The 144179-nt window shown below is 39.5% G+C and overlaps 5 protein-coding genes, 2 long non-coding RNA genes and 2 pseudogenes across 11 annotated transcripts; 6 read left to right on the top strand and 3 right to left on the bottom strand.

Annotated features, from left to right (window-relative positions):
- Positions 1–14663: 14663 nt before the first annotated feature.
- Positions 14664–19392, bottom strand: LOC107303576. The gene is made up of 3 exons (XR_001549535.2): positions 16629–19392; positions 15949–16012; positions 14664–14722 (listed from the first exon to the last, which is right to left on the bottom strand). It is a non-coding gene; the product is annotated as an uncharacterized LOC107303576 (long non-coding RNA).
- An 8275-nt stretch (positions 19393–27667) lies between these two features.
- Positions 27668–33418, bottom strand: LOC102720206 (transcription factor MYB28-like). Of its 3 annotated transcripts, none has more exons than XM_006647086.3 (8): positions 33360–33418; positions 33156–33192; positions 32603–32657; positions 31151–31208; positions 30209–30304; positions 30003–30102; positions 29255–29383; positions 27668–29073 (listed from the first exon to the last, which is right to left on the bottom strand). In XM_006647086.3, the coding sequence occupies exons 2-8, from the start codon at positions 33185–33187 to the stop codon at positions 27915–27917; spliced, it is 1629 nt and encodes a 542-aa protein (XP_006647149.2). In that variant the 5' UTR covers positions 33188–33192; positions 33360–33418; the 3' UTR covers positions 27668–27914. The 3 variants fall into 3 exon arrangements, with proteins under 3 accessions (XP_006647149.2, XP_015689000.1, XP_040376898.1); XM_015833514.2 differs by having other exon boundaries at positions 32603–32660; positions 33360–33410; XM_040520964.1 differs by lacking the exon at positions 33360–33418 and having other exon boundaries at positions 32603–32660; positions 33156–33235.
- An 8183-nt stretch (positions 33419–41601) lies between these two features.
- Positions 41602–45525, top strand: LOC102708414 (subtilisin-like protease SBT3.9). Its single transcript, XM_040521171.1, has 10 exons — positions 41602–41685; positions 41788–41879; positions 42090–42187; positions 42285–42440; positions 42797–43416; positions 43691–43758; positions 43867–44112; positions 44460–44577; positions 44705–44876; positions 44978–45525. Exons 1-10 carry the CDS (start codon positions 41602–41604, stop codon positions 45523–45525), a joined length of 2202 nt encoding a protein of 733 aa, XP_040377105.1.
- Positions 45526–49823: 4298 nt separating this feature from the next.
- Positions 49824–53326, top strand: LOC107303412 (annotated as a pseudogene).
- Positions 53327–62883: 9557 nt separating this feature from the next.
- Positions 62884–75999, top strand: LOC102719926 (annotated as a pseudogene).
- Positions 76000–100215: 24216 nt separating this feature from the next.
- On the top strand, positions 100216–103087 carry LOC102719737. 2 transcript variants are annotated; one of them, XR_005811074.1, is made up of 6 exons: positions 100216–100457; positions 100575–100667; positions 100945–101010; positions 101203–102223; positions 102311–102317; positions 102793–103087. It is a non-coding gene; the product is annotated as an uncharacterized LOC102719737 (long non-coding RNA). The 2 variants fall into 2 exon arrangements; XR_423153.2 differs by lacking the exon at positions 102793–103087 and having other exon boundaries at positions 102311–102781.
- Positions 103088–115575: 12488 nt separating this feature from the next.
- Positions 115576–120361, top strand: LOC102719455 (subtilisin-like protease SBT3.9). Its single transcript, XM_006647085.3, has 11 exons — positions 115576–115682; positions 115830–115921; positions 116033–116130; positions 116353–116508; positions 116839–116997; positions 117558–118180; positions 118445–118512; positions 118592–118852; positions 118962–119079; positions 119157–119328; positions 119429–120361. Exons 1-11 carry the CDS (start codon positions 115596–115598, stop codon positions 119974–119976), a joined length of 2382 nt encoding a protein of 793 aa, XP_006647148.1. The 5' UTR covers positions 115576–115595; the 3' UTR covers positions 119977–120361.
- Positions 120362–124461: 4100 nt separating this feature from the next.
- On the bottom strand, positions 124462–126213 carry LOC102719174 (dynein light chain LC6, flagellar outer arm-like). 2 transcript variants are annotated; one of them, XM_015833631.2, is made up of 3 exons: positions 125966–126213; positions 125669–125887; positions 124462–125536 (listed from the first exon to the last, which is right to left on the bottom strand). In XM_015833631.2, the coding sequence occupies exons 2-3, from the start codon at positions 125804–125806 to the stop codon at positions 125393–125395; spliced, it is 282 nt and encodes a 93-aa protein (XP_015689117.1). In that variant the 5' UTR covers positions 125807–125887; positions 125966–126213; the 3' UTR covers positions 124462–125392. The 2 variants fall into 2 exon arrangements, with proteins under 2 accessions (XP_015689117.1, XP_006647147.1); XM_006647084.3 differs by having other exon boundaries at positions 125669–126213.
- An 8838-nt stretch (positions 126214–135051) lies between these two features.
- LOC102718897 (protein LIKE COV 1-like) lies at positions 135052–140208 on the top strand. The gene is made up of 7 exons (XM_006647083.3): positions 135052–135354; positions 135487–135539; positions 137112–137221; positions 138281–138448; positions 138524–138621; positions 139776–139902; positions 139994–140208. The coding sequence occupies exons 1-7, from the start codon at positions 135160–135162 to the stop codon at positions 140089–140091; spliced, it is 849 nt and encodes a 282-aa protein (XP_006647146.1). The 5' UTR covers positions 135052–135159; the 3' UTR covers positions 140092–140208.
- Positions 140209–144179: the final 3971 nt, after the last annotated feature.

Genomic DNA, 144179 nt, shown 5'->3' with positions numbered 1-144179 from the left:
CCGTACGAGGCTTGGCATGGGCGCAAGCCATCGGTCTCTCACCTGCGAGTCTTTGGCTGCCTCGCGTTCGCCAAGGAGCTTGGCCACATCGGCAAGCTCAACGACAGGAGCATCCCAGGGGTGTTCATCGGCTACACGGAAGGCTCGAAGGCCTACCGCATCCTCGACCCGGCGACACAGCGTGTGCGCACGGCGCGCGACGTGGTGTTTGACGAAGGGCGCGGATGGACATGGGACAAGACGGTGGACAACGGCTCTACTCCGACGTATGACGACTTCACTGTCGAGTACATCCACTTCACGGAAGCTGGGGGAGTGGGCAGCTCCCCTTCACCGAGCGTGCCTACCCCAGTCTCCGATTCTCCACTAACTCCCGCACCCACCACTTCGGCAGCGCCACGCTCTCGAGCCATGACTTTGGCTGCGCCGCGCTCTACGCCGACACCACCACAGTTGGCGACCCCACGCACTCCGACACCACCAGCCACCCATCCGGGCACGTCCACACCATCACCAGCTCACGTCGAGCGCAGACCGGTGCAGTTCGCTACTCCGCTCTCACACGATGAGGAGCGCATCGACGCCTACCATGATGGAGAGCCCCTGCGGTACCGTACGATGGAGGACCTCCTCGGCGACCAGCCAGTGCCGGGACTGGTGCCTCATGACCTGGAGGAACAGTTGCACCTTGCGTGCGACGACGGCGAGCCTCGGTCCTTCGCAGAGGCCGAGAGACACGCGGCATGGCGCGCCGCGATGAAGGCGGAATTGGACGCGGTTAAGGAGAACCGCACCTGGGAGCTTGCTGACCTCCCTCATGGTCATCGTGCGATCTCTCTTAAGTGGGTGTTCAAGCTGAAGAGGGATGAAACCGGAGTCATCGTCAAGCACAAGGCTCGCTTGGTGGCACGTGGTTTCGTGCAGCAGGAGGGGATCGACTTCGACGATGCCTTCGCCCCAGTGGCACGGATGGAATCCGTGCGACTCCTTGCGCTGGCAGCTCAGGAAGGCTGGCGCATCCATCACATGGACGTCAAGTCGGCGTTCCTCAACGGCGACTTGAAGGAGGAGGTTTACGTGCACCAGCCGCCGGGTTTTGCGATCCCCGGCAAGGAGGGCAAGGTGCTACGTCTGCACAAGGCCTTGTACGGCCTGCGGCAGGCACCGAGGGCGTGGAATGCCAAGTTGGATTCCACGCTCAAGAGGATGGGCTTCGAGCCAAGCCCGCACGAGGCTGCTATCTACCGGCGGGGAAATGGAGGAAATACCCTGCTGGTGGGTGTTTATGTTGATGACTTGGTGATCACCGGCACCAAGGATACGGAGGTGGCAGCGTTCAAGGAAGACATGAAGGCCACTTTCCAGATGAGTGACTTGGGGCCCCTCTCCTTCTATCTGGGGATCGAGGTGCACCAAGATGACTCCGGGATCACACTTCGCCAGACTGCCTACGCCAAGCGCGTAGTTGAGCTAGCTGGGCTCAGCGATTGCAACCCAGCCCTCACCCCGATGGAGGAGAGGCTGAAGCTGAGCCGGGACAGCACGGCGGCGGAGGTGGACGCTACGCAGTACCGGCGTCTTGTGGGGAGTCTTCGCTATCTCACCCACACACGGCCGGACTTGGCATTCTCCGTCGGCTACGTTAGTCGGTTCATGCAGCGACCGACGACGGAGCACCAGCAGGTTGTGAAGAGGATCATCCGCTACGTTGCGAGGACTCTCGACCACGGCCTCTACTACCCGAGGTGCCCTGGAAAGGCACAGTTCATTGGGTACACCGGCGATATCGACACTAGCAAGAGCACGAGCGGGATTCTCTTCTTCCTCGGCAAGTGCCTCGTTAGCTGGCAGTCGATCAAGCAGCAGGTGGTGGCCCTATCCAGCTGCGAGGCCGAGTACATAGCGGCTTCCACTGCTTCGACCCAGGCACTCTGGCTTGCTCGACTGCTCGGTGATCTCCTCGGCCGAGACACTGGAGTGGTGGAGCTTAGGGTGGACAGCAAGTCCGCTCTGGCCCTGGCAAGGAATCCTGTTTTTCATGAACGGAGCAAGCACATCCGGGTGAGGTACCACTTCATTCGAGACTGTTTGGAGGAAGGGAGCATCAAGGCAAGCTACATCAACACCAAGGACCAGCTTGCGGATCTGCTTACCAAGCCCCTTGGTAGGATCAAGTTCCTTGAGCTTTGCTCTCGGATCGGGATGGCTCAACTTTCTCACAAGACGACGCACAAGACTTAGGGGGAGAATGAAGGAATAAGTAATGAAGGAATAAGTCTTGGGCTGTTTGGTCTTGGTCTTGTGGTGTCCTACCCTTGTTTTTCAGCTTTTAGTTGCTAGGACAGCATCTAGGACAGGTTGTTAGGATGCTCTAGGACAGGTGGTTAGGATGCTCTAGGACAGGTTGTTGAGATGCTCTAGGACAGCATCTTTTAGACTAGTAGGCAGCTATAAATATGGATCCAACCCTCCCCGGGAAGGGCATGACATTTGGTGATAAGTAAACAGAAAATTGCCCCAAGTTTGAGTGTCATCCTCTCACCAATGAGAGTAACAATAGAGATACTAACAGAGCACAGCCTGGTGGAGTTCGCTACTCCGCTCTCATGATGAGAAGCGCATCAACGCAAACCATGACGGCGAGCCTTTGCAGTACCGTACAATGGAGGACCTTCTCAGGGACCAGCCGGTGCCAGGACTGGGGTCTCACAACCGAAAGGCACAGTTGCACCTTGCGTGTTATGACGCGAGCCTCAGTTCGCAGAGGCCGAGACAAGTGGCATGGTGTGCCACGATGCAGTCAGAGATGCACGTGGTTGAAATGAACCGCACATAGGAGCTTGCTAACCTCACTTGTGGTCACCGTGCGATCACCCGTAAGTGGGTGTTTAAGTTGAAGTGGGATGAAGCCAGAGGCATCGTCAAGCACAAGGCTCGCTTGGTGGCACGTGGTTTCGTGCAGCGGGAGGGATGGACTTCAACAATGCCTTCTTCCTATGGCACGGATGGAATTCATGCGACTCCTTGCGCTGGCAGCTCAGGAAGGCTAGTGCGTTCATCACATGGACATCAAGTTGTCGTTTCTTAACGCCTACTTGAAGGAGGTCTACGTGCACCAGCCATCGGGATTTGCGATCCCCAGTAAGGCGGGCAAGGTGCTACGCCTGCACAAGGCTCTCTATGGCTTGCGGCATGCAGCAGGTACTGAGGGCATGGAATGCCAAGTTGGATTCCACGCTTAAGGAAATGGGCTTCGAGCAAAGCCCGCACAAGATGGCCATCTACCGGCGGCGCAGTGGAGGAAATGTCGTGCGGTGGGTGTCTACGTCGAATACTTGGTGATCGCTGACAACAAGGATGCGGAGGTGGCGGTGTTCAGGGAAGAGATGGTCACCTCCAAATAAGTGACCTAGGGCCTCTCCCCTACCTGGGGATCTGGGTGCACCAAGACAACTTTGGGATCACGCTTCGACATACCGCCTACGGCAAGCGCATTGTTGGGCTGGCTAGGACCACCAACTGCAACCCAACTCTCACTCCAATGCAGGAGAGGCTATTGTTGAACCACGACAGCATGACGGATGAGGTGGACGCTACTCAATACAAGCGTCTTGTGGGGAGCATTTGCTACCTCACCAACACATGGCCGTACTTGGTATTCTCCGTCGGCTAGGTTAGTCGGTTCATGCAGCGACCCACGACGGAGCATCGATAGGCTATGAAGAGGATCATTCGCTATGTTCCGGGGATTCTCGACCACGGTCTCTACTACCCAAGGTGCCCTGGAGAGGCACACTTCGTCAGGTACAACGACTATAACCATGCCGGTGACTGCTAGAGCACTTATGTGATATGATGGTTTTGTAGGAAGACATGATCTAGCCTGAGTTGGATTGAATCTTTTTAATAATATGATAGTACTCACAGTTCACACTAGGTACTGTGACTTTTTTGAAGACAACACAATGCCATGAAAATGACTTCAAATATGGCATACCAGCTCATTTAAGTGTAATATTTAGCATATTATGCATCATGTCAAGGCATATGAGAATCATGGTGGCTTCCGTGGATTACATGGTTGTTTATGACAAAAGGTTTACTTCTGCTATATTATAAAAAAACTACAATTTTTCTAAGTTTGCTAGATTATAGAAGGTATTTAGAAAGGTTATCCATGACCAAGGCTATCTTAAATTCAAAGGCTTTATAAAGTGATGTTAATCAAAACAGACTGAAATAAGTGTAAGAAATTTTCTATAGTATAGATATTACCTAAATGACAGCATACTGTTGACCTTGGGAGCAGGTGGCTTATCCATAAAAAGGGATGTGGCAAAAAATGAAATGTGTCGAAAAGCCTCTAAATTTGACTGTGCGTTCACAACCTTTTCTTTAGAAGGTAGTAGAGGCGTTTCACCTGTTCATACCACAGTAAGCCACCATTAACAAACGAAAGATGAATATATGTCTAAATAACCGAAGTTGGCCCAAACCTGCTCTTTTAGTGGACCATTCTCATATATAGAGTTAATAGATGCAAAGAGCTCTGGTTTGTAGTACTCAAATGATCCATCATCATCTGAGATCAGAGTTTCAGAATAATTAATAAGAACTAATACACTATTGAAAAAGAGGTCATTGTGATCACCAACAAATATTGAAAGCGGGGTATGATTAAATGTATTCTTACCTTTGAGCATCCACAAACATATCCTGGACCAGAATATCAATAATATCTTGGAGTAAATTTGTCACTTCATATTGAAGTTCTTTTCTGTTTGTGTACTGGCGAATCAAATAGGAGAAAATTTTCATTATACTGGCAAAAACATAAACAACACAAAAGAATCATACATAAGAAAATTTCATTAATATTGCATCAACATAATAGCATTCAAAATGAAAGAAAATGACACATCCACGCTGCATCAATATAATAGTGTTGTGTTAGGTATAAGTTGCTGCATCCCCTCCTTACTTATTTGACATATCATCATATAGCATTGCACTCTGTACCTTCTAACTTTATATTACAACTATGGTTACACATTTCCGTATTCCCTGAACTCCAGGGAAATAACTATCTACTCCCTCCGTATTTTAATACATGACGTCGTTGTCTTTTTGGTATATATTTAACCATTCGTCTTATTCGAAAAAACTTATGTAATTATTATTTATTTGTTGATTGGATTTTTTTACTAAATGTATTTTAACTACCACTTACATTTTCACAAATTTTTTCCACAAAATTTTTGAATGTCATATGGTCAAACATGTACCAAAAAATCAATGGCACTATGTATTAAAATAAATAGGGGGTAATACACATTGCTCATGGGTTAAGGTTCAAAAAACAAGAAAAGGAATAACTGTCAAAAACCTAAAGAAACAAACTACTTCGAGTTTTGGTATCAGGCCTAGATTCATTTCAAACCACATTATATTTGAAGATGTATGTCTTTTATGGTTCACTATCAAATACACAAAACTTCTGCCAGATGCCCATAGTTCATTGGAACAGAACAAACTTATGTGGCATCTCAAAAAAGGTGAGTATATTTCCATGGCAACAAATAGAACATGGGCGAACAAAAAAGGTGAGTATATTACCATGACAGATGCTAGCATACCTTTTTGGCGAGTAAAACATGGGCCAACGAATAGAACCAGACTTTCTAGGCCCCCGATTTTGGTAAAACGGTAAACTTCTGTGTTTATGAGTACAAATCCATCGATTAGTAGGATTTACACACATACATAGTAGGATCATAGCATATCACGAATAAATGTAAGGTAAAATGGATTACTTACAAAACTTTTGGTTAGACCAAAACAATAATAGAGAACAACTGCGGAAGACACTCTTTCTTCTCTCTCATCCCCCTTTCTCCTCTCCCGTGACTCTCTCTGTCTCTCTTCTTTTTTTTCTTTCTTTTCCTCCCTGCCTCTCTTCTCTATGGCCGGCAACGGGAAGGCAGCAGGGAGGGCGGCGGCATGGGCAGGTTGACGTGGGCGTGAGGTGGGGAGGCAAGCGGTGGCCAAGACGAAAGAAGGCGGCAGGGAGGGCGCAGCTAGGAAGGGGAGGCAGCGCCGGGAGGAGGGTGGCCGGGGATGATGACGGTGAGAGGAGGCGACGACCCAGGGCTGCACCGCCTAGAATAGGAGAGAGGGGAGGCATGGTCAGCACCGAAAAAAGCGCGGCCGACGCTGAGACGGGCGGCGTCAGGGCAGGGAGGCAAAGAGCAGTGGGAGTGAGGCGACGATGACAAGGTCAACCCGCCTCTTATAGGTTAGATCGGGCAAAAGTCGCCATTTTTAAATGATTTTTAAATAGATGAAGTTTTCAAACCACCAATTGAAATTTTCGCAATTCATTTTCACAATCAAAGAGTTTTGCAACAAAACTTTTCAAATGGTTTTGCAAAAATAGTTTTCAAGGGAATAAACATATTACTTCTAAGTCTCAAATATTTTCGAAAACAAAACCCATATAATAATTTACACCAAAGTTTTGAAACTATGTTTTCGCAAACGTCTTTAGAAAAAGATTTCAAAATTGTTTTTGCAAAAGGTTTTTTCGCAAACCGTCTATTCGTGCAAACAAGGTCTCGATCAATCAATGGTATTCCAATAACGGCGTAAAACTTCTTCCCCCTTACAGTATTAGTTTGAAACATTGGGATTTTGCAAAATTTTCAACCAAAACGGGTAAAACATTTGAAACATTTAAATAGATGAAGTTTTTTAAATGATTTTTAAATAGATGAAGTTTTCAAACCACCATTTGAAATTTTCGCAATTCATTTTCACAATCCAAGAGTTTTGCAACAAAACTTTTCAAATGGTTTTGCAAAAATAGTTTCCAAGCGAATAAACATATTACTTCTAAGTCTCAATTATTTTCGAACACCAAACCCAAATAATAATTTACACCAAAGTTTTGAAACTATGTTTTCGCAAAGGTCTTTAGAAAAAGATTTCAAAATTGTATTTACAGAGGTTTTTCGCAAGCCGTCTACTCGTGCGAACAAGGTCTCGATGAATCAATGTTATTCGTATAACGGCATTAAACTTTTTCGCCCTTACACTATTAGTTTGAAACATTGGGATTTTGCTAAATTTTCAACCAAAACGGGTAAAACATTTGAAACATTTAAATAGATGAAGTTTTTGAATGATTTTTAAATAGATGATGTTTTCAAACCACCAATTGAAATTTTCGCAATTCATTTTCACAATCAAAGAGTTTTGCAACAAAACTTTTCAAATGGTTTTGCAAAAATAGTTTTCAAGGGAATAAACATATTACTTCTAAGTCTCAAATATTTTCGAAAACCAAACCCAAATAATAATTTACACCAAAGTTTTGAAACTATGTTTTCACAAAGGTCTTTAGAAGAAGATTTCAAAATTGTTTTTGCAGAAGGTATTTTCACAAACCGTCTATTCGTGCAAACAAGGTCTCGATCAATCAATGGTCTTTCTATAACGGCATTAAACTTCTTCGCCCTTACAGTATTAGTTTGAAACATTGGGATTTTGCAAAATTTTCAACCAAAACGGGTAAAACATTTGAAACATTTGAATAGATGAAGTTTTTAAATGATTTTTAAATAGATGAAGTTTTCAAACCACCATTTGAAATTTTTGCAATTCATTTTCACAATCAAAGAGTTTTGCAACAAAACTTTTCAAATGGTTTTGCAAAAATAGATTCCAAGCGAATAAACATATTACTTCTAAGTCTCAAATATTTTCGAAAACCAAACCCAAATAATAATTTACACCAAAGTTTTGAAACTATGTTTTCGCAAAGGTCTTTAGAAAAAGATTTCAAAATTGTTTTTACAGAAGGTTTTTTCGCAAGCCGTCTATTCATGCAAAAAAGGTCTCGATTAATCAATGTTATTCCTATAATGGCATTAAACTTATTCGCCCTTACACTATTAGTGTGAAACATAGGGATTTTGCAAAATTTTTAACCAAAACGGGTAAAACATTGGAAACATTTAAATAGATGAAGTTTTCAAATGATTTTTAAATACATGAAGTTTTCAAACCACCATTTGAAATTTTCGCAATTCCTTTTCACAATCAAAGAGTTTTGCAACAAAACTTTCCAAATGGTTCTGCAAATATAGTTTTCAAGGGAATAAAAGTCTTATTTCTAAGTCTCAAATATTTTCGAAAACAAAACCCATATAATAATTTACACCAAAGTTTTGAAACTATGTTTTCGCAAACGTCTTTAGAAAAAGATTTCAAAATTGTTTTTGCAAAAGGTTTTTTCGCAAACCGTCTATTCGTGCAAACAAGGTCTCGATCAATCAATGGTATTCCTATAACGGCGTAAAACTTCTTCACCCTTACAGTATTAGTTTGAAACATTGGGATTTTGCAAAATTTTCAACCGAAAAGGGTAAAACATTTGAAACATTTAAATAGATGAAGTTTTTAAATGATTTTTAAATAGATGAAGTTTTCAAACCACCATTTGAAATTTTCGCAATTCATTTTCACAATCCAAGAGTTTTGCAACAAAACTTTTCAAATGGTTTTGCGAAAATAGTTTCCAAGGGAATAAACATATTACTTCTAAGTCTCAAATATTTTCGAACACCAAACCCAAATAATAATTTACACCAAAGTTTTGAAACTATGTTTTCGTAAAGGTCTTTAGAAAAAGATTTCAAAATTGTTTTTACAGAAGGTTTTTCGCAAGCCGTCTATTCGTGCGAACAAGGTCTCGATGAATCAATGGTCTTCCTATAACGGCATTAAACTTCTTCGCCCTTACAGTATTAGTTTGAAACATTGGGATTTTGCAAAATTTTCAACCAAAACGGGTAAAACATTTGAAACATTTAAATAGATGAAGTTTTTAAATGATTTTTAAATAGATGAAGTTTTCAAACCACCATTTGAAATTTTTGCAATTCATTTTCACAATCAAAGAGTTTTGCAACAAAACTTTTCAAATGGTTTTGCAAATATAGTTTCCAAGCAAATAAACATATTACTTCTAAGTCTCAAATATTTTCGAAAACCAAACCCAAATAATAATTTACACCAAAGTTTTGAAACTATGTTTTCGCAAAGGTCTTTCGAAAAAGATTTCAAAATTGTTTTTGCAGAAGGTTTTTTCGCAAGCCGTATATTCGTGCAAACAAGGTCTCGATCAATCAATGCTATTCGTATAACGGCATTAAACTTTTTCGCTCTTACACTGTTAGTTTGAAGGCCAGAGATACTTTGTCCCTGTAAATTTTTTTTCTGAAACAACTCAAACAAAATTTCCAAAATAAGTTTTTTTTTCACCAAAAGGCACTACTGATTTGGAAAAACTATCAATGTTCTCGTATGATTTGCAAGGAAAGTTTTTTCAAAACATCAAGATTCCCATTGAAAATAATATCTTAAGCGACCGTTTAAAAACACATGTTTTGAAAATTCATACTAGGGTGGGAATTGAAAATTCATTTTGCAAAATGTTTTGTTTCAAACTACACATCCAAAAGTTTCGTTACACCTATTGAAAATAAGTTCCCAAAACTCATTATTTGAATGAAAGTCACCCTTTTTTGCAAAGATCTTTAAAATAGTTTTTGTAAACACTTTTTAGCAAAGGTCTTTAAAAGTAGTTTTTGCAGAAGGTTTTTTCGCAAGCCGTCTATTCGTGCAAACAAGGTCACGATCAATCAATGGTATACCTATAACAGTCTTAACTTCTTCGCCCCTGCACTGTTAGTTTGAAACATATGGATTTTGCAAAATTTTCAACTAAAACGGGTAAAATATTTGAAACATTTAAATAGATGAAGTTTTTAAATGATTTTTAAATAGATGAAGTTTTCAAACCACCATTTGAAATTCTCGCAATTTCTTTTCACAATCAAATAGTTTTGCAACAATAGTTTTCACATGGTTTTGCAAAAGAAGTTTTCAAGGGAATAAACATCTTGTTTCTGAGTCTAAAATATTTTCAAAACGAAACCAAATAATAATTTACACCTAACTTTTAAAACTATGTTTTCGCAAGTGCATGACGTTTTAACAACCACACTCTTATGGAAAAATTTTTGGGAAAAAATTTTAAAAGAGTATCTAAAATAACCATAAAGCAAAATTTCCAAAATAAGTTTTTTTCACGAAAAGGCACTATTGTTTTGGGAAAACTATCAGAGTTCTCGTAGGATTTGCAAGGAAAGTTTTTCAAAACAGCTGTTTTGAAAAATTTTCAATAAAGTTGGGTGGCAATTAAAAATTTATTTCTCAGAAAGTTTTGTTTCAAACTACACATACAAAAGCTAGGTGGCAAAGGACTAGAGGATCTGTAATAGGGGGCCTCGACGACGACCAAAACACGAGCTACGACGCAGCCTGGATCGTGGCCGCAACGGCGGCCTGGATCATGGCTAGGACAAGGGCTTGATTGGTCGCAACGGTGACCAGAGATTGGCTTGAAGATGGTAAGCCGGAAAAGAGGAAAGAAATGGGGCAGGATTAAGGGATTGGATTTCAGAATAGATGACAACTATGATCCTAAATAAATCTATGAAGCATCATAATAACATTCACAGGTACATGCACTGCAAAAGCCTAGGACTCGTTGGTTTTAAAAGTTGGACAAGATGCAAAGGTAAAATCCTCTTAATTTCAAAAACCAGAAAATAGATAAGAATATCAACAGGTCACTGTAATTAAACAGTGATCAAAACCACAAAAAGGAAAAGAGATAGGTATCACAATAATACTAGTGAAGTGGTTACCAGAAGCTGTTCCAATCGGTCAAACTTGTCAACAGTGAAGGCAAATGATCCATCCTAAAACCATCCAATAGACTTGCATTCTGAATACTCTTCTCGATTTAAGTATAGGTGGCAGCTATGATCTTGAATAAATCTGTAGAACATCATAATGATAAATATAAATATTTCCACCATGCCTGTGATTGATGATACAATACATTAGTGGCTACCGCTAACTCATTAGAGATAAAGAATAAGTAGCTAGTGCTTGTGGCTAACTATAATCCAATATTTGCATTATCCTTAAGTTTTTTTTCCTAAGCTAAAATACAACTTTTAAGTATATACACAAAAATAATTATTGGATAAAAAAGTCTTGACAGCTTGTGCGCGAAACTACATTATATCTGAAGATGTGTGTCTTTTATGATTCATTATCAAATACACAAAACTTCTGCTAGATGCCTAAAGTTTATTGGAACAGGACAAACTTATGTGGCATTTCAGAAAATGTGAGTATATTGCCATGGCAACAAATAGAACATGGGCATGAATATAACATGGGCCGACAAAAAAGGTGAGTACATTGCCATGCCAGATGCCAACATACCTTTTTGGCGAGTAAAAACATGCCCAACGAATAGAACCAGACTTGTGCTCTAGTGACATGGGCATTGTCATCAAGTCCATATCTCTACAGAATCATGACTTGTTATAGAATGTTGAATCATATGACTTGTTATAGCATGTTGAATCATATATACCTGAGCACATTTGCTTTGAATATATTGAACCACTTCTGAAACAAAGATCGAAGAAAAAGGCCTGCTTGTCATCTTTATGTTGTTTCAATCTTAGACTTCATAGCTTGAAATGTGCTAATGTCACTTTGACAAAAACTTGAAAGCCTACGAAAAACTGAATACTAAGTACTGACAAATTTAGTTTAAAAACTGAGTATACTAATTTCTGCAAGGTTTGAAAATTAAAAAGTAAGACATTCACTGATTTGCTAATTTGTGCACCTTTCAGTTATCAATAGAAACAAAATCAAAAGTTGCATAAAATTATTTATAACCATGTAGTATCTTCGGCCAGATTTGCCATGTGTAAAAGTTGTTAGTTGTAGAAATTTATAACCTAAAGTGTACAAATTTATGACCGAAGTTACACGTGATCTAAATGACAGCTATATTGGTTTTGGAGTGCAACTTTGCACATAAAGAGGAATTTTTAATTACTTCCTGAGTTTCAAAGTCACAAAGAGAAAATATGCAGTTTTGAGTACCTAACTCTACAAGCCAAAACTTTAATCTGTTGAAAACATTTGATACATCATTCCCTCTCTTCTACCTACTTTGTCCAGCCTAGAACTCATGAAACAAAAGTACAAAATTTTAGAAGTTAGTCTACCGATAAGTAATTTCTAAAAAAGGTAACAAATTTCAGTTTGCTCCTTTCCTCTGGCACAGACGAATTATTTCAGGTCAAAAAAAATATGTACAGAAGATATCGCAAGTAGAAAACAAGTTGCATGTTTATTACTCAAAAGTTGCACACATCTACTGCTGAAATTGCACAAAATTATGGTAGGAGTTGCACAAATTTATAATAGAATTCATAACTAAAACAATTAAATCAAAGCTCTATAAGCTTTCAAAAAGGAAAAAGTATAACCGAAGTTGCACAAAATTATAGAGTTGCGTTCATTTTAAAGCGAAAGGACAAAACTTCCCTCTTGTCCACATGTCAAAGCACTACAAATATAGAGTGATAACAGGCTTACCATCAAGTACATAATCTATCACTCTGATAAGCGAGGTGGCAAGATTCAGAACTCCAGCCTTTGCTCATAGACTTTTAATCTGAAAAAAGTGAGATCATTAAGTCATTTTTCAGATTCAACGGGTGCAAAATAACCCAATTCTCCAAAACAAAATTGACTAAAATAAAAACAAGTACAAATATATTCCTGTTCATTCTGCTGGATAAAATGAAATATGCATACATGCACAAACCAAAGAACTCCCCCTAAAACTGAAAACCAAAACTACAAAACTAAATGAGACATATATGTCTTTAAACTTTTCAAATCTCTTTCAGTTTCACAATATTAGTACAAGTCTTGCACAATTTTTGTATAAGATTTGCACAAATTGATGATATGCAAATTATGAACATGTGAAGAGCAAGTTTCATAAAAAATAAGAAATGAGGGAAAAAGACTATGATCAAAATGGACATATAAGCTATTGATTTGCTATTATTGACACGCGATGATTAAGTAAGCAAAATCACTCATGAATGGAGCAAATTCACATAACTGCACTTCATTCCTATATAGCACAACATTAATTTGTACGTATATATATGTCGAATAGTAGTTTAGAAAACTGACACCTGTCTGAGACCATAAAAAACATAAACATCATGGATTAAGAAAAGGTATATAGATGCGAATAAAAAAAGTCCTATAGAATCTTACAGTTAGCACATTCGAAGCATCTTGCCTCCCTTCCAACCATGGCATAATTCTAGAGGGGAAAAACTGGAAGTTGACCATTTCAGTAAAATAAATTGAAATACAGTGAGCTGTCCTGCAGGAGAAAAATAGGAAAATTGTATTCATGCTGCATGCATTTGAGCTGCTCAGCGAAACCAGAAAAATTAAGAAAACTAGTCCATCAAAATAAACTCTAAACAAATTTAGCTGACATCAATGAACTGACAGCCCCAAAAGCAACAAGAGCGCCATAGTTTTTCAGAACAGTGTGGTATGAATCTCAAGCCCCAAAATTTACACATATATTTTTAGGAACAATTTGACTTGGCTCTAAAATAACTTGTTTAGCTTCGATCTGAACAGCTATCGACCTAAACACAAAAGACAAAAGTGGTCCAGTAGAATTGCAAACTTGCATGTCTATATTCCTGAATAATTACGATAGGCAACTCTAGTCTGCGACAGGCAAAGGACGCGGTAACAATGAGAGCTATATTAGAACCTAATTCAGTAAAAATATCCAGTTAGAGTAGTGGGCTGCCACTCCCAACCAATCAAAAAAGAGCCTGGACCAAACATTTGAGGAGAAGTGAGCAGGTAACCATCAACCTTAATTGAGTAGGTGATTGATTAGTTAAGGGTGCAAATTAACAAAAATTGCACACTAACAATTTTTATTTCACTGATGGTGCAACTGTGCAAAATAGTGGCACTGCACAGCGACTTTGCGTAAAAACAAATGCATTCATGAGTCCTGACATCCCTTTCCACTTAACCGCCTAGCGCTTGCTAAGTATGTGACCTTAAAAATGCAACTAGATTGGTTTGAAAATGAATGAAAACAAACAAAATGGATGGTAAGTAGCACTTCCTTTATGTCAAAAAGTTGTGCTTCATTTATACTAAAGTTGCAAATTATGCAAGTTTAGGTTAATATATATACAAGTTTACATGATAACCAATTTTTTATTTTAAAGAGTAGCAGCTGCAGAAAACCTCGATGCACTAACCAATAAATCAACACAAAAATATAAACAAAAAAACTTGAAAAATGTGCAGATGGTTACCAAAGTAAACATCAAACTCTTGAGAAAATGCATTTGGTATTCAGACTAACGACAATTTTTGGCCAAACAAAAAACTTTGAGAACTATCCATTCTGTTGTTCACAAATACTAACACATGGGAGCATAAGCACAAAACTTGGTAACCGTATCATATGCACAGCTGAGAAAACAATATACTCGCTCAGTGCATAGAAGCCTATCATGGTCAAACTGCAATTCACAAAATCGGGCAACGTGCGATGGGAAAATGATGCCTGCATTGCCTCCATAATCAGTCATAACACACACTAGCAGGCAGGATTCACAACAAAGAGACATGGGGGAGGAAAATGACACTTGCCAAGAAGACCTGCTTGACGTTGTGGTGCGTCTCCTTGTAATCATTCCTAAACTGCTCCCTGTACAAACAAACAAAGAAACAAGGGTCTACCTATTAATCAAACGTTTGAAATTTTTGATTTTGTCAATCAAATTTGGTTGCAGCCGTTGGATCAAGATCTGATGGCGTGTGCAGGTGTGCTATATCACCCTGACAACCCCCTCCCCCCTCCCCTTTTGGGCCACGTGCATCTCCCTTTTGGGCTGGTAGGCAGACTGCGGCCCATGAAACTTGTTTTGGGCCGCATACTCGCCTCATGAGAACACCAACCTACAAAACTGTTAAACTTGTTTTGGGCCGCATACTCTACCTATTAAACTTGTTTTGCTAACATCTTTGGCCCAAAACGAAAAAAAAACAGTAGGTTTTGTTTTGTGTGTACTGCGTCACGTGCATGCTTTTTTATCCAAAATGCAAAACTGAATGTGTTAGCAAATTTGTCTTAAAAGTATATATTTCAGTTCCAATTTTACCTTTATAAAAATTCTACTACACATGATGTTGGTGTAGTATAATAAAATTATATCTGTTGGATCCAAAGAAAGCAATAAACGGCTCAGAATCATTCAATTGCACATTTAAAAATCCTTCCAAAAAAATTCAACCTACCAGGTTATCACACCAACCTAATGGACTCTTGGGTGCACGTACAATTGTTGCATTTGTTCTCCCTTTATTTTTTTTATTCAAGCCTAGACACACATCACGGTTTACAGAAAGCAAGAAAAATCAATAGCTGCACATATTATTTCCTGAAACAGATTTATAAAAAAGGTTAATTCTGCACCTAAGGCTTCTAAAGCTTGAACATACGAGAGATAACACACATGTAAGCAATATTAGTTTTGTCATGGTAACTGATTAAGCATCATGACTGTAGCAAGGCTACCTTTCCCTATCATTATGCAGTTGCAAGGCTACCTTTCCCTATCATTATACAGTTGCCTATCATTTTACACAATATAAGCAGCCATCCGTCCTCTTCAGAACTTTGAACACAACACTGAATTTTTCACGTCCAGTTTGCTGAAAATCAAGTATGTGTGAAAACTAGATTTCTTCAACTCTTCTTACTCTGAATCATCTAAGCCATCAAACTGGACTAGGGCAATCCAATTGTTGCCAAAAATGTTAGTGGAGCCGAAGCCTTTGGGGGAACAATATGAAAGGATTGACACACATTCAATTATACATAGCATAGAATAAACATGGGGATCACATATAGCTAGAGGAGTGAAGTCCTACCTCTCTTCTATCTCCTTGTACTCCAGACTGATTTCTCTAGAGAATTGGCGCAAAGGATATTGGCCTGCAGATCACAAGCAAAACACTCCAAAAAATCAGCAGAAAGAAGAGTAGATGGAAATAGGAGTAACACAGCACACGCCTGGATTTTGTGCTAACACAAAATGCTTCCCGAGACATATAAAAACTATTGTTGCACTTAATTTATACTGATGTTGCAGTTCATTTGTACTAAAGTTGCTTATTTGCATATTATGCAACTATAGGTTAAGCTATGTGCAAGTTCAGTGTTTAAGAAAAAAACATGGTAAATAGCAAAAATTTATATTAGATTCTGATAGAGTAATCAAATCTCAATTCGACAAAAATTCCCCACCTAGGTACAAAATTATGATAGAATGACATAAAGCAATCCGAGATTAAAAAATTTTCCAACTCAACCAGAATCATGAAATCTATTATTGCACTTAATTTATATTGAAGTTGCGTTTTTTTTACGTTAAAGTTGTATATTTTCATATTTTGCAACTATAGGTTAAACTATGTGTGAATTTAGCATATATATTGTGCAAGTATAGGTGATCGATAGTTTAGAACAAGAAATCAGAGAGCTGATAAATGGCAAAATTTAGATCAGACATTGACAAAGCAAACAAATCTCACCAAACAAAATTACCCACCCATCAATGTATTTGAAGTTCCATGGATTCCAGATATGCACGAAGGAATATGAACACTAAAATACAATTGATACCTTTCCACCGATCAGGAACAGTTCTGCAAGGTCATAAAATAGTCCATGAATATCACCACATATTATAACATGACTCTTTATAGGCTGCAGAATGCCAAAGTGTAATGCTAAATACAATTACAAAAAAATTGACACAATTTAGAATTTATTCTACAGGAGGCACACAATCATCTCAAGGAATCACTAAAAGTTCAATATTATTACAAAATTAGGCAGGATTAACTATGACTTGCATGGGACTTTCAAAAACAAACAAAGCATGGCAGCTGTCTGAACCCTCCATTTCTTTGATTTAATGGCCTTGTGTTTTTTGTTTGGATGTCACATTCTACAGGTCCAAAAGAAATTGTTGCACATGGACATAAAATAATCACAGTAAACTCATTAGTCATTACCCCAATGTACAAAATTTAGTTTAGCCAATTTGCTAAGCTTGTTTAATATTTTAGCAAAGATACTTTTCGTTTATTTGGCAATAACTCAAAAAAGAAACATACCAGCAACAACACATCTTCTGGATTTTATGCTCACACAAAATGCTTACCAAACCTATAGAAACTATCATTGTACTTAATTTATACTGAAGTTGGACTTCGTTTACACTAAAATTGCTTATTTTCATATTATGCAACTATATGTTAACCTCATTGCAATTTTGGTATACACATTCTGCAAGTACGAGTGACTAATAATTAAAGGAAAAGAAATCAAAGAGCTAGTAAATAGATAATTTTAGATCAAAAGTTTGACATAACACAAGATTCTCAACTGGACAAAGATTCCCCAACTAGGCACAAAAACATTAGAATAAACAGAAACATGTCGTTGACCCTAATTCTAAGTACTACCACTCATCTATGTGCAAAAAAAAATACACTCCTTTCTCACAATTTTTAGATTAAAGCAAAATTTTCTAGTTTTGTTCATATGGTAAGTTGTCGAGTTGCATAATACTTATACCAGTGTTGCAGAAAGTTAAATATGTGCAGTTTAAACCAAAATAATTGCTTACCTTACTAGTCCCCATAGCAAGACCATGAGGCCCAAGAAAAAAGAAGACAACTTAGTGCAAGGAATTAGACAGACAGACAGAGGAGGAATTAGACAGACAGACAGGCCCAAGATAAAAAAAATGTAAGATAGAAGGGATATAATCTGCATGCTTTATTCACTAGAAAAAGGGCAAAAACAACGGTCCTAATCAACCAGTGTACAAAGTAGACATTTATGCCCAAAAATGGTTTGCATTCTGAAATAGTAGCAACTATGGAACAGCAATGCGTTAACGGAAAAACAAAGGTTGATTCAACATAGTACAGATAAGTAGATTACTTGCATCTCAACAAAAGAGCTGCAACATGATCTCGTAAGTCATCATTTGCTTGTAATCTAGAACAAGAGTGCTTTGCAGTTGCAACAACCCCAAATATATCAAGCCAATTAACTGCAACCAAGTACACCCACATCCCTACAGACTGAAAAAAAGCTACAGCGGAGTGGAGAGATCAAATGACCAACAAGCTATATAGCCCTAGCTAGAACAACAACACAACTCAGCCTGATTGGAGCTCCCCTGAAAAGGTAATTAAGCAATGACCAACTGAAAGTTTCAGCCTACGAACTCAAGCAGCAAACCACAACCAAATAGCCCAGCTTATCCGGGTCCTACAACATCCGCAAGACTAGAAACTCCATCACGAACCATCGCCTCCTCTCCTTCCTGCACAGTGAGACGGATCGATTGATTTGCGTCCCCTTCTTCTTCCTCGTTCACAGAGTGGGTGGTGTGCCCTGCGCCCTCCTCCTCCGCCAGTCGCAGCGCCGCCACCAGCCCACCACCTCCCCTATATGCCTTCCTATTCCTCCTCACCCAACCGCCCCAAACCCTAGCTTGCATACCCAATCCACCTCCAGTCCCCTCCCCTCCCCTCATCATCCACCACTCCCACCGCCAATCCACTCGAATGGAGAACCAGCAGCACAAAACCTCATGGATGTAAGACTCACATGAACACCACGAATGTGGTGGGGACCCTCTTGGGCATGTTCATGTCTTTCTCTGCCTTTTTGTTCTTTCTCACCAAGAACCTTCCCAAACAACAACGATATCCGAATGAAAACCTCAACCAAAATGAATCTAAACCAAAGTGAAGCAAGCACAATATAAACAAATTGAATCCAGCAGCACTAGCTGGCTTGGCAAGGTCGACCGGAGTGGAAAAGCTGGTACTCGTCCCCCGCGCTTGACGACGCCTCCGCCACCGCCTCGGGAGGAGGAGGTGGCGGCGGCGGAGGCGGAGGAGGAAGCTCCGTGGCGGGCGGGGGCGGCCTCCACCACGGCTGCGCCGGCACCAACCTCAGCGGCCTGCTCGACGAGCCCACCTCCACGATCTCCAGCTCCATCGCGGCCGGGGGCGGCGGGGAACCCAACAACGAGAAGCAGCGACGACGAAGGCCGGCAGCTCCCGCGCGCAAAGCCTTCGCCGGCACCTGCGTGGGTGGTGCGGGTGGGGGTGGCCTAGCTCGCCTTCGCCTTCGCCGCTAAGCTTTACCGCTTCTGCGCCGGCGAGGCGGAGGTCACCGCCTTTTGCTTGTTGGCGACTGGATTTTGGATTTGATTTTCCGCGGAGGGGGAGGGGAAAGGAGGCTGGAGTGTAGAGTCTGGAGGAGAGGCGGTGGCGGTGGAGACAAACGGCTCCTTTTTTTTTTCCGAACGTTGGGGGGGGGGGGGGGGGGGGGGGGGTTATCTAGTATCTACTGGGTGACGGCTCTCCGTATTAAAGGTTTTGATTGCAATGATTTATCACGGTAAATAGGTTTATTTTTCTGACCTGGAGAAAAAAAACAAAACTAAATAATTTAGATTATAATATTATGGTCTTATTTTTTTCTATGTACATTTTGATTTTTTAGCACGCTTTAAATTATAAAAATTATGTGTGGCTTCGTGCAAAAGTTTCTATATAAAAATCATTTCTCTAAACCTTGCATCCGAATGCTAATTGATGTTGATCAGGATTGTTACACCCTGAGTTATTGCCCTAGCCTAAATTAATTAAATAAATAACTAAAATACAATTTGTTTAATTAGTGTAGGAGAAAACCCAGTGCAAATTAATTTAATTAATTGAAAGCTTCTCAGAATATTTTAAAGGCATAATTTGCTACAGGGCATTGAAAAAACGTGTAATTAGTCAGTAGACACATTAAGATCACGAATTTGCTGTAGAGCACCATAAAAATATGGTAAGTAGCTAGTAGACACTCCTGCCATTATTTTTTTACTTTTGGAGTCAAAAATTTTAAAAATGACGAGATTGCCCTTGGTGGCCGGGTCGATGTCACCCTCGCCGCAGCTGGGTCATCGTTGTCGCCGCCCGCTCAGTCACCATGTAGACTAGTTTTCGGGTGTGGTGCAGCACTGAGACCGACTAAGTCTGGTTCAACCGGACCTATTAGGCATAACGGGTTGGCCACCGAGGGCAATCTCGTCATTAAAGTTTTGGACTCCGAAATTAATAAAATAATGGCCGGAGTGTCTACCAGCTAATTACCATATTTTTGCCGTGCCCTATAGCAAATTCATGATCTTACGGTGTCCACTAGCTAATTACACATTTTTTCGATGCCCTGTAGATAATTTTATCCATTTTAAAATATCCCGAAAGCGCTAAAATAATAACAGGATTTATATTTAAATTTCAGTGAATAAAATTTGCTTAAATAAATTTAGTAAAAATCAAAAAAATTGAAGGCAAGTTTTTCCTTCTTTTTACTTTTCCCTCTTCTTTTTTCCCGCTCTCTTTTTCTTTTTCCATTCCAACTTTTTTTTCTCTTTTTCTCTCCTCCTTTCTGTCTTTGTTCTCCTTTTCCACAAAGTGGGCCGGCGGCCCACTTCCTCCCTTCCTTCTCATCCCCTTCGCTTGGCCTGCCTCCCTCTCCTCTCTCCTTTCTTCCCCTCCCAGTCGGGCCACCCTAAGCCACCACGACCCAACCCCTCCTTTCCTTCCTGCATGGGTCGAGCCGCCGCCCATCTCGCGCTCAAGTCCGCTATCGCCCCTCCCCTGTCCCCAGAACACCAACAGGTAGGGCCCACCTGTTGGGCCCGTCGTCCTCCTCCAGATGGTGCCCCCCGCTGGCCACCCTTCGTCTCGCCATCGCGCGCTCGGATCTGTCGCATCACCGTTGTACGCATGCCACGTTCACTGCACTCTCCGCCCGCGCCCAAACCTCCTCCATCGCCGTGTCACGCGTCGCATCCGCAGCCGTCGCCGCCCATCCTCCCCTCTCGCGCAACAGCCACCGCCGCTTTGCTCGCACCGGCTCAATGGCCGGCGCCGCCTTTCCCGGCCACCCGCAACTGTCGCCGCTGCCTTCCTCGCGTCTGCGTCCACCCTATGCACGTGTCACCGCCTCAATCCTCCACTATAAATGCCCCCTGCGGCGTTGCCGCTGCCCTCCTCTTTGCTCTCGCCCACCTCGCCCCCACTCCCGCCGCCGCTGGTCACCGTTGAGTCCGTGAGTCTCTTGTCGTCTTCCGTCCTCTCTCGCCGCCGTTGTCGTCACCGTTCATCGGTGAGCATCTCCTCCCGTCACCTCCATGTGCGCATGCCATGTCCATAGCGTCGTCAGCTGCGCGCCACCAATCCCCGCCTCGCCGCTCTGTGCTGCCTTCGAGGCCACCGCCTCTGCCTCCTCTCCCTAGCGCCGTTGCCGGTGAGCACCACCCTCCTCCCCTTCCGTCGCCTTATCACGGCGCCCTCGGCATCTGTCACGCCCCGATTTTCAATCGGGATTAAAAGTCATTAAATAATACGTTTTCTAGAAATTAAATAAAAGTTTAAGCAATTTAATCAAGTAAAATAACAATGGAAATTAAAAGCTTCATTTAAAAATCATGGTCAGAAATATTTTTGTAATATTCTCTATGCCCTAATATACTCTTTGAAATTTCCCGTGAATTTTCGAAGCTCAATAAATAATTTTAGAAGCACAAAGTTCATTTAATCAATTAATTCGAAGAAAAAAAAACCTCTTCCCTTACTCTGGGCCGTCTTCGGCCCATGGCCTTCCTTTTTCCCTCGGCCTGCTCGGTCCTCCCCTCCTTCCTCTTCCCTCCTGGGCCACCAGCCTCTTTCCTTCCTCCTCGCGGAAGTCTGGTTCGGCTCCCCTCCTGGTTTCCCCTCTCTCTCCCCGATAGGTGGGACCCGAGGCCCCACCTGTCATCCCCCTCCTCCAGCCGGCTCGCTCGCTCGCCACCTCCCCGCTCTGCCTCTCCAGCCCGCAATTGTCGCCTGATCCCTCTGGCCGTCGTGCGCCGTTCGCGCCGCACCAACGGCCATCCCCACACCTGCCGCCCACGCCGGTCGCGTCCGCCCCTGCCGCGCCACCTCTCCACGCGCACGTTGGCCGCATCCACCACTCCACGTCGGGCCAACCACCGCCCGTAACTATCGCCTCACTCGCCACTCGCGCCAGTTACACCGTCCTCCCCTTTAAAGGCCTCGCACCGCCATCGCGCGCATCGCCCGCTGTCGCCGCCCCGCCTGGCTGCCGCACGCTCTGCCGCTCATGCCGTAGCCACCTCGCATCGCCGCCACGTGTGTTGAGCCGTCGCTCATCGCTCGCCGCTCACGCCGTAGCCGCATCGTCGCGTGCCGTCATCTCGCGTCGCCCCAAGTGCCGCCTCTGCTTCGGCGTTGTCGTACGTTGTTCGCACGTGCTACCGTGCGTTGCAGCCGCCCGCGCCGAGCTGTCGCTTCGCATCGTTGTCGCGTCGCCCTGCTGCCGTGCGCCGCTGCCACTCGCGGCCATGCGAGCGCTGCTGCCGCCGCGTGATGCATCGGGTCGCCTCTTCCCGCTTGTTGCGTCGTCCGTGCGTAGCTGCCGCGCGCATGCTCACCGCTCGTCGTGCCTCGCCTCCGCCTTGCCTTGCCTCCACGCGTGTCGCATAGCCGCGCCTGTGCCCGTCGCTCGTCACGCCGCTTGCTCCCGCGTTGTCCCGAGCTGCCGCCGCCGCTCGCGCGTGCGCTGCTACCATCGCAGCCGCTTTGCCGCATGTGTCGCCTCGGCCGCGCCGCGGGTAAATGTCTAGCCGCTGCTCACAGCCGCCCGCTATCGCGAGTCGCCTTTGCCTCGTCGCCGCGCCTTGCCTGGCATTATTGCTGCCACCTGCCGCGTCATGTCGCCGTCGCGTCGTCACCGCCGCCGCCGTGCCCCGTGCCCGTGCAAGCCGCCGCCGCCGGGCCGCTAGTCGCCGTCGCTACGCTTCTAGCTCCGTCGCCGCTCGATAGCCATCGCTCGCTGTCGTGCCCTCGTCCGTCGCCGCATCGCGCCCTGCGCTGCCGTTGTCTCCGCCGCTGCTCGCCGTCGCGCCACGGCTGCGCTGCCTCTGCCGCCTGTCGGTCGAGCGCCTCACGCGCCCGTATGCCCTCGGCTGCCCCGATCGCCTTCAGCCGTCCGATCAACAGAGGTCCCTGATTTGGGCCGTCCGTGTTCTCCCTTGCCCGCATGGACTCGGTCCACCGTGCACCCCCTCCCATGGGGCCCTCTTGTCGGTGCCACCCCTCCCCCGGTGACATCATAAAAAGGTATTAATTGCGCTGTAAATCTTTAATTAATTTCAGAAATTGGTTTAAATGGCAAACCTCGCATCGAGAGCTCGTTCTATCGAAAAAGATGGTGATACGCCGAAGATGTATTGTATGAACTAATTGTTGTTTTACAAAGCTACGGGATAACCTATTTATATCCCAGAATCTAACTAACCTAACCGGATATAGATCTGTATTAGCAACTAACCTATTACATATGGACTCTAATTAAATATTAAATTATAAACAAACTCTAAGTTACAGATAAAACTAAATTACATGGACGGTGACTAGTTCCGAATCTATCTCTAAGCTTCTGGGCCCAATCGGACTCCAATCCTTGTCCGATTCAGTCTCAATCGGCTGAACCTGTACTGACCTCGGCTTATTCTTCCCGCCGATTGCTGCCTTTTCTTATCCGATTCAGTCTCTAATTGTGCATTAATCCTCAACGGCTATTTGCCAAATTCCGACGCTAACACCTCCGTTTGATACCAACTGCATTCACTTATCCTCTTTCTTGGGTGCTACTTGTTGAGTATCATGGTTTGCACTAATTTTTCTCCCACCAGAGCTTGAGTCAGAACGAGGTAGTTCACAGAAGTGAGGTTCATCCGTCGTTGAGAGTATCTATGGTCTGGAGCCGTCTTCATTAGAGCATCTCCAACAGCATGGCTATTTGGCTCTCCAAGCCAAAATTTGGCAATTTTGCCAAAAACTAACAGTCCAACAGATTTTTCAACCAAATGCCCAAGCCATCCGACTGGCCAAACAAGTCTTCCCGCTGGCCAAGCCAAATCAGGGTTGCTAAGTGTGGGGTCCACACCCACGCACCTTGCGTTCACACCATCCACGCCCATCCCCTCCCAGCCGCACCTTGCCAAGCAGCCTCCTCTCTAGATCCGGTTCTACCAACGTCACCACTGTTTGGCTCGCTCGGCAGCGTCGTCGCTGCCGCCTTCGTCCAGGCGCTATCATCGGGCCAGGCCGTTGCCGTCGTCGTCGGGTTGAAGCAAGACGGACGTCCGCCGCAACCTCAGACCGAGACAGGCCGCTGTCATTGTCGTGTGGTCAGGTCGTCAGGAGCTAATGAAACTATTTTAGTAAAATTTAATTCTCTCAATTCCTCGGCGATCACGCCAAAAACGCGAGTTCCCTTTGGATTTCCTTTTTATCAATGATAACTGCTGCATTGTCGTCATAGCATATTATTATACCGTCTTTGCATTTGAACTCTTTACATGTACGTACAATTACCACTCGAATTACTTCGGATCTTTCTAGAGGCATTTGGGGTTGTTTGGAATGTAATATTCTCTCTGTTATATATTATAAGATAATCTAGATTTGTCTAGATTCGTCCATGTATCAATATATATGTTTTATATATATGTCTAGATTCACCAGCATATAAATGAATCTAGGTAAAATTAAAGAAAAATCTTATAACATGGAATGGAAGGAGAATATCTCTCAAATAATATAGAGAGCGAAGTATTTCACATTTTCTGGACAAAACTAATTCAAATGAAAACACTGTAAAATTTAATGTTTGCCCACTCACCTAGCTTTAATATGTGTGAACGAGGCTAGCTTCTATACGTGTGAATGAGACACTATGTGTTAGATATATATTATTGCTATCTTTGTATTTTAAAAAATGACACCATTACTTTTTCTCTTATGTTTGAGCATTCATATTTTTCAAAATTTTCTACAAATATATAAAAATATAAGTTATAACTAAAACACATTTAGCAGTAAATGTAATAAGATAAATAATAATGATGTAAGTATTTTTTAACAAGATGAATAGTCAAAAAAAGTGAAACAGTTTCATCCTAGGGAATATTATAGAACAATGTAGATAACGATTGGAGTAAAGAGGCTGAGTTGTCTGTGATTTTTACAGTCGTGTGGACAACACCAATTCGATTTGTTTGAAATTTATAGTACCCTTGTTCCTAAATGTTTGACGATTGACGATGTTGATTTTTTTATATACGTTTGACTATTTGTCTTATTTAAATTTTTTTATCAAATATATAAAACTATATATACATAAAAGTATATTTATAATAAATAAAATGATATAAACATAATTAATAATTATATAATTTTTTTGAATAAGACGAGTAGTGAAACATATATAAAAAGTCAACGATGTAAAACATTTAGAGACAAAGAGAGTATATATATGGAGTAGCTCAAGTGTACCGTTCACGTACGTACACTGTACACATGCCCCGTTCTCTCCTCACGTACGTACGCACGGGCTAGCTTCTTACTCTATTTGGAATAGGACTCGTGGCCCACACGATATACATGCGGAAAGAAACCCTATTTGGGGGCGCCGCCCATCGCTGTTCTTCTCTCTTCTCCTCTCCTGTGTTTCCCTTCTTGTCGGCTCCGATGACCTAAGCTGCAGCGGCTACACGCCTGCTGCCGCCGCCGACGAGGTGATCACGGAACGAGAGGTAAGAGCGAGATGGCACACGAGAGCGAGACCACGCCGAGGCGCCACCACCGCTCGCCCACCAGGAGCCGGAGGGATGAGAGGAGGAGGCGGCAGCACGACGATGAAATGAGAGCGCGGGGAGCTACGAGGGCGCCGCTGCGGCGGCGGCATGGTGGCGAGACGGGGGAAGAAGGTCGCCGTCGGCGGTGCGATGAGAGGTCTGAGGAGGAGGGGCGCGTGGTGCGGCGGCTCCGGTCGGAGATCGGCGAGGTGAGTGGCTCCCTGGAAAGGATCACCCGCGGCGTGGCGAGTTCTTGGCCGCCGAGTTTGCTGCAAGGTCTCCGTCTCAGGCTGCTCCTCCCGGACCCGGTGGAACTGATGCACTTTTGTTCGATGGTGATCAGGGTGGAGTCCATGGGGGAGCTGTAGCGGCGGCTGTTCATGCTTCGTCGTCGTCATCTCAGCCGGCGGCTCCCGGTCCTACAGTGAGGAGCTCCTCCTCCGCCGACTGCAACACCAGGAAGAGGAAGACGGGCCCTGAATCCTCAGAGAAGGCGACCACGGCGAGCTCGAAGAGGATGAAGACGGTCGTCCCTGCCCTAGGGCAGACGCAGCCGAAGGTTCATCGTCAACAAAACAAACCAGCAACGGCGGCGACGGCGACGGCGAAGACGAAGGATGCCACCCGACCCCGATTCCCCGCCATACCATTGCCGCCGCCCAACTACGACGAGGAGGAGGCCGCCAACACGCGGAGAGCCCTCTTGCTCGCGAAGTACGCCGGCACGATCGCCAAGGCGCAACAGCAGACCGGGCTCCGCCTCCACGACGACGTCCCCAATGGGCGAGTCACTCTCAACGCCGAGGAGGACCGGCTCCTCCGGCGAGACGACGAGAGGGCGAGGGCCCGGGAGGAGCTGCGGGGGGCGGAGAGGGAGGCGCGGGGCACCGGCGGGCTGTGCGTGGACAGGAACAGCATACGCCCCGAGCACCTGCGGGCACTCGCCATCACCCGCGAGATCGAGTACGGCGTCAGCCCGGCGTGCCACCGCGGCGAGGACGGCGTGCTCCGCTTCAGCGCGCGGCGACGCCGCTCCAGCCCGGTGGCCGAGCTGCTCGGCCTCTTCGTGAAGGCACAAGACTACGGCGAGCTGGAGCTTGATGAAGATTTATTCCAAGAACTACATACATGTGCTAGTTACACAAATTGCATGCCTTGAGAGATCATATCATTCGCATTTTATTTATCTGCATAGCTTGGCTCCTTGTAGTGATCCCCTCATTCAACTGTGTTTGATTATACATGTATATCAATTCATTCATTCTAGCTAGCTTGCATTTGAGATCACCTTCTGTACCTTGATGCCAAGAAAACTCACTGGAGAGATTTGATAGAAGAATATACATATTATTTTTCTTTGTTTCACCAATAGGGGCTACCCTTTCTTGATTTATTGTGTACATTGATGGCTTGATCTATGTTTTAGTGTAGTCAATTTTAACATGCTTGCATTTGTTGTAGGACATCCTGAACAAAATTCATCAAATGCTTATGTGTTTTCATTTGTAAGGGATGTATCAATAATTATAGATTAGCCAGAGTAAGTCGGACCGAATAAATCCAAATTGAACTTCTGTTGGGAATCCTTCCAAAGCTTAAAGAAGGGGTACGAGGAAATCGGTGTCATCTTTTGGCTTACCGAACAAAATGCGAATCGCGATGTATTTAAAAAAAATAATTTATAAATAATACTTTTATAAATATGTGTTTAGCGATTTAAAATATAAGGCTAAAAAACCTACGATAAAAAACTCATAATCAACTTCAAATTTAATAAGGTTGAAAATTTTAATTTTTACTTATAAACATAACAATAAGCGAAAAGAAAAGACGATGGTATTTGGCTGTTAGACTGCACGTACGTTTGACTCAGTATTAGATGCTCATATATTGTACCTGTGGAGGCACAAAAGCAACGCCTGGAATACATGTGCTAACATAACATTGGTAGCTGTTTTTGAGATAGGTTCTTAATCTAATGCAAAGATAATTAGACAAGAACTCTTAAGTTCATCAAAAGATGCAAAGCAGCAGGTTGGTTTCATGGTGGGTTTCTTGTTTTTACAATGGATTGCAAGTGTAATACCTGCACGGTTCTAGCTACTTGTCCATTCTGCTTTCACTTTGCATGAAGTCATCATCGTTTGAATAACCTGTAGGAGGAATGATCATCAAACCATCACAGTATGACATGTCTAGGAGATCTGAGATCTCCAAAGAACAAATATTCTTAGCTTGGTTAAAATCAGCCAGTGGTGGTTTCGATTTGACTATCTTTTCACATTCTGATGGAACTTCTGGAGAAATGATGACTTCTGGACTCATTTGTTTACTTTTCTGCAGGGGCCTTTCAGATTTTGAAATAGCACACACTTTGAGCTCCACTGGGCTTGACAGAAAAGCCAGCCTCTTCCTAGCCTTTTTACGCTCATTCAATCTATCCCTTATCCTCTGAGAAACTTCAACTGGATGAGGATCATGTCTTTTTTTACACAGGAACTGAGAACTTTCTCCTTCTGATGTACCAGTATTTTCACATAGTTCTATGAACCCTCGTTTAGATTTTGAGCTTGTGCGTTGTTTAGATTTTGAGCTTGTCTTGGATTTTGAGCTTGTTGCACGTTTAGATTTTAACCTTGCTCGTAAATCTGATAATAGTTGATTCTCATCAGATAAACCATCAAACTGCTGGACAACATCTAAGTCATTATTCTGTGGAACTGACAGATTTTCAGGTAGACCAGGAAACTTTTTGAGCAATCCTTCTTTAGATTTTAAGCTTGTTCGTAAATCTGATAACAACTGATTCTCATCAGATGAACCATCACAACGCTGAAGAATATTTGAGTGACTATCCGGTGAAACTGATTGATTTCCACCAGGAAACTTTTCGAGCAATCCTTGTCTAGATTTTAAACTTGCTCGAAAATCTGATAACAGTTGATTCTCATCAGAAGAAGCATCACACTCCTGAGGAATATCTGTGTCACTATTCTGTGAAACTGATAGATTTTTAGGAAGACCAGGAGACTTTTTGAGTAATCCTTGTTTAGGTTTCAAGCTTGCCTGTAAATCTGATATCAGTTGATTCTCACCAAATGAACCATCACATTGCTGGAGAATTTCTGAGTCACTATTCTGTGTAACTAATAGATTTTCAGGCAAACCAGAAAACTTTTTGAGCAATCCTGAAGCTAAATATGAATTCAATTTTCTTTTCAGAGGACCTCTCCAGTGTTCTTTGATTGCATAACTTGTCCTGCTTGTAGATGACTAGCAATTTTAGTGTCACAGAAAGCCTTTTGAAGAGGCTAGACGCATACTGGATAAATAAACAAAGGGGAAGTGCAACAGCTCCTATAAAATGTGAAGAAACTTGGAGGATGTGGGATGATGCTGAATTGCTGGTTTCTATCTTTTTAAAATATTTGAGATCTTACCTCCCTGGGAAATGTTCAACCATTCTTTGCCACTTATTTCCATAAGTTTGTTGGGCACGAATCAATTTTAGCTCCTCCTCTTGCGACCACGCCTGTTTGTTTATTGCAGGGTCTAGAGTGAAACTCCACCTGTGGTTATGTACATTATGCCCATCCATATTTAGTTCAAGAAATCTGAATGCATATTGACCATGCAACGAGAAACTAAATGTATAGCAAGAAAATTTCAAGACATGCTACCAGTGCAACAAATATATTCTTTTCACAAAAGGGACGCTGTACCATAAGTTTTGGAAATATGTAGAAGGTGCAAACAACATTATCCATTTATTGCCACAACAACAAAATCATTTCAATCAAAAAAGGTGCACTACAAAGTGGGTTGATGATAAATCATATGTTCTGCCATAAGGATGCAGTTTCATATCTTGACATGGATTTATGTTGGTAAGACAAATTAGAAATAGACATGCATATGAATCAAGAAAATGTCAGCTATGCTATCTTTGAGCAGTACAGACTAGGTTGACAATGAAATGGGGGAGAAATAAGAAAATTCTATGGGGAATGGTGGATCAAAGCAAACAACACAAGGTGGAAATGAAAGCATGAGCATATAAGTGACAAAGTCAGAACTCAATGTGGAGGCTATTCCAGGCTATTAAGTCAAATACAAGATAAATGAAAGAATGCCATGTCTAGAAAATATAAATGGTGTCAACCAAACATCGCAGTTTTGCTTAATTACCTTGCTTTGCATTGTTGTACATTTCGACCAGGTATAGTGCGCGCAACAGTTTCCCAGTTCTTCTGTCCATATCTGTTTACCATTTGAATAAGTATGTCATCTTCCTGGAAGAGAAGTCGATTTCATGTTGTTAGGGGACATGATGATGAATGAAGTAATAAACCCAACAAGTCCAGAAAAAAATAGTAAAGTTAAATGTAAATCACTTTCCTCTGTTGACCATCGACGTCTGGTTTTTTCAGATTTTTCAACACTGCACTTGTCCTTGGTGCTTTGGAAACGTGTCTTGCAATACCAGCCAGCTGCTTGAAACCAGAAAGCATATTTTATCTAAATCCATTAATTATGAATTTGCCACTTCTAGTAGATGCTGACATCATGAAGGACTAAAATGAACTGACAGGAATCCTAACGGTAGTAATTAGGGTTCATATATGTGATGAGACTATGAAACTAGTAATGAAAAACTCACGAAATCAAGCGTGGCAATTTTGGTTGATCTTTATGAAGCAAGGTTATTGGATATGAAATCCATGGATACAAGATCAATCAACAAGTACCGAATCACTGCATTATGGCTAAACATTTAATGTCAACTAGATATTTGCACCTGGATGGAAAGGCAGTCCCGATTGCATTACTAGATATGTTAGATTGCTAGAGCAGCTTCATTGATTGAATGTCCTACTCCCATTAACCAATTAGCGGGAATGGAAAAAAGACCAGGGAAAATTAATGAAAATCAACTTCGTACTATCAAACAGAAAATGTACTGCACAAAAACCCAAACTTCCATTTGCTCTCCAAAGAATAACAGTAGATAAGGATCTTGCTGTATGTGCATATAATAATAATATTTACAAAGTTGCAGAGTTTATAGACAACCGTTGTAATTCCAGTTGCTGTAACCAAAGTGATATCAAGAAGTTCTTTTTTCCCTTCGCTGTATGAATAACCAAGGAAAATTATTTCAAAACTTTAAACTTCTGATGTTCAAAAGATGGCTCTTATCTGATGGAAAACTTGTCAATTCTCACAATTCAGACCGAAAGAAACATGAATGATAATCTCCATGGAAAAAGGCTGTTGAATGCATGTCCTAACTTCCATATTCTTAAATGAACTTGCATTTGGCAAGAGTAAATTACCTATCTTTCCTAATTCCTCTTCTTGGAAATGCTTGTCAGTAGCCTTTACTGTATCACCCTGCACATATAGTTAAAAATTAAAATGTGACCTATTCACTAGCTATTCAATCAGCTAACAAGAAACTACCAACTATAAGTTCAGTTTGATCACGAAATGATAATAACAGGACCAATAACAGGGAAATTTTTATTCATACCACAAACATTTCACTAGTACCAACAAATACCACAAGATTTCCATTGATTGCAAAAATACCACAAATGTGATGGAAGTGAACTGAGAACCGACGGAGCAAAATATTGTGACAAATTGCCCCTCTTCCATGGAGTTTGTCATCCATAGATTCAACACAGTGGTGATGGCGAGACACTTGTGCACAGGCAAGAGAGGCCACAGCATACTGGCAGTGAGGGAGTCAGAAGCAGACCGGAGAAAATCGATGAAGACGGTGGTGGCTTCTAGGGCCTGGGCACCGCTATGGAATGGATGGTAGGGAAAATGGATTTGCATGTGAGGAATCTCTGTTATGATGCAGCCATGGAAGTCGGTTTGACCTCTTCAACTTAGCTTCTTGATTTGGTAGGGAAGAAAACACCATGGATTTAGTGAAGGAAATGCCATGAATTGATTTCAGATTGGTTGATTTGAGCTTTGAATTCGGTAGGGAATCATTTTCAGATTACTTGATTTGAGCTTTGGATATTTTTTTGGGAAGACTTTGCAGCTTTGGATTTGGTGGGGAAGAAACAGAAAATATAGACGTAGATCTTGATGGGGAAGAGAAAGGACATGTTCAATTTCATCTTGAGAGCTTACATCGTTTGCTACCCATCCCTGTTTATGATATATCTAGAAGAAATGAAACCAAGCTGTGGTATAGAGTGGCGATGAGATAATTGTGGTATAAAGTGGTATCGATGGAATTTTCCCATATATAATCTTACCAACCACTGTAAGCAGAAACATGTGACAACTGATAATATGACTCATGTTCTACTTAAGTGCTGTAATGCAAACTTTTGGAGGAAAATGTAAAAATGATGGAGAGCTTTTCTTTCATTATGTCACATTGCAACATTTCTATTAGTCTAAATTACAAATAGCACAGTTGGCCCAGAAAACCGTGTTCTCTTAAATTTGTACCAACGATTTAACAAAGATCCTTCATGGTGGTTTGGATCAAATAAATAAAAATATGACAGACCAAACACTAGCATAAATTAATCGTAAAATACAACACAGAACATGGAAGCCCCTTTTGTAGTATTAGCGATACACTAGCATAAATTAATCAAATCATTTATGATGATGATTCAAAGTTGCACCGATTTTACTGGTTTCTTGTTCTGGCATAAATATGGATACTTTATGTTTTGGTAACTTGCTTCATATATGAAACAGAAACTTTTAAAAGCAATCTATCTGGTAGCATCAAATTGGCGCATCATTACCACATCCTCAGCAACCCCATCAGCCATGCTGGATTGATCTGCTGAATGGACAGCCCTGCTAAAAGACGGAGCAAATGATCAGCTACCGGTTTAGCAGCCAGCCCTTCTCCTAGTAACATCCAGGTCAATTATACATCTCACATTTGACTAGAATAAATTGTACTCCCTCCTATTTTATTTGTATGACGTTGGTTAGTTCAAAATTGAACTAACCAACGTCCTACATTGATGCATGGAGGGAGTACCAACTAGAACCAGATGTATCCCCATGCCATTTTTGCAATGCACTTTTGGTAAATTTCTGCATGAATGCTAGCAGGACCATAATTCCTAAAACCCCCACATGCATGGCTTCTGGAGAAATGGTAACACTCCCTGCCTATTATAAAAATCAGAAACACATCCTAAACAATATGTGAATGAAGCCGGTGGAAACAAAAATCTCCGTCCCCCAAGTCGAGCGCAAACGCCACAGCACAGGAATGCACAAACCACAGGACGAACATTCGGGGGACATGGGGGAGTGTTTCATCAGTAAGATAAGATAGCTCACTTCATCTCCTTGCCATCCTCGGTCAGCTGCATGGCGGCTGCATCCATAGGAACCCGGCAGGACAGCATTAGCCGAAGGTGAAGCTGGAGCGAACAAAAAAGCAAGCAAGCACGCACGCGAGCTTAAGACGAATCAATCAGCAAAGCCGGCAGGAACAGCAATCAAGCGAGGTGGGAGAGGGGAGGAGGAATCGGGGCAACTCACCGGCGGGCGGGCGGATGGGATGCTGCCCACCGGAGAGGAGGAGGGTTTTGGGGGTGGAACGGGGGATGGAAGGTGGCGCAGGGACAGCGGCGCCGCCCTCCGTCCGTCCTCGCTTTGGACGAGGAGCACGAGGAAGCGGTGAAAGGGAAAGGCAGGACGGCTGATCGGACGGCAGCGAGGCATCCAGCGGGCTTGGTTCAGGTCGCATCGGGACCGTCCGGGCTGCCTTTTTCCCGTTGAGGGCGGTACATGGCTGCAGCCCAACCGTCCAGGAATCTGTCATTTTGGATCTTTTTTACTCCGTATTTGGCTTGCTGTTACCCCCCTCAAGTTTTTTAAAAACGGAAATGTTGTATTACGGTCTATTTACGGTTGAACGATGACGATATACGGCTACTAGTATTAACCGTTGGCTCACTTCAACAACAGCGAAAAGAACATTTCACATGGAACACAACAACGACAGCATAGAAGACAAGACAGTGGTAGTAGCATCAACGGTGACAACGACACACTCCATTGGTAACGGGTCATTTTGCATCTTCATAGTTGGTTGAACGTATATCGGTAACGGTTATATTGATAAACCGTTAATGATATTATCCCTCCGTATCGGTCCATTTAGCTTGACAGATAAGTTTGGGTTTCAGTAACCCTTTATCTGTCATGGGTTTTGTACCGTGATTGGTCCGTGCTTCGGCCCGTTATCGATAGGGGTTCCGTAGTAGTGAACCAACTTAACACTTGGGTCTAATGGAATGAACCGAACGAGAAACACATAAATAGACTGATATACTACTAATAAGTTGGGGTATTAAATAAAGCCTCCCTATCTCCCTCATTTGGTGCTAAGTCTAGATCTAAAGCCATGAATGATCAATGATTTGTTCTATTGCTGTCCACCAGGGTGATGAAGTGGATCATAAAAATATGGTTCATTTTCAATCTGTTAGTATAGGAGAAAGTGAAGATACACTTATATACTCTTTCTCTTAGATTTTGTAGTCAGTCCGTGAGCTCTTGTATCCATTTTTGCCGCCGGAATGTCCATGTACTTGTAATTAGTGGCGTTGAAACTTCAATTTTTTTTGCAGCCTAATGCTGAGTGTTGGTGTGTTGTGAGCCTGTGAAGTGCTACTGTGCAGATCACTGTTTGGCTTTATTAATTGATGGATGTCCTAATAGACGAGGGAAAATGGGTTTTCTTTTGAAAAAGTGAGCAGGTCTCTTTTAAGTCAATTGTATAGCCAACTACTAGCTCCAATTTATCTATAGTTAATCTAATAGCTAATTTATAATAATAGCTACCTACAAAATATATACTACCATGTCCCACCAGTAATACACATATTATGTCTGGAGTTTGTACTGTAGCTGACTACAAATCTGTAGCTCACTGCTCTTCTCTCTCCTCTCCTGTCTCCTGTCTCCTCTATCTCAAACCACATCAGCAACAATAGTCTATTTTATAATAATACGTATAAAGATAGAGTCAGGTGTGGTTTTTTCATTAATATAATAAAATATTTTTTATTACGCTAGTTTGCTTTTTATACATTATCATGCAAGAAAGTTTTCTTTAATAAATGCTAATAGTCGACTCTAAGCCGTTGTCATGCATGACAACAACTTTTCTTTCTCCTTCCCTCTGTTTGCTCCACATTACCAAATTTGCTTACGTAGCGATTGAGACAGTTAACTAATAAGCACATTTGTACGTGTCCTTATTGTCCTATTAATTCGTCAGTTGAAGTTTTTAGAATCAATCCAAGATATAGTTTTGGGTAAAATGGGACTTATTGTCATCATGGCAACTTGCTAAGTACTAGGCTTTACCATTATCCTTACTTTTTTTCGAGGGACAATGCCACCAACACCAAAAGGGATAACAACCAACTACCTTTGTATCGCTTACAAATTAAAATATTCTGACATTACCGACTACAACGAACGGATAGGGTTTTCATGATTGCCTTCATTTGCTTCTCACCCTCTCGCACTAATGTTGTCAAAATTCTAGAGGATAAATCATGCTATTGCACTGCTTTCCTACTCAACTTGCCTCAACCACCCATGTTTCAAGCCCTAGATGCCTCCGGCCAAGCACCTTCAAGGCTCTGATTTGTTTTTTCCAACACGCCTTTTGTTCACACTTCAACGTTATTCCATGTCTAGTAATGCTTTTTCACCAGGACAGTCAACTACCCCTTTACATGTTTTCTCTTGGAATTCCCTAGTCATTTGTACCATTTAGCTAGCTTTGTTGCAATACTGACTTTTCCCCTTCAATCTAGCTGCCATGGCAAAGTTGACCAAAGGCTCTTCACGAGTAGCAAAATCTGAGCCTACTTCGTTCTTAGCAAGACACCTCTTCTTTCCACAGTAATGAGAAGGAGAGGAAGAAAAGAAATAAGGACTACTAGGTGGGCCCCTCCTATTAGGTCATTAGAGCATAATGATCCCTTGCTCTCCTGTATCCATTTGACACATGAGTCCTACATATCTCAATTATATGTGAACCCTGTAGGGTGTAGCCACCCATTGGGCCTTCAATGTTTGGACCACTCAGTGTTTAGGCCTCCTTTGTATTTCCCCCTGTTTGCATCAGGCCCCATTCATCATCCAATGAGAATATTCTTTTCCTGATTTAAACAAGCACTTCTCTCATTCCTAAAAGTTCTTTAAACCTCATGTTTCCATATCTTTGAACCTTAACTCTATTTGACCCCATTAAACTAAACAATTATTATAATAATGAGATCTGTCTAATGGAATTAACATAAATATGTATTATAAGTCATTTTTAGTGTTTGTACTGATTTATTGGTGAAAGTTATCCCATCTATTAATTGTTGTATGGTACTATCCGTTTTTTATTTGACTCAATTGATTTTTGGGATTATTCATCTTATTCAAAAATATTATATAATTATTAATTATTTTTTTATTTGATTCATTACAAAAATTATTTTAAGAAAAACTTATAATTTTAAATAAGACGAATGGTCAAATATAGATTCAAAAGACAACAACATCAAATAAAAAAATGGAGGTAGCAACATCAAGGCTTCCAAAAATATTTATGAATATATGTTTATAATGAGTTTATAGGATGTTCTAGATTCGGCACCAACAAATTTATAATTTTTCAATCACCTAGAACTAGACATTGGTAAGCTATATTTACGGGGCTATGGAACGTGCAGTTTTGTCAATGAATAACGTGGTATGCTTGTCGGCCTGAATTATTGACCAATTTTTACAGAATGGGATATCTGTAGTAAGCGTTAAAAGTCCTGTAACATTACTGTACCTTCTGTCCTGCTGTCATTTTCATCTTGTAAGTTCCGAGTCCAACTCGTAGAACTAGGCAAACGTTGGGGCTAGCTTATTCTTAGTTACATTCTCTAATTCTAGACTGAGAATGGGTAAGATGCCTACTTCCTCCTCCGTTCCATATTATAGATTTATCCGTATATTAATATATGTTATATGTATGTCTAAATTTATTAGCATACATATGAATCTAAGATCAGAAAAATCTTATAATTAGAATAAAGAGGTAATATTTGCCAAGTCAAAATACAAGTATATACCCCTTCATTTTTATATTGTAAGGTGTTTTGTTTTTTCAAAAAATCAAACTTCTCTAACTCCAACAATGTTTGTAGAGAAATACACCAATAACGACATCATCATATTAGTTTTAATACAAATCGATCATAAAAACATGGGTTACTGGTATATTTATTTGGCATTGTACATGTTATTACCTCCGCTAGTTTTACTGGTCGTTTTGGATATCGATACAATCTCTAATATATATATACATGTCCCATCATTAATTTTTATAATTATATATTTATAAAATTTATAAAAAAATAATCATATGAAAGTATTTTTCATGTCAAACCCATCAATGTCATTTTCAAACATTAAATTTATCTGACCAACTAAAAGAAGTCAAGTAGATATTTTTATGTGCTTGTTTTGCTCTGGCAAATGAGGAAAGACACTATCTTGAGCGTAAGGTCTCACTATCATAGTTTAATTTTAAATACATTAGGGCACGTAATTTGTCAACATACGACCTAAGTTTTTCTTTTACTGAATCAAATGCGAATAAGCCAAGCAGATTGCAACGAAAATAATGACGACAGTGAAATTCCCTTCCGACCAATGTCTTGGATAAAGATTCCTTTCACCAACGAGTTCTATTTCACAATATTCCCCAGTTCTTGTTGACTTTTCTTTAGTACATTGACACAATTTTCGATATGTCAATATTTAGTACCGGTAGTACTACCAAAATATTTTATACAAATCAACCAACATTAGTTTCACATACCAAATTGTGGTGAGATAAGATTTTGATATCTTCCCACACAGCCGCACAAGTTAAAATTATACACCTATATAATACTATATCTGTTTTATATTATAAGACTAGCATAGCCTAAATTCATCAATTAATATATATATATATATGTATATATATATATATATATATATGTATATATATGTATGTCTAGACCCATTACCATTCATATGAATCTATGCCAGGCTAGGCTAGAAAATTCTACATTATATAAAGCGGAGGGAGTATATCCGATGAGAACAGTGGGGTATGGACCAACCATGTCCCATATCGGCAAGGGCGGATACACGAGTAGGACAGCTATGGCTGTAACCCTACTCTTGATCCTAAATATGCAGTAAAATTTTATTTTAAAACTTTAAAAACTAAAAAATGAAGACAAAATTATATACATTCGAGCCTTATGTTTAAAAAAAATTCTGGCTCCACTACTGCATATCGGCCAAATGCTAGTAAGTCTATGTGTCTAGCCAACACATCATACATGTGTGACATGTACATAATGTGCTTCTGCTTGTGACACGGTGATACTAAGCCAGAACTAGCTATTGTACATATGATTGATACGAGTTTAGGACTCTCTTCACTATGGGAGTTTGGAAAAAAAAGGGAATAATTAATAAACATGTAAAGCTTAACTAAAACTATTTTTGCTTAATATATTTTTTAAAATACATCTCCTCTGTTGGAACACGATAATCGTTTTGCTATTTACAAATGAATTATGGGAAGTCGCCGTGTTGCGATGGAGTGCATGCACGTTATTAATGCATGATTCCACCCATCAAATTTTAAATTCCGGTATCTCCCTCTATACTCCTTCCGTCTCGGTATAAATCAAATTTTCAGCTTTTACCTAAATATTTCACTCTTTGTCTTATTTAAAAATTTTTATGATTAATTTTTTATTTTTATTAGATGACAAAATATTAATAGTAATTTATACATGACTAATTTTTATAATTTTTTAAAATAATTTTAAATAAGACGGATGGTCACATGCTATACACGAAAACCAAAGAATTAGTTCTTAGTAGGACAGAGACAGAGTGAATACATGGGTGTGCTATTAATAGGAATATTTTAACAAGGGTTGGGAGTTAGCATTCGTCTCTCAGTTCTGTTTAAGCAGCTACGCTCCTGTGAGGGAGTACCTGTATTCCATATTATAAGATTTTCTGGATTAACTAGATTCATCTATATATCCATATATATGTATTTTATATATATTTAGGTTTATTAGCATACTTATAAATCTAGGCAAGACCAAAAAAATCTTATAATATGGAACATAGGGAATATTTGCCAAGTCAAAATGCAAGTATACCCCCCTTCATTTTTATATTGTAAGGTGTTATTTTTTAAAAAAAATCAAACTTCTGTAACTCCAACTATGTTTGTAGAGAAATACACCAATATCGGCATCACCATATTAGTTTTATTAAAATTCATCATAAAATATGTCTTACTTGTATATGTATTTGGCATTGTTGATGTTATTACCTCCGGTAGATTTACTTGCTGTTTTGGGTATGGATACAATCTCTAATATATATGTACATGTCCCATCATTAATTTTTATAATTATATATTTAAAAACTTGTAGAAAATATAATCATATGAAAGTATTTTTCATGTCAAAATCATCAATGTCGTTTTTAAACATTAAATTTATCTGCCAACTAAAAGAAGTCAAGTAGATATTTTTATGTGCTTGTTTTGCTCAGGCAAATGAGGAAATACACTATCTGGAGCGTAAGGTCTCACTATCATAGTTTAATTTTAAATACATTAGGGCGCGTAATCTTTGTCAACATACGACGTAAGTTTTTTTTACTGAATCAAAGGCGAATCAGCCAAGCAAATTGCATCGAACAGAATGACGACAGTGAAAGTTCCTTCCATCTAATATCTTGGATAAAGATTCCTTTCACCAACGAGTTTTATTTCACAATATCCCTCAGTTTTCTTTGACTTTTATTTAGTACAAATGTCAATATTTTGGAACCGTAATATTATCAAAATATAACTGCATGATAGTATATTTTATACAAATAAACAAATATTAGTTTCACATATCAAATTTTAGTGATATAAGATTTTGAGATCTTTCCACACAGACGCACGAGTTAAAATTAAAAAACTTGAATATTAGGGAATGACATAATATCAATTAAATAGGTAGAAGTGAGCTTCGAACCTAGACCGGCTAGTCCACCACCTTGTGAAGCTAACTAGAATACCCCTACGACACCTATATAATATATCCAATGAGAACAGTTAGGCATTGACCAACCGGATCCTATATCGGCCAAATGCTAGTAGGTCTATGTGTCTAGCGACACATGATACATGTGTGACATGTACATAATGTGCTTGTGCTTGTGATACGGTGATACAAAGCCAGAGCTAGCTATGGTACGTTTGGTTGATACGAGTTTAGGACGCTCTTGACTATGGCCTATGGGAGTTTGTGAAAACAACAGGAATAATTAACAAATAGGTAAAGCTTAATGAAAATTATTTGCTTTATATTTTTTAAAGTATATCTCTTCCGTTGGCACACAACAATCGTTTTGCTATTTACAAATTACTTATGGGGAGTAGCGGTCCACCCATCAAATTTGAAATTCCGGTATCTCCATGTATACATGGTTGTACTTTAATAGGAATATTTAAACGAAGGTTGGGAGTTAGTATTAGGCCGCGTTCGGCTCTTTCATTTCTTACCCTAGATTCAATTGTTTTTTGTTTTTTATGTGCACGGTTCCTGAACCGTTTAACGGTGTACTTTTTATAAAATTTTTATAGAAAAATTATTTTCTAAAAATATATTAATTCATTTTACAATTTTTATAATTAATAATTAGTTAATCATGTACTAATCTATTATTACGTTTTTCGCGCCGGATAATTAACTATCCTTCCCCTCCTCCCGAACGTGGCCTTAGTCCAGTACTCTTTAAGCATGTGTCAAGGGCTCTTGTGAGATTGCGCAGTGAATTATATGGTCGCCTAATCGTCTTTCTGTGACCGAAAAAATAGAAGTTAATTATTTAGTTTTGGAGTGGAATATTTAGTTTTTTTAATCAAAGGATGCTGACCATGCATAATTCAGTGTAACTTATCCAGAAAAAATAAAACCCATCGTACAATAATATTCCGTCATTTTTTTTTATAGAACAACTGGTCTGCTTTGTAGTTCGGGAGATGCACATCAACTGGTCTATTTGTAATTGACTGTACTTAGTACTCCGTAGTTGGCATCTTTGGTCAAGACATTTTCCCTTACATTTTTGTAAAGTTAGAAGAGGAGGAAAAATCCTGTAAACTGTACATATGAGTATCAACCTCAAATTTTGTAGATGAAAGTTAACTAAAGTTAATTAGACTCGGGCGAACCTTCTGAAAGACTCATGTTGATATTGTGCCGAGAACACAATTCAGAACCTTCGTATACAGAAGGAAACCCAATCATTTTAACGTCCAACAGCCAGAATAAGTCATACCACACATGCTCTTGCAGCCATGCGTTTACATGGTTGGTGCAAATGAATTATGCTAATTCTCTTCATCTTCGCACAAAGTTGACCACGTCATTACATCTGAAGACATGATATTATGTCATCTTCCTGAAGTGTTTAATCACGAGAACAAATCTACCAACAATTTGGACTTGGTTTAGTCTTTTTGTTATTTAAACCTAACAAATCTGTCAACACGTAAACATGAAAATGATGTTTTGTTTGAACTCTTCTTTCACCGGATGCATGGTTGTTGGGGGCTGGGCTGCTATTTATGCATGCATGCTGGAGCTAGCAGAGCAACACAAACACCACAGCAGCAAACTTCTGAACAACCAACATGGATTCGAGAACACGTTCCTCTTCTACTCTGCTACTAGTTCTTGTGCTGGTGCTCCCTTTTTTAGCTAATGCGTCGAGCAGAGTAAGACACTTTCTCTTTGAGCAAACCTAATTTTTCACTTAAGCTTTTTCCTCGATCAGGAAAGTTTCTGATTCCTGAAACCTTTCTGCATCAAAATTTCAGCTGTACATCGTGTACATGGGGGAGAAGAAGCATGATGATCCATCTGTTGTCACGGCATCGCACCATGACACACTTACATCTGTTCTTGGGAGGTACTAAATAGTTCAAAGCATAACTTATAAGAGCCTTTTCGGAACACATGAATTTTACTAGATTTTTACTACAAATAGTTCAATGTCTTTATTCTTTTTCTTAATTTAAAAATCCACCAAATGAAAAAAAGACCCTAAATCTTTGCCAAGCAATAGAGCGGGCTGCTCACGTTGATTAATTTTGTGGTTTTCCTTAATGCAACGCAACAGCAAGGATGGAGCCATGAAGTCTATAGTATACAGTTACAAGCACGGCTTCTCTGGATTTGCAGCGATGCTAACAAAATCCCAAGCAGAGGAAATTGCAAGTAATCAGCTCCCTACCCTACTATGGCATGAGCATGTTCTCGTTTCTAGTGTTATGATTTGCAGAATCATTAAGAAACTAACATGTCTTTGGTGCAGAATTACCTGAAGTCATCAGCGTGACGCTTAACACTTACCATAAGGCGCACACAACTCGAAGCTGGGATTTTCTTGGCCTTAACTACTACGAGCAATCAGGTCTTGTAAAGAAAGCCAACTACGGTGAAGATGTCATCGTCGGTGTCATCGACTCAGGTTTCAAACTGCAGCGCGTTATAATATCCTGTCCGAAATCACTTGCATTATAATATTCTCTTCATATTTTTTCATATTTTTATGTATGACACCGTTGACTTTTAAAATCACGTTTGACTATTCGTCTTATTCAAAATTTATATTCAAATATGCAAAATTATAATGCATAATTAAAGTTTCTATAATAATAAATTATATTATAACAAAATAATTAATAATTATATAATTTTTTTAAATAAGACGAATGATCAAACGTAGACCTAAAAGTCAACGGCGTCATATAAAAAAGATATGGAGGGAGCACTAGGTAAAATCCAGTAGCTAGGTTGAACTGAGGCTTTCATGAAACGTCACAGGTATATGGCCTGAATCACGAAGCTTCGACGACAATGGCTACGGCCCTGTGCCGGCACGGTGGAAGGGCAAGTGCCAGACCGGCAAAGCCTTCAACGCCACGGGTTGCAACAGAAAGATCATCGGCGCACGCTGGTACTCCGGCGGCATGCCCGACGAGACATTGAAGGGGGAGTACATGTCGCCGAGGGACCTCAACGGCCACGGCACGCACACCGCCTCGACCATCGTCGGCGGGCAGGTGTGGAATGCGAGTCACAAACAGGGTGGCCTTGCCGCCGGCGTGGCTCGCGGCGGGGCGCCGCGTGCGCGGGTGGCCATCTACAAGGCGTGTTGGGGTAGCTCCGGTACTGCGTGCGGCACCGCGGCTCTCCTCGCGGCCATCGACGACGCCATCAACGACGGGGTGGATGTGTTGTCCCTCTCTCTAGGCCCCGGCGAGATTCCCGGGACGCTCCACGCCGTCGCGAGAGGAATCCCGGTGGTGTTCTCCGGTGGGAACGATGGCCCCACGCCGCAGACGGTGGGGAACACTGTGCCTTGGGTCATCACGGTGGCCGCTGCCACCATTGATCGGACCTTCCCCACCACCATATTGCTCGGGAACGGCGAGAAGTTGGTGGTAAAATTTCATCCTCTACTTATGTTTATAAAAAAAAATTTAACTTTAAATTTGACTTTGGGTTTTTTCACCATGGTTTATGTTCTAATCTTTATATTATATCACTAAGAGCATATATATATATATAATTCATAAATTATATTTCGTTTTTAAATACACCGTTTGTATTTTTTTTTAAAAACAAACAATCACCCGTTAATCATAATCGATCACACAACCATCTCTTTAATTACTTTGTTTGGTTCCGCCGCTCACACTTTTTTATACACAACAGGGGCAATCCATTTACTACAACGCCACAGCGAGTAGCAGCGAATTTCATGAGCTTGTTGATGGATCAAGGTAACCAAACCGTTTCAGCCCAAGTATCCGTGAATATATTGCTTATCACATTGTTCTCACTCTACTAAAATTTTCCCTTGGATGTGTGATTTTTTACGTACGCTGCAGGTGCACGGCGGAGAAGGTGGCGTCGATGAACGTGACCGGCAAGATCGTGCTGTGCCAGGGCCCGTACGACGTGGAGCAGGGCGCCATCGGGATCGTGGCCAAGGCCGGCGCCAAGGGCCTCATCTTCCTGCAGCGCGGCGCCGTCGATAGCCTCGAAATGCTGGACGCCTGCAACGGCGTCATGCCCTGTGTGGTGGTGGACTACGAGATTGTAAACCGAATCGTCTCCTATGCCGACAAGACAAGGTGAGATCGATCTCAAGCTAGGAGTATTTCACAAGCTACCACGTAGAACCCAATTAGGATAATCACAGTTTCGGTTCCTTGATTTGTATGAAGAGAAAACTAAACGGTGACTGAAAAGTACGTCTTGACTTATGTATATACATACTCCCTCTATATGATCATATATGTTAGACTTTTAGACAACGAGTTTAACAATCGTTCTTATTTAAAATCTTATTGCAAATAATAAAATAAGGGAATGCTTAAAGTAACTTTAATAATAAAACAAAACAAATGATATTTTTTACATCATGTCGTATATATATTTAAAAGCATATATAGCTAATAATTATCATCTCGCTTTCCAGCACGCCGGTAGCGAAGGTGTCACCGGCCGTCACCGTGGTCGGAAGTGGAGTGTTGTCACCAAGAGTTGCTGCATTCTCGTCGAGAGGACCAAGCACCAAGTTTCCTGGCATACTCAAGGTGACATCTTGTTCCTCTTTTGTTGACAACCATGAATCAAATGCTAAAGTATCCTCAGACCTTTAATACAGGACAGAACTGCTTATTTAATGTTGTTTCAAAACCTTGTTTTGTTCTGTTTTGGTAGCCCGACATAGCTGCACCAGGGGCTAACATACTGGCAGCCGTGCGTGACTCTTACGAGTTCATGTCCGGAACTTCCATGGCGTGCCCCCATGTCTCAGCAGTGGTGGCGCTGCTCAAGTCAGTTCACCCGGACTGGTCTCCCGCCATGATCAAGTCTGCCATCATCACTACAGGTATGAACTAAACAATAATATTTAATAAGTTGAAATGTTGAGAAACTTGTTATTTTTAGCATAATTAGGACTCATTGGTTTATATTCTCCACTTATTGCAGCATCTGTGACTGACCGCTTTGGTATGCCAATTCAAGCCGAGGGGTCGCCAAGGAAAGTGGCTGACCCTTTCGACTTTGGTGGTGGCCACATAGAGCCAGACAAGGCGGTCGACCCTGGCTTAGTCTATAAAATCGACCCAAGAGAGTACATAAAGTTCTTTAACTGTTCCCTTGATCCTAAGGATGATTGCAAGTCATATATGGGGAAGCTCTACCAACTCAATCTCCCATCCATTGCTGTGCCAGACCTCAAAGACTCTGTCACGGTATGGCGGACTGTCACAAATGTCGGAGGGTTGGAAGCAGCTTACAGGGTGCTGGTTGAGGCACCGGCTGGCGTGAATGTGGTTGTGGAGCCTACAGTGATCAAATTCGCTAGAAGTAGTAGTCAGAGCGCAACATTCAAAGTCACGTTCAAAGCAAAGCAAAGAGTACAAGGTGGATACACATTTGGTAGTTTGACATGGCTAGATGATAGCACACACTCAGTTAGGATTCCAATAGCAATACGTAGTATAATCGTCGATTTTGTTTCAGATACCTCATAAGCTTTATAGTCAAATATAAATAAATTTGTGCAATATCGATTTTATCATATAATTAATATTCTGAATTTGTTTAGTTTTTGTGCCCTTTGTTGTCTAAGTGAATTCTAAAAAAACTATGTAATAATGTAACCATGCACACCCTTGTCCCTTGGATATATAGACATGACATTGTGCTTCCCTTATCTCTAAAAGAACATTTCATGCCAGCAGTCCATCATCCCACCCTTTCTCCTTATTTGTGGCAATAATTGTAAAGAATCTACATCCAACTAATCCCACTTGCAACATTATATTTTAGCATATAACCCCTCCAAACTATCCTCAACTTATCGTCTTGTTTGTTTTTTTGACCTTGGACCGCAAAACCAGATACAACCGATCCCTGAACTATCAAAACCGACGCAAAAGAGGTTCCTCGGCGGTTTTGGCAGACTTGGTGTCTACATAGCTAGTTTGACTAGGTACCCATCCCACGTGGCATTGACATGGCGCTTACGTGGCACCTATATCAGAAAAATAGTGGGTCCACCTGTCAGTTGCATACAAAAAATAATTTAAAAATGGCAGGCTCACGTGGGCCCACAGTTAGCTACACAAAAGAAATAAATATGTCAGGGGAGTAGGAATGACATGTGGGCCCCACCATATTTATGCCATGTAAGTGCCATGTAAATGCCACGTGGAACGGAGACCTAGTCAAACTAGCCATGTAGGCGCCAAGTCAGCCAAAACCGCCTTCAAAACCATCGAGGGGCCTCTTTTGCACCGGTTTTGATAGTTCAGGGACCGGTTGTATCCGGTTTTACTGTCCAAGAACAAAAAAAAACACACTGGACGATAAGTTGAGAAACCTCAAGTGGACTTATTTCACAAGAATAAAGCCGACCAAATTCATTGGCAAGGCTAACTAATTCTTGGCCATGTCAAATAAGTAGGTCAAATTTACCAGTAGACTCAATTAGTTGCCAGGACATTGATGGGCCAAATTCACTAGTGAGCCAAATTTGGTAATGAAGGGGGCCAATTCACTAGCTTGCATAACTTATTCCTGGGCCAAAATCTTTGATCTCAAATAAGTGGGTCAAATTTAGCAGTGGGATGAATAAGTTGTCAGGTCATTAGTGGGCCATATTCAGTACTGGACCGACTTCTCTAAAGTAAATTAGGTGGGTTGAATTTACTCTTGGGCTGAATTCGTTGATGAGAATTTGTCAAGCTAAATTTAATCATGGGCCGAATCACTGGCCTGATTAGGGGTGACATATTCTCTCTGGGCCAAGTTAGATAATTGGTATTTGGTGGGCCAAATTCATATACGGGTCGAATTTGTTGACGCGGATGGGCTGATTTGGAGATGGATGTAAGTGGGCAAAAATTCATTGAAAGGCCAAATTTGCTGATGGGAATTTAGTGGGCCAAATTCATTTGAGAACTGAATTTGTTGGCACGATTTAAGGAGGCCGATTTTGTTTCATGGGCCGAATAGCTGACCGGATTAGGGGTGACCTATTCTCTCAGGCCTGAGTTAGCAAATTGGTATTTTGGTGGGCCACGACACTGGAAAAACACACTTCCGCAGTTGTTGCAGCATGTGAAATCAAACAACACTACTTCCACACATACAGTGAGTGGACTTGGTCTAGTCTTTTTGCTTCTTCATTACTAGTGTAAGCTAACATAACTATCAAGTATCAACACGCAAACATTGAGAATGATCTTCTGAACTATTCTTGCTTTGTTGTGGGGTTTCTGGAATCCTAATAACTTCTGGGGTTTTTCAGATTTGGCGAGCATCAGGCAAAACTAGTGAATTACAACTCTATTGCACCACAATCGGTGCATTGATTTTTGTATCATTAATACTTTTTGCTGGATGGTTCCATTATCACAAAGTCGCTCCCAAATTAGCTTGGTTCTAAGACGTGGAGTCCATGTTGAATCATCACTTAGCAGGGTTATTAGGACTTGGGCTTCTTTCTTGGGTGGGGCACCAAATCCATGTACCTTTACCGATTAACCAATTTCTTGACCCTTGGGTATATCCTAAGGAGATACCACTTCCTCGTGAATTTATCTTGAATCACGCCCTTTTGGCTCAACTTTGTTCTAGTTTCGCCAAAGAAGCAACGCCCTTTTTCACCTTGAATTGGTCCAAACACGAAGAATTTCTTAGTTTGGGGGGGGGGGGGGGGTAGATCCAATAACCGGTTGTCTATGGTTGGGCAATATTGCACACCATCATATAGCTATTGCTATTCATTTCTTGATCGCAGATCATATGTATAGGACCAACTGGGGTATTGGTCATGGCATGAAAGATAATTTGGAGGCTCATAGAGGCCCATTTATAGGATAGGGCCATAAAGGTCTCTATGAGATCCTAACAATGCCATGGCATGCTCAATTATCTTTTAACCTAGATATGCTAGGCTCTACAACCATTGCTGTAGCTCATCATATGTACTCTATGCCCCCTATCCATACCTAACTGACTACGGTACATATACGACTTTCCTTATTCACACATCACATGTGGATTGGCGGATTTCTAATAGTTGGGCTGCTATATCACTGTCGATTGTAGTTTCAGTGACTAACCATTTCGGCTAGCCAATCCAAGCTAAGGTTATGCTAAGGAAAGTGGCTAATCTAGTGTTCAACTTCGGTGGTGGACACATAGATAGAACCATCGATCTTGGCCTGGTCTATGGTATCGACGTAAATGAGTACAAGTTCTTCAATTATACCTTGATCCCAAGGATGACTGTGAGTCATGCGTGAGGCAACTCTAGCTACCAGCTCAACCTCCCATCCATTGCCATACCATACCTCAAATTTGGTGCTTTTGTACTGTGTGAAAATGAATGAGAGATGACTGCATATCTACGGTGGGATGAGGCAGGATATGTATGACTCTTGATAGGGTGTATGAAAAACAGGCGTATGAGTAAGTTCAAGATGATCTTGTGTAGCATTTAATTTTACTCCCATGTTCATGGTGTTCAATACTCTCTCCATATTATAATAGATTACATTGTTGGCTTTTTGTTACACGTTTGACCATTCTACAAACGATATTGTGTCTTTACGATGTCATTTCCATGTTTGAAAATTTTAAATTGAACTTGAAATGTGGTGTTTGAAAAGGTAACATTTGAACAGGTTGAATTCTATGTGTTTAGAGATATTTATATTTCAATTATTATGGTGTTAAACTATGTGTGAACATCGAGTGCGTGTTAGAATAGGAGAGAGAAAAGAAATGCAGTTTGAGAAATCGGGGTTCTTGCTGAAGTCGTGCATTTTGGGTTCCAGATTACATGTGAGTAAATGGAGAGTATTACTGGAGATGCTCAATGTGCTCTGCATTGCCAACTCTCTTCGGTTCAGGTCCTTCACGATTAGGACAGCTAGTTGTAAATTGTTCTGATTCATTCCGTGGAAGGAGATATTTAACTATTCGTCATCTTATTTAATCGATGTGTTTATGACATGAGAGTCTATAGACACATTATAACAAATATGTAAACGTGACACTATAGCAGTCGTAAAAATTTTAATGCTAAGGAAGGCAAGTGAGTGTTGTATCCACTCAAATCCAAGCCAGTAGTCAGACTTATGAAAGGAGATGGAAAGGAACTTAGCGATATATACTAATTAAAATAGAGCTAAAGCTAGGTCTGGCCGATATCAGTTCAGCAAATTTTACTTTGGGATTATGGTCTAGTAAAGCATTTCCCTGGGGTTGACTTTTTTCTCCCCTGTACCTGTAGGGATGGCTCACAGTTTAGGAAGTTACCAAGAACAAGTAAATTCCCCGTGCTTGATTATTTAACCTCCGCGGCAAGAAATAGTCATAATACTTAAGCTAGCAGCATAGCTTGTTTCACAGTCAGGTGCAGCAGAAGCTTGATCTGGGCCATGCAGGACAATTAGTTCCGATCATCGTTAAGCAAAGTTGATCCGGTCATTACACGTGAAAACTGCATTATGTTATGTATTCGTCTTCTGTTCGTATGTCATTGTTCATTTAATTTCAGCTAGCATGATGCGCAAAGCAAATCATAATGCTAAACCATACAGCGAAACAGCGTGCGTGAACCTGGTTTATTAACTACTCTTTTTGTTACTTTGTGACCTGATGATCTGTTGAACGTCAAACATGTGGATGATCTGTTGTTGAACGCTGTTCTTTCACCCATGTGGTTAATTACGATGCTCGCTGCTATTTATACCTGCATGCTTCAGCCTAAGATCAACACCAAACCACAAGAACATACTCCTCGAAATCGATCAACATGGATTCGAGATCAGCTTTCCCTTCTTCTAGCCTGCTCTTGGTTCTTGTACTAGTCCTCCCCATTTTCGTCAATGCGTCGAGCAAGGTAAGCCGATTTCCTTTTCAAATTGACGTCGTTTTTTCCAACATAATTTGCTTCAGAAGTGATATTGATTCTTGAAAACTTCGTGTCGTCAAATTTTTGCAGCTCTACATTGTCTACATGGGGGAGAAGAAGCATGACGATCCGTCTGTGGTCATCGCATCACACCATGACGCTCTTACTTCCGTTTTTGGGAGGTATTTAATTATTTATATACTAATGATTTAAGCTGTAACCACTGCATCTTTACCTGAAGAACCTCGGAGATTGATTTTGTTACCTTTTTTCAATGGAACAGTAAGGATGAAGCCAAGAAATCAATAGTCTATAGCTACAAGCACGGATTCTCCGGATTCGCCGCAATGCTCACCGAATCCTAAGCTGATGAACTTGCAAGTAAGCATCGACCCCGTACAATTAATGGCATGACCTGATGCACATGTTGTATGTATTACCTACATTATTAACGAACTAATGAATTTCTGGTGCATGCAGAATTACCGGAAGTTGTTACCGTGAAGCCTAACACTTACCATGAGGTACACACCACCCGGAGCTGGGATTTTCTTGGGCTTAAGCTTAACCACTATGAACAATCAAGCCTCGTGAAGAAGGCACACTATGGTGAAGATGTCATCGTCGGCGTCGTCGGTACAGGTCGAAAACTGCGTTGCACTCTTACCATTATCGTCGAAATTCACCTGCTGTTTTCAAAACGGAAGTAGCTTATTATCTTCAAATGAAACGTGCTGCAGGGGTGTGGCCTGAATCACGAAGCTTTGACGACAATGGCTATGGCCCTGTGCCGGCGCGGTGGAAGGGGAAGTGCCAGACCGGCGCGAGGTTCAACTCCACGGGTTGCAACCGGAAGATCATCGGCGCGCGGTGGTACTCCGACGGCGTGTCGGCCGAGCTGCTCAAGGGCGAGTACATGTCGCCCAGGGACCTCAACGGGCACGGCACGCACACCGCCTCGACGGTCGCCGGCGGGGAGGTGCGGAACGCGAGCCACCACGGGGGCGGCCTGGGCGCCGGCGTGGCCCGCGGCGGCGCCCCGCGCGCGCGGCTGGCCATCTACAAGGCGTGCTGGGGCAACGGCACGTGCAGCGCCGCCACGGTGCTCGAGGCCATCGACGACGCCGTGCACGACGGCGTGGACGTGCTGTCGCTGTCCCTGTCGGTGCAGCTGGAGAGCGAGGTTCCCGCGACGCTGCACGCCGTGGCGAGGGGGATCACCTTGGTGTTCGCCGCCATGAACGCCGGCCCTGCGCCGCAGACGGTGGCGAACTCGTTGCCGTGGGTCATCACGGTGGCTGCCAGCTCCATAGATCGCTCGTTCCCTACCGTGGTGTCGCTCGGGAACAAAGAGAACCTGGTGGTACGCATGACTAAGCTTTCTTATTTAATTTTTTTTATAAAAGTATTTTGACTTGCCATATTTTTAATATTAAATTTTAGTACCGATGCTATGTACCTTTAAGATATCAGAATTTTATAATAAAATTTTTGATACTTTAATGTGCTTATCAAATATGGTAAAAAAAACTCTTCTAATTTCCTCACATCCAGATGCTTACGTTTTTACACTAAAAGCTGATTTCTTTATGTTTCCTTTGGTTTCAAAAGGCTTGACAAGACACCTGCTACAGGTTAAAACTTAAAAGTGATTATTTTTGACATTGATCTTAAATCCAGGGACAATCGATCAACTACAATACAACGGTGAACAATAGCAGCTTTCATCAGCTTGTCGTTGCCGATGAGCTCAGGTAATGGAATTAACCAAATGATCACTAGAAACAACAGCAGTCAACACTGCATACCAATATCTCTGCAATTGCTAAAATCATGAGCCAGAGATGCTGAGCAATGCCAAAAACCATTTGACGCGCAGATGCGACGACGAGTCACTGGCGTCGCTGAACGTCACCGGCAAGATCGTGCTGTGCGGCATGCCGGTGGCGGACACCTCGTCGCCGATCCAGGCGTGCGGCGCCGCGCTAGGCGCCGCGGTGAAGGCGCAAGCGAAGGGCCTCGTCTTCGCGCAGCAGAGCGCCGTCGTCTTCAGAGAGATGGAATACTGCAACCAGCTTCTGCCGGCCGGCTGCGTGCTCGTCGACTTCGAGATCGCGGCGAGAATCGCCTCCTACGCGAGCAGTGCAAGGTGAGTTTATTTGGAACAGAAGTCAGAAATTATTGCTGGTATGTTGTGTGGTCTGAAAACATCCGGACGTGTTCTAACATGTCATTTTCTGGCAGGAAACCGGTGGTGAAGATATCTCGCGCGGTGACCGTGGTGGGGAACGGTGTGCTCGCGCCGAGGATCGCTTCGTTCTCGTCGAGAGGCCCGAGCTTTCAGCTTCCGAGCATACTCAAGGTGACATGCAACAACGTACCCTGATCATATCTTGGCCTGGATAAATTTACTCCCATATTAAACATCAACCGGCGGTGATGAAAGTTGCATCTTTAATCTTGATAATCCAGCAATGATGAAATAACTATTTATATATACGTACCTCTTGATTTTTGTATGTGACAGTAATTTCCGGATGTTGTGGAAACCTGATTCTGTCTGTGTTCAACAGCCCGATGTAGCTGCACCCGGGGTCAACATCCTTGCAGCTGTGGGTGACTCGTACGAATTCATGTCAGGGACGTCCATGGCATGTCCTCATGTCTCGGCGGTGGCGGCGTTACTCAAGTCAATTCACCCGGACTGGTCACCTGCCATGATCAAGTCCGCCATTGTCACCACAGGCACGTACTTATTCATTACAAGTTCCTTCAAAATGTGACACATTATATTATATATACCTAATATCCACAACCTAGAATTAACTGACTAATACTCTCTGTGTATTGTTGCAGCATCAGTAACGGATCGTTTTGGCATGCCAATCCAATCCGAAGGAGTTCTTAGGAAGGTGGCTGACCCCTTCGACTTTGGTGGTGGCCAGATAGATCCGGATAAATCGGTTGATCCTGGTCTTGTTTATGACATTGATCCGAAAGAGTACAATATATTCTTAAACTGTACTCTTAGCCCCAAAGATGACTGCGAGTCCTACACGCAGCAGCTCTATCAACTCAATCTCCCATCCATCGCCGTGCCAGACCTTAAGGACTCTATCACCGTTTGGCGCACTGTGACCAATGTTGGAGGGCGAGAAGCAACATACAAGGCGTCGATCGAGGCACCGGCCGGTGTTAGCATGTCCGTCGAACCTTCGGTGATCACATTTACCAGAGGCAGTAGTAGAAGTGCAACATTCAAGGTGACATTCAAAGCACGGCAAAGAGTACAGGGAGGATATACATTCGGAAGCTTGACATGGCTGGATGGTGTCACACACTCAGTGAGGATTCCTGTTGCAATTCGCATCGTAATTGAGGACTTCATCTCAGACACTTCATAAATTGTTCCTCTAAAAGTAAATAGGTTTGTGCAATTAATATTTGTTCACACTTTTCTTTTAAAATAAATGTCTTGGAGACCAGTGTTTAGTAGATGATATTTATAAATGTTTCATTTCACTCCTTTAATATAATAAATTTTAATTGGTTGTTGATTTATCTATCCATGTTTTGTTATGCATGGCCCTTCTTTGGAAAGATAACTTTGTAAAAAATTCCTAACATATGACCTTGTTTTATTAGTGTAATTACTGATACCATGTAGTCAGGTCTGCCGATTACCGTCGATGATTGCAACACTTTTCTTCAATGCAAGTACACACTAAGGTGGTGCTCTAGCGCGCGCGTATATATATATATGACAAGATTAATATGTGCACTCCTTAGTATAAACTATTTTACACCCCCTTCCTTTCAAGGCCTCCCAAGGCCCATCTCACCTCTCACCCTCCTCCTAATGCTCAAAAACCACCCCCGCGTTGTTTAAAGGCTGGTCAAAAGTTTAATCCCGTGGGTCAATCCCTTTATGGGCTTTCCCTCATGTCTATCTAAGCTCACCTCTCGTCTCATAGAAATTGTGCAGTAACACGATGAAAAAAATATAGTAACACGACGATTAATTTGTAGTAACAACGTTGAAACATACCCATGAGGGATCTACTTTTTTAGAACATTTTTTTCAAACAATATGGTACCAACGTTCTTAAAAAATAATATACGAGGTGAGAGATAAAGTTGTTTAAAGTTCAAAATCTTAAGAGCTATCTATATGTGTAGTAATGATGCGCCTCCTATACAGTAATAACGATATGTTGCTATAAAATATATGTATTGTTACTGCACAATTGTAGTAACGTCGTGATAGATGTGCAGTAACATCGCGATATACGTGCAGTAACATGTGTGTTGCACAATTGCAGTAACGTCATGATAGAAATACAATAACATCATGATAGAAGTACAATAACATCATAACTTTATATTGTTGTTATGGTACAACTAATGCATGCGAGGGAGCTAAAAATATTGTATTCCTAATCTTTAGAGAGCAATATCTCATGTGTTTTACATTATTTTTCAAAATCGTTTTCACCACATTGGTTAAAAAAATGTGATTTAAAAAACTAGATCCGTCATGACTATATTTTGACGTTGTTACTGCATTTTATAAGGCATGTTACTGTATTTTTGTCTTCGTGTTACTGTATTTTTCAGATAGACGGGAGTTGGCAAATGTGGGGGTGTGGAGGAAGGTCAAATGACGGGTTTAACCGGTGGGAGTGTGCTTTGACCAGGCTAGAAGAGGGGTTTTAGGCCTTTGAAAGGGGTGGGAGAGGGTTTGGGCCTTATGAGGGAGGGGACATAAAATAGTTTATCCTAAGGAGGTGCACATATTAGTTTTGCTATATATATATATATAAAAGTTTAAAAGGAACGACTGCGTTTATTCTAGAGACTAAGGGGCTATTTAGATCCAGAGACTTTTTAAGTTCTCGTCACATCGGATATTTGGACGTTAATTAGGAGTATTAAATATAGACCGATAAGAAAACTAATTGCATAAATAAATACTATTTTATTAGACAAAATTTTTAAGCCTAATTAATTCACGATTAGCAAATGTTTACTATAGCATCACATTCACTAATCATGGACTAATTAGGCTCAATAGATTCGTCTCGCGAAATAGTCAAGAGTATGGGGTAAGTTTTATTAGTAGTCTATATTTAATATTTCTAATTATTATCTAAACATTTAATGTGACTGGGACTAAAAAAAGTTAGATGAATTCAAACAGGGTCTAAAAACGTTAATTCGATGGAAAGAGAAAAATATTGATCCTAAGATCATGTTAAGTTTAGATTTAACGAGAGTCCGTGTAAAAGTTTTGGACACAAGGCGTTACAAGCTAGGCAGACTCGGCAAGGGGTGTAAGTGGGCCTGTTCGCGAACCCGCTTATAGATCAATTAAGTGATAAGCTCTATCGGCTGCTGACTGCGTGTGCGATAATAGCGAAATCAAAGACGATCGACTGGTTAATCTTAAAACTGCCTCGGTTAAGTCCGATCTTTCAGGAGTGACTAGTTGATTAGCCTGTTTTGGTAATTATCATACTCATAATTCACCAATAAGTTGTTTTAAGCTTACACACTTTGAAATTCTTGCAAAGCTGAGTGACATAGTCCATCGGCTAGGGTCCTGAAGCGATATCGGCTATCTAGCCGATAGAATCTTTAGGTTTAACATTTTATCTATGTTTTTTTAAATCTTGTCAGTTACAGGATCAAACTGACTGGCACACCCGCGTTAGCTAAAAATTTAGGTCCTGCACTGAAGTATTCTTAGAAGGACTTTCAAGCTTACGTGTGTGACACGTCGTCATGTCAACTTTTGATGCCAACAACGTCTTGTTTCGATCTTTGAGCGCTAGCTTTCTCTCCTAAATTTTTAGTTGTTTATTTTTTTTACTTTTGGACAACGACGACTCTTGGATGGATAGGTTTCATTGGCGAGCAACCAATTCACTTGTGGTGTGTCAATATATGTTTGCAAAGAATGGATCTTGCATCTGCAAGGAAATAAGTACTAGTAGTAAAAAGAGTATATATTTTGTATGTCGAAGTTCTAGATAAGAAAGTAGAGTAGGCACAAATCCTTCAGAAAGGGCAAACTATATATGACAAAAAATGATTGAACTTTCCGACGGACTCATTCCATGAGTGAACGATTGAATGGGATTCATTTGGGCAACGAAATCAAGCGTAGGGCCACTTTTCTCTCTTATTGAATTAACTAATTCATTTCCATTTGACTTTTGGATTTTTGGATTTTTTTGGGTGTTGATTTGGCACTATTCAACAAGAAAAAAAAGAATTGTTTTGCATTGGTATAACCTCTGCAAGAGGATAGGATTGAAAGAGACCCGACTCCCCACGAGCGCCTGAAGGGAGAGTAAAATCTCCTCAAGGATTCGAACTTTGGTAAATAGTGGTTTGGATATCCACGGTGACTTCTCTCTATATCATTTGCTTTGCTTAGCTTTTCGTGGCCGCCAAGTTACTTAGTTGTTGAATGTTCTTTGAATATTATGAATATTATGGTAGTTCTTGAGCTAGTGAGATATCATGCATTTGCTATATCCGTCAGAGATTCCATAAGGAATCAATAGTGGTTCTATCAAACAAAAGTTTTGTTCCTAACTAACGAAATAGCGCAATAATGTGTATCACCCACCGTACTCAAAAGGTCACACCAACAAATGCAATAAGATATGCATAGGCAGTACAAAAGAATGACTTAGGGATAATTTTTATATAAAGAACATTTCCAAAATCCTTTTATTTAGCAAAAGTAAAACATTGATTATTATTAAACAAAATTATACCAATCACTGGCCGATGTTACACCATATTGTACCAAGCCCAAACTAACACTAATATTGTGCTAAACTATACAGTACCAGCCTCTCCCATCTGTACAAGCAAATTATTAACTAGATTCATTTATTATGAAAAGATGAGACTAATCATAATGAAGGTCGGTCAATCACCCATACCTGCGGATGTGGTTATTTAAATAATTTTACTTTGATCAAAAGTATAAACATGACTCACAAGACAGAGCCTCAACATACACACCCATACACTAGTATGTCACCATGACATACTGTTGAGAGGTTGTGACAGATGCATCCATATAACCCTCCCCTAACCACTTACACGATGACGATGTTGTACTTCCCGCACACCAACACCCCAGTTGAGGAAGGTACCCCTCTTGTGCAACGGTAGATCTAGCAGCTGATCAACCCATCCCTAGGCCGACCCAACTCCATCCTGTCTACCCATACCTTGGTGCCTAGAAGAGGAGAAAACTATACTTCTAGTTCAACTATTGCCCATGACTTGCGGTTAGTACAATTATTCTCGCATGGATTTTCTGTGAACAGTTCCTTAATTACCGCGGGCACCACTTGCAAAACTATACAACTAGGATCCACCATTAAGCCATATTTTAGTTGATTTAATAACCGCTATCCATCAACTACATTTAATATGAGCTCACAACCCAGAGGTGAATAAGTTGAGTAGTGTTCCCTCCTAATTAAATAATATAAAAAACTAAGCATGGCTAAGCCCATGATTAATCAGCATCTAATCTAACCCAAAGTGACAAGGTAAAGCGAATAAAGAAGAATGGCTTAATACCATAACCATAGGATCAATCCATAATTAATTGAATTGCAAAATAATGTATAAGTAATTTAAATATGTGAAAATAATTTAAAAACAAAGATAAACCTCAGCAAAGGAGGTAGTGTGACTTTGTCTTGAGGCTCTGAACTAGCCTGAGCTAGGACCTCGTAGTAAACGGGAGCATTACAAACACCGAAATATAGAACAAACAACTTAAAACACTCGAAACAGGAAACGAAACTATATTTAATCGATTCTTCACAAAATTATTGACCCATTGCAATTTAAATGAGCTTCAACGTACTTTGGATGAATTAGTTATAAATTGTAGAAATCTAGTTGTTTCCATAACTAAACCTGAAAATGAATTAACGATTTATTAAGTGGCGAAGAGAATGATACCTGGAATCATACAGACGATTCACGAGCACGTCCAGCATTGAACGAAACAATGAAAAAGAAAGGAAAACGACTTGTTACCCTAACAACGGGATGACCCGTTAATGACTCTTCCAGAAAACACGTTTCATGGTTGTTGCTTTATTTTCACTTAATTAAGTTTTAACTTAAGCAAAAATAATTTATTTATTCCTTTTTCCATTATGGTTTATCTAGAGATCGAGCTCGGGTTGTCACATTATGTGTCATGATGCCTCGAGGTATCATGGTGTTTTTTTTTTGGAATCACGAATGTAAACATGTCTACTAGCGATATGACTGTGAATAGAAAAAAAAAAAGGAAGAATTTAGCTTGATCAAAAGAATATGAGTTCTCTCATATTTCATCCTTGGACTAACCTCCAGTTCGTGTCTTCAAGTCTAACTAGGTGAGCCTAAACACCTAGGCCTGCAAATGTACACGCGCACATCTGCTTGGAGAAAGCTCGGGTCCATCGCCTCGTGCGCAAATTGCAAATGGAAACGTGGATCAGGTGCGTAAAGCCATTCTGGTTGCACGCGGTTCCTAGGTTTCCTTAAAGCCATGAAGATCTATTAGTAGGAAGAACAGTTCAAAAAAGCATCATTTCCTTAGACACGTTCATTAGTTGTTACAATCAGCTAACAAAGACTAAATCAAGTCAACACATGTGCATGAAAAGCTTTGTGATTTGATCTGTTCCATTATGTCTGTTATTCTGGTGAGATGTAATGATCAGATCAACTTCATGCGATGATGAAGGGAGTCACTAATTCACTACCTTTCTCCACTTCTAAATCCACTTGTGGTTGTTACGAATAGGAGAAGAACCTCCTCTTGGCAGGATAATTGGACTTACCTTGTGAACTAGATCTTTCATTACCGATTTGTTTCTATGCATGTATGAGGGAATTTGTTAGTAAACTAAATAAATCAGAGTACCCCCACCCAAAAATTACTAATAAATAAATCAGCCATAAATAGATTATACCCCATTTAATTAGGAGCAGTTAACAATTAGGGTTGGCAGTTCCTGCAAAGCCGGGGACCTTCGCCGACGGGTCCGGGTCCAAGGCCTGGGGAGATTTTCGCCCGTGGGGGAGTGGCGACGGGGGCGGGGACAGGGAATGGAATTCATCCCTGGAAACCCACAGGCTCCGAAGTCTATATTCACTCCTTCAAAAAATAGTACATTGCAACAAAAAAAATCCAACAGGACCAAAATCAAATAGGTATATATAACATACCTTTAGTAGAAACACATACCAGCCAAACTCAGCCCGCAGCCCGCAGCAGCAGCCGAGTACCATCATTGACTCTACCCGTTGTTGCGTTCCTCCTCTGGCCACCCATCGCTATCAACACTGTCATCTACTTGCGAGCTAGGCCCTGGTTGGGGTCAGGGCCCTGCCAAGGTTAGGGAAGGGGATGGTTTGGCCCTGATTTCGGCTTTAGGGCCAGGGTCGGGGGCGAGGATAGGGTCATTCTTGACCAACCCGGGCTCGACCCACCCATTGTCAACCCTATTAATGCCATCAGATCAGCTGTGAAAAGACTTGTATGTTCTTGCAAATTTGCCTCTACTTTTCTGATAAATTTTTGTTGTTGCCACTGTTTTGATATCAACCATTTCGATCACATCTGATCAAGCATTCTGATATCAAGGAGGTATTTTCATAGAAAAAGCAAAATATCATATTTGCAAATGAAAACAATTTATAAATATTTTTTTATATATCTGTTCATAGTGATTTAAACCAATATGTTGGAAAAAAACTCTAAAATCAACTCCAAATTTAATGTAAAAAATTTAAAGTTTGGTTTAAGCATTAGCATAAGCAAAAAGATGAGAGTGAAAGTTTTCTAAAAGACCTCGGAATGTAATACGTTATATATCAAAATTGTAGTTGAAAGTATTTTCATTTGAGATCGTTTAGGTGCCCAAAAAAATTGTATGAGCTCTCAATTTTTTTTACTTATTCATTGAGAAAATTCCAGCATTAAAAATTATAAAATTTCATTTTTACTCCGATTCAAGTGAACCAGTTAAGTTCTCTAGGATACTTATAATATTCTCGTAATATGGGAAGCTCAATATTTATTTACAATGTTCCCTTTAATATGTGGTTACTCACTAATGTTAAGTTACATAAAATGTGAGGATTTTTCTTAACATACCCTCGAATGATTGTGAGTCATTCATTGCTTTAGTTCCAAGGGATCTGATTTTATTATACTACACCAGTAGTAGGTGTCCTATAAATTTTATTGCACTAAACTGGAACTAAAATATATTACATTATGATAAATTTATTTGTCATATATCATGTTAAAATAGATAAACATATAAATATATATTACCAAAGATTGAAATAAAATGTTTAATATACTTATTATAAAATATATAGTTAGATTTAAATTTACTATACTGCTAGTGTAAGGTACCGTAACATTACCTAAATATGAACTCACATTGAGATAACTTGACATAAGTGAACCATCATACGAGAATAAATATCCTAAACAAGTAGACCTGATTATATTAAAGAAAACATTATAAGATTCTGAGAGAATTTTGATTTACCTCATGAGACTTTAAATGTTTTATTTGTGAACTTTTAAGGCTTGTTCATTTTCAAGGATGATCGATGAGATTACTTCTTAGCTGACAACCTTAATTTTTATTTGATATCACTGAAGGTATCAAATATGCATTACAAGTTTTAAAAAGGTAGAGTCGAATGAATAACAATTATAACATAACTCTACGTACCTAATAAGTGTTCTATAAACGAGACTGTGAGGTGGTTACACGTAGACTCGCAAGTTTTTTTTTTTTTTGGCTGGAGGTTCATCAAGACAGCAGTCAGTATTTGTTGAAAAAATGTCCGTGGTAAACTGTAGAATTTCTCCTTTTTATAAATATACATGTATGCACCTTATTAATGGTTATGCATGTACCACCACATAAAAATTCACACTTCTATAACTATATACATGAATATATGCACATTTGGTGGGTATGCATGACCCCACACCTTGTTGATGTTGCGCCGTGCTCGGATAACATTCAGTAGCACGTGTAGAAAACACACATACATCCTTGTGAACGTAGCCGTTTAAAGTGTGGTGTGAATGGACGCGTGCATCTAGATGTAATCTTAAATTTGAAGGTAATTCTAGTGTTCAATCTTTTGATTGGTCCGACATGCCGACAATCCTAAATGACTTAACAAACCTCCAGCACCAGGTCATCTCCATTGATCACTGTCATCGAACCACTAATTCTACAAAGCTGAATTGTATTACCTCTGTCCAAAACTATCAGTATTTTTAAGTTATTTAACAGATATTACGGTTGAGAAGAAAAAAATAATATCTAAGTAATGAATGAGAAATGGATGAAGATGAGACAGTGAATGGGATAAAATGGAAAGGAATTCTGAATGGAAAGCAATTGATAAAACAAATAATACTGTAAATGGTGCTAGAAATTTTTTTATTTTAACATAAGATTTAAATTCTAAAAATAGTTATATTTAGGACGGAGCGAGAAGAAAGTACACCGTAAGCTTATTCTGTGAGATCTGCAACAGTGATGTATATGGACAAACAACTGAGTTGATCGAGTCGTTCATCTTGACTAAAACTTCGTGATTATACTACTCCTTCCGTTTCATAATATAAGACGTTTTAGCTATGCTTAGATTCATCTATTAATCAATGTATATTGTTTATATATATATAGATTCATTGATATTTATATGAATTTAGGGATACACTAGAAAGTCTTATGTTATGAAACGGAGACAGGACTATATTTATCCACTTCTGCGAGCGTGGTGAAGAAGAAATTGATGTTTTACAACTTGATCAATACTGTATGTCGTCTTCGTTCGTGTCAATTTCGTTCAATCCCCTGATTTATATTCTAATATTAATTTTACCACTTGTTTTTAGGTTTTTATTTTTACTTTTTTTTGACTGAACCAATAGTTTGCCCTTCTTTTGAATGGAGGGACCTACGGTGTTAACTTGGCAGTTAAAGTACACTTTCACAATTTCTCAGGAATTTAATTTTTAGCCATATTTTTTTCTCATTTGCTTTTTTGCCCTATTGTTGTATATATATTGCTGTGATTCACAACAGAGGGCAAAAAAGCAAGTGACAAAAAAAACAAGACTAAAAATAAAATTTTCGAGAAAGGGTAAAAGCGTACTTTTAACCCCCAAGTTAATATCGTTAGGTTCCTTCATTCAAAGGAGGGACATACTGTTGGTTTGGTTAAAAACAGGGATAAAAATAAAAACTATAAAAACGAGAGGTAAAATCAGTATTCAAATCTGAATAGCACAAGAACGTAATTGTCCCTTTTTCTTTCACCAAACCTGCAAAACAGTCCGTGTCAGTTTACTAGTAAACAAAGAAAGATGCCGGTAGTTATTAACAAAAGCAAACACGTGGACAAATAAATAAGGAGAAAGATTGAAAGGAAGAACGGATGATATCTCTACCTTTTCGCTCGTACTTATGTTTATAAGCTAAAATTTAAATATTAAAATTTAAATATAAGTTAATTTTATATTATTTTATTATAATTTATTTTTTATCACTAAGAATATATATTATATATTTTGCTCATAAATTATTTTTTAATCGTTGCTAAGTCGTTTCATTTGTGTTTAGTTTAAGCAAATCAGAGAGGCTAGATGTTACTACCTGAAGATCATGCAGGAAGAAAAGACCAAAGAAGGAAAGCATAGTCTAATGGAGAAAAGTCTGAAAAGTAACTCTAGAATATGACCGAATAACTTGCATGCATGTATGACGTAGTGATGTTGAACACGGCTTCATGCTTGTTGTTCATCAATTCGTGGCTGCTATAAATTGTTACGCCTACGAGAGATCAAGGCCACCAAATCACAGCAAGCTCTAGATCAAACATGGAGTTCAGATTAACTTTCTGTTCTGCTCTGCTACTGGTGGTCGTACAACTGCTGCACCTTTCTGCTAATGCGTCAACCGAAGTAAGATGCGTGCTTAATTAACTATTCCCCCTTGAAAACAGAAAATTTTGTTGTATATTTGCGAAATCACTGCTGTGATAGTACGATTTACTTTTGAAACATTTCTCGTCGAAATTGTAGCTTTACATTGTGTATATGGGAGAGAAGAAACACGACGATCCATCGGCGGTCACCGCGTCGCACCATGACACACTTGCTTCTGTTCTTGGGAGGTACTCCATACCTACTAGTGATATATTTAATCTAGGTTTAACAGCGTCGGCTAAAGAGAGACAGCTCGCTAATGAGGATTTTGTTGGTTTTGCCAATGAAACAGTAAGGATGAAGCCATGAAGTCTATCGTGTATAGCTATAGGCATGGGTTCTCAGGATTCGCAGCAATGCTCACAGAATCCCAAGCAGAGGAGATTTCAGGTAAATACCAAACCTATAATGGCATAAACTTTCTATAGTGTATATTTAAGTTTTGAAAAACATGCGTTAGTGATAATTGGCAGTTCTTGGTAGCTCACTGCTATGAAAGCGTAAGAGATATCAAAATTTACCCTAAAATTATTTTAAAATTTAAAAAATAATGGTGCTTGCATAGTTGTATGATATATACAATAATGACTTGTTTCCTATACAGAATCCCCTGGAGTTGTCTACGTAAAACCTAATACTTACCACGAAGCGCATACAACTCGAAGCTAGGATTTTCTTGGAATCAACTATTACGAACAGTCAAGTCTTCTAAGAAGGCGAAGTATGGTGAAGATGTTATCATCGGCGTCATCGATTCAGGTTTGAAAGCTCAAACCATAAAAAAAAACTTTTATGCAAGAGAAGTATACAACTTCAGATAGAAAATTCCACTAAAATCTATCAAATATGACTATAGTATAATTATAATGTAATTATATTGCAACTTGCATTTGGCTACAATGTAACTTATATGTAGCTAATGTAAACAATGAGGTAGATAGTACAACATGCCATGCGCAAACTAATCTTAAAGCACATCCATGGGCCCAAAATTTGAAAGATACTCTCTCCGATTTTGTTGAAAGATACTTAGCAAGGGGGTGAAACATGCATATTTAGAAATAAAAAAATTAACTCTAAATTTAAGGTTTAAAATTTAAATTTTAGCTTATAAGTATAAGGATAAGCGGAAAGAAGAGGGAGGAAGAAAATGAATCCTGAAATAATAAATAGCTCCAGGTAATTGAATCTTTGACAACATATATACCTTGCAGGTATATGGCCTGAATCACGAAGCTTCAACGACGAAGGATACAGCCCTGTACCAGCACGGTGGAAGGGTGTCTGCCAAACAGGTAAAACATTCAACGCTGCGAGCTGCAACAGAAAGATTATCGGTGCACGGTGGTACTCTGGCGGTGTTCCTGAAGAAGTGCTCAAGAGTGAGTACATGTCGCCGAGGGACCTCAGCGGCCACGGCACGCATGCCGCCTCTACAATTGCCGGCAGCCAGGTGTGGAACGTGAGCCACCACCAAGGCGGCCTCGGCGCCGGCATGGCGCAGGGCGGAGCGCCGCACGCACGGTTGGCAATCTACAAGGCATGCTGGGGTCCGAATGCGAAGTGGTGCGGTATGGCCCAGCTCCTCGCGGCCATAGACCATGCCATAAACGACGGTGTCGACGTGCTTTCACTGTCAGTTGGAGGGCCTAATGAGATCCCTGGTACTCTGCACGCTGTAGCGAGAGGGATCACGGTGGTATTTGCCGGCGGGAACAATGGCCCTGTGCCGCAGACGATTGCAAATGCTGTCCCGTGGGTCATAACGGTGGCCGCAACCACCATTGATCGATCCTTCCCCACCCTTCTGTCGCTAGGGAACAACGAGAAATTGGTGGTAATTAAGCTTATTCATGATCCATTGATATTCCATTCATTTTTATTAGTTAACGCAGTTAACTTTTGAGCATAATGTTCGATGATAGATGTTTACTTAAGAAACTAGTGTTGATAAATCTTATTGAAAAAATTAGTGTCAATATAAAAAAAAGTCATGCCTAAAATGCATTTAATAATAAAAAGACGGTACTTACATAATTTTTTTCTTAATAAAAATGGTCAAATGATACATCTAAAGGTGAACAACATATCTTCTACTAAAAAAGAGGAGTATGTATATTCTTTGTCCAAGATTTTCTTGTTCACGTATTTCCTTTTCTCTTTTGGCTAGTACATTTTAGTAGGTCTGGCCGGAGTCGGATCGATGAGTTTATTGAACTGCTAGCTTGGTGTGAATTGTTTAAACGTAATATACATTCTACCTGTGCTGCAGGGGCAATCTCTTTACTACAACGCTACTGCCAGCAGCGGCAAGTTTCAAACTCTTGTCTATGGATTTAGGTAATCCTATATGAGAAATTTTACGGTCATTGAGAAGATAACAGGAGGCATTATTTTTTTCTATATAAATTCTGGTACCTCTTAACACCTTAATTACTTAGGTACAGGAAGGTATCAAATTTTACACTAAAATTTTGGTATTTTCTGGTATCTTCACAAAAACTATAAAATTGTTCATCATATAAACTCCAACCCAAGTACTAGTCACTAGCCATGCTTTGAGGTGTGCTGAAGTACTTACGTGTATATATGCAGCTGCGACAACGCGGAGTCACTGAAGTCGATCAACGTGACCGCGAAGGTCGTGCTGTGCTCGCCGCCTTTGGATAAGGAGGTCCCTGTGGTGTCGTTGGGCGCCACCATTGTCCGTGTCGCTAATGTAAGATCATAAGCATGATTAATATTTTCTGATGAATAATTGGCTTGCCATTTGGTTTATAAATTGAATTTGGTTTGGAAACAATTAAGGTGTTGGTGCGAGTGTGTGTAACTAATGTGAGTCAGGTTACGATATCTGTGCTCGGAAACGGTTGGTTTGTCTCTAGTTGTGCAGGTGACTTGAAGTCAATATCGGTCAATGGCGGTGGGATCGTGACTAGGCTCAGGGAGGAGCTGAGGTCCGGACGATCGAGGATGCCAGGTGACGATATTGAATACGAGTTGGCACATGGTGGAGCAACACCGTGTGGGATGGAATCGTAACGGGCTTCACATGTTGTATGTGTAAGCGCCGAAAAAATCGGGAAGTAAATCGGATCAAAACTGGATGAGAAAAGAAAAGGAATTTGCTACAGGTTCGGACATTGTAGCAGCGTCGTTACTGTAGCGCGCGGCACTGCAGCAACCGGATCGGATTACCGTAGCGGACCCGGATTACTGTAGCGCGGCGGGTACTGTAGCAGTCGGACTACTGTAGCACGCCTGATTTTGGCATGTTGGATTTAATTAGGAAAACTAAGAGATGAGCCATATTAGTATAAGGAGTCCTACTCCTATTTGGTGATAGACTTTTCGATATAAATAGAGACCGAGGGGTATGCCCCCGGTGTGCTTTTGTGAGACTTAGTTGTTGATTCTAGATCGACGATTTTGATAGGAGTGCTGTTGGTGCACTTTGTAAATACCAGTTGATGCAATAAAGTCAAGATCATTCAATCTACGTTTTCGACTTTCATCTACTGGTGATTTTTTGGATTCCGACGATCCGATCGACGTCATAGGAGTGGCGCGATTCGATGATCTGCTCGACGGCACATGAGCGGCACGATCAAGGTAGCAGCGACACAGGAGCGACGTGATTAAGGTAGCAAGTCTTCGTCAATTTCTTCGACAGAGGTAATCCTTTATTCCGCGAAAGATTTTTGGGTTTTGTTTTTCCCTACCATTCACCCCCCTCTGGTAGGTTTGTTTGATCTTGTTCGATCCTACAAGTGGTATCAGAGCCAGGTTTTCTATTTGATCTTCACCGATCTTTAGATTTGTTTGCCATGGCTGAAAAGTTTTCAAACAAACCTCACATATTTAATGGATCTGATTTTGACTATTGGAAGAAAAAGATGGAATCTTATATTACATCTCAGGGTTATGATATTTGGCTTAAAGTTAATCAACCTTATGAGATTCCTGAACGCATGGATACTCCGGCTCTAAAATTAGAATTTGAAAATAATTGCAAAGCGCGCAATATTATTCTGAATGGGATTTCTCGCTCCGATTTTGATCGTGTTTCGCATCTTGCAACTGCTAATAAGATTTGGAAAGCTTTAAATGATTTTCATACTGGAACTTCAAATATCAAAGAGTTGCGAAAGGATGTTTTCAAAAAGGAGTACATAAAATTTGAGATGAAACTTGGAGAATCCTTGGATGACTATTTGGCTCGTTTCAATAAAATCTTGAGTGATCTTAGATCTGTTGATGCTTCTTATGATGTTAACTATTCTCAATCTGAGATTGCTCGTCACTTTATGAATGGCCTTGATATGAAAGTTTGGGATATTAAAGTTACTTCAATTCAAGAGTCTGTTGATATGAATGCTTTAACTTTGGATATTCTTTATACTAAATTGAAAACATATGAGATGAATATTCTTTCAAAAAGGACTGATTTGAAATCTACTGCTTTAATATCCTCATCTGGATCTTCTTCTGAGTCTATTTCTTTGGCAGCCTTTGCTGCTTTTACCGCCTTGTCCGATGATCAACTGGAAGAGATCAGTGAGGAGGACTTGGTTTTGGCCGCTAACAGAATTTCTCGAGCTGTGAGTAATATCAGGATCAGGAGAAGAGGAGGACCAATTCGATGCTTTGGATGTGGTCAACCGAATCACATCCGTTCTCAGTGCCCCAAGCTTGGAAGAGGTAAACAGGAAGAAGCTAAACCTCAAGATGCATCTAAAGATGCCAAGCAGAATAAGAAACAAATCAAGAATATGAAGATGAAGAAGTATTATCAAAAGGCGTTGGATGAAGCTTTTGCAGCTGTTCAAGAAAACAGTGACGTTGAGTTTGAAGATGATGAAGAAGAAGACAAGAGTATGAACATTGCTGGTGTTTGTCTCATGGCTAAAAGTTTTAAAGATTCTGACGATGACAACGAGGTAACTGGTCCTTCTAGTGTTGAATATTTTCAAGAAGTGATTGCTAGACTTGGTTACAAGATTTCTAAATTTGAGAAAAAAATTAGTCAACAAGAAGTTACTATTGATTCTCTTAATATTGAAAATAGTAAATTAAAATCTCTTGCTTCTAATGATGATGAATGCAAATCGTGTGATGTTTTATTTGCTGAAGTGAATACTGTAAGAGAAGTTAATCAGAATAATTGCAAAAAACTTGATGCTGTAACCAAGAAATCTAGAAAACTTGAATCCTGTCTTGCTCTTAGCTTTACAATGAATACTAGATTGGTTGATGAATTGTTCTTGGCTAAGAGAGCTTTAAACAAATGTCGAGTTGTTGTGTTTGCTAGTTCTATGTTTAACTTGATTAGCTCTAAAAGAATCAAGCAATCTAGTGCTAAACCTTGCTTGACATGTCCTGCTAATGAGATGAAACTTAAACATGCTTTGGAGTGTGTTAAACAAATGGAGGAAGTTGTTAAAAGAGATGAAGTGATTTCTTGCAAAAATTGTGCTAGTTTAACTCAAGAGGTTTCTTATTTAAAAAGTTCTTTGCAAAGATTTTCTGATGGAAAAAGGAACCTCAACATGATTTTTGATCAATCTAAAGTTAGCACACACAATCGTGGTTTAGGTTTTGATCCTCATGTTCACTTTTCTAGACATCCTCCTACTGTTTTAAGTATTGTTCAGAATGGTGAAATTTTGACTGAACCTGAACCTAAGACCACTGTATTTAAATCTGCTGGCATCATGTCTTCCTTGAGTGCTTCTTCATCAAAAGTTGTGAGTGCTAAACATGTTGTGAATGCTAAACCTGCTTTTAACACTAAATCTGTTGTAAATGCCAAACCTGTCTTTAGTACTACATCGGTTGTTAATGCTAAACCTGCTATATCAACTTGTGCTTCAACTCATCGTGATAAGTATACATGTTCCTTTTGTGGCAAAGATGGCCATATTGTTGGTTTCTGTTTTAGACTTGCTAGAAAGCAGAAAAAGGAACGGAAAATTGCTTTTGCAAAACAAAGATGGCAAAAATTGGCTTTTACCTCGAGACAGGCGGTTAGACTGCAGCAGTACCAGCAGTCAAACCGGTGTTATAACCCCCGTCAGAACGGTGGTAAAGCTTTGGTCAGACCGCAGGTTCCTAAGCAGTTAAACCAGCCTTGGGAGCATTTTTCTAAAAGAAAACATATTGAATTTTCTACTGGTTATGTTCCTGTTAGATCTGGTCGTGTGTCTCAGTACTGGATTCCTAAATGTTTATTATCTAACCCCAGTACTGAGACTTCGGCATCTGCTTATGCATAGGCATTTTTGGCGAGGAAGGAGAACGTGTGGATTGTGGACTCCGGTTGTTCGCGACATATGACCGGTGATAAAAGTTGGTTCTCCTCTCTCATGAGGGCATCAAGGAAGGATTCAATCATCTTCGGTGATGCTTCTACTAGTACGATCACTGCAACTGGATCTGTCAAGGTAAGTGACAAATTTACATTGAATGATGTCGCTTTGGTTGAAAATCTAAAGTACAATTTGCTCTCCGTTTCTCAAATTGTGGATGAGAATTTTGATGTTCTGTTTAAGAAAAGTGGAAGTAAAATTTTTGATTTTTCTGGAGATGTTGTGCTTAATATTTCTCGATATGGAAGAGTTTTTAAAGCTGATTTTGAAAGTAGTATTTCTTCTGAAGTTATATGTCTTGTTGCAAAGTTTTCTAAAGATGTGATGTTCTGGCATCGCAGACTTGGACATATTGGCTTTGATCATCTAACTAGGATTAGTGGTTCAGATCTTATTCGTGGTTTGCCTAAACTTAAAAAAGATGTTGATTTGGTTTGCTCGCCATGTCGTCATGCTAAAATGGTTGTATGCTCGCATACTCCTACATTTTCTGTGATGACGGATGCACCAGGACAGCTCTTACACATGGACACTGTCGGTCCGGCTAGAGTGCAATCTGTTGGAGGAAAGTGGTATGTGTTGGTTATAGTTGACGATTTCTCTCGTTATTCTTGGGTTTTCTTTATGGTTACCAAAGATGAGGCTTTTGAACACTTTAAAAGTTTGTATCTTCGGTTGGCCATTCAACTTCCTGGATCTTTAAGAACCATCCGAAGCGATAATGGTGGAGAGTTTAAAAACGCTTCTTTTGAGAGGTTTTGCAATGAAAAAGGTCTTGAACATCAATTTTCGTCTCCCCGGGTTCCTCAACAAAATGGTGTGGTTGAAAGAAAAAATCGTTCTTTGGTTGAGATGGCTAGGACTATGCTTGATGAGTACAGTACACCTAGGAAATTTTGGGCTGAAGCGGTTAATACTGCATGCTATATTTCCAATCGTGTTTTCTTGAGATCAAAACTTAGAAAGACTTCTTATGAGCTTCGTTTTGGACATACACCTAAGATTTCTCATTTACGTGTTTTTGGGTGTAAGTGCTTTGTGTTAAAGTCTGGGTTTTTAGATAAATTTGAATCACGCTCTCGTGATGGACTTATGTTAGGATATGCTGCCCATTCTCGAGGTTACCGTGTACTTGTTTTAGAAACTAACAAAATTGTTGAGACTTGTGAAGTCACTTTTGATGAGGCTAGTCCAGGTACTAGACCCGAAATTTCAGGTACAATATCACAGGTTCAGGGGGAGGATATATTTGTGGAGGAAAGTGATGACGAGGACGACGACGAATTGTCAGCTGGTCAGACCGGTGGCACAATGTCAGTCAGACCGCAGGCAGAAGAGCGGTCAAACAGGCCCGGAGGATCTTCCACATGTGCTTCAGGTGCGGATGGTGGTGGACCTCCAGAAACCTCTAGTTCGTTAGAGCAGGGTACAGAACATGAAAATTCATCTGAAGCCACTGCTCCACTTCATATTCAACGACGACATCCTCCGGAACAACTAATAGGTAACTTGGATGAACGTACTACAAGGTCGAAGGTAATCACTCGTGATTTTCATGTGAACTCTGCTTTTGTTGCTAGTTTTGAGCCCAAAGATGTTACTCATGCCTTAACTGATGAATCGTGGATTAATGCCATGCATGAAGAACTTGAGAATTTTGAAAGAAATAAAGTTTGGTACTTAGTTGAACCTCCTGTTGGTCATAATATTATTGGAACTAAATGGGTTTTCAAAAATAAACAAAATCAGGATGGTTTAATTGTTAGAAACAAGGCTAGACTTGTGGCTCAGGGCTTTACTCAAATGGAAGGGTTGGATTATGATGAAACTTTTGCTCCTGTTGCTAGAATTGAAGCAATTAGACTTTTGTTGGCTTTTGCTGCTTCAAAAGGTTTTAAATTATTTCAAATGGATGTTAAAAGTGCTTTTCTAAATGGCTATATACAGGAGAAAGTTTATGTGAAACAACCACCTGGTTTTGAAAATCCTGATTTTCCCAACCATGTTTTTCGTTTGTCTAAAGCCTTGTATGGCTTGAAACAAGCACCTAGAGCATGGTATGATAGGCTTAAAAACTTTTTACTTGCTAAAGGTTTTATAATGGGAAAAATTGATAAAACTCTCTTTGTTCTTAAGCATGGTGATGATCAACTGTTCGTTCAGATTTATGTGGATGATATCATCTTTGGTTGTTCATCTCACCCTTTGGTTGTGGAGTTTGCTGAAACGATGCATAGGGAATTTGAAATGAGTATGATGGGCGAGTTGACTTATTTTTTGGGATTGCAAATTAAACAAACACCTCAAGGTACGTTTGTGCATCAAACAAAATACACCAAGGATCTTTTACGACGTTTCAAGATGGACAATTGTAAGCCGATGACTACACCTATAGGATCTGCTACTGTGTTGGATCCTGATGAAGATGGTGAAGCGGTTAATCAAAAGGAATACAGGAGTATGATAGGATCATTGCTTTATCTTACTGCTTCAAGACCGGATATACAATTTGCTGTGTGTTTGTGCGCTCGATTTCAAGCTTCTCCGAGAGCTTCACATCACCAAGCGGTTAAACGCATCATGAGGTACTTACAACACACTCTTGAATTTGGAATTTGGTATTCTACTTCATTTTCTATATGCTTGAGTGGTTATTCGGATGCGGATTTTGGAGGCTGTAGAATTGATAGGAAGAGTACCAGTGGTACATGTCATTTTCTTGGTACTTCATTGATTGTATGGTCTTCTCGAAAACAATCTAATGTTGCTCAATCAACTGCTGAATCTGAATATGTTGCTGCTGCTAGTTGTTGCTCCCAAATTTTGTGGCTTATCTCAACCTTGAGAGATTATGGTCTTACTTTTGAGAAAGTTCCTCTCTTTTGTGATAATACAAGTGCTATTAATATTGCTAAGAATCCTGTTCAACACTCACGCACTAAGCACATTGATATTCGTTTTCACTTTTTGAGGGATCATGTTGAAAAAGGAGATGTGGAATTAAAATTTGTTGATACTACATTGCAATTGGCTGATATTTTCACGAAACCTTTGGATTCTTCTCGATTTGCTTTTCTTCAGGGAGAATTGGGAGTTATTCATCCTTTTGGCATCAATTAAGGGGGAGTTTTTGGCTCCGTGTTGCATTTTCCTCTTTTGATTTTGTTTTTGCATACATGTTTTAATTAATGCATGGTGTGTTTTAAAACCAAAAAAAAAAAATCAAAAAAAGGAAGAGCTTTGTTTCGTGCCTTTAGTATATTGTAGTACTTGCTTGCAATACTTGTTAGAGAATATGATTAGTAATCTAGCTTGTCTGCATTTTTGGTTTATACATGAGCTTTTGATATTGCTTTTAAGGGAGATGATGCATGACACTTAAATTCTATACTTGAATTAAGTAAATATGCAATTTTGATGCTAGCATATGGGTTGTTTTTTAAATGCTTATATATATGCTTTATTGATTTGTTATTCCTCAATAGCTTTTTAAATTGCTCAAGAGAATAAAAAAATCTATGAGAGAAAAAAATGAATACCGAATCCTTGGACAGTCTTGACGACAAGGACGTATTCGATGTGAGCAAAAATAATGGGTGCCGAATCCTTGGACAGTCTTGACGACAAGGACGTACCCGGAATAATTGAGAGAAAAAAAATTGAGCAAAAAGGCTCAAGTAAAAAGGTTAAAAATTCTCTTGGTAATTTTGTGCTAGAGCTAATTTGAGAAAGAGTGATAAATACAATGGGTATATATGTACAATATTTATTTTTCAATCTATGTGCTTGTACCGATGTTGCATTATAACTCTTTGAAATCATGAATTCTTAATGTTGACTTGATCTTAATTGCCATATCTCAAGTTCATGGTTTTACTTTAGTGCATGCTTGTTAGTTAGCTAGTCACTTTTTCTACCTTGTTATTGCAATACAAGTTCTTGAGTTACTATTGGTATATTGCAAAGCTCTCCGAGAAAAAATGAAAATAAAAAACCTTCATTGATGAATTCATTGTCAAAAGGGGGAGAACAAGGTAACAAAAAAAAATTTGTGCATAATTGTCATACTCAAAGGATTTTCTTTCTTTTCAAAAGTGAGAGATTTTTGCATTGCATGCTTTTTGGAATTTCTACACAAAAACAACAAAACAAATTTTGAAGTGTTTGCCAATGTGTTCATCAAGGGGGAGATTGTAAGATCATAAGCATGATTAATATTTTCTGATGAACAATTGGCTTGCCATTTGGTTTATAAATTGAATTTGGTTTGGAAACAATTAAGGTGTTGGTGCGAGTGTGTGTAACTAATGTGAGTCAGGTTGCGATATCTGTGCTCGGAAACGGTTGGTTTGTCTCTAGTTGTGCAGGTGACTTGAAGTCAATATCGGTCAATGGCGGTGGGATCGTGACTAGGCTCAGGGAGGAGCTGAGGTCCGGACGATCGAGGATGCCAGGTGACGATATTGAATACGAGTTGGCACATGGTGGAGCAACACCGTGTGGGATGGAATCGTAACGGGCTTCACATGTTGTATGTGTAAGCGCCGAAAAAATCGGGAAGTAAATCGGATCAAAACTGGATGAGAAAAGAAAAGGAATTTGCTACAGGTTCGGACACTGTAGCAGCGTCGTTACTGTAGCGCGCGGCACTGCAGCAACCGGATCGGATTACTGTAGCGGACCCGGATTACTGTAGCGCGGCGGGTACTGTAGCAGTCGGACTACTGTAGCACGCCTGATTTTGGCATGTTGGATTTAATTAGGAAAACTAAGAGATGAGCCATATTAGTATAAGGAGTCCTACTCCTATTTGGTGATAGACTTTTCGATATAAATAGAGACCGAGGGGTATGCCCCCGGTGTGCTTTTGTGAGACTTAGTTGTTGATTCTAGATCGACGATTTTGATAGGAGTGCTGTTGGTGCACTTTGTAAATACCAGTTGATGCAATAAAGTCAAGATCATTCAATCTACGTTTTCGACTTTCATCTACTGGTGATTTTTTGGATTCCGACGATCCGATCGACGTCATAGGAGTGGCGCGATTCGATGATCTGCTCGACGGCACATGAGCGGCACGATCAAGGTAGCAGCGACACAGGAGCGACGTGATTAAGGTAGCAAGTCTTCGTCAATTTCTTCGACAGAGGTAATCCTTTATTCCGCGAAAGATTTTTGGGTTTTGTTTTTCCCTACCATTCACCTCCCCTCTGGTAGGTTTGTTTGATCTTGTTCGATCCTACAGCTAACGCAGACGCCAAGGGCCTCATCTTCGCGCAGTATACCGCCAGCACCCTTGACGCACTGGACAACTGCAATGGCGTAATGACCTGTGTATTGGTGGACAACGAGATCGCACGCAGAATTGCCACCTATGCCACCAGCACAAGGTGAGACGAATAACATCGATCGCTTGAACTAATTAAGCTGCAATTAGCAAGGTTCGACTCGGAGCAAAATCCTTATTATATATTTGTTTCTTCTTCCTCCTCTGTTATTTCCAGGGACCCGAAGGTGAAGGTGTCGCAGACGGTGACCATGGTGGGAAGCGGGGTGCTTTCGCCGAGGGTCGCTGCGTTCTCGTCGAGAGGACCAAGCACCCAGTTTCCTGCCATACTTAAGGTGAGACATTGATATATCCCGACATATATCCATTTTTAACATATATATTTCGTGCATCCTTTCTAACCGTGTCGAAACCTGTTACATGTGTGCTGTTTCAACAGCCTGATGTGGCTGCCCCGGGAGCCAGCATCCTGGCAGCGGTGGGTGACTCGTACGAGTTCAAATCTGGGACATCCATGGCATGTCCTCATGTCTCAGCAGTGGTGGCACTGCTAAAGTCAGTTCACCCAGATTGGTCGCCGGCCATGATTAAGTCTGCCATTGTCACCACTGGTGGGAGCTACAACCTCAAAAATGTTGCTACATTAGCTTATTGTTGCTTCTCTCCTAAAGCTAACTGGTATATATCTCGGTTGGTTGCAGCATCCGTGGTTGACCGTTTTGGCATGCCAATCCAAGCTGAGGCAGTGCCAAGGAAAGTGGCTGACCCCTTCGACTTTGGTGGTGGGCACATTGAACCGGAGAGGGCTGTAGATCCTGGCCTACTATATGACATAGACCCAATAGAGTACACCAAGTTCTTCAACTGCACCTTAGCAACATTGGATTATTGTAAGTCCTACATGGGGCAGCTCTACCAGCTCAACCTACCATCTATCGCTGTGCCAGATCTCAACGACTATGTCACGGTACAACGCACTGTCACTAATGTTGGAGGTCCTGAAGCAACTTACAAGGCAGTGGTTGATGCACCGGCAGGGGTTAATATGTTTGTCGAACCTTCAGTGATCAAATTCACCAGAGGAGGTAGTAAGAGTGCAACTTTTAAGGTGACATTTGTGGGAAGGCAGAAAGTTCAGGGTGGCTACACATTTGGAAGCTTGACATGGCTAGACGACAACACACACTCCGTAAGGATTCCAATAGCAGTTCGCATTGTAATTGAAAACTTCGTTGCAGATACATCTTAAATTTTCAGGGAGAATATAAATATGCTTATTACAATACAAAATCAAGGGAGACCAATATTTACTATGTACTCTGTACCATTTACAAAAGCATGTTCCAGAAGACTCTTGTAATAATAAGGCCAAACCAATTATTGAAGTTATCTTGGGGTGATTGTTTGACTTTTCTATGTAAAAATCAATCAAATAGTAAATTTGCAAATAAAAAATAATTTATGAATAAAACTTTTATCTATACTTATTGAAAGTTATCTAAAAGGCAGGGATGAAAAATAAACTATCGTGAAAAATCCTAAAATCCATTCCAAATTTAATGTTGAAAAAACAAATTTTGGCTATTTATTCACGCGTAACTCACTCCATGTTTGAGGTTCCTGACAGTGGATAATATTTTCTTAGAGTGACAGATAACTTGATAACTGAAAAAAAACTTGCATGGTTATCTCTATTGTTAGGGCACGTACAAAGAGCTTTTATTGCGGTCTCTATCGCTGTATTGCTCATTGACATGGAAGAGAGATACGATAGTAGTGAGAAAATTGGTTGTTTTGCATGGAGTCGGCAAAACATCGACTTTTGGCAAAAAAACAAGAAGACAACCAGAAAATCTATTTTGCACGTGTGTTGACTCTAATCAGAGACATTGATCGAATGGAAGGTGAACGAGGAATTAATTTATCTGTAATTAAGAAGAGTCAGCTTGAGAGACGGTTCTTTGTATGAGGAGTTTTTTTTTTCTGTTGACGTGGCTTGAGATAGAGTCTATAATGAGCTCTAGCATTGAACAAGCCATATGAAGAAATTGTAAGCATTAATAAACATTTAATCTCTACTCATCAAGTTAGCATACTGTACAAGGGAATGAAACGGATAAAGATAATGTACGATAAATCATGAATTCAGCTTTTTATTTGTTTGCAATTGCTAAGTTTTTTGGAGCATTTTTTACTAGTGAATACAGAAAATGTGCATCTCTGTAGTAATCAGCATGAATGTCTGTTTCTATGATCCGCACACATTGTCTGTTTCTATGATCAGCACACATTGACCACCGGTACGTGTTCTCCGGTACACACATCGGTAGGGGTGGGGATTAGTTTACACTGGTAGGAAAAGCATTATCACAAGCGGCCGAAAATGATCTTTGCAGGTGGGGCGGCCGTCCGCCTGTACGTAAAGGACCGTGAAGATCGCCGATCTTCTCAGGCAGGACGGCCATCCACCTGCAAAGATAATTTTCGCAGGCGGGCGTTGGCTAGTCTGGTCCGCCTGTGAAAATAGGAAACTGCCGCCTGCAAAGATATGTAGAAAATTTTGATATTTAATAATAATTTGTCCGTTAATAGAAATTTTTGTAGGTAGATTATTATGTACATATATTGGAAGATTATCAAGCATTTGGTACTAAGAAATTTACGTATATTGCATAACTCAAAAGTGTTACCAAAATATATATATTATAATATTTTTGTATGTTACTTCAAATATATGTGTAACAACATGGAACCCTTCATCCTTTTTATTCACGTTTCTCTTGTCCTTCCTTTTCTTCGCCTTTGCTGACTATTCGTTTTTCTTGGAGCTGGTTTTGTCAGCTGAGACCTCGTCGTCTTTGGACGGGTCTTTTTTCTTCGGCTGCCGTTTTGATCGCCGTAGCGCCGTTTCCTACGAGAAGGTATATATCAAAGTTTCGAATTAGCTCGGCTAATAGTTATCACAGTGATCAGTTTACATATGAAGTTCACTTACCCCTTCTTTAGGGGCAATGTAGTCCTTCTCGCCTTTTTTACCGTCGTCCTTTCTCCTTCTCTTCGGGCTTGGGCTTGGACAAGGATCGCTTGACGACGAGTACATGCATAATTGTAGAATGTTTTAATAAAAACTTGTGTACATAATTGTAAATTGTAATAAATAAGTACACACTAATTGGCTAAATTAATACAAACATATTTGATAAATTAGTACAAACTAATTTGTTAAATTAGTACAAACTACCATGGACGTTTGCTCTTGATTATTGGCTTTGCAAAAATAAAAAGGCAAGAGCCCCCATGAATCACACTGCTCCAAAACCACTTTTTTTACGAGGACATAAGAGCTCCCCAAGAATCACACTGCTCAACACTAGTTCTATGAAGAACAAAGCAGGCAAGGTGAGACATTACGGAAGCAACCTGCTCCAATCTATCACTCCTACCCACATGATGTTGGTTCTTGATGGCCCTTCGATTACTAGTACTACAAAAGATGAAATAAAGCAAGTAAGCAAAGCAATTAGCAGCTCCATGGTGAAAGCAAGCACACCCCTTGCCACACCGACCAAATCAACCACCAATTCCCCGACGCATTCGATCCCTTCCACGACGAGACGGAGGCGTGGAGAGGAGAATTCCACGAGATTCCCTGATGCCTTCGATCCCTCCCCCAGCCTGACGCCGCTGCCGCCGCCTCCTCCCGTCAGCCCGACGACGCCGCCGCCTCCTCCTCCCCCCAGCTCGCACGCGGTGGAGGCCAGTTGCGGTGGATGGGCCGGCAGTGGTGGCCGGAGGTCGAAGGTCGGCGCGCGCGGAGGATGGCGGTGGAGGACGACGGTCGGAGGGCGATGGCGCAGGCGGGCGGCCGCAGAGGACAGTGTGAGGCGACGAAAAATTTGGCAGCCTGACGGCGCCAAAAGTTTTAGGGTTCCCGCCTGGACTTAGAAATTTTGGCGCCGCGGGCAGGACGTTATATAGGGAAACTATCTTTGCAGGCGGGCGGTCCACCTGTGAAGATCATCTTCACAGGCGGAACGCCTGCTTGCGAAGATCGTTGTTTACTATCTTCGCAACAGGTCCGTCCGGCTGCGAAGATGTAACCCCTACACAGCATAACTATCTTCACAAACGGTCCGTAAGCCTGTGAAGATTGTTACAAATGTGAATATATTTATTTCAAAATCTTTTTTAGTTTATTTTTGTAATTTGAAAATGTCTACAGTAGTTGTAATAAAAATAGTAATTGTACGTACAAATATACAAACCTTAATATTATTACTTTAAATTTTTTTACACAGACATGCCAAATTAGTATATTAGGATAATCTAACAAAACCATATCATCGACATATTGCAAACTAATATAATTATTATTTGATTGCACCAAATAAATAGACATTAAAAATTTTATTCTCTCTCATATTTATATGACAAGATCTAGATCTAGATTTGAACTAGGAGGTGGATGTGATAGCAAAATAAAAAAAGATGAGAATTATGTTACCACATTAAACCACTGCAACAAGAGGCATCAAGTATTACACATCCATCTAACATCAACATATCAAAAGAAAGTAAATTAAAAAACATGGAACTTTTCCTTCACAATTTTGCATGCATAAATCTATCACAAATTGAGGTCTATAAGCTTGAAATTTACATACCTGGTGTGGAAATCAGTAGATCTAAGCACCGTAGAAACATCTCCCGAAGATTTGAAGTTCAAATCCCCCTATATTTAAGTTACTTTAGGAGAGAGAAACTTCGAGAAGAATGAACTTGGCTCGGGGAGGAAAAAGACTATGTAGGGGCATCTTTGTAGGCATGCCATATAAGTGGTGCCTGCGAAGATCGATCTTCGCAGGCGAACAACGCCTGCCGCCTACGAAGATCGATCTTTGTAGGCGACGTTTATATGGCCCGCCTGCAAAAATCTATCTTCGCAGGCGGGCCGCCCCCTCCACCCTGGATACATTTTTTGTCGGCGGGGTTTTGGCTTTGAAGGTCATGCCTGCCTGTAAAAATTGAACCCCTACGACACTGAAAATGAGTTTTCTAATAGTGTTTGTTTAGTTATTTCGGTTTGGTTAGTTTGGTTACGAAGGAAATTCGGTTCTCAGAAAATCAGGACCAAATTAATTTGGGAAAAGTTAGGACCGAACAATTTGGTTTTGGTATTGGCCGTGATTGAAATCTGAAGTATCGATGTAGCAACAAAAAATGATATGAATTGAAAATTAATTTGAGAACACTTCCCCTTATTTATTTATTTTTTGATAATTCAAAAAACCAAGCATGACATATGTGGGATACTGATATGGGGTATACCCATGTACTGTTTGTGCTCATATAGAGAAGAGGGTTCTGAATGGTAAAGTAAAATGTACAGATAGATTTTGGGTTGTAACCAACTAGGCATATGTCAAGGATTAGTATTATGTATCTCGGCTTGCATAACAGTCTGATAGGCTTAGTCGATTTGATTATGTATCTATCTATTGTAACCCCTTTCTCGGCATATAAGTTAAGTCAGGCAATCCCTCGAGGGACATGGTTTAATAGATCTCGCATTGTACTCATTGTGGAGCCTGTTTTAGGATTTTAGATGATCAATATACAATCAAGTAGGAGTATGGTATTATATTATCCTAGAGAGCCTAAACCTAGGTAATCCTTGTCTCCTGCGTACCATTGTATTTTTATTCTCGTGTGTCACCTTCAAATATTATCATTGATAAAACATCGACACCATCAAATTACAAATATATCTCCAACCATAGCACCCTAGTTGCATAATTTCACGGACTTTGTGGGCTACTGGGCTTTGTTGTCCGGTTATTTGTATTAGTTCACTTTTTTGGTTATTTTGGTTAACCCATAACTATACCGGAATATACCGAAGTTATTTGGAACTTTTATAAATTTTCCACTTGTTTTTTTTTACATATTGCAAGGATGTCACTTGACTGAAAGCTCTGACCACAATTTGGCAATTTCCTAGTGCTAGTTTTGCAATGGTGATTCAAACCAACAGCAATTGGCAATTGCCTCAAATTATTTTGGTTAGTCACAACTGGTGACTGAACTGGTAATTGACAAATTTGGATTCGATTATTTTGGTTTCGATTGCGTCTGCTCGGTTTTGGCTTTTCTGCCCACCCTAGCTGCTAGTCACCGCCATGGTTACCTTGGTAGTAGGTGTTGGCGCTCCATAAAGTTCAATTTTTGACCATCAATACCGGCATAAAGGTAATCAAAATGAGCATTGAACATAATTTTAGAGGTTATCACTAACCAAATTCCACAAGTATGGATGAATTATGTGTATGCATGTAATTTTGGAGAAAACAAATACGAAAGAAACACACTTCTCGCAAATCACGTGTGAGTACATGGATCGATGGACCCACGAGCCAGTGCAAAACTGACTTAAAAGTGTCAACTCAGCGTGGAAACGACCTAGGGCCCATATGTCAGCTTTAAGTGAAGTCGGTGGCTGAGAGGTGTGACCCACTGGCTGGCTGAGCAGGAGGCTCGACCAAACCATAGCGACCTCCCCTCGTCATATGATTCCAGGTGTATACTCGTGATGCTCTTCAAATGACGGTTGCCAATATTAACTGACCTAGTATATAACCACTTTAAAACAACTATAAAATATGTGTTAGCTTTTTCATGTGCACATACTACAACTCAATAGGAGTTAAAATACCTAGTTGGAAAATAGGTAGAGAGCGAGGAGAAGCTCAGAGAAGTGCCGTAGTTGTCAACACTCGCTCCGCTTGTACCTCGTTTAATGCATCTTCAATAAAGTAAATGTTTGAAATTTATTTATGGTTGTTTAATTATTCTAGTTGAGTAAGACATATTCTCATCTTTATGGGTTCATTGTCTAGTTTATATATATATACTATGTGCTCTGGTATTATGACTCTAGATAACGGAAAAGCGTTCATACACGAGGCTAGACTAGTAATTAATAGCTTAGACGTGGTGTCTAGCTTAGAAATTACCTTTGTTTGTTCTATATCACACGGATTAAAAAGGTAGGTGGCACGTGGTGACAGCCCTAAATTCCGTCCTAGCAACCCTCCATGTTGGAGAACGGGGATGAAACGGTGCCTAAAGCAAATGATAGAGTTTTAGCATAACTTAACTAGATAATTAAACCATGGAATCATCTCTAACCTCACCCTTCATTAGAAATTGGTGTCCTTTGGTGAATCCATTCTTGCATTATACACATATATTGCTCACGTTCGATACCCTAAGAATAATTTAAGGCGAAGAAGCTACAACGTTACTTGGTGCACTTGCGGATTTATGTGTGATTGTAAGAAATACAAACAACAGGTCAAATCGTCGCATCGCGGTAGCAGTTAACAGTTGTTTGATTCCAATGAAGTTTGATGAAATTCCAAAATTTTGAAAACATTTGTGGAGAAACCACAAAAGTTCCAATTAATACATATGGAGTTGTAGAGTTGTTTGGTGATAAAATTGTAGGAAAATAATATTTTTAGGACCAAAATGTAAGGTAAAAAAATAAATATGGCAAAAATGAATGAAATTTCCAGGATGCACACTATATATTCACTCAGACCCAAGTTCAGCCGAACAAGAGAAATATGTTCCTCCTCTCCATCTTATCTGAACGAACCCCCTCCCTCCGGATTCAGATTCAGTGACATTGTTTCGTGACATTCTCGGTGACATTCTATACTGACATGTGTGCCCTGCATGTGTCTGGACCCACGCGAGGCCCGCATGTCAGTGACAGAATGTCACCGAGAATATTACGGTGGAATGTCACTGAATAACCCCCCCATCCCCTCGTCATGCTGGTTGGTTCTCCGGCACTAGATCTGCCACCTCCAGCATGCAGGAATGAATTTTAATTATTTCTTCAATAGACTATAATATTTGTATAATGAAAATACAACATTTTCTACTATTACGGTACATGCATGACTTTTAAATATCAATTGTATTGTATATTGATTGCTTAATTGGGAACTGCCATTTACGGTTCGAACTCAAACTTTTAGCAAAAGTCACACTGAGTTTTTCTATTAAATAATATGTCATACATTTACCACATATATCATAGTAGTTATTTTTTATTTTTTCATAATTTTTTAAACATTTTAGGGTTTTTTCATTTATATTTTCCTCGGACTCAACTAGCTATACGGTTCTGTAAAAGAACCGTGATATAATTGCATGGAACAGTGCAGTTTTGTCAACTGCGGATACACAGAATTTGAATTCAAAATGTCATGTTTTCATGATCTTCGGGGTTACCACACTACCGACAGGTGACCATAACGGCTCATGTGGTGGTTTTGGGAACCCTTGATACAGATACATCTTTCATTTGTGGCCCCGCGTTTGACTGCCCGAGTAAATCATGTGAATGTGCACACTGGTTTTACTAAAATTATTTACTATTGTGATTCTCTTGAAAATACATATACAAAATTACACCAAACTGATCTATTTTACAAAATAACTATAATTTTGTGAAAATTACTTCTTATAAATAAGAGTTGGTATAATAGCATTGGCTATTGTCACTTGGCATGTTGCGGTGGGAGAAGAATAAGGCCATGGAAGTGCACAGACGCAAAGTCACAAGCTAGTCCTCCAATGCTATGAAGTGTAGTGGGCTAGACAAAATGGGTTGGAACTTAGAGGCTGCTATTTGACATAGCGGGTCGCTGTAGTGGTTTGCAATTTGATTTAGCAACCGCTATAGCATGATCACGAGGTTGATCAAGCTGGTGTTTCAAATGACAATAACAGATTATGAGTTTATCATTTGTTTTGTGTGTTTTAATCATGTATTCTTCTGGTTCATAGTGTCTAATGAGTAAAACAGTATATTTATTTCTAATTTTAAGTTAAGTTGGAATGTGGCACTAGCTCTTTGAGTATAGCCAAATATATATGTATACTCTTAAATTATATGTATATTGGTCCATCTCTATTTTGTTTCTCTTATTCATGATATATATATATACTCAAATTGATGCTTAATTATTAATACCGCTATTATAACATAGCATCCGCTATCCGCAATCTGTGACATAAACGCTAATGCGCTACTAGCCTATTATTGACTATTTATTACTCTATCCATATATGCATATATATTTTTAACCAAAATGACGAAGTCAACGGTGTAGTCGATAAGGAGTATTCCCTCCGTTCCAAAACAAATCTATTTTTTACTTTTTACCTATAATGTTTGACTGCTCGTCTTATTAAAAATTATGATTAACAGTTTTATTTTTATTAGATGATAAATTATAAATAATACTTTATATGTGACTAATTTTTTTTAATTTCTTAAAAAATCAAATAAGATAGATAGTTAAACGCTAGACATGGAAGATTGGTTGTATTGGGACGGAGGGAGTACCTTGTGCCGTCGTTGGTAGGGATGGACGGATGAAGCAGCTGAGGCATGGAAGCGACTAAGGCTGCGTTCGGCCACGGGTCTAAGTTAACTTATATATGCCACGAAAAACGTAGTAATAGATTTAGTACATTATTAATTAATTATAAATTATTATAAAAAATATAAAATAGATTAATATAATTTTTTAAAACAACTTTCCTATAGAAAATTTTTATAAAAAATATACCGTTTAGTCGTTCGAAAAATATGCGTGTGGAAAACGGATAAGTTAACTTGCAGGGGGCAGAACGCCGCCTAACTGGCGGCTGGACCGTGGCGTAGCAAGTACAGCAACATGTGTTCAGGATGCACAATTTTCGTATTTGACGGGTGCCTCTTGGGTCATTGGGCTCTGCCCGGCGTGCGAGTGCACTGATGCCTCAGAGCCGAAATACAGGAACTAAAACTGAAGTACATATGACTTGCGGTCCTCCTCGTTTCCTTTTTTTTTTTAAGAGAACACAGTACAACCGGCCTGGAAAATTCGCACAACCTCCCCTGAGAACGCTATGAGCAACCACTAAAACACAAAACCGTTAGAATCCTAGAAAATTCGCTCCAACTAGAAGTCGAACCCAAGACCCCAAGTACTATTAAGACCTTTATAACCACTAGGCTATAAGCCCTTTCTCGCAATCCTTATTTCTATATTGACACTTATATATATATATATGTGATGAAAACCTCCCTCAAAATTTCACATATATATGACTGTGGTGTAATACATGAATGACGAGTGTGTCCACACAAACCTTGACGAATATCATCCATGATTCATTGATTCATGAATCAGGATTACCTGTTGAAACATTATATAACCATGGCTAGAGAGATGCAAAACCATTAATAATTGATACTTAGCCCACATTCGTTTTGAATGGTTTTAGGGTAACTTATCCAACACAAAAAACATAGTACATAATTAATATTAATTATAAAAAAAAATAAAAATAGATTTATATGGTATTTCAAAGTAACTTTCGTATAAATTTTTTTTTTACAAAAAACACACCGTTTAGCAGCTTGGGAAGCGTGCATATGGAAAACGAGTAAACCTAGATAGGATGTTGAGACAACCGAATGCGACCTTAGTATTACTATATATAGTATAATAAAATGGTCCAAAATAACATCGGTCAAGTTGAAATTCATATAAAATGTACAAACCACAAGCATATTTACTATTTTTCCTAAAAAATCACAAAGTATCTACAACGAAATCTTTGATTGTATATAGTGCGAACCACAACTGTAATCCTCGTAGAGTATGTGTTGCCATGTAGATATGTCAAGCTCCAAAATGTAGAGCCACCTTGCACGTTTTGCATTGGTCTGAATGTCAACTTAAATGTTCCACTTCTACTGCCACCTTTAGTGAATGAGCTTTACTTTCATCCTTTCTTTTGTACCGCGAGGTATTAGTACCGTGAGGTACTGAAATCCTCACTTGTGCTATCCAGTTGATACTAAAATCCCGACTATTGATGATGATAGATCAAACGGTCCCAATTGTATGGTACCTCGAGGTACCAGCTTGATCGTGGGGTGGATAGCACGAGTGGGAATATTAGTACCTCGAGATACTAGTACCTTGTGGTACAAAAGGAAGGATGGGAGTAAAACTCTTAGTGAATATGATGATCAGATGTTGCACAGATACGCTCACGCCAGCCGATGTCTCAACCACTGCAATGTAAGTTGTTTCTGCTGCTTCAATTCTGGTGATTCTCCGCCAAACCGGCAAACCATTATAGAGTCCTTGAGGTTGAAGAACTTCTACTCATTTGCGTCAATACTATGCATAGGCCATGCCAATCGATGGCTCTATCAGGTTATCGTAAGATCACAACAGAGTAAAACACCTAGCAGAGGAGGATGAATGGTAGCTAGATAAAAAACCTAAATCTTTTCGCGGAAATAAAAGATTACCTTCACAAAAGCCTTACCGAAGCCTCTGGTCGCACTATGAATGTACCACCAGTCAGACCGCCGTTATGTGGCCGGTCAGACCGCTCGCATAACTTCGGTCAGACCGACGTTGAGTGGCCGGTCAGACCGCTAGCCTACCTGCGGTTAGACTGTCGGGAACCTAGAAAAACACCGATCGACAAAGCTTCAAGATGTAGATTGAATCTCTCGACTTTTATTGATCAACCAGTGTTTACAAAGTGCATAGAAAGCACTCCTAACAAAACTTTCGATCTAATATCGAATTAGAGTCGAAACCCTAATTTTCTCTCTCAAACGCACCAAAAAGCTCCCCGGGGGCATACCCCTTGGTACCTATTTATAACCTCGACGTGAGTATGCAAGGCGCACGTATCTAGCACGAATTAGGACTCCCAATCTTGTAGAAAACCAATCCTTATCCGTAACTAACCATATCTCTCTCTTTAATACAATAAATCTTCTCAAATCCGGACTCTATCCGAATTCAACTTTCATATCCCATACGCACATAATATCTCCATCGTATGCCATATGAAATCTTCACCACCACGTGCATTGAACTCTAGCCTAAGTATCCCGCATGATATCTCGACCACCGGACGTCACCTTATCTCCAAGTTAACTCCCGATCCATCACCGGCAATACTCTCCCGAGGCATCAAGTCACCTACACATGAATCAAACAAATAAACCATATTTCGAGACCAAGCTATCTCCAACTTGACTCATTGTTAGCAATATAACAGTACCCATACATATAGAAACCAACTAGAAGTCGAATTCACGAAGAACAAATCCGAAACCGAAAAGAAAACCGAAAGCTGAAACTTTCGGGGCTGACCTGCCGGTCTGACTGCCCAGATACCTGCGGTCGGACCACAGTTAGCTGAATGGTCTGACCGCCCGATCAAATATCAAAAAAACATTTATCTCGCAAATCACCAATTTATTCATACAAAAACATGTAGATCACTCCTTGATCTTACAATCTCCCCCTTGATGAACACATTGGCAAACACTTCAAAATTGTTTGTTGTTTTTGTGAAGCAACTCCAAAAAGCATTTAAAAGAAACATCTTTCACTTTTGAAAAGAAAGAAAAGAAAGAAATTTTCCAAATTTTTCAAAAACATGCTCTCTCTTCCAAAATTCTTCTCCCCCTTTTGACAATGATTTTATCAAGCGTAGAATTTATGTTCATTAATGTTTAAGTGCTTAGCATACTCATAGCATATCAAGTCATGTGGTGCAATAAAAAGAAGATGAACTTATCTATAATATAGCAAGCTTGTATTGAAGTATTATCATGAATCAAAGATTTTACAATTAAGTTCAAATCAACAATCACAATTCATGATTTCAAAAGATTTATAATGCAACACTATTACAGGCATATAGACCGAAGAATAAAAACTAGACATATATACTTATTGCATTTATCACTCTTTCTCAATTAGCCTTAGCCTTAGCACAAAATTACCAAGAGAGTTTTAACCTTTTTTTTGTTTGAGCCTTTTTGCTCATACTTTTTTTCTCTCAATTATTCTGGGTACGTCCTTGTCGTCAAGAATGTTTCCAAGGATTTGACACCCTTTTTTTTTTCTCACATCGAATACGTACTTGTCGTTAAGACTGTCCAAGGATTCGGTATTCATTTTTTCTCTCATATTTTTTATTCTCTTGACATTGAGCAATTTAAAAGCTATTTGAGGAATAACAAATCAATAAAGCATATATACAAGTATTTGTTAATTAAACCATATACTAGCATCAATTTTGCATAATTTCTTAATTCAAGTATAGAATTTAAGTGTTATGCATCATATCCCTTAAAAGACATATCTAAGCTTCATAAAAAGACTAGAATGCATACAAGCTATGCTAGAGACAAATAAACCTTCATAGTATTGTTAGCATGCACATGAAATACCATATGTATAAAGCAAAGCTCTCTTTATCAAAATTTTCTTATAGTCATATTTTGCTTGATAAAACCACGAGGTGCAAAACTCCCCCTCAAACCATGCCAAAAGGATGAATTATTTCCAATTATCCACGAAGAAAGGCAAAGCGAGAAGAGTCCAGTGGTTTAGTAAAAATATCAGCAAGTTGCAATTTTGTATCCAAAAATGTAAATTCAACAACTCCCTTCTTAACATGATTCCTCAGAAAGTGAAAACGAATATCAATGTGTTTTGTGCGTGAGTGTTGAACAGGATTCTTATCAATGCTAATAGCAGTAGTGTTATCACAAAAGAGAGGTACTTTATCAAAAGTAAGACAATAATCCTTCAAAGTTGATAAACGCCAAAAAATCTGTGAACAACTAGCAGCAGCAACATATTCTGATTCAGCAGTAGACTAAGCAACGCTAGATTGTTTCCTAGAAGACCATGCAATCAATGAAGTACCAAGAAAATGACATGTTCCACTAGTACCTTTTCTATCAATTCTACACCCAGCAAAAGCAGCATCGGAATATCCACTCAAACATATAGAAGATGAGGTAGAATACCAAATTCCAAACTCAAGTGTATGTTGCAAATACCTCATTATTCGCTTGACCGCTTGATGATGTGAAGCCCGAGGAGAAACTTGAAAGCGTGCACACAAACACACAACAAACTGTGTGTCTGGCCTAGAAGTAGTTAGATATATATAGCAAAGATCCAATCATACTTTTATACTTCTTTTGACCAACTGCTTCTCCATCTTCATGAAGATTCAGCACAGTTGTAGTAGCAATTAGTGTTGAAATTGGCTTACAATTCTCCATCTTGAATCGTCTCAAAAGTTCCTTTATATACTTCGTTTGATGGACAAACGTACCTTGATGTGTTTGTTTAATTTGCAACCCCAAAAAGTACGATAACTCACCCATCATGCTCATCTCAAATTCCCTACGCATAGTCTCAGCAAACTCCACAACCAAAGCATGAGATGAACAACCAAGATGATATCATCAACATAAATTTGAACAAAAAGTTGATTATCACCGTGCTTAAGAACAAAAAGCGTTTTGTCAACCTTTCCCATTCGAAAACCTTTCGCAAGCAAAACGTTCTTAAGCCTATCATACCATGCTCTAGGTGCTTGTTTCAAGCCATACAAAGCTTTAGACAATTTAAAAACATGGTTGGGAAAATCAGGATTTTCAAAACCTGGTGGTTGTTTGACATAAACCTTCTCCTGTATAAAACCATTTAGAAAGTCACTTTTCATATCCATTTGATAAAATTTAAAACCTTTGGAAGCAGCAAAAGCTAACAAAAGTCTAATTGCCTCAATTCTAGCAACACGAGCAAAAGTTTCATCAAAATGCAAACCCTCCACCTGGGTAAAACCTTGAGCAACAAGTCTGGCTTTGTTTCTCACAGTCAAACAATCCTCATTTTGTTTATTTTTAAAAACCCATTTGGTTCCAATAATATTATGACCAGAAGGTGGTTCAACCAAAATACAAACTTTGTTCCTTTCAAAATTTTCAAGTTCTTCATGCATGGCGTTTATCCACGATTCATCAATTAATGCATGAGTAACATCTTTGGGTTCAAAGGAAGCAACAAATGCAGAATTTGCACAAACATCATGACTTGTTACCTTAGACCTTATAGTCCGCTCACCTAAATTACCAATGATTTGTTCTGGCGGATGTCGTCGTTGAATATGCAAAGGAGCAACGACTTCTGAAGTTGTTTCATGTTCAGTATTCTCACTGGTCGAGGTCGAAGCCTCTGGAGGACCATTGTGATCAGCACCAATAGAACCGGAACCCGACGAGCTTGGCCGGTCTGACCGCACTTCTTGTGCCGGTCTGATCGGAGGTGTGCCGGCGGTCTGACCGGCTTGGCGCCCGGTCTGACCGACCGAGCCGACCTCGTCGTCGTCGTCGCTCTTGTCATAAAAAATAGGACCATCCTCCCCCTGAATTTGTGGCAGTGTACATGCAATCTCTAGTCTAGTACTTGGACTAGCTTCATCAAAAATAACTTCACAGGTTTCAATGATTTTGTTAGTTTCCAAAACAAGTACACGACAACCACGTGAATGTGTGGAATAACCAAGAAACATTCCATCGGTAGAGCGAGCCTCAAATTTGTCCAAATTTCTAGATTTCAAGTCAAAGCACTTGCAACCAAAAACACGCAAATGAGAAACTTTGGGTTGACGACCAAATCGAAGTTCGTAAGGAGTTTTTCCAAGTTTAGATCTCGAGAAAACCCGATTTAAAATATAACATGCAGTATTAACTGCTTCAGCCCAAAATTTACTTGGAGTGAGATACTCATCTAGCATAGTTCTAGCCATCTCAACCAAAGAACGATTTTTTCTTTGAACAACACCATTCTGTTGAGGGACACAAGCAGAAGAAAATTCATGTTCAAGACCCTTTTCATTGCAAAATTGTTCAAAAGAGGTATTTTTAAATTCACCATCATTATCACTTCGAATTCTATTCAAAGAACCAGTAAGTTCAAGATTCAATCGGAGATACAAACTACGAAAGTGTTGAAAAGCCTCATCCTTAGTTGCTATAAAGTAAACCCAAAAATATCGAGAAAAATCGTCAACTATAACTAACACATACCACTTTCCTCCAACCGATTGCACTCTAGCTGGACCAACAGTGTCCATATGTAAAAGCTGTCCTGGTGCATCAGTCATCACAGAAACAATTGGAGAATGTGAGGAAGCAACCATCTTAGCATGACGACATGGTGTACAAACCAATTCAGGATCCTTCTTAAGTTTAGGCAAACCACGAACAAGATCCAAACCACTTATCCTCGTGAGATGATCAAAACCAACATATCCAAGTCTACGATGTCAAAACATCACATCCTTACTAAACTTAGCAACTAGACATGTTATCACAGGTGAAACATGATTTTCAAAGTCAGCTTTAAAAACTTTTCCATAGAGAGAAATATTTAGCACAGAATCATCACAAGAATCAAATATTTTACTTCCAGTTTTCTTAAAGTGAACCTCAAAACTTTCATCAACAATTTGTAAAACTGAAAGCAAATTATACTTTAAATCCTTAACCAAAGCTACATTATTCAATTCAAACTTGTCATTTACCTTGACCATACCTATAGCGAGAACAACACTAGTAGAAGTATCACCAAAGATAATTGATTCAGTCTTGGATGCCTATTTAAGGGAGGAGAACCAATTTTTATCACCGGTCATGTGCCGCGAACAACCAGAATCCACCATCCATACTTTCTCCTTCCTCGCCACCAAAGCCTACATAAGAGAGGATGTCGAAGCCTCAGTACTGGGGTTAGATAAAAGAAATTTAGGAATCTAGTACTGAGACACACGACTAGTAGATCCAATAGGCATGTATTGACATGCAAAAATAGTTTGAGAATTTTTCAAAAAATCTCTACGAGGCCGGTCTGACCGAGGTACAGTAGCCGGTCTGACCGCTTCTGTACCATCGGTCTGACCGTGGCTTGATAGCCGGTCGGACCAGTCCTCGGTCTGACCGTGCAACCCACTGCGGTCTGACCAGTCTCCTTGAGGGAAAAGCAGATTTTTGCAATTTAGATTTTGCAAAAGCAATCTCTCTCTCTCCTTTTTCTGTTTACGAGCTAATCTGAAACAAAAACCAACAAGATGTCCATCTTTTCCACAAAAGGAGCAATTATACTTTTCTTTGGAAATAGATGGTTTTGAAATTTTTGTTTTTGTTTCTATCAGTGTTTCAGAAGGAGAGGACATAAAACCAGCAGATTTAAACACAGTTTTTTCATTACTTGGTTTTGTCAAAGTTTTGAAACCAACACCTCTATTGCAGCTAGTCACTTTAGATTGATCCAAAATCATGTTAAGTTGTTTCTTACCATCAGAAAATCTTTTCAAAGAACTTTTCAAATAAGAAACCTCCTTTTCAAGATTAGCATAGTTTTTACAATCGATCTTGACACTTTTGCTATTACGACACTTGGGGCAAGACAAAACTTTATTAGTTTTCACGATTTCTTCCATGTACTCAACACGAGCTAAAGCAAATTTTAGCTTCATCTTATTTGATGTGCATGTTGAGCAATCTAAAACATCACGACATTGTTTCAACCTTTTAGCACAAAGCATGTTAAACATCGAACTAGCATAAAGAGCAGTTTGATATATTTTCAACATCCTTTTAGTTAAAAACAACTCATCACAAGTACGGGTTAGCAAAGCAAAACCAAGAGCAAGAGAAGATCTAGTTTTCAAACCATGTGAAACATTGACATCTCTAATTTTTGAAATTTCATACATTAAAACCTCACAATTTTTGCAATCATCATCATTAGGAATCAGAGATTTTAATCTAGAAATTTCACCATTCAGAGATTCAATGATAAATTCTTGTTTCTTATACATCTTCTCACACTTCTTATTTTTTGCACTCAAGACATGAATCGCTTCTTCAAGGGAACTCACCTCAGTGTCGTCATATTCTGAATCTGATTCACCACGTGACATGAGGCCGACACTAGAGATGTTCTTTGCTTTATCTTCATCTTCACTCTCTCCATCTACATCGCTTAGAGGCTCAAAAGTGGCGTAAACTTGATTCAATATCTTCCTGAGGTTTTCTTTGGTCCTCCTTCCCTGGAATAAGCTGTTGAACTTAGGCTTATCATCCTTGGTCTTGTCTCCATCATTATCTTCCTTCTTGCCTCTCTCGAGCTTAGGACAATGCGAGCGGATGTGATCAAGCGCACCACACTCGAAGCAACGAGCTGGTACTCCTCTTCACTTGTACCTAACATTGTTCGTAGGTCGAGAAATCTTGTTAGCAGCCAAAGCCAAATCCTCCTCCTTGAATTGTTTGAGTTGCTCATCGGAGATGGCATTAATCAAAGCAAGAGCGGTAGAATTAGATGGTGAAGCACCAACATCAAAAGAAGTTGAGGGAGAAACCAAAGCACTAGATTTAGAATCAATCTTACGAGAGAGGATATTCATCTCGTGTGTTTTGAGTTTTGTGTAAAGAGAATCCAAAGTCAAAGTAGACATGTCAGCAGATTCTTGAATGGTAGTAACTTTCATCTCCCAAACAGACATGTCGAGTGTCACGCCCAGAAATTCCTCACACGAATTTCTGAACTTAATTGTGTATTAAAATCCCTGTCCAGTACCAGTCAGGGTACACAAAGAGACAATGTTGATTATATAACCATCGTTCTTAGAAACAACTGAAAATAACACTTATTCTACAAAAGTGCAGCGGAAAGAAAGGGTAGACTAGCTCCAGCGGGTATGGCTCCAGTCCACAGGCAAAGCCTCGACGGTAGATCAGCTCAATCCTGAGAGTCTCCTCCATCGGACTCAACTTCTAGCTCTGGAGGGTGAAATAAGGCAAGGCTGAGTATAAACCACCGTACTCAACAAGTAGCACAGAAAAGAGGGTAATAAATGATGCATAGGGATCATCAAGGGCATGCTAGGGTTAGTTGCAATAAAGCAGCATTCAAATAAATAACAGAGATTAAAAAATTGAATAAAGGTAATTAAATTAAAGAATAAGTAAATAACAATCGTAAAAATACCACAACGCTGTCCAACGTTACACCATGTTGCGACGGGCCCAACCACTACTCAACGTTACACCACGTTGCAGTAGTTCCAAGTGAAAGCCAGTTTACCCAAGTCATTAAAGGTTCACTAATCACAGTGAAGCTGGGAGTTCGCCCGTAACCGTGGGCACGGCTATTCGAATAGATTATACTTTGATCAGAGGTGTACTATTGTACCCACAAGACACGACTCCACTACACTTGAACGTGTGCCGACATACCACCATGGCATACCGGAAAGGAGACCGTGATAGGACCCGTCACATAACCCTCCCTATTTAATCGCACCGCACTTCAGGTTTCACCCCCTCCTTTACACCAAGTCGGGCAGTCCCCTTTTGTGCCTTGGTAGATCCGGAAGCAGCAGAGGCTTTCGTTACACCACGATTGCCCGTCCATACTCCATCACGCCTACCCTTGCCTTGGTACGTCAAATAGTTCAAAGCCATGCTTCAAATCCCACCTTACCCATTCGGCATGTGGTTAGCACTTAACTACTGCCAGGGTTTCCCGTGAACTGGTCCTTAATTGCCATGGTGCGACTCTCAAAACCGTGCACCCACAGCTCACATTAGCAATATTTTAGTTGCCATTAACCCGAACCGGGTAATGAATCATTATTACAGCTATTCAGAGCTAATCATGGTTATTAAATGATCCCATGAGCTACTTGATCTAAGCACGGCTAAGCATTAACCTAGGCCTAACTCTAGTTAAGTTACCCCTGGTCTAGCACGAATAAAGTTGGATAAACAACGGCATAATAATAAGGATTACCCAAAAATAAATACAGTAATTACTTTAATTAAAACAATTTGAATAAATAAAGTGGGGAACTTGCAATAATAGGTTCAATATGATCAAAGATGAGTGCCACTTGCCTTACTCTTGTCCTTGGGGAACTTCGGCAACGATCTCGAAGTAAATCGGCTCTTCGGTGGGGTCCGAATCTAAGCGACAAAGCACAAAAATAAATAAAACAGGCACAAACTCTACTAAAATAGTAAAAGAAAGAACTTTTATTGGATTCTTGACAATTTTATGAATTTAATGGAATTTGAATGGGCCTAAACAGAGACTAGATGAATTAGATATGAATTTTAGAAGTTTTCTGGGTTTTTTAACTAAATAGATAAGTTCTAAATCAATTATTGTGCAATTAATAGGGCTTCTGATGTCAGCGAGGGGAGAGGAGGGGCGCCGATAGGTGGGGTCCACCTATCGGTGAGGGAGAGAGGGCGAGGCCGATGGGTGGGGCCCGTCGGTTAGAGAGGAGAGCAGGGGAGCGGGTGCACGGCCGACGGCGGCAACCGGCGGGTGGCGACAGCGGCAGCGCACGGCGATGGCGTACGGCGCGGCGGTGATGACACGACAACGCAGCAACGACCGACGACCGACGACGATGGCGACGGCCGGCGCAAGGCGACGGGCGGCGGCACATGGTGCTGAGGCCGACGGCGACAGTGCGCGGGAGGGAGAGACGACGGCGGGCACCGGCAGCGGCGGCTTGGCGACCGTGCGGCGACGGCGACGTCGGGCGGAGATGCGGCGGCGAGCACCGGCAGCGCACGACACCCGGCGACGGCGTGGGTGCGAGCATACCCGGTGGCGACGGAAAAAGAGAGGGAGAGAGGAGGGGAGGGCTCACCGGCGACGACGGAGGGTGACAGCAAGTCGGCGAGGAGGAGGGACGGATGACAGCGAACGGAGCGGAGGTGGCGACGACCGGGGCGTGGACGACGGCGCGCTGGCGATGACGTCAAGCGCGGCGGCGAAGAGGGCGAGGAGGCGACGAGGGCGCTCGGGTGTCCTCCAGCGGCGACGGAAGCCGACGGAAGGTCAGCGAGACGACGGGACACAGGGTGGCGGCCAGCGACGAGCGGGAGTGGCGGCGGTGCATGAGATCGGTCGGCGGCGGTGGTGGCTCGGGCGTGGCGGCGGCTCGGGTGGGTGAAGAAAAAGTGGCGGCGGCGCGCGAGGGAGCGGGATTTATAGGGGAGGTGGCACGGCTAGGGCTGGGGCGGCCGTTGGAGATTGAGTCGGCGACGGGGCGGACTCGGCGGCGGCGGTTGCGGCGGCGCAGCGAAGGCGGGGCGGAGACGGACTCGGCCGGCGCCCGGACCGGTCGCTGACAGGCGGGCCCTGCCTGTCAGTGGCGCGAGGAAGGTGGCGGCAGACTTGGTGCACGTGCGAGCGGCGGAGAGCTGTGCTGAGCTGCGGCTGGGGCCAGCCTAGGAGGGAGGAAGGGAAGGCGCACGGGAGAGGGGCGGCCGGGTGGGAGGTGGGCCGGCTCGGCTGGGCTGGCCCGGGAAGGAGGAGAGGTAAAAGAAAAGAAAGAGGAGGCAAATTGGACTTCGGCCCAATTTGGGAAGGAAGGGAAAAAGAAAGAAAAAGGAGAGAAAAATAAAAGCCCATCTTTTGCCGAGTTTTAAATTAATTTGTTTGGCAAAATTTTAAACTTCTTCAATTTAAGTTTAAATCTTGTTAATCAATTTGGAACCACGATTTAATTAAATTAATTTCTTTGTAGGGATTTTTCCTGAGTTGATTAAGCCAATTATTATTTACGAATTTTTTTTAGAAATTTAGGCTTGGGATAAACTCCGGGTGTGACATCGAGACCATTCAAAAAGTAGTGAGAGATCTCAGATTGAGAATAATTAACATCATAGACAGAATCAACAGATCTAAGATTACTCAAAATTTTATTAAACCTAGCAAGATAATCATCCAAAGCTTCTCCAGGTTTCATCTCATATTTAATATAATCCTTTTTGAAAAGATCTCGACAAAGTTCCTTTATGTTCGTTGTTCCTTGGTGAAAATTTTTCAAAGCATTCCAAATCTCGTTGCCAGTTTTAAGATGCGAAACGCGATCAAAATCCGAACGAGAAATCCCACTCAATAAAATATTTCGAGCTTTGCAATTGTTGCTAAACTCGCTTTTCAAAGCAGGAGTATTAATCTGTTCAAGAATCTCATATGGCTGAGCAACTTTTTGCTAAACATCATAATCTTCAACCATAATATAAGATTGCATCTTATCGCACCAATAAGGAAAATCCAATCCATCGAAAACATGAGGCTTCATTGTGAATTTGTGAGCATGACAAGAAAACTCTAGATCGGTTACAATCCAAAAAAACAATCTCTAGATCATTAAAAATCCAAAGAAGAAAACGAGACTCTGATACCACTTGTAGGATCACAACAGAGTAAAACACCTACCAGAGGGGGCTGAATGGTAGCTAGATCAAAAACCCAAATCTTTTCGCGGAAATAAAAGATTACCTTCACAAAAGTCTTACCGAAGCCTCCGGTCGCACTGTAAATATACCACCGGTCTAACCGCCGTTATGTGGCCGGTCAGACCGCTCGCATAACATCAGTCAGACCAACGTTGAGTGGCTAGTCAGACCGCCAGCCTACCTGCGGTTAGACCGTCGGGAACCTTGAAAAACGCTGATCGACAAAACTTCAAGATGTAGATTGAATCTCTCAACTGTTATTGATCAACTTACAAAGTGCATAGAAAGCACTCCTAACAAAAACTTTCGATCTAATATCGAAATAGAGTTGAAACCCTAATTTTCTCTCTCAAACGCACCAAAAAGCTCCCCGGAGGCATACCTCTCGGTACCTATTTATAACCTCGACGTGGGTATACAAGGCTCACGTATCTAGCACGAATTAGGACTCCCAATCTCGTGGGAAACCAATCCTTATCCGTAACTAACCATATCTCTATCTCTAATACCACAAATCTTTTCAAATCCGGACTCTATCCGAATTCAACTTCCATATCCCATAGGCACACAATTTCTCCATCATATGCCATATGGAATCTTCACCACCACGTGCATTGAACTCTAGCCTAAGTATCCCGCATGATATCTCGACCGCCGGACGTCACCTTATCTCCAAGTTGACTCCCGATTCATCACCGGTAATACTCTCCTGAGGCATCAAGTCACCTATACATGAATCAAACAAAAAAACCATATTCCGAGACCAAGCTATCTCCAACTTGGCTCATTGTTAGCAATACAACAGTACCCATATGTATAGAAACCAACTAGATGTCGAATTCACGAAGAACAAATCCGAAACCGAAAAGAAAACCGAAAGCTGAAACTTTCGGGGTTGACCTGCCGGTCTGACCGCCTAGATTCCTGCGGTCTGACCGCAGTTATCTGAATGGTCTGACCGCCCATATACCTGCGATCTGACTACCCGGTCAAATATCAAAAACATTTTATCTCACAAACCACCAATTTGTTTATCACAAAAACATGTAGATCACTCCTTGATCAGTTATGTGTCCACCACCGAAGTCGAACAAATTGGCCACTTTCATTGGCACTCCCTCACCTTGGATTGGCAAGACGAAACGGTCAGTCAGTGATGCTGCAATCGGCAACGATATTGCAGCCCAGCCGGCCCCCAACAGACTATGCTATGCAAGAATACTTCAGAATACCATTCCTAATATTTACGTGTTGATACTTGATAGCTATATATGTTAGCTTACACTTCTAATGAAGAAGCAAAAAGATTAGACCAAGTCCACTCATTGTATCATTGTATGGGCCCATGGGATGAGTAATGTTGTTTGATTGATTTCACATGCTGCAACAACTGCGGAAGTGTGTTTTTCCAGTGTCGTAGACGGCCGGGTCAGGTTTGTGCGAAAATGATGGCAGAATTAGCATACAAGGCATTGCACCAACGATGTAAACGGCAAGGCTGCATCAGGTTTCACACACATATTATTACTTTCTACTAGGTTCTATTGAAACAAGTTTCACATAAACACCAAGATACATCATAAACCTTATGGAAATTTATATAAATTTTAATTTCATAAATTCTGAATGAAACTTGGTCTAATTGGACAATTTCTAGAGGTCCCATATAAAGTAGGACTTATTAATAAAATATATACAATAGTCTTAACTGTTTACGTTTAATATTATAGGCCTGTTTTAAATCCCATCTAATTTTTGTGTAAGTTACAGTGAGAAAGCAGCTGTGTATCTCTACTTTCTATAAAATTAAAATCATTATCTCTTCTCTAATGAAGCCACATCGTCTCAATTGTTTCTAGCCTTAATATAATACGTCAAGAGTGTAAATTAAGCCACATCATCACAATTGTTTTTACCCTTAATTAGGATGATACATCAAGGGTGTAAATTATATCTCTTCACATCACCCTAATTATTTTTAGCATTTGGATGATTCATCAAAAGTGTAAATTGCATCTCTTCCCCCAAAAGGCACGCATATAACCCAAATCATTTATAACCTATGGATAATTGATAAAGGCACAAAAATATATAAACACATCGAAAAAATCATATAGTAGGTATTTTTTTTTAGAATTCATATCCACTGCATTATCACATAATTCTCCTGTAGCAACACTCATAGTATCCATCTACTGTTCATAAAATGACTTATTCGCTCTGTTTCAGATTATAAGACTTTCTATAGATTCATTAATATCTCAATATATATGTTTTGTATATGTGTATAGATTCGTTAGCACGTATATGAATATAGGCAATGTTAGAAAGTCTTATAATCTAAAAGAAGCCAAATATTAATCAATAATCCTAGCGTCAATGGATAAATGGACATGATCAAGCTCCCGCTGCTCTCAACGTCAAGAGTTAAAGCCATAATTAGCTAGCTTCATCGAGATTTGGACTGTGAAAAGGAGTTTGGAGACTTCATCGGCGTTTCCGTCGACCAGAGCAAAAGTCTGCAACAGGCCTTGGTCATGTCTTTTGTTATCTAATAAACGATTAATTTTCACAACCAGCAACTTGATTTTAAAGATAATTTCGAGGTAAAGTCGTGTATGCTAGGATTACTTTAAGCGCTTTTGCTTAACCTATGGTCCCTTTTTTGTATAATGGCTGCTAAGTAATTAAATGTCTGCCGGTGGCCTGGCATTGACCCGACTTAAATATGATGATGCTACTCTAGTGCCAGACTGCTGGCCACACGAAAAAGTAGATGTCCCCATTTGTTTAGTTGTGCTTACCCTTATAAGTCACATTTAAATTAGAGTTAATTTTAAGGCCTTTAATGTAGTTTCGATCAGAATACATATATAAAAGTTTGAGATGTTCTTCGGTGCATTTTATTAGTAGTAAAATTTAATCGACACCGTTGATCTATTTTGATCATATGCCTATGATTAAATTATAACAATATTGGGTGTAGTAGAAATCTGAATGGGTGATGTCGTTATTTTTATTGTGATCTTTGTTGTCAAAAAAATGAAATTAAAAAATATTACTAATCAATTAATTAAAAAGTACAAAATACTCTTTTTAATCAATGACTTAAATTAATTGTACTGGTAGTACAATACTACCAGCAAAATATATCAGAGAAAGACCCTAAAAGTTTTACTCGTAAATTATTTTTTTAGTATTAATAGACTGTTTATTGTTTTAATTTTTTAGTTTATTTTCTCTCATGCATTACTAGAATCCACCAGTTTCATCCGTTTTATATTACTAGGGAAACTGTTCCCCCACTGTTATTCGTCGGGAACAAAATTTGCCCTACCATTCTACCAGATTAAACGTATGGAAAAGATGGTTTAAGAGTTATTGTTGTTGAACACGGCTTCCTGCGCGCGTACTGTTCAGTTCCTGGCTGCTATAAATTGTTAGAGAGATCAAGGCCACCAAATCACAGCAAGCTTTAGATGAAAAAATGGAGTTCAGATCAGCTTTCTGTGCTGCCCTGCTACTCGTGATCGTACACTCGCTGCACCTTTCTGCTAATGCGTCAACCGAAGTAAGATGCATACTTAATTAACCGTTCCCCCGTGAGGACATAATTTTTCTTGTACTTTTGTGAAATCAGTACCGTGACAGTACGATTTACTTGAAACCTTTGTTTTTGAAATTACAGCTTTTACCTTGTGTACATGGGGGAGAAGAAACACGACGATCCATCGATTGTCACTGCTTCACACGATGATACACTTGCTTCTGTTCTTGGGAGGTAACGTACTGGCAGAATATCCTGATAACCTGGAAAATCTGGGGAGAAAGAAATAGGAGAAATTTCCACCATACGGAAACGAAAATGCTATACACACGACTTTTTCGTAGAACTATCGTATGACTGGTCGATGATGATCCATATTCTGGCCGCGTGCGGTGGCGGTGTTGCGTCGATTTCTCTTCTCGATATTACTCTATACTCAGCCGTTACTTTTCATCTTCTGCATTTGCTTTCTCACCCTAAACCCTCTCTGTCTCCTATCCATAACAACCAGTTAAGACTAATCGGGAAAAATTTTGCGGCAACCACAACAGAGTATTCACGTTGAAGCTAACATAAGGTATGAGAAATTCGTTGATTAATTTTTGCCTAAAATTTTAGGCTCTGGTTTTCTAGGCCCGATGAACAATTCTATTAATCTTTTATCTCAATTCGTTTTTCAACATCTCTTGTTTTTCCATGCTTGCAAACACATACATGATCATATTTGATTTGCTTTTAAAATTGATTTAATTTTCCTTGCCAAATTAAGGTAATGGACACCAATCTATGTTCTGATGATGAGCAAGATCATATCATATCAGATGAAGATGAGTTTGCTGTTGAGGAGGTTGACAGTGATTCACGTACTCTGGTAGCAGATAAAACCAAATTGTTGGAGCCAGCCAAAGGTATGCTATTTGATAGTGATTACAGTGCCACTTGCTTTTATAAAAGTTATGCCCGAAAGATAGGATTTTGTGTGATAAAAAGAGGATCCAAAAAAAATTGAGGATGGCAAGGTGAGATATTTCACACTTGCTTGTAGAAGACAAGGTAAGGCATTGTACACATCAACGAATGAATTCAAGCCTAACCCCTCCACAAGGCAGCAGTGCCCAGCTAAAGTTAACTTCTATCTTCATGGTGAGAAATTCTGCATTAGCACGCTTACTCTAGACCATAATCATGCTGTAAGTCCTAGCAAAGCAAGACATCTCAAATGCCACAAGAAACTTGATTTGCAAGCTAAGAGAAGGCTAGAGTTGAATGACCAAGTGGGAATTCGTATAAACAAGAATTTCAGTTCTCTAGTTATGCATGCTGGAGGCTATGAGAATCTTCAATTTGGTGAAAAGGAGTGCAGGAATTATTTGCAAGATGTACGAAAGTTTAAGCTTGGTGCTAGAGATGCGCATGCAGTTTATCAGTATTTCCTACGTATGCAGTCCAAAGATCCCAATTTTTTCTTTCTATGTCATGGACGTGGACGAGGACTCTCGACTAAAAAATGTTCTGTGGATGGATGCAAGAAGTAGGGCTACTTATGAATCTTTTTCAGATGTTGTGACATTTGACACTACGTACTTGACTAACAAGTACCATATGCTATTTGTTCCTTTTGTCGGTGTAAATCATCATGGGGAGTCGGTTCTATTAGGATGTGCTCTGCTATCAAATGAAGAAACAGAAACTTTTATTGTAATTGTTTTTACAAGATTGTTTTATAGGGATTCCAATCAAATCACCCGGCACAACCATCTCACATTAGTTCTTACATGGATCTTCTTCAGGTGCTAATTTTCAGTGTTGCCTTCTAGTATATATCAGTGCATAGTACTTTCCCCTAACTTGTTGCTCTGTTCCTTTTACTTTTGCAGGGAAAAGGTGATCTGACGGAGCTTCTATCCCAGCATATGAAAGAATGAAAGAGAACGATTTTTTTCTTGCATTACTTGTGATTTCAATCGACAAACTAAACAACGTTTGCTTGTTTATTTTTATTTAATGTTAGACAGTATGTTTGTGATTTTGGATGTCACTCTACCTGTATTTAGAATGTCACTATATCTGTATTATGTTTAATCAACTGATTTTGGCTATGAATGTGCAAATTGAAGTTTTGGTGCCTTGCTTTTCTAACAAGTCTGGTCAATCATTTTTTTTTGCTTGCATGTTATGGCTTTTTTTCTAGAGAACTTGTATGCTATGGCTGTGAGAATATAAGTGGTTTCATATCCTGAAGGCCTGAACTAATCTAACATCTGGAGTGAATTGCATTGGGCTGCATCATTTTCAATAGCAACCTAAGGTCCTAAGCTATATCGATAAATGTTCTTACCAGACTGGCCTCTGTGTACAGGACTTGTTGTACACAAGCAAACAACGAGGCCCAGCGACTTGACGCCGTCATTGCTCGTTGTTTCAGTCGTACCAGCGTCGGACACATGAATCAGATGTATAGCACGGATGTATAGCAGAGTTGATAAGGAAATGGCAGCACACCAGCTTGAGGTTAAAATCATGGAGAAAATCAGCTTATGGAAGGCCTATGGGGCAACTAATCTTGCGAGAATCTACGGTTAACATTTCGGCAGACTGAGGCAACCTCGAGCCTCGGGAGCAGGCCTGTGTGGCCTTGTAAAAGCTTGTAAAAAAATTTCTACCCTCTTAATATAACACCAGCTTAGGTTGGCTTGTGTTTCAAAAAAACGTACCGGTAGAATAGCTACCAAAAAATTAAGCATGATCATATATTATTATTATATACGAAAAAGCCCATTAAACATCATGTATAGCGCTCCTCTGCCACCATGTGTTACAATCTCTAAATTAGGACAAATGTTAGAAATTATATAAAGAATCAGAAGATCAGGCCATCGGATTTCAATTTTATGGTTCTTAATTATTTTCCTCCATTATATCTATCTTAAGATTTTTACTTAAATGGTGGACCAATCTATAAGATTTTCTTTCAAAACCTCCTTGTATTGAGAAATCTATAAGATTGTCATAGGAACGTGGAGTCCCAATCATTTGTTTCAAATGATCAAATAGGTACTTTTTCACATAGCATTCAAATCCTATATATTTCCCATTTTTCTCACTAGGTCACAAGCAGAGAATACTCGACTGCACTTGATGTGGAAAATGCTTCACTTCGATTGCACGTAGGCCTGATGCCACGGGGTTGCCATTAGGAAGTATTAAATTGTCAAAAAGAAAGATTATGCAAGGCAAAATATTTAAACTAAATATGCAAGCTATTTGTAGCAAGATTGGTTAGTTTAGGAAATACAAATCGAATCCACAAATGAAAAATATACTATTGATAATTAGCATACACATGCAAGCTTTCACTAGTGGATAAAAACAAAACAAAAAATAACTTTAGCACACTAGCTTACTATTTAAATTTATACACTTCCTTCTTATTTCAAAGTAAATTATACGCCAAAAATTCGTCATGAATCTATCGAACTTAAGTTTTAATTAAGCAAGTTTTCATATTACTTTGCAAAATAAGAATAATGCCCACACACGAGGACTTTCGTCCTAGATTATATAAAACCTTACGAACATATAAAAAAAATTGTACTCACATATATATATATATATACAGATTCGTGATCACTACTGACTCATGAGTTTCCTACAAAGAATTACCTGGAGTTGTCAATGTGAAACCTAACACTTACGGCAAAGCGCGCATGACTTAGAGTTGGGAATTTTTTGGTGTAAACTGCGAACAGTCAGGTCTTCTAAGCAAAGCAAATTATGGAGAAGATGTTATCATCGGGTTAATTATTTAGACCGATTGAGATTCTAGCTCAAAAGACCTAAAATAACGAGTTCGAGTATGCTATGGCAAGAATCACTTAGCTTCAATGACGATGGGTATGGCTCGGTGCCTGCAAGGTGGGTACGTACATGCATGTCACCGAGAGACCCCGACGGTCATGGCACGAATACTGCCTTGGTGCCGGCGTTGTGCACGGTGGAGCACCTCATGCACGGATAGCCGTCTACCAGGTTAATTGGCAGGGGCCTGGATGGGAATTACGGCGAAGATGCAGTGCTCGCAGCCATCGATGACGCTATAGATGATGCTCTGGATGTGGTCACTTTCAATGGGAGGGTCTAATGAGATCCATAATACTCTGCATGCAGACTGTTGCACGGGGGATCAGCATGGTATTCGCCGGTGGGAACTATGGTCCTGCTTCACAAACGATTCAAAATGTCATCCCGGTGGCCGTCGTCACCATTGACCGAGCCTTAATTTCCCACCGTTATGTCGCTAGGGAACAATGAGAAATTGGTGGTAATTAAGCATACTAATGATAAATCGCGTCGTACCTAAAAATACGAAGGGAGTACGCTACAACAGTGAACAGTAACAGCTTTCATAAGCTTGTCGTTGCCGATGGGCTCGCGCGCGCGGTGACCGTGGTGGCGATCTTGACGTCAAAAAATGTACTCCCATATTAAACAACAACCAGTGTGATGACAGCTGCATCGACAGCTGCATCGTGATTTTACAAAATTGGATTCTAATTGTAGCGTCTGACGCTGTAGCACGCGAATAATTTAGCGCTCGGACACTGTTGCGTGTGCGGGTACTGTAACATGGACCCTTGATTTTGGATAATTGGATTTTAGTTTGAGATAATTTTGGAAATATGAGGTTTACTAAGATAAGTAGTCCTATCAGTGTGTCTTTTGTGAGATTTAGAATTAGAAAATCACAAATTTAGAATATTTTTTTTATTCTAGATGGATAATTTTGAGAGGAGTATTGTTGTTGCACTTTGTAAATACTAGTTGATGCAATAAAGTCGGGATCATTCAATCTACATCTTTTGCTTTCATCTGTGGGTGTTTTTCTGGATCCTGACGATCTGATTGGCGCACACATGTGATGTAATCAGAGGTAATCTTTTATTTCTGATAAAAGATCTAGATTTGTGGTATACCTATCATTCACCATCTCTGATAGATGTGTTTAACTCTATATCAATCGTACGAGTGGTGTCCGATGAAGTGCTTTCTTGTTCTATATGTCATAACTAAAAAGATATTAAGACTAATTGTGAGAATTGTGCAAAATTGACTAGTCAAGTTTCTTACTAAAAAAGTTCTTTAGAAAAATTTTCTAATGGTAAAAAGAAACTCAACATGATATTTGATCAACCTGAAGTTAGCACAAAGAATCGTGCCTTAGGTTTTGATCCTCACGTTCACTTTTCTAGACATCCTCCTGCTGTTTTAAGTGTTACTCTGAGTGGTGAAATTTTGACTAAGGCCCCGTTTAGTTCCAGAAAATTTTGAGAGAGATGTCACGTCAGACGTTTGATCGGATGTCGGAAGGTGTTTTCTAACACGAAAGAAAACAAATTTCACAGCTCGCATGGAAACCGCCAGACGAATCTTTTGAGCCTAATTAATTCGTCATTAGAATATATGGGTTACTGTAGCACATATGACTAATCATGTCCTTATTAGGCTCAAAATATTCGTCTCACGATTTCTCTTATAACTGTGTAATTATTTTTTATTTTCATTAATATTTAACACTCTATTTAAGTGTCGAAAGATTCGATGCGTTGTTTTTGAGAAAACTTTTTGGGAACTAAATAGGACCTAAATCTAAACCTAATACCCCTATGTTTAAATCTGCTGGCATCATGTTTTCCTTAAGTGCATCTTAATCAAAGGTTAAGAATGTCAAACCTGTTTTTGGTGCTAAATCTACTATTAGTGCTAAATATGTTGTTTTAAAAGTATAAATGTTATTTCTGTGGAAAAGATGAACACTTGGTTGCCTTTTGTTTTAGATTTGCTCAAAAACACAAAAAGTAAACAGAAACATGGTGGACACTTGGTTGCCTTTTGTTTTTGCGGGGTAATGATATTGAATAAGAGATGATATATGGTGAAGAAATACTGTGTAGGATAGAATCGTAATTCACATGTGGTATGTAAGCACCGGAAAAAATCTCATGAAGTAAATCAGACAAAAAGGAAAAAGAAGGTTGCTAGAGCAATCCATGTCGCACTGTAGCGCGAAGCTACTGCACCGTCCGGCGCGGTACCACGTGAGTACTGTAGCGACAGGGCACTGTACCACACTCGGACTGTAGCGTCTGACTAAGAATACTGTTGCATGCGGGTACTGTGGCGAAGAGGATTGATTTTGAAAAATTAGATTCTAATTGGAGATAATTTTGGTGATACGAGTTCCACAGTTCTATTGGGATAAGAAGTCATATTCTTAGTTAGAGATGTATTTTTTATATAAATAGAGACCGAGGAATATGCCCCCGGTGTTTCTTTTGTGAGATTTATAATAGAAAATTAGAAGTTTATAATAGTTTTTTTATTCTATATCGACAATTTTGAGAGAAGTGCCGTTGGTGCATTTTGTAAATACTAGTCGATTAAATAAAGTCGAGATCGTTCAATATACATCTTCTGCTTTTATCTATCAGTGTTTTTCTGGATCCCGATGATCTAATCGATGGCCCACAAACAACGTAACTAGAGGTAATTTTTTATTTCCGCTAAAAGATTCAGATTTATGATATATCTATCATTCACACTCTCTGGTAGGTGTGTTTAACTCTGTATCCAGCCAATAAACTCAGTGAGGATTCCAGTTGCAATTGGCACTGTAATTCACGACTTCGTCTCGGACACTTTATAAATTGTTCCAAAAAAGTAAATATTTTTGTGCAATTAATATTACTGTACATGTTCTTTTAATATAAACGTCTTGGAGACTAATGTTTAGTGGATAATATTTATATATGTTTCATTGCACTCCTTTAATATAATAAATTTTAATTGGTTGTTGATTTATCAATCCATGTTTTGTTATGCACGGCCCTTGTTTGGAAAGATAACCTTGTAAAAAATTCCTAATATATGACGTGTAACTACCGATAACATTTATTCGGGTCTGCCGATTACCATGGAGGCATGGACGATTGCACCACTTTTCAATGTATGGACACTAATGGTGCGTTCGGCTCACCTTTACTTACCCTCAAAGTCCAATTGTTTTTACCTGCACGCTTCCCAAACTATTAAAAGGTATATTTTATTTTATAGAAAAATTATTTTAACAAATCATATTAATATATTGTATATTTTTATAACTAATAATTAATTAATCATATACTAATTTATTAACGTCGCGCGGATAATGCAGCCTCATCCACTCAACGCTGAGTAAACATATAGGATCAACCCCTAATGAATTAAAATAATGCATAAATAATTTAAATTTGTGAAAATAAGTTTAAAACATGGATCGACATGATCAAAGGAGGTAGTGTGATTTGTCTCGAGGCTCTGAACTATCCTACGCCATGTCCTCATAGTAAACAGGAGCATCATAAGCAATAAAATCTAGAACAAGCAACTTAAAACGCTCGAAACACCATATTGGAGAGTACAGACAAAAAAAGAAATTGTTTTTAATCTATTCTTAGCAAAATTATTGACTCACTGTGATTTGAATGGGCTTAAAAGAAGTTCACGTGAATGGATTTAAAAAATCTAGTTGTTTTCTTAACTAAACCTAAGTGGCGAAGCGAATGAAACCCGGAATCACACTAACAATTCACGAGCACGTCTAGCGTTGAATCAAACAATGGAAATGGAAAGGAAAACGAGACGTTACCTGATGACCCATTAACAACTCTGCCGAGAAACATGTTTCACGGCTATTTCTTTATTTTCACTTAATTAACTCTTGGCTTAAGTAAAAATAATTCATTTATTCCATTTTCAATTACGATTTATCCTAAGGAAAAACTCGGGTTATCACGTCACGTGTCATAATAGCTTAAGGTATCATCGTGACATTTTTAATGGAATCACCAATGTAAGCATGTCTGTGAGCTATATGACTTTGACTAGAAAAACATGAAAGAATTTATCCTGATCAAAAGAATACGAGTTCTCTGGTATTTCATCCTTAGACTAACCAACAGTTCGTGTCTTGAAGTCTAACTAGGTGAGCCTAACACCTAGGCCTGCAAATATACATGGCACGCTAGAGCAAGTCAAGAGAAGAATAACCGCTAGCTCGAAAATCTTTTTCTTATCTCTCATTTTCTCTCTTGTACACGTTAGCATAAATATAATGTGGTAATTTTTAGAGCCCGCTTATATCACTTTTTTACTCACTCCTACGAAACTGTACACATCTGCATGCAGCTCAAGTCCATTGCCTCCTGGGCAAATTTTCGATGGCACGCGGTTCCTAGATTTCCTTAAAGCCATGAACATAAATTAGTAGGGAGAACAGTTCAAAAAAGGCATCTATCCTTTTCTTAGACAGGTTCATTAGTTGTTACAATCAGCTAATAAAGGCCAAATTAATTCAATACATGTGCATGGAAGCTTTGTGATTTGATCTGATCCATTATGCATGGTTCAACAACTGACGAAATAATTGTGCAGTTGAGATGTAATGATCAGACTTCATGCGATGCTGGAGGGGGTCACTAATTCGATCACAACCTTTATCCACTTCTAGAACGACTTGACGTTATTGGCAATTGGAGAAGAACCCCCTCGGCAGGATAATTAATTGTACTTATGCTGTGAGCTAGATCTTTCACTAACGATTTGTCTCCATGCATATAAGAGGAAATTGTTAGTAAAAGTCGGTCCTCCAATGTCCATATGAGAAGACCGAATTTACCTAAATAATATATATATATATCCATTCATTTTTTACAGGGCCTAATACTAGCAAGCCTAATACCTAATTTAAATATTATATTATTCAGGTAAAAATACAAATCACTTCGGGGTTACTCATTAAAAGAAGTTTTGGACCGTGATGATACATTAAAACAAGATTTTGTATCTCAAAACACCTCGCTATAATTTTAAGGATCGGTTATAACCTTTACTCAACCGTAAATAAATCAGAGTATAGCCCTCCCCCCCCCCCCCAAAGAAAATAATAGATCAGCAACAATTAAATAGTTTACCCCCATTTGATTAGGAGCACTTAACAGCATCAGTTCAGCTGTGAAAAGACTAGCTTGTACGTTCTTTCAGATTTGCCTCTACTTTTCTGATAATTTTTTGATTTTTGCCACTGTTTTGATATCAAGCATTTTGATCATATATTCATATCTCATCGAGCATTGTAATATCAAAATGTCATCTTTTGGATTTTTCTTTTTATATTTGAAAAAAAATATTTATGAATAAAACATTTATATGTGTGTTTTTATCCATCTAAAACCAAAAGGTGAAATAATGAAAGAGAACTGAAAAACTACACCAAATTTATGGTTGGAAAAAAATTAAATTTTAGCTTGTAAGCATAAGTATAAGAAAAAAATGAGGGTGCAAGTTTTATGAAAGACCAAAGATGGGCATATGTTCTATATCAAAATCGTAGTTGAAAGTATTTTCATTTCAGATCGTTTAGGTACCCAGAATATTTATACGAGCTCTCATAATTTTTTTATTTATTCATTGAGAAAAAGTCAAGCACTAAAAATGGTAAAAAATCATTTTTAGTCCCCAAGTGAACCAAAGTTGTTTAGGATCCTTATAATATTCTCATTAATATGGCAAGCTCAATATTTCTTTAAAATGTTACCTTTAATATGGTTACTCAGTAATGTTAAGTTACATAGAATATGAACAGACAAGGAGATAACTTGACATAATTGAACCATCGAATTAAAATAAATATTCTAAACTAATATACCTGATCATAATCCTAGAGAATTTCTATTTAACTAAGTGAGACTTCAAATGTTTTTTGTGATTTTTAAAAGTTTGTCCATTTTCAAGGAATAAGAAAAAGAAGTCCAGGAGCTGATGATCTTAAGAAAAAATGGTCAACATGTTTTTAGTTAGTTTTTTTCTCCATGTGATTGCGTTTAATACCCTAAATATTTGTTACAAGCTCATGGATCGTTTTGAAAAATGAATTTTTGGATTTTTGAAATGACCTTATATGAAGACATGCTATATATAAAAGCTGTAAAGATCGATGAGATTACTTCTTAGTTGACATCCTTTCTATTTGATGTCATTGAAGGTATCAAATATGCGTATTACAAGTTTTAAAAAGGTTAAGTCAAATGAATAACACTTATACCATAACTATCCAAGTGTTTTATAAGCGAGATTGTAAGGTGGCTACACTTGTAGAGTGTTTTACGTTTTATTTTTTATTTTTGGCAGGAGGTTCATCATGACAGCAGTAATAGTGTCTGTGGGAAAATTGTCCGTGGCAAAGTGCATAATTTCTCATTTTTATAACTATACATAATATGCACCTTATTAATATATGTTGATGTTTATCCGCTTCTGCGAGCATGGTGGAGACCTGGAGAAAGTAACACCAAAATTGATGTTTCGCAAATTGATCAATGCGTACACTGTATGTAGTCTTCCTTCGGAAAACAGTCCGTGTCAGTTTATTAGTACACATAGTTATATATTACCAAATACAAACACGTGGACAAAGAAATAAGGAGCATGATTGAAATAAGGAAAGAACAGAAGATGCCTCCAATCTTTTCACTTGTACTTATATAAATATAAACCAAAATTTATATTTTAAAAGGGTTATTTTATTGTAGTTTATTTTTTTAATAATTGTTTTTATATCGATAAGAATATGTTCATAAAAGTTTTACTCATAAACTATTTTACCGTTGATAAGTCATTTCACTTATGCATAATTTAAACAAACCAATGACATGAAAGAAAACACCAAAGGAGGAAAGGATAATAGTATTAACGGCGAAAAAGTCCTTGAAACATAACTCTTGAATATGACCGAATAACTACAATTTTGACATGTTAGTATTTTTTAAAAACTTATTTTACAAATTAATCTCCGAGTAAACTTATTGTCCGAATCGACCTTTTTAACCGTGCAACATCACGCACTGTCGTTGATAGGACATTTGGACAAAGAAATAAGGAGCATGATTGAAAGGAGGAACAGAAGATGTCACCTATCTTTTTTGCTTGTACTTATGTAGATATAAACCAAAATTTATATTTTGAAAGGGTTATTTTATTGTTGTTTATTTTTTACTAATTCTATTTATATCGATAAAAATATGTACATACAAGTTTTACTCGTAAACTATTTGCCATTGATAAGTCATTTCACTTATGCTTAATTTAAACAAACCAATGACGATAGATGCATGATTACTACCAGAGGACGATACAGGAAGAAAACACCAAAGGAGGAAAGGATAATAGTCTTAACAACGAAAAAAAATCCTTGAAACGTAATTCTTGAATATGACCGAATAACTGCAACTTTGACATTTTGGTCATTTCTAAAAACTTATTTTACAAATTAATCTCTCAGAAAACTTATTTTATAGATCATGATTGATCGTCAGTCTTTTATAGCCGATGATCTTTGCCGATCTACATGCTCATTACATTTACATCAATAAGAGTAGTTGATTGTATTACTGGATTATTTCTACACCAATCGACTTGATTTAATTAGATCAGTATGGATTTATGTTGCATCGGCTTATGAGGATTACATGCTAGCTAGTTGGTTTTAGCCGATCGTAGCAAAGTACTCACTGTTTATTTAATTACTATCCATGTATATTTGAATCCGATTCGTAGCGGATCCAAGCTTCCAATGGCCAATTGTCCAGCCTATCGGTTAAATGTTGCTACATCAACATCCGATCGGCTGAATTCTTACTTATCTATCAGCTCGATAGCCGATCGACTTGTTTTATTCATAATCTTGTTAGTTACAGGATCGAACTGATTGACACGCCCACGCATTCTAAGAATTTAGGTCCTGCACTAGAGCGTTCTAAGAAGAGACTATCAGGTCTTCGTATGTGACCAGTCATCAGATCAATTTTTGACGTAAACACTATTTTTACCAAAAAAAGAACATGTATACTTCTCACGATGAGCAGAAGTTAAAACATCATGTTTAGCACTAATAACATATTTAGCACTAAAGACAGTTGTAGCATTCACAACATGTTTAGCAATCGCAACCTTTGATGAAGCTGCACTCAAAGAAGACATGATGCCAGCAGATTTAAACATAGTGGCATTAGGTTCAGGTTCAGTCAAAATTTCACCATTTTTAGCAATACTTAAAACAGTAGTAGGAGGATCTCTAGAAAAGTGAACATAAGAATTAAAACCTAAACCACGATTGCTTGTGCTAGCTTTAGATTGATCAAGTATCATGTTGAGTTTCTTTTTACCATTAGAAAATATTTTCAAAGAATTTTTTAAGTAAGAAACTTCTTGAGTTAAAGTAGGACAATTTTTGCAAGGAATCACTTCATGTCTTTTAACAACTTCCTCCATTTGTATAACACATTCCAAAGCGTGTTTTAGTTTATTCTCATTAGCAGAGCATGTTGAACAATTTTCAGATTTCAGAACACCACCTTTTTGCACAAGTCAAATTAAACATTGAACTAGCAAGAAAGGCAGTTTGATATTTTTTCAAAGCATTTTTAGTTAACAACAACCCATTTATAGTGTGTGTATGCATAGCAACTCCAAGAGCAAAAGTAAACTCAAGTTTTTTTTTAACTTTTCTTAATTGAGAAATTTTAGAGAACAAAACCTCACAACTTTTACAATCATCATCATCATCATCATCATGAATAAGAGATTTTAATCTAGATATTTCAGAATTAAGAGATTCAATGGTGAACTCATGTTGTCTAATTTTCTTTTCACATTTTTTATTTTTGAATTAAAAGACAGTATAATTTTTCGAGAAATTCTCTTGGAGGATTTACCTCATTATCTTCATTCTCGGAATCTTCCTAGCTTCACGCCATAAGGCACACTCCAACAATGTTGTTTCTCTTATCATTATCTTCATTACCCTCAAAATCAACTTCGTTGGATGACACAAATGCTACATATACATGATTCAGCACTTTCTCATGAGACTCCTTTGACCTCCTTCCTCTAAATGAATTTCTCGGCTTATCATCCTTGAACTTGTCTCTATTGTCATCCTTCTTCCCCTCCCTAGCTTGGGACAACAAGATCGGATGTGATATAGCTCTCCGCATGCAAAACAATGAACTTGATCTCCTCTTTTCTTGAACCCGATATTATTCATAGCTCGAGACAACTTTTTAATAAGTGCGACCAAGTCCTCCTCCTCATCAGTCATGGCGTTAAAAGTAGAAAAGACATTAAGTGTTGATGAAGAAGAGCTATTATCAATAGAGAATGTAGGAGAACCCAAAGCATTAGATTTAGACTCAAGTTTACGAGTTAGAATATTCATCTCATGACTTTTGATTTTAGTGTAAAGAAAATCTAAAGTCAAAGCAAACTTGTTCACATACTCCTGAAAAGATGTAACTTTCGTCTTCCAAGTAGACATATCTAGACCATTCAAAAAGTATTGAGAAACTTCGGATTGAGAATAATTTGTTTCAAAGAAAACATCAACAGATCTAAGATTGCTTAAAACTTTATTGAAACAAGCAAGATAATCATCCAAGGACTCTACAAATTTTATCTCAATTTCATGTAATCCTTTTTAAAAACATCTTTGCGAAGTTTCTTGATACTGAAAGTCCCTTCACGAAAATTATTTAGGGCTATCCAAATCTCATTCGTAGTTTCAAGATGAGAAACACAATCAAAATCAGAACACGGTATTCCATTAAGTAAAATATTGTGAGCTTTGTCATTATTTTCAAATTCAGTTTTTCGAGCAGCAAAAATTTCTTAGAGTTTCCAACTTTTAACCAAATATCATAATCCTTAGCCATAATATAATCTTTCATCTTTTTACACCAATAGGAAAAATTGGTACCATCGAACACATGTGACTTGTTGAAAATTTATTGGTTATGGCAACTCAAGATCAAATATCCAAAAAGATGCAAACGAGGCTCTAATACCACTTATAGGACCGAAATAGAGTTTAGAACACCTACCAGAGTAGGATGAATGGTAGGTATATCACAAATTCAAATCTTTTAGCAGAAATAAAAGATTACCTCCGGTCACGTCATTCCTGTCCCGCCGATCAGATCGCCGTGATCGAGAAAAACACCGATAGATGAAACCAGAAGATGTAGATTGAATGATCTTAACTTTATTGCATCAAATAGTATTTATGCACCAACTACACTCCTCTCAAAATTTTTCGATCTAGAATAAAAAAAATATTCTAAACTTTTAATTTTCTAATTATAAATCTCACAAAAGATACAGCAGGAACATATTTCCCCAGTCTCTATTTTATCAAAAAATCTATATGTAACTACGAATAGCACTATCATCCTAATAGGATTCATCCCTCTAAAAATTATCTCCAACTAGAATGTAATTTTTCGAACCGCGAACTCCGTAATACAGTACCCGTCGGGCTACAGGAATCCCTGTCCGCTACAGTAGCCGACGTGCTACGGGACCACGCGCTGCAGTAGTCCGTTGTTGCTGGAACGATTTCCTTTCAATTTCCTTTCATCTGTAGCAAGTCTTTTTTTTTCTCTTTTTCTCCACGGATTTCCTTTCAATTTTCTTCACAATTTCCTTTATATTTTTCCAGTACTTACACACACAGCATGCAAAGCCCGTTATGATTTCTTCTCACGGGGTATACATCTACCATATGTCACCTCGTATTCAACACGTCACCTGACATCCTCGATCATTCGGATCTCAGCTCCTCCCTAAGCTTAGTCATGATCCCGATGCCGTTAACCGATATTGAACTCAAAGGATCACGACTCTAGTCCAACCATGTCACATGGTATCCTGACTATCCAGACCTTAGTTCCTTCCTGAGCATAGTTACAGTACTCGCCATTGACCACAGCTGACCTCAAGTCACCTGCACACATAGAGACAAACTAACTGTTTTCGAGCACATATATCGCAACCTGACTCGCATTAGTTACACACACCGACACCAACACCATAACTGTTTCCAAACCAAATTCTATCAATTTATAAACAATTTATTTATCGTAAAATATTAATCATGACTACGATCTAAGACCTAACTCTTGAATGTGCCCAAATAACTTCATGTGCGCTTACTGTTCAATTCCTGGCTGCTATAAATTGTTAGGCCTATGAGAGATCAAGGCCACCAAATCACAGCAAGCTTTAGACCAAAAAATGGAGTTCAGATCAACTTTCTGTTCTGCTCTGCTACTGGTGTTCATGATACAACTCCTGCACCATTCTGCTAATGCGTCAAAAGAAGTAAGATGCATGCTTAATTAACTAAGATGGTCGATTTTTTTGCTGTGCTACTGTTCCCCCTTGAAGACAGATAATTTTGCTGTATTTTTGTGAAATCAGTACTGTGATAGTACGATTTACTTGAAACATTTACCATTGAAATTACAGCTTTACATTGTGTACATGGGGGAGAAGAAACACGACGACCCATCGGTGGTCACCGCGTCGCACTATGACACACTCACTACTGTTCTTGGGAGGTAACATCAAGTTGTGGGAGAATGACTAGTGATTTAATCTAGCTGTAAAAGCGCAGGCTAAATAGAAACAGGTTGCTAATACAGATTTTGCTGTTTTTGCCAATGAAACAGTAACGACGAAGCTATGAAGTCAATAGTGTATAGTTATAGGCACGGGTTCTCAGGATTCGCGGCAATGCTCACAGAATCTCAAGCGGAGGAACTTTCAAGTAAGTACCAAAATTACAATGACATAAATTTTCCATAGTGTATATTTAAGTTTTCAAAAACATGCATTAGTGATAATTGGTACTTCTCTTGGTACCTAGCTCACTGCTAGGAAGGTAGACGAGAGATCAAAATTTACACTAAAAATCATTAAAATTTACAAAATAACTAGTGCTTTTGCATAGTTGCATAATATATACAACAATGACTCCTCTCCTATGCAGAATCCCCTGGTGTTGTCTACGTAAAACCTAATACTTACCACAAATTGCACACGACTCGAAGTTGGGATTTTCTTGGTCTCGACTACTCTGGTCAGTCAAGTATTCCTAAGAAGGCGAAGTATGGTGAAGATGTTATCATCAGCGTCATCGATTCAGGTTTGAAAGCTCAAACCATTAAAAAAAACTTTAATGAAACATAAGTATACAACTTCTAATAGAACAAGAACTAAAATCTATCAAATATAACTATAGTATAATAATAATGTAATTGTACTGTAACTTGCATCTAACTACCATATAACTTATATGAAGCTATCTAAACAATGAGGTAGACAGTACGGCATAATTGGTATTTGTTGGTAGCTCACTACTATAAATGTAGGAGAGATATCAAAATTTACTCTAAAAATCTTTAAAATTTACAAAATAAATGGTGCTTTTGCATAGTTGCACAATACATACAACAATGACTCGTCTCCTATGCAGAATCCTCTGGAGTTGTCTACGTAAAACCTAATACTCACCGCAAAGTGCACACGACTCGAAGTTGGGATGATTTTCTTGCTCTCAACTACTATGAACAGTCAAGTCTTCCTAAGAAGGCCAAGTATGGTGAAGATGTTATCGTCGGCGTCATCGATTCAGGTTTGAATGTTTAAACCATAAATTAAACTTTAATGAAAGATAAGTATATAACTTCCAATAGAAAAAGAACTAAAATCTATCGAAGATAACTATAGTATAATAAAAGTGTAATTATATTGTAGCTTGCATTTAACTACCAGACAACTTATATGGAGCTATCTAAACAATCTATACAATGAGGTAGATACTACGGCATGCCATGCATAAAGGAACCTTGAAGCACATCCATGCACTCAAATTTCGAAAGATTCTCTCTCTGATTTTGTTGAAAGATATTTAGCAAGAGGGTGATTGTTTGTCTTCTTTAAGGAAAAAAAGTTAAACAACATATTTGCAAATAAAAAATAATTTTCAAATAAATTGGCTGAAAAATAAACTACGATGAAAAAACTGTAAAATTAACTCCGAATTTAAGATTGAGAATTTAAATTTTGGTTTACAAGTATAAGCAAAAGAAAGCAAAATAAGTGAGCAAATTAAATAGGACGGAAGACAAAGGAATCTTGAAATAATTAATGGCTCCATGTAATTGAATCGTTGACAACATATATATGTGATAGGTATATGGCCTGAATCACGAAGCTTCAACGACGAAGGCTACGGCCCTGTACCAGCACGGTGGAAGGGTGTTTGCCAAACCGGCACAGAATTCAACGCTGCGAGCTGCAACAGAAAGATAATCGGTGCACGGTGGTACACGGGTGGTGTTTCCGAAGAAAAACTCGAGAATGAGTACATGTCGCCGAGGGACCTCAACGGCCACGGCACGCACACCGCCTCCACGATTGCCGGTAACCAGGTGAGGAACGTGAGCCACCTGCAAGGCGGCCTCGGCGCCGGCACGGCGCACGGCGGAGCGCCGCGCGCACGGCTGGCAATCTACAAGGCATGCTGGGGTAGATCGAAAGCAGAGTGCGGTGATGCGGCGCTTCTTGCGGCTATAGACCATGCCATAAAAGATGGCGTCGACGTGATTTCACTGTCAGTTGGAGGGCCTCGCGAAATCCTTGGCACTCTCCACGCTGTGGCGAGGGGGATCACCGTGGTATTTGCCGGCGGGAACGATGGCCCTGTGCCGCAGACGATTGAAAATGACGTCCCGTGGGTCATCACGGTGGCCGCCGCCACCATTGACCGAGCCTTCCCCACCGTCGTGTCCCTAGGGAACAACGAGACATTGGTGGTAATTAAGCTTATTCATGATACGCTTGATATTCCATTTGTTTTTGACAAGATAACGCGGTTAACTTTTGAGCATAATGTTTGATGATAAATCCTATTAAAGAAATTAATTTAGTCTCGAAACAAAAATATATAAGTCATACATGCCTAGAATGTGTTTGATAATAGAAAAAATCATGGCTAAATGGAGTCGGATGATGAGTTTATTGCACTGCTAGCTTGACGTAAATTCTTTAACCGTACGTAATATATATTCTACCTGCAGGGGCAATCCCTTTACTACAACACTACAAGCAGAAGCAAAAAGTTTCAAACGCTTGTTAATGGAGATAGGTAATCATGTTTTTATGGAATCCTAGATTATATTGGAGTACATATACACATTTCCAACGCCATCTACGTACATATGCAGCTGCAACGCAGAGTCACTGGCGTCGATCAACGTCACCGAGAAGGTCGTGCTGTGCTCGCCGCCGTTGGATAAGGAGGTTCCTCCGGTGTTGTTCGAGGACATCTTTGACCGAGTCGCCCGCGCAGGCGCCAAGGGCCTCATCTTCGCGCAATATACCACCAACCTCCTTGATGTACTGGACAGATGCCATGGCGAAATGCCCTGTGTGTTGGTGGACAACGAGATCGCACGCAGAATTGCAACCTTTGCGAGCAGCACAGGGTGAGACGGAATTAGATCGATCACATAAACAAAGCTAGCAAGGTTCGAGTCGGAGAAAAATCCTTATTATATAATTTGTTTCTTCTTCCTCCTCCTCTGTAATTTCCAGGGACCCGGAGGTGAAGGTGTCGAAGACGGTGACCATGGTGGGAAGCGGGGTGCTTTCGCCGAGGGTCGCTGCGTTCTCATCGAGAGGACCAAGCACCCAGTTTCCTGCCATACTTAAGGTGAGACATTGATATATCCACTTTTAACATATTTCGTCCATACTTTCTAACCTGTTATATGTGTACTGTTTTAACAGCCTGATGTGGCTGCCCCGGGAGTCAGCATCCTGGCAGCAGTGGGTGACTCGTACCAGTTCATATCTGGGACATCCATGGCATGCCCTCATGTCTCGGCAGTGGTGGCACTGTTAAAGTCGGTTCACCCAGACTGGTCGCCGGCCATGATTAAGTCCGCCATTGTCACCACTGGTAGGAACTGCAGATCGAGATACAACCTCAAAATGTTTCCAAAAGATCATCAATTGTTTCTCTCCTAAAGCTAACTGTTATGTATCTTGGTTGGTTGCAGCATCAGTGGTTGACCGATTTGGCATGCCAATCCAAGCTGAGGCGGTGCCAAGGAAACTGGCTGATCCCTTTGACTTCGGTGGTGGGCACATTGAACCGGAGAGGGCGGTAGACCCTGGTCTAGTATATGACATAGACCCAAGAGAGTACACAAAGTTCCAAAACTGTACCATGGCAACATTAGATTACTGTAAGTCCTACATGGGGCAGCTCTACCAGCTCAACCTACCATCTATCGTTGTGCCAGATCTCAAGGACAATGTTACAGTACAGCGCACTGTCACTAATGTTGGAGGTTTTGAAGCAACTTACAAGGCAGTGGTTGATGCACCGGCAGGGGTTAATATGATTGTCGAACCTTTAGTGATCAAATTCATCAAAGGCGGCAATAGGACTGCAACTTTTAAGGTGACATTTGTGGCAAGGCAGAAAGTTCAGGGTGGCTACACATTTGGAAGCTTGACATGGCTAGACAACAATACACACTCTGTGAGGATTCCAATTGCACTTCGCACTATAATTCAAGACTTCGTTGCGGATACGTCTTAAGTTGTTAAGGATAAAATAAATAAACTCCTACAATACAAACATCTGGTGAGACCAATATTAAGTAGGTACTTCGTACTATTTACAAAAGCATGTTCTACATGACTCTCGTAAATAATAAGGCCAAACCAATTATTGAAGCTATCTTTTTCATGGCTATATATGCAAGTGTTGCTCGTTCCCTGTTTAAGGGTAGTCCTGAAAATTAATGAATAATATTTTCTTAGAGTGGCAGATAACTTGGTAACTGAAAACGAACTGGCCTGGTTATCTATATTGTTATTATTCATATGAAAAGGTTGTAAACAATAATAGACATTTAATCTCTACTCGTCAAGTTAGCAAAATGTACAAGGGAACGAAACGCATAAAGATAACATACGGTAAATCATAAATTCAGCTTTTTATTTGTCTGCAACAGTTAACTTTCTTTGAACATTTTCTTACCAGTGAACACATAGATTGTACATCGCTGTAGAAATCAGCATGAATGTCAGATTGGCGCACAATGTCTGTTTATTTGATTGGTACGTGTTTTCCTGTACACATCGGGCTTATTTTACCGCTGGTACAGGTGGGGTTCGGTTATTTGGGTTTGGTTAGTTCGGTTAAGGAGGAAATTTGGTTATTAAAAAATCAAGAACAAAATTAGCTAGGGTACGACCAAAATTTGACAGATCGATGTTGCAACAAAAAATGATAGGGATAAAAAATAAATTTGGCAACATTTCCCCTATTTTCTATCTTTTTGGATAATTCAGTAGCCAAAGATGACATTTTGGGATACCTGGATATGGTTATATCTATGTACGATACGTGTTCGTGTAGGAAAGGAGATTCCAAATTATAAAGGAATATGTAAAGGTAGATATTGGGTTATAACTGACTAGGAATAATATGCAAGAATTAGTATTCTACATCCGGTTTCCATATCCAGTCACATAAGATTAGTCATATTTGATTAGGTATATATCTTTTATAACCCCTCCCTCAGTTTATAAGGGGAGGTAGGGGTCTCTCGGGGAGCGTAGTCTAACCGATCACACATTTTACTTATTGCAGAGGCTGTTATGTGGTTATAGACAATCAACGTATAATTAAGCAAGAGTAGGATATTATATCATCCTTGAGAGCTTGAATCTAGGCAATCCTAGCCTCTTGCGCATCATCATACTTTCGATCTCATGTGCCACCCGAAATATTATTGGTGATACAAAACATAAACAACATCAAATCACAAATATATCTTCCAAACATAGCATCCTAGTTGTATAGTTTCTTGGACTTTGTGGGATACTAGCTAGGTTTGTTGTCTGGTTATTTATATTAGTTTAGTTTTTATGGTTAACCAATAACCATAACCGAATTTAGCAAAATTATTTTGAAGCTTTTATAAATTTGCCACTATTTTTTTTTACATTGCAAGGATGTCACTTCAATGATAGTTCTTGTGGTCATTTTGCAATTTCCTAGTGTTAGTTTGCAATAATGGTTCAAACCATTAGTAAATTTTCCATTGCCTAAAATTGTTTTGTTTAGTCCCAACTGGCGACGGAACTAGTGATTGAAATATTTGGATTTGATTAGTTCAGTTTAGGTTCCATCTGCTCGATTCGGTTTTTTGGTTTTAGTTTTTTCTGCCCAATCTAGCTGTTAGTAACCGCCAAGATTACCGCGGTAGTAGGTGTTGATGATCCATAAAGTCCAATATTTGACTGTCGATGCCGGCATAAAGGCAATCAAAATGAGCATTGAACCTACCAGTAGAGGTTGTTAGTAACCAAATTCCACAACTGTCGATGAATTATCTGTATGCGGGTATTTTTAGAGAAAACACACCTCAAGTAAGAAGAAACATACTTCCACCCAATCACATGTGAGTACATGGATCAATGGACCTACTAGTTAGTGCAAAACTGACTTAAAAGCGCCAACTCAGTATGAAACCGACCTAGGGGCGCACAAGTCAGCTTCTCTTGTAGTCGTTGGCTGAGAGGTGGGACCCACCGGTTGGCATCATAGGGCGTTCGACCAAACCATAGGGAGCTCACTTCATCTTCTGCTTCGATGTGTATGCTGGTAATGATCTATCGATGATAGGTTACGAGAGTGTTAACTGACCTAGTAACCACCTTAGAACAACTATAAATAGGTGTTAGTTTCTTTATGCACACACACTACAACTCAATAGGAGTTCCATCACTGTCATTTCACAATTACATACTCTTCGGAGTTAGAAAATAGGCACAGAGTAAGAAGAAGCTCGGAGAAGTACAGGAGCTATTGACACTCTCTCTCCGCCTGTACCTCGGCGAATGCTTCTTCAATAAACTAAGTATTTGAAATTTCTTTCAGGTTCTTTAGTTATTATAGTTGAGTAAGATATATTCTCATCTTTATGCTATCATCATCTAGTATTTATATATTGGGTGTTCCAGTACTAGGACTCTGGATAAAGAAGGAAGTTCATGCATGAGGCTAGAATAGTAATTAGTGTCTAGGATAGAAATTAACCTTATTTGTTGTTGGAACCGAAATCAAAATTGGACATAAATTTCACGTCTTACGCAGACGAAACATCTAATTGTTTTCTTTTAAATAAGTAGAAACATAATCCTAACGCTATTGTAATTATATTTTTATTGTTAATTGTATTTCTACATGGATTTTTTTGGAAAATTAAAGGTAAGTTGTGTTATGGTTTTACTAATTATAGATTTGTATTGGATATAAAAGACAAAAAAAAGAAATAAATCAAAACTACAGTGGCAGGTTAAAGGGAAAAAAATTAAACATGATTGTAAATTTGTATTAGTATAAACGGCAAAAAAGAAATAAATCAAAACTGACACTTGTAGGAAAAACAAAAAACAGGGAAATTAAACATAACTTTGTTAGGGATCAAAGGTAGCATCTTTGTTTTTTTGACCAACTCGTTATACATTGGACTACGGAGCATTTTTTTTTGCGTGTGTTAAGTGCGAGTCGTATTGAACGAATCATTTTGGATAGATGGGTGGTATGGATTGGTTCGGGGATGGGCACTGAACAGCCATACCACCATCATGTTTGCAAAGAAATCCCTGTGCTTTTTGTTAATTGTGCTCTGGTCCCTATGCACTATCGTCCACCGTTCAATCTCGAGCTAGGTCCAACATAGCCGTCCACTGTCCCATCGTGCTGGCCCGTTCGCACCTAAGGGTGTAAGTGGACTAGCCCGCTAACCCACTTATAAACCAATTATTAATTGGTTTATAAATGTGCTTATTCGTAGCAGTAGAATCGTCTGATAATAGAATCGCATAATATTTGATAGTAAAAAATCTTATTAAAAAATTTAGTGGGATGCACCGTCAGGCTCGAACTCAGGTGATGTTCCAGCTTAGGATTTTTGGACCTTTTCTAATGCTAGCCTAAAGCCCGCCCTGACCTGGGGTTTCAACATGCCTACCTGGAGGTTATAAAGGAATAATTAAGAAAAAAAAATTCATCTTCTATCCTGTCTCAAGATATTAAAACGTATAATCTAGAACTAGTTGCATAAGGATGCGTTTGCTAAGTAATAAAGGTGGTATGGTATATGTCCATCCATATTTTTATGATATAGTGATCCAATTTTATGTTTAGTTAGTTTAAATGGTATATTTAAATTTTTTTTGGATGGATGAGGGTGAATGTGATGAGCATACTAAGTTAATAATAATAATAATAATTATATAAATTAATCATCATAGATCTTATCGTAATTATTACCAATTAACAACAAAATAAATTTATTATTCTTAATTAAGACTACTTTAAATTTTGTAATTACTAATTAATGACAAAACATGCTAATTATTACTAAACAAATACTAATAATCACTATTACTAAAGGAGGATGAGATTATCCATTCAATTTATCTGGACACACTCATTTATCATCTTGATAGAATATTCCCTTTCTCAATTGCCACATCAAATTTCGCCCACAAGCCAAACATATCCAAAAAATGGACCAACATATCCTATCCGGAGATGTACAACCAATCAAACACACCTAAAACCTATGTTTTAGAACTAAATTTGATACAAACTACTCCCTCCATTTTAAAATAAAGCATTTTAGGATTTTAATCATGTACCAAAATATAATCAGTACAAAAGCTAGCTTTCCCTGCCACCCGGAACAACTACTTGAGTATATGATGTCTAGGAGAGTGTTGCGGTAAAAAAATATAAGTATTTCTAGGTTGATTAATAGTGATTAGGATTGAGAAGATTACTGGATATTAGTGGAAGGATATGTAGAGATAAATGTTTTGTTTTTTTATCAAAAGGTAAAGATTATCTCATTTTTTATAGTTATTTAATACTATAAATGATAAAATTAACTACTATTGAATTAAAAATCTAATTTAAAAGACAAGTTGATAAAATTTTATAATAAACATTCTTGTATAAAACATATCGTTTAATAATTTAAAACATGTACGTAAAAACCGATGAATATTGAATAGGGAAGTGATCGATATAATAAATAATACTATCAATAAAAACAAAAACACATTATATTTTATATAAGATTTAATATTAAAAAAGCTTACATTTTAAACAAGTTTTAGAACAAAACATTAGTGGGCGGGAAATGAATGGAAACCAACCATGCCATTCCCTAGCGTTGCCAAACAAATATCTGGACGATGTTAGCCGGTAGAGTCTTAATAAATTCGCTCTAACGAGAACCTACAGCCTCAAGTTTTCATCGGTTTTCATCGTCAGACCATCCAGAAAAAGAAAAAGATTACCCTCTCAGGTTTTCATCGTCAGACCATCCAGAAAAAGAAAAAGATAATCATCTAACTATGCAAGTTGCTTTCTTTCCTTCACACGCGGGGTTTTTTGTCATTCGCAATCATGGGGCAGGCGTTCTGCTTTCGTTTTCGCGAGATTTAATAGGACCCCTCAACCATCCAAGCAAATGAAAGAGAAAGCGCCACCATTACCGTGTCCATTCTGCCACGTTCAATAGAAGAAAAAAGGTACAGGGAGAAGTTCATCTCGATCGCAATTCACACATCACATCCATCCAAGCGTCCGTACTGAATGCACTGCAAGAAAAGATCTCGCACATCCAGCCAGAGAAATTTTTTCTTTCTTTCTTGATTTTGAGCTGGATACGCTGAACTCGTAGGCGGAGATGAAACGCCATCGAACTAAAAAATGGAAGCTTGGTAGGTCAATGTCCATGGTGGGGAGACCAAGAAAACGAACAGCATCGAGAGGGAGCAGAGTAGCAGACAAAGATTGCACAACCATGGTGTATGTACAAAGAGAGAAGGTGGGCACGTGCACATCTGAGCGAGCTTACATTCCTGCGTGCATAAGCTGTTCTCCTTGTATGGCTCGCCGCCGTTCGATTTCGCCGGCGACGGCGGATTTAGGCGGCGGCGGCCCTGAAGAGGAGGAAGGAGAGGCGCTCGAGGGAGAAGTAGATGAAGGTGCCGCTGGTGTGGGTGAAGAAGCAGCCGAAGTTGGCGCCCACCACGCACTGCCACCCCACCCCGTACCTCTTGTCGAACTCCTGCATTGCAACACCAAACGAAATCGACCGAATTAATCAATCATCCCCCCAAATCCTGAATTTACTAATCGAATCCACCCGCCAGCGCCGCCGGGCTGACAAAGAAACGTCAGCAGAGAAGGGGGTACTTACCGCCTTGATGTGTCCGGCGATGGCACGGCAGTCGGCGACGTCGAAGAGGTCAAGCGCGCGGGAGGCCGCGGACGTCGCCGCCGCCTGCATCCGCGCCGGCATGTCGGTGTCCTCCACCCGCGCCTTCCCCTCCAGCATTGCCACCAGCAGGCTAGCTTCACTCACTCGAGTCGCGATCCCCTTGTTGATTCCCCGACGCGAGGAAGAGGACGACGAGTACTGAGAAAGAGGAGGGGGGAATCAGAGTGGACCACGGGAGGGAGGAAGGAAAGATGTCTCCTTTTAATAGGGACGTACGTGTCCTCCTTGCAAGGCTTATCTGGGAGCGCCGCGGTGGCGCCTCTCCTCTGGACGTCGGTCGGTCCTCCCACCTCCACCGCAGCCGGGGTTCCGAGATTCCACGGCCCCGTTTACGTGCCCTCAAGCTCTACTGCTCCACGACAGGTTTACGCAAGAGGTACTCTACCGCAAGCTATACAAAAGTTCTCAACCTCTCTGTCTATTTATAACAGAAACTTTCCACACCAATTAGCAGTAGAATCCCTAATCCTAGTCCTAGTAGAACTCTAGTCCGAATAGGACTCGTTCCTCAATTTTCGAATTACCCAAAATCCTTAAACCAGATCGGACTGAAGGCTTAATCCGATTAGCATCGATCTTTCCTTCCCAAGCTACAGTACAACGATATAGTATTCTGCGTTACTGTAGCGATTCCACTGTTATTCCCCTTTTTGATTTTCTCATCCAATTCCGTTCTCCGATTTCATCGCACGCATGAATGCCTTCACACATGATTTGTGAACCTCGCTACGAATTCATTTCCACATGGTATTCTTTCATTATGTGACATCTTATATTTAACATCATCACTCGATTTTCTCCATCGTTTGGATCTCAGCTCCTCTCTGAGCCTAGTCACGATCTCACCATTAATTGATGTTGACTACAAAATCACGACTTTAGCCTAACCATGTTACATGGCATCTCGATCATACAGACCTCAATTTCTTCATGAATCTAGTTATAATCCTCAGTCACCTACACACATGGATAAACCAATCGTTTCTGAACACCAATATCATTACTTGACCCACATTAGTCACAGACGCTCACATCCACCCCTTAAATATTTTTAAATCAATTTCTATCAATAAATCAATTTACAAGTCAATTGCTTATCTCAAAATATTAAGATGATTATGATCGAACGTAAAGAAGATTTTTCTAACTACAAATCCGAATATAGTAGCGTGGCTAGCTTTTTTTTTTATGTTTTTTCTTACTCCCTCTATCTCTGATGATGAAACGGGTTCCCGACGCTCTTTTTACGGTTTTCGCAAAAAAATAATATAAAAGTAATATCATATTATTCGTCCCTACTTCCGTTGTCCAGAAAAAATAAATCGCTCGGTTTACATATAGACATAATGTATATTTAAATTTAAACTTAGTACTTGGTTTTTCTGGAACGGAGAATAGCTGCTATGTCGTTGCCATCGCGGTGCCAGCTATCATTCGCATAACTTAATTACAGGCGATAACTTCAATCTTATGTTATGCAGAGAAAAACATTAATCCCTGTGACCAAGCAAAACATATTTCTAGTTTAAAATATGATCCCTTATAAGAACCTACTTGTTTTTTTAAGGAAAAAACAAATGATTGAATTCTTATTAATTGGAATACTCTAAAAAATTTTCATTCAAGTTGTTGAGAGGAAATAGATGAAAAATTTTATCCACTTAAACATCTTAAAAAAATTCATATAAATTAATGTTATCATACATTACTATTTCTTTATTTTTTTTATTTATATAGGTTAAAATTCCTTTAAACCGAATATAACATAATAATTTACTTTTACCGAGACATAAATATGCACCGATGACGGTGGTCATAAAAAATATAGAGAAAGCGTGCCTAATCTTTCGACCAATTGTTTGCTTTGCGATCGAATCTTCAAGGCACTGCTACTAATTAATTACTTTGTCTGTTTTATAATGTAAACTTTTAAATATGAGTATGAGTATTAATAAGAAAATAATTAGAAAAAGGGTGTGACTGATTAAAATGGAAATATTAAAAGATAATTAAATATTGAGTGGTTAGGACTAGTTGATACGATAAGATAGATATACTTCTTAAAACAAATAATAGACAATAGATGATATAAACAACTTCATTTTTATTACGAACGACTGGTGGTGTCGGAGAAAAACACGGATCCATGGGTAATTTTGTGACAGTTTCTGGGCGAAGGCTCGGCGACAAGAGCGTAGGTTACATGATAAATCGGCGGAATGGGCATGTCGTGTGGGTGGAGTACTGATGGGATCTATCCAGAAATGGGGTGAGGGTGACATGACAATCATACTGCGGATAAGACTGGGGAATCCCACGGGATTCTCTGAGGACAAGGCAAGATATTTGTTCAGAGTATCTCAAACAAATGTGATTATGAAATACCATTACTATGCTCATGCGTAGCAACCACCGTTGTTCGCACGAAATTGCGAGGAACGCCTATGCTACATCATACGTGGAGATTTGCTTTCACACCATGCATCCAACCCAAACCAGGGATCAAATGTCCTAACATAAGTATATGTCCAGTATTCATGACATTTAGCCCTGTTCCTGGCAGATGAAAGATGTTTATGTGAGGTCAAATTTTTTTAATAGCTATTTAATAGAATTAACTATGGCAGTGTTGAAGATTTATTTTAGCAGGTTGAGATGATGATTTTCTATACCAATTTTAATTTTTTTTTAGTTTTTTCTTTGACTTTTATATGCATGCTTATCCAACCGATAAGATATGTTTTTTTTCATGCTTATCCAACGGTTAAAAAAGATATGGTTTTTAAATGATTGGATAAATATGCGCATAAAAGTCAGAGAAAAAACTAAAAATAATTTATTCAAAAGAAAACAACCTTAGTACATCAGCTCCTGGCTTTTTCAAATGATTTTTTCTCCCAAATCACTTATTCAATCAATGATTCACCATTAAAAATTGATGTATTATATATGATAATAAATATGTATTTTCCTGGCATTAAAATTTGATGTCTTATGTATAAGAGTGAATAAAATGGTTTAACAACTATTTATTCTTTAAATGTATGTGCCCCGCATCCTTTAAATGTATCAATGACTAGATTTATTCTTTTACAACATATACCTCTTATTTCCGTTGGCGGTATTTTTTACAAAATCATGACTTTAAAATGCAACACTTATATTTTCGATATTTTTTTTTTACCAAATTGGGAGGTCTCCGCCTAGTCACCCCCTCGTATTTTCAGTCCAGATAGCATGAATAAGAGCGGCATTTTGTCCATTAATTTTCTCTCTTTATTTTCGTACTTTATTTTAGCACGACAATAGACCCACCTACGTATCTTCCAAATTTAATATTTCAAATAAATTTACTTAGATTAGCTTTTTAAAGTTCACTTTCATTATTTTCTCAAACAAAACACATTTAATAATTAAAAAGGGTAAATAGAAAAGATTACATTTAGGAAAACCCTATGTTAGTTACAGTTGTAAAGAACCAGTGTATTATGACTTGTGACAGGTAACCATAGTTTTTAGGGTCAAAAAGGTTTCCTTGAACTCCACTTTATTTAAATTTTAGGTAAACTCAACATATCTAAAACAACAAAATTCAAAACAGAGAAAAGTAAAATCAATCCCAATAATAAAATTCCGTCAACACTTTTCAGGGTGAACATGTACTGGAGTAGGGTTTTATGAAACCTTAGTACTAAATTACTCGCAATTATGTGCCATAAGCTATAATATATGTGGTTTTCTATGACTTTGGTCATAAAAGATGTGGTCATATACAAATAGTTAATCTGTGAGTATTTTTGAAGTTTAGTTGATTTTTTTATCTGACATTTTTATGCCCAGCTACTATGAGCATAGATGCAGAATGTGAGAATAATGGCTACGTTATTTTACGTAGATTACTCTTAAATTTTTCCTCGTCTTTTGTGTGACTGAAAACTCATCAATATCATTTTTTTCATGGTCTAGATCTCTTTAAGATTCATGTTGTTCTAGTACTCAACTTATCTCTTCTCCCATCGCCCCCTCCCCCCAACACCACCGCCACCCTATAGCGTTACCACTAGCATCCCACTTCAATGCATCACCCTTTAACCTCGATGGCAACGATGATACCCACCACACTAGCTACGTTTATCTTCCCACCTCTCATTCTACTCATGTGGCAGTGGTAATATTCCCCGAATGTCTATCATTCCCATCTTTCAGGGTCGCCCCGTCATCGCCTATTCCTCCTAACCATCTTTTCCACTGTACCCTTAACACCAACACTGAGCCACAACCACCCACAGCCATACCACTATCCAAGAGACTCCCCATCTTCCTATCTCCTAAGAGCATCTCCAACAGTCTTGCTATCCCACTCTCCAAGCTAAAAAATAGCCAACAAAGTAGAAAAACAAGGTCCAACAGTCTCTCTATTTGGATGGCTAAGCCATCTCGCTGGCCAAATGAGTAGCTAGGGTGGCCAAATTTGGCTATCCAAAGCAGGCTTGCCATCTCCTCCCAGCCGTGGGGCCCACCCTACACCACCTTTTCTCCTCCCAGCGGATTCAGAATCAGTGACATTGTCCCGTGACATTCTCGATGACATTGAGTCGCTGACATGTGGGACCCATTGTTAACACCAAAATTTAGTAAATTTCCTTATTGGATTCGGATAAGAAAAGGTACAATCGCTGATATAAACTTTTATCCGAAAGAGTTCGAATTCAACAGGGAATCGTGAAGACCAAGGCGTGGCGGCGTAATTTTATCTACTAGTTAGAGTTAGATAGGATTTTATCTCTAAGAGATTAAAGTTCGATCGGGACTTGTTTGTTTTCTTTTATCTATTGTAATTCGTGTCGTATTCAATAGAAATTAGAGATAGAGTTTGTTATTTCTTTTTATCTATTAGGAGTCGTGTGTTATGTCCGACATGGACTACTATCCACCCGAGGGTATAAATATGTATGCCTCGGGTCATTGTAAATCATCTACCAATCAATTGATCAATTACTCTCGGTGCATCGCCACCCTCCTAACCGAGGTTTCAACTCTGGCGGAACTTGGCACCTGATGTGGGGCTGCATCGTCTCGATCTCCGATAGAGGGGTAAGTCCTACGTTCCGTTGGGCCACAGTAATCATTCGGCTAGATTAGAATTGTCTCGGTTCAGTCTGATCTTCTAATCTAGTTGCACGATTGCTAGTTATCGTATCAGTTTCAACTTAGATCACTTTCGTGTTTTGAGTTGATCTGGTTGACCACTTTGGACGATCTATGTTGGTTTGATATTCGCTATTTGACATATTCAATCTAGTACTGTCTCGGTTAGGTCCGATCTAGTAGATTGCGTTTGTCAGATGGTTTATATCAGATTGATGTATTTTACTCATTGTTTTATTGGAGTACTAGCCGATAAGTTACCGGTCGTTGGCTCATTGGCTTGATAGCAATCTAGATCTGTTTAGTATCTATCCTGACATTGCTAGGTTTAATCTTGAGTTGTCTCGGTTGGGTCCGATCTTCTATGATTATTCTTAGCAATCTGGGCTATGTATTTTATAGATCTTGGTTGTTTGTCCGTCGTTTATAGCCAATAATTTTTGCCGATCTACGTGTTTATCATATTTACATCAATAGAGTAGCGATTGCTTTACTACGTTATTTCCATACCAATCGGCTTGATCGACTATTATTTATGTTGCATCGGCTTACGAGAATTACATGCAAGTTGGGTTTAGCCGATTGTAACATGCGATTCATTGTTTATTCCAAGTAGTTCATCGGTTTATTTATTAGCCTTATTGATTTTCATGTTTTCTATAATCATATCGTGTTTGACTGCATACTGTCTTGGTTAAGTCCTATCTCTGTACGTCTAGCTCGATCTGGTTATAGGGGCTTGTCTGATCGACTAAGATTAATAAGTAACTTGGCGGATTACGTTGGTCTAATATTTATTTCAAGTCTATTTCTAGTGGTGTTTCTAGCCGATCCATGCTTTTTACAGCCGATCATTCATCCTATCGGCTAACCGTTGCAGCATCAATATCTGATCGACTAGATATTTTGTTACCTATCGGCTCGATAGCCGATCGGCTTGTTGTACTGTTTATCTTGTCAATTATAGGATCAAACTGACTGGCACGCACGCGCATCATTCTAAGAATTTAGGTCCTGCACTGGAGCTGTCTAAGACTGACTCCTAGGCCTTCGTGTGCGTTCACATGTCCAGGCACATGTGGGCCCTAGAAGTCAGTGACTCAATGTCACCGAGAATGTCACGGGACAATGTCACTGAATCCGGATCCCCTCCCAGCCACCTCTCCTCCCAGCCGTCTGCGGTCGTCATGGTCGCCGTCGTTGCCGAGTCGTGGTCGTCGTCGAGGTTGCCATCGCGAGCTGTCGGCGTCGTCGCCATCCCAAGCTTTCCGCCGTCATCATCCTGAGGTCATCGTCGAGCAGAGCGGCAAGGAGATGGAGCACCGCCGCCGCTGCACTGTCGCCACACCGCCTCCGAGTGCCGCTCCGGCGTCGCGGCGCCGGGCACGCCGCCTCCCCGCGCTGCTCTAGCTCACGGGGCGTCGCGCGTGCTGCCTCCCCGCATGGCCATGCCTGCCGTCGCCCCATCGCTTGCCTCTGCTACCTGATAGATGATAGAGGAGAGGAAGGGGAGGAAATGGGTGGAAGAGGAGGAAGAAGACTAGTAGAGACTGACATGTGGGCCCTATTTGTCATAGACTTGCAATGGAGAGAGTAAGTGGAGAGTCTATTTTAGAGAGGCCGTTGGAGATGCTCTAACCCCCTTTCTACCCCAAATCCTACTTAGTCTAACTGTTCATCTTACTTAAACTTTTGTAGAAATGTGCAAAATTACAAGTTAGAGTTTTTTATAATAAACCAAATCACAACAAAATAATTAGTCAGTATATAATTTGTTTAGAATAATACGTCTGAATAAATGTAAACTCAAATGCCAACGACGTCTAATAAAAGAGTTAGGGTATTATTTAAGGTTATAAATAACTAAATTAAATTGTAAAAAAATAAAAATCTTAATTTTAAAAGATCAAATGACGAGATTTGATATGGAAATATTTTGCACAAAATACAACATTTAGAAATCTATCTCAAACGCAGCCATAATCTCATGCATTCAACTGATACACCATACATGTCAAGGCCGAAGCTCTTGACGGATATCACTCGTACTATATTTATTTTTTCATCCAAAAAAAATATAAATTTGTTTCAGAATCCAAAAATATCTGGAACTATCGGACCGAATCAGTCCGTATCCACAAAAATTGCTTCGGTCGGACGGAAAATATCCGAACAAGTTTCATCCCTACTCGCTGCAACCTGCCACTAGCGAAACACGTGTTTGTAGGTGTATCTTATCTCTTTGATGAGTTCTTTTGTTGATTTTTGATGAAAGATAAAAAGTTATCTGATTTTTTTATAGCTACTTAATAGTGTAAACGATTTTAGCTGCTACAAAGTTAAAAATTTATTTTAGACCAATAAGATGATGAAATATAAAATATTTTTAGAAAAAATACCATCATTTAGCAGTTTAATAAACGTGCGCATATAAGCGGAAAAATTTTTGTAAAGAACCCTTAGGCAAAGAATGGAGCCTTTGTGGCGAGTAGCGGGCCGACCAGGACGAAGGTAGGTTCGGTAAGAAACAGAGCCCACAGGAGTTAAACTGTTAAAGCCACTTGATGCCGTTTAATGAATTCGGCCCACCGCTTTCCCCTCAGTTCCCAGACTAATTTAGCACACCAGCGAATTCAGCCCACCTGACTTGTGCTTGTTCAGTGCCTTTTGCTGTTATTCCTTTTTTTTTTCGATTTTTGTTGATTACTTTATTTCGACCGTGATGTGCTCTCTGATGAAGATGTAATATGGCTTGTTTGTCATGTTAGAACTTTAGGATTTGAGTTATTAACTTTTCAGTGGCAACAATTGGCTCATAGGTTTGTAGTGCAATTTGTCAGTGTTGCTGTGTTGTTGGTGGTATGGGATACCGAAACTATGGCATTCAGGGATGATTGGCATATTTACAAACGAAAAATAATTTGTGAATTATATGTATATATATGTATATATATATATATATATATATATATATATATATATGTATGTATGTATGTATGTATGTATGTATGTATGTATGTATGTATGTATGTATGTATGTATAGCTATGTAAAGCAAAAGCTAATAAATAAACTTAGTTAAAAAAATCTCAAAATCTACTCTAAATTTAATGTTGAAAAATTTAAATTTTGGCGTATAAGTATAAGCAGAAGCAAAAAGATAGGGTGTTCATTTCCAATTGTTGAATTTAAATTTTTATCATTACATTTCCGAAGCTCTTACTGGTGCATTTGCTTAAAAAAGTCTATGCAAAAGTTACCCATCAAATTAATACTTTCAAATAACTATCAAAAGAATTAGATAGTACTTCAATCCCTCAATCTCAACTACCTTTTGGTTAACCAATATTTATTGTCTTATTTATAATAATAGTAATAGTATTGTGATTTCTTGTATTATCTGATACTCCTATATAACTAAACAAAAAATGTACTATATATTTTCTTTATCTCTCAAATACAAACATGGACTAGTAACCTACATGAGGGGTTTTTAATTGGGACAATTTTGTTCTTACTCATGTTTTGACCTCTAATATTGATTTTATCTCTCTTTTTTAGGGTTTTTATTTTTATCCCTGTTTTTTTAACACAATCAACAGTCTACCTCTCTTTTAGATGGAGAATACTAGTGGTGTTAACCCTCTTTTAGATGGAGAATACTAGTGGTGTTAAGTCGGTGTTAAGTCAGTCGTTAAGGTACCATTTTACCCTTTTTTGGAAATTTCATTTTTTATCCTTGTATTTTTTTAATCATTGAAGTTTTTTTTGTTCATTCTAAATCACAACAATATATATACATCAATAAATATATATACATCAATAGAAACACTATTAGAAATATATAGGTAAAAATAAAACTCCTGACAAAGAATAAACTAATACTTTAACGGCTAATTTAACACCATTAGTACACTTCATCCAAATAAGAGGTAGACACTTAATTGAGTTTAAAAAAACATGGGTAAAAATAAAAGCTTTAAAAAGGTTAAAATCAGTATTAGAGATTGAAATAGGGGTAAAAATAAAATTACCCCTTTTTAATTATTTACCAAAAATGAAACAACTCAGCTAAAAAAAATAAAGAAGAAATTCTGGGATATTTTAGTCCAAAATAATGTCCAATACCATGGACCGCCTAGCAAACAACGAAGCACAACACAAAGAAACAAAATCCCAAACATACCCAAAAACAAGAAGCGAGAGAGAGAGAGAGGGGAAGTCGGCAGCAGCTCGGCGAGGGAGAAGGATCCCCTCCCCGGAATGGCGATGGGCGACGCCAAGCCCTCGGTGCACATCCCCATGCCCGCCCGCGACCGGGACCGCGAGCTGCTGCTCGTCCCGCCCGCCTCCGCCGCCGCCGCTGTGTCCCCTTCCGCCGCCAGCCCCGACTCCGACGACGAGTCTAAGCCTTCCTCCGCCTCCGCCGCCTCGGCCGCCGCGCAGACGGGCCGTGAGGTACCCGCGCCTCGTCCTGCCCGTGGCATGTGCGTGTCTCGGGGCCAGATTTGATCTGGGGTTGAGGTGGTAATGCGGGTTTCGAAATGTGACGCCTTTTTTTGTTTTTGTTGGTGTGTTTCTTGTTTTCAGGCGTTTCATAAGGTTGTGCATAGCTGGGCGTCCAAGAAGTTCATGACCGGATGGTACGTCTGCTGTTCGTTTTCTGTGATTTTGCTCCTCAGTTTTGTCGTAGGATTTTGCTTGAGGTTCAGAATTGACCCGAATTTCGTAGTGCTACTTGTGCGATGCGCAATTGGGCTGATGGATTGCCGCGGTGGGAAAACTGGTATCTTTAAGCTTTAGATGTTATGTGTTAGGGTACAGAACACGTCAAACTTGTGGCAGGTTCGTTTGGTGTGCTGTTGGATTGGAATCCACCGAACTGAATCTGGATGAATGCCATAGTCGTGTTTAGTTTGGGATGATGGTACCATTTATTTATTTATTTATATTGTGTGATGCCAATGGTGCTTCCCTCTTGATTCGAGCAATGAGATTCAGACTTTTAGTTATGTGAACTGGGACTGTGGTGAAGCACAAAAGTTTTGGCGATTGAAAATTTTGCACAGTTGTGCTTGTGCTGCTCATATTTTTCTTGTTGAACAATAGTGATGCTAAAACCTTTGAAAAATACAGAACCTTTTCATGATTGCCAGTTGGCACTTCACTGTTCCCAATTTGATTTTTGGTACTTCCATTGAAAAAAATGAATTGTAACTCAGAGTAGGCACATCTTGTTGTTCAGAGCCCTTCAAACTAATTGACCTTATGTCCTGGGCACTGTACTAGTTGAACTGCTCAGTATGTTTTCCTAACTGTGCTCGATAATCGAGTCAGATCATACTTCCTTGAGGTGTAACTGAAAGTAAAATATATGCTAGCATGGGATGAAGTTTGTTGTTTTGCGAGAACAACAGAAACCGGTTTGATATCACTTGAATGGTGCATAGTCGCATTTCTCCAGTAAGATGATATGATAGATGCAGATTACAAGTGAACATGCATGAACTGGATTTGATGTAAGCTTTATTGATCACAGATCTCAATCTGACGGGACAGTAGCCTATGCTTTCCTGAACTTGGTATATTTGGAGAGAACAGGAGTCTAAGAATGCTAGAATGTATATTTATTATTCCACCCAATTGCCACTCTTTTTCCAATCTCATGCAATTTATCCTTTTCATTGATTCACTTCCTTTTCTCTTGTACTTATCGAATATCTTTCACATAAGAGATGAACTGTCTCGATACAAAAAAATGACATTAATAGAATTGCCTATCAAATGCTGGTTGGTCTTTGCCTACAGGAATGAAAAAAAATATGCAAACATAGTGCCAGACTGCCGGGTATGTAAGCTAAATTTCTATTTTGCAATGGTAGCATGAATACTTTCTGTGGTTTCTATGTTCCGACTGCCTGTTGGTAAATGATCTATGGGGCATGACATTCTAATGTAATAATTTTTCATGAGTACATAGTGTACTATCTTAACCAATTACTCCCTCTAGTCAAGTTTATTTGATGTTGGGAGAACTGTTTTTAGTTCTACCGATCACATTTTTGACTAGAGGGAGTATATTGCAAAGGTTATTGCAGGTTTGTGTACTTAAGTAAGAAGCTTTTTGTGTACTTAAGTAAGAAGCTTAATACTAACATCAGTGAAGTTGTACCTCAATTGCTTAAAAGCTTATAGATTTCTCCCTTCTGTTTCAGCGTAATCCTCTTTCCAATTGCCGTTACATTCTATATCACATGGTGGTTCTTTCGCTTCGTGGATGGATTTTTCTCGCCAATATATGCTCATCTTGGAATAAATATATTTGGTATGCACAATACTTGAACTACTGTGGTTGTTGGTACATATTGATGCCTTTGTAGATCAAGAGAATTAGAATCCTATAGAAGCGTGTTTTGTTTGTACCATTTGAGAACTACTCTTTACTTTGCTCCATACCAACAATAGCAATATTCCTTCCCACCATAGATTCATTCATTCTATAAGTATCACTAACCTCTTCCTTTGAATTATCACAAATATATATATGTGCTATAGATTTGCAGTGTAATAGATATATGCACTAACTATCGATAACTGATAGGCTATTATTGCCATTCAAACCTTTATTCACATTATCATGTATAATGCCTCTCCCATTTCATACTTTGTTGTACACAGTTAGGGTTTTTTTTTTTGGTAGACACGATGACCAGATCACTCAGCTTTTTATCTTGTGTTGATAGTTTGATTTCTTCTGAACGACTAATTATCCTATGGTTGTTACATGTCGATGACATCCAAATTATGATTCTAAAGGACTACAAAGCCCATTTCTGTGTAACTCCATATACTTCAATGTACACATCGTTCTTTCTTTATAACTGTTCTAAACTTAATTTCACACATTCCTGAACAATATGCATTAATTCAGTTTGGAAGCAGATCATGGTCTATTTGGTTGTTTGTTCTTAAATTTGCATGATCCACTGCACATAATATTGCTACATGCTATATGAAACCAGTAAGTTATGTTTACCTCATATTTCGTGATGCAAATCTCTCTTGTTCATACAAGAATCAGGCAGACCTTACAATGCTATTTATGCACAAACTTGTACCCTCTTAAGAAATACACGTTTTGTGCTTAATTTTTCTAATGGTAGATCTCTTATATACTTGTGTGCCCATCTCTGTGCTCTTATTAAGTGTATAATTAGATGTCATAGCACAATTTTCAAAGTTTATAACCTGTTTAGTGTGCATTCTTTGCATGTTTATTCTCCTTTAGTACAGACTCTTGTGTCTTCTTTCCACTGCGGGTTCTCAAGGTTTATGATGGATTTCTACTGTATTCTGAAGTTGATGACTTTCACCTTTTATGCAGGACTTGGTTTCGTAACTTCAATATCATTCATTTTTGTGGTTGGTGTGTTCATGTCATCTTGGCTGGGAGCATCTATCCTTGGTCTGGGAGAGTGGTTTATAAAGCGAATGCCATTTGTTCGCCATATTTACAATGCATCCAAGCAGATCAGTGCTGCCATTTCACCTGGTTATATTCACCACCTTAATTTGATTATATAAATCACAATTTAATTGTCGATCACTAACGCGGTTTTTGATGCAGATCAAAACAAACATGCATTCAAGGAAGTGGTCATTATAAGGCATCCCAGAATTGGCGAATATGCATTTGGATTTATTACTTCAGAAGTTCTACTTCAGGTTAGAGCGATGCCAACTAATTATAATTGGATTGCTATCTCTTTATTTCCTAGTATCGTACTCATACTGATATATTTATTTTTGATGCATTACATTTGCTTGAGATTATTTCGCCAATTTTTTGGTGATGTGATTAAACACTTTTAAAAAAAAGCTGCCACAGATAACGTTATGGAGCCTATTGTGGATTGTTGAACGTTTACACAAACTGAAGGCAACTAACAAAATTGGCTAACAAATTGTGAGAGATGAATTCACCTAACCAACTAAAGTGATAGTGCTCCAACACAATGGTTCATTGCAAGCTACAGTATCTATAGTTTTAGTGATTCTGACATTCTGTGTGGTGTATAGCTGCATGACATTCACACATGACGGCAGGAGGTTTAACTGCTATTTAGGCATGATATTCTATCACTTAGAGTATCAGTGGTGCACTGGTGCTCTGGAGGGTGTCCTGTGGTAATTAGTGCAGTGGTAGCACTAGATTTTCCAAATATCAGGAATGCACATGAATAGGAAGGGAGAAGAGGTTGTTGGCTAAACTGTAAGAAAAATGAAGATATGGTAATTGCAGTGATAGTTAATTTATTAGTTATAATGGATATATTAGTGCATGCTGTTTGTTTTTTTTCTCTTTTTGCACAATTGAGCTTGCCCAATATCTTGATATTAACTTAATGTACTGAGTGCTGATGTTGTAAATTTAGGACTGGCCTAGGAAAAGCACTTGAAGGAAACAAGTGTTTGAGCAATTCCCCATAGATTTTTCCAACTACCAGGTGGAAACTGGAAAGTGTTGTGAGTAGCTTGAATGGAAAAATCTGATAGTCACTCCTTGTTAAACTGTTAGTATTTGAATGAGTTCATTGGATAGTTTCAATTTATCCATTTGCTTTTCCAAATATGTGTAACTTCCTTCATATGTTTGCAGGCAGTGCAATTCTTATGTTGTCTTAGTTGATATGTTACACTAGATATTTTCTCTGGAAGTTCTTGTTCTATTTGCACCAGCATTTCTCAGATGCATACTTTTGGCCAACTATGCATATGTAGAATTGATTGTGCGTTTACTTGCGCCAGCATTCTTCAGTTGCATACTTTTAGCGAATTAAATGTATGCACAAAATAACACGTTTACTTCCTTTCACCAGGGTTATTCCAGTGAGGAACAGATGTACTGTGTATATGTACCAACCAATCATCTATACATTGGGGACATATTTCTGGTCAACTCAAGTGATGTGATTAGACCAAACTTGTCTGTTCGTGAAGGCATTGGTATGCGCATCATCTGTTTGCCTATGCTAAATGCATTTCCATCCCTACAACTTGAATACTGTGGTAATGGCTTTTGTTTCATGTTTTGCAGAGATTGTTGTGTCAGGGGGCATGTCAATGCCTCAAGTTTTATCCATAGTCGAAACCGAGCAGAACCAATGGAATAGGATGAGATCTAGTCGAAGCTAAGATAACCTCCTACTTGCCAGAGTCCATTTGTAATTCTATGTTACTGGTTCCTGTAAGTACAAGGATAGGATCCAATAGAATGTACAGTTCTCCTTGCTGGATGCAAATCATGCGGCACACACACGAGAGCAACCACTCCATTCAAATGCACGTGTTTGGACTCGTTTCTTGGTCGGAGCTTCTTGAGGTAGTAGAGTTGTCCTGACGGTCTAGGTAACAGTTTATTCGCTTCATTATTTGGTTAAGAGGGAATTGTAGTTCTGATTGTCTGAAAAATCTTTTCCAGTTGTCACTACCTTGCTATGGCATAGTTAATGTGCATGTGTTTGTGTTTACGACAGTGAGATTTTGTTGCCTGAATATTATACACATGAATGTATCACTACATGTAAACGTGCCTTTAACTAAAAATACTTGTTAGTTGATTTTATTCCAGTTAAGCTCTTAGACATGGTCGTGAGAGGAAGCTGTCAGTTTGGAGGTCTGCATCTCCACAGTTTGTTTGCTGACCTAGTTGGGTAATCCGGACCTTGTGTATTGCCTATGATTGGTTATGGTAGTGTGCAACCTGTTTCAGTCTTGCAGTTGGCGTTCTGTCTCTTGTCGAAGAAATCATGTTAATTTTTCTTAGTTATGCAGATAGGCAGAGTCAGTTTTGACAGGGATAAATGATACAACTTCGTCAGTGGCGGATCGGTTAAAGAGGCTAATTATCTTCAGCCCCTCTTCTTCTTCCTCCTCTCTTCTTCTCCCTCTGCCCTCTGCTCTCCTCTATTTTCCACATGGAATCTAGCGCGTAGAGGGCTAGAGCCTGCTAGCTTCCCCTTAAATTTACCCATGTTTCATATTGTAAGACATTTTAGTATTATATAAATTTATCAAATGTATATAAGCATATATATAAATATAGAAAGACTAGAAAATCTTATATCGTAAAACGGAGGGAGTACTTAAAAAAAAGCTATGAAAGAAAAAAGTACTCGTAATCCCACACATTTAACACGGATTTTCAAATCAGAGCTGGTTTAGGTGCATCAGTGCATGATTATATATTTGGGTGAGTTTGGGTGCATCAGTGCATGATTATATATTTGGGTGAGTTTGAGGAGCAAAGGAGAAAATAAGAGTCATGTAAAATGAAGTGTGCTATTAGTGAACGGTGGTAAAATAAATGTTACATCCTCGTTCAGTCCCTAAATATTTGACGTCATTGACTTTTTTATATACGTTTGACTATTTATTTTATTTAATTTTTTTTGTCAAATATGTAAAACTATATATACACATAAAAGTATATTTAACAATAAATGAAATGATATAAAAGTAATTAATAATTATGTAAATTTTTTGAATGAGATGAGTAGTCAAACGTGTATAAAAAGTCAACGGTGTCAAATATTTAGGGATGGAGTATTAGCTACTCTAAACTTAAAATAATTAAATATACTTTTTAAGCAATTTTTTGTAATTCTTTTAAATGTAGTATTTAGCTGTTTGGAAAGAATCTCATGGAAAAGGAGTGGAGTTTTTCCTCTTTCATGTTTTCTCGAAAGGATAATTGAAAATTAATAAATTATGCTGGTCACGGAAACAAGGACGGCATAATCGAGTACCTTACTATCTGCAGAATCCCATACCCTGCTAATCTATTCTCTCTGTTTTATATTAGACTTTCTGGTTTGTTTAGATTCATATGCGTACTAATTAATCTAGACACATATAAAAATATATACACGGATATATAAATAAATCTAAATAAATTTAGGAAGCCTCATAAAGGAGTACTGTCTAATAGAAAAGATTGTAGCAAACAAAAATTAAAGTCTGACTTTATTAAAAAGCAAGCAGCAGTACGGTATATATATATGTTAGGTTGGACATTTGAAAGGCAATCTGATTATCTATGTCATCTATAAATTATTTTGTAGACAGTGACACGAATAAGTAAGCATAATTTTTGGTACGTCACAGGTGAGAGGGAGCATAAGCTAGAGCTCGCCCTTTTCTACGTGGCTCTCCTCTCCACAGGTCTAGTTCATGGCCATCCTCTCTCTTTCCTAGGCATTACTCTCATTTCGTGGTATCAAGGAGCACTGCAGAGTATAGAAAGGGTCTAGTAGCCTAATTAATGTGAGGTGAAACGTTTTTTTAATGCGAATGATAGGACTACACAGTGATATCCCTGTCAGTAGGTATTCTATTATCTTTAATGCATAGAATTGATAAAAATGTGTCATGATGTGCATTTAACATTGACCGTAGCAGGTGCAGCATTATATCGAATAGGTGGAGCATGTCAGGGGTCCATAGGACCCTTTATAAGGACTATGTTGTTGGAACCTGGATACTACCTTATGATGTGTGATGTCGGGCATCGGGCCCGATGGCATTGAGACATCAAGACTGGGACGTTGAGCCCGGAAATAGGACTTGAGGTGCCCAAATCCATCCTTCAATGGAGGATTCTTCGGGTGGAGGAGATTCGATGGAAAGACCCTTCAGATAGAGGAGATATTCTAGGTAGAGGGTCTTTTGGGGAGGACCCTTCGACTGACTTGATGCCTCTCTTATAAGTGTGTGTACCATAGTTGGGTGTTTGGCATTAAAAAGTGATCTTGTTTTCCACAAAATCAAGAAAATTATTATTATTGTCATTTTTTAATATTTACATAATTGACTTTTAGACATATGTCTGTACTTTTTTCAAAAATTACATAATTATTATTTATTTATTACAATTTATTTTACTATCAAAGGAACTTTAAAAACCACTTATATTTTTGAGGGTATAAAAAATACTTATAGTAAGATAAATAATTAGTCGTATATGGCGGCAACCATTTAAAAAAAGCTGGAGAGGGTAAAAAATATATGGTCCAATGGACTGTACAGTTCTCCTAGCTGGAGGGCAACATCATTCTGTTCAATCCAATCGTTTCATTCAAATGTACACGTGTAGCCTCGGAGCTAATTATCGTCAACAATTCTTTCGGTTCTTGTACTGGCTTGCTTAATTCCTACTGACGTAGTAAAGGTGCATGCAGTACATCTGTGTTACTCCATCAGACGTTTGGTGTGAAGTCTGAAAACTCCACACAACGGGACGAATGGCTATACACAAACGTGTCTTCAACTCAAAAGATAACTTAACGCATGTACGTTTAATTTAATCCGGTCAAGGTCTTAAACAGAGTCGTCTTATGAAGTTATCAGCTTGCATGTTCATATTTTTTTTTGCCTAATTTACTGAAACTTGCTGGGTAATCCAAAGAAACTAGTAGCTCTAACTGTTTGTTTCCTATGATATGATTGGTTTGTAGTAGTATGAAAAATGCTCTGTTTCAGTCTTGCAAAGTTGCAGAACATGCCATGTTCTGTCTTGTTTAAGAAAGCGTGCTGCTTCTTTCTTCAGTTCTACTGCATGGGCATGTTCAGTGCAATGCAAATAAGTGGTGCTTCTGGCCTTCTCCCATGTATATTTTAATGATGCAAATCTAGATCTTAACCTCTACCACACAAAAGAAGAAAAGAGAAGATATCGCTCCATCTTTTGTTTATCTAATCAAAGAGTAAAATTAGTGAAGTTAAAAGGATGAACTTCCTGACAACAATTTGGTTACGTCTTCTGAAGCCAATTAGACAGAGGAGATCAGGAGATACATGAACGGTTTACTTTCAAAATCAACGATCCTACCAATTCAGTTGAATGCAGATATCACCTGGAATTGGACTAATGATGGCTCTTCTCAGTTAAGAGTGCCTGCCTTGCTCAGTTCAAAGGCTCAGCTGGTGCATGATTATCTCAATGCAATATGGAAGGCAAATGCTGAACCAAAACAAGCTTTCCTTGGGGGGCTACTACTTCTACTGTTCTACATCAGAGAGCCCTAACTGCAGGAAATTTGTTAAAACGACATTGGCCTTGCAATTGGATACGCAGCTTGTGCTCAGAAAACTTTGAAGATACTGAAAGAACTGTACATTCACAGCCGTGGTGTGGGAGAGGGTACAGCAACTTCAAAATTTTGTCAATGCGCTTCCTCCTAATTGAAACTATGACAACTTTTCGGACTGGTGCTCGGCGATGG

The sequence above is a fragment of the Oryza brachyantha genome, chromosome 2, assembly GCF_000231095.2.
Source record: "Oryza brachyantha chromosome 2, ObraRS2, whole genome shotgun sequence".
NCBI classification, from domain to species: domain Eukaryota; kingdom Viridiplantae; phylum Streptophyta; class Magnoliopsida; order Poales; family Poaceae; genus Oryza; species Oryza brachyantha.
This window is presented reverse-complemented; position numbering and strand designations above follow the sequence as displayed.

What these genes read in the sequence shown, in the direction of transcription:
- LOC102720206 (XM_040520964.1), bottom strand. Translation starts at nt 33,223, where the DNA reads ATGCTGTCCTGCCGGGTTCCTATGGATGCAGCCGCCATGCAGCTGACC. An exon ending in GAGGATGGCAAGGAGATGAA is followed by an intron (nt 32,661 to 33,155) that starts GTGAGCTATCTT and finishes TCCGTCTTTTAG; the next exon opens with CAGGGCTGTCCATTCAGCAG. An exon ending in TCGATGGTCAACAGAGGAAA is followed by an intron (nt 30,103 to 30,208) that starts GTGATTTACATT and finishes TCTTCCAGGAAG; the next exon opens with ATGACATACTTATTCAAATG.
- LOC102708414 (XM_040521171.1), top strand. Translation starts at nt 41,602, where the DNA reads ATGGATTCGAGAACACGTTCCTCTTCTACTCTGCTACTAGTTCTTGTG. An exon ending in TAGCTAATGCGTCGAGCAGA is followed by an intron (nt 41,686 to 41,787) that starts GTAAGACACTTT and finishes TCAAAATTTCAG; the next exon opens with CTGTACATCGTGTACATGGG. An exon ending in TCCTATGCCGACAAGACAAG is followed by an intron (nt 44,113 to 44,459) that starts GTGAGATCGATC and finishes CTCGCTTTCCAG; the next exon opens with CACGCCGGTAGCGAAGGTGT.
- LOC102719455 (XM_006647085.3), top strand. Translation starts at nt 115,596, where the DNA reads ATGGAGTTCAGATCAACTTTCTGTTCTGCTCTGCTACTGGTGTTCATG. An exon ending in TCAAGCGGAGGAACTTTCAA is followed by an intron (nt 116,131 to 116,352) that starts GTAAGTACCAAA and finishes TCTCCTATGCAG; the next exon opens with AATCCCCTGGTGTTGTCTAC. An exon ending in ACCTTTGCGAGCAGCACAGG is followed by an intron (nt 118,853 to 118,961) that starts GTGAGACGGAAT and finishes TGTAATTTCCAG; the next exon opens with GGACCCGGAGGTGAAGGTGT.
- LOC102719174 (XM_006647084.3), bottom strand. Translation starts at nt 125,806, where the DNA reads ATGCTGGAGGGGAAGGCGCGGGTGGAGGACACCGACATGCCGGCGCGG. An exon ending in TCGCCGGACACATCAAGGCG is followed by an intron (nt 125,537 to 125,668) that starts GTAAGTACCCCC and finishes GTTGCAATGCAG; the next exon opens with GAGTTCGACAAGAGGTACGG.
- LOC102718897 (XM_006647083.3), top strand. Translation starts at nt 135,160, where the DNA reads ATGGCGATGGGCGACGCCAAGCCCTCGGTGCACATCCCCATGCCCGCC. An exon ending in TCTTGGAATAAATATATTTG is followed by an intron (nt 137,222 to 138,280) that starts GTATGCACAATA and finishes CCTTTTATGCAG; the next exon opens with GACTTGGTTTCGTAACTTCA. An exon ending in CTTCAGAAGTTCTACTTCAG is followed by an intron (nt 138,622 to 139,775) that starts GTTAGAGCGATG and finishes TCCTTTCACCAG; the next exon opens with GGTTATTCCAGTGAGGAACA.